This window comes from Cydia pomonella, chromosome 11 (assembly GCF_033807575.1).
Source record: "Cydia pomonella isolate Wapato2018A chromosome 11, ilCydPomo1, whole genome shotgun sequence".
Classification (NCBI taxonomy): Eukaryota; Metazoa; Arthropoda; class Insecta; order Lepidoptera; family Tortricidae; genus Cydia; species Cydia pomonella.
The window spans coordinates 16,979,020-17,123,198 of NC_084713.1; the positions used below are offsets into that span (position 1 = coordinate 16,979,020).

General features: G+C 36.3%; 1 protein-coding gene across 2 annotated transcripts; it reads left to right on the forward strand.

The window, feature by feature from the left end:
* The first annotated feature begins 16,803 nt into the window (after window positions 1–16,803).
* On the forward strand, window positions 16,804–85,465 carry LOC133523031 (octopamine receptor). Of its 2 annotated transcripts, XM_061858538.1 has the most exons (4): window positions 16,804–17,400; window positions 46,521–46,615; window positions 83,043–83,112; window positions 83,206–85,465. In XM_061858538.1, the coding sequence occupies exon 4, from the start codon at window positions 83,378–83,380 to the stop codon at window positions 84,803–84,805; it is 1,428 nt and encodes a 475-aa protein (XP_061714522.1). In that variant the 5' UTR covers window positions 16,804–17,400; window positions 46,521–46,615; window positions 83,043–83,112; window positions 83,206–83,377; the 3' UTR covers window positions 84,806–85,465. The 2 variants fall into 2 exon arrangements, with proteins under 2 accessions (XP_061714522.1, XP_061714521.1); XM_061858537.1 differs by lacking the exon at window positions 46,521–46,615.
* Window positions 85,466–144,179: the final 58,714 nt, after the last annotated feature.

Below are 144,179 nucleotides of genomic sequence, written 5' to 3' on the forward strand. Positions count from 1 at the left end.
TTTAAAATTGTATTGTACAAAAATGTAAAAAAGCTTTTCCGAAACTTGAAAACCTAGCCTTTTTAGTAGTGAACCTAAGTGTTGAAAGAAATATTGACTGGTTACTTCAATCATGTAAATGAAACATGCCAAAAATTAGAAATAAGAGAAATTAAGGAAAAATAATATAAAATTCATATTGACATAAGCTAATTAGGCCATAAAGAAAATTATGAGGTAAGATACCAGACAGCTCAGGGGCGCATTTAAGGAGTTTCAAGTTTGTTGTCAAAATATTAACAATTTTTTTTATTTGCTAAGCGGACCCCAGGCTCCCATGAGCCGTGGCAAAACATATTGAATGTATTTTTCGGCATTATATAGAGTTTATTACACATACATTTTTTTTTCGAAATGTAGATAATGTAGGTAATAATTAGTTAATAAAATCATTACAAAAATAATTAACGCCTCCGAGAAAAAAGTGGCGACCCCAGGTCCGGCGCATATTTGGTCCAGCATATTTCGTTGGCCGTCCGAAGAGGTAACGCCAGCAGCGTGCTAGGCACATTTACTCGGGTACCTGTCGACCCTAGTATATAATATTGTTAATGTTTTAGATTTTGTTTTTAAGTTTGTTAATTACTATACAAAAACACATGTAAATAAATTTTTGGGGCTGTAGCGCATTTACAAAAAGAAACTTAAATAAATCACTACTTAAAATTATTTAACTAACCCGTCCTGTGACATGCCTTGTCCAAAAGTCCCCATCACACTCGCAGCGTTGCCACGCTGTATGGCGATGGAGACCTGTTGGAGAAGCCAAGACCCATAACGGGATATAATTTTCAAATTATACACAGTATATAAAAGAAATAACCAAAACGTTATGGAAAAATAATAAATAAAAAGAACAGCTTGTGGGAGCAAGAACCCAGGTATGAGTTGTTACAACCTATTTTTTGAAAACTGCAACTATTTATTAAAAGCGAAACGTCTGGTTGACGTAACTGGTGACCGAAGAGCTGGTGGCTTCCTCGCACAACGTATCAGTATTGCGATACAACGAGGAAATGCCGCCAGCATCTTTGGTACAATGCCTTAAGGGCCTATTTTAGATATAAGCTAGTTATAATAATAATCTGCATATATCCAATATTGTTATTGTAAATAAAGAATGTGTTTTATATAAAAAAAAAATGGCGAAATTTATTTATTATCCAAAATGTTTACATGATATTACAGTGTTAACCAATGAGTCACGAAACTAAAACTACCTACCAACAACAACAAAATAATTTTTAACAATAGTAACAATTATAACAACAATAAAAATTAGCAAACAAAGTACATTGGAATAGTTGAGCACTATATCGGTCTATTCATCTCAGATGAAAAAACACACAAGCGAACATACAAACGAAAAAACTAATAAATGGCCTCTCGGCCTACATGTACACCTTATGTGGCCTTAGGTATCTCCGTTGCCTCGGGGATAAATAATAACTAGCAATGTTATTTTTACTTCGTTCTATTTTCAAATAAATAGTCTCGCAAGATTGTCTGCAAATGCGTAAATCCCGTCAACTGCACAAAATTCAAGTGAACTGTGAATTCGAGCCCAGCCTTTCGAGCGACTTACTTTTGAGCACCCATCTCCGCCAATGTGAATTGCTACTCAAAGCTTCTCGGTTTTTCTATTTGACACTTCAATGGGCAATTTGCAAGTTAGTCAAGCTGAAACTTTGAAGTTTCTTTCCAAAAAGAATGAGGTTTGCAATAGAAAAAAGTGAACAGTCATGTTGTTACGCTTATTAAAGAAATGAATGTTAGTTACCTTATGGTGGTATTGAACTCCTAACTTTGAATTTTTCAAATATATTTTTTTAAATACAACAATTTGCAAATACATATATATTTTTTGTCTTATGAATTGTATAAATAAATACATACCATACCTACTTCAGAATTTGACCAGAAAATGGTGACTTTATTTGAGTCTACGACATTATATATACATAATAATTTCAGAGTAAATTTGTCATTATCGATTCTCTCGGTAATCATTTCCTGAAGTCAAGAGACATTAAATTTGCATACAGTATCCGGTTTCACCTCTGGTACACGTGAAAGATTCTATTCGTCATGCGCAAATGAATATGGATGTGGAATCGTTTACTGCCCTCCTTCTCACCTTACGTAATATTCACAATGTGTAAGAGAGAGACGTACAATCGCTCAGTTGGATGTTTAGCACAGAATAAGGACTTTGGCCGGCCTACATTTGAATAATGGAATAATAACAGCCCTAATGGCATATAATTTTATTTCGATGCTTGCCAACGGAAACGTGTGACTGATCGATTGTACTGCTTACAAATTAGGATTCAGAGGCTTAAAACTATCAGAGCAGGCTATATTTATGTTTTGCTGCATATTTTATACAAAATCTGTAATGGTTTATTAAAATTTATTCCTGTTTATATTTATTGCAAAACAGTCCTAGTTAGTAACTAAATTTCACAGATCATTAAAAAGGTCACATCTCCTTGTCTGTGTATAATAAGGATCCGTGCTTGGAAATTTAAATTTATTGTTTTAAATATTAAGGTCACTTTTTCAATGATCAAATTTGTCAGGCCGCATGCGAGGGGTTAACTACAGCTGCATTACTCTTGCGACATTACTAATTTGCCGCCGTATCTGACAGTTTATTTATAAAATGATTGAAGGTCGGGGCTGCATTAATACCGCCATTGTAACTGCGGTGACATTGATAGCATACCAGTAATATTACAACAGTAATGCAGCTGCATTGAACATCCGAATATCATCTTTAGTTAATACTGCTATTGTACACTTTTGAAAAGTTTTCGAAATTAAATTATTCATAAATGTAGGTTTTTATATATTTTAATCCTAATCCTATGTGGAGATGAAACTCCGAGCCTAGGGTGGCGCAACAAAGAACTGATTTTGAAACGAAACTGAACATTTAATCTTAATAAATTGCTTAGTCGCACTCTCATTTGTATTATTAACGCAAACACGACATTGGTTTGAATATTATTTATTCCTTCCGGAAGAAGCAGTGTTAATTAATACAGAATTGCGTTTCATACGCTCATCACTCGTACTCATGATATTTTCTGAGCATAATTTTATTTGACAGATGACGTCGTATCTCACTCAGGAAACATTTTATTAATGAGACAACATTACAGCCTAGCAACTTCTACGTGAATGAACTCTATTCCAGTATTACAGCAGTAACAGCCATTAGGAAATTTATTCAATTGCTTAGCGTATTATTGAGAATAGGTATTGCCAAGAGCGCCTTTCAAAATATGAAGAAACTGTTGACCAACAGGAAGATTAATTTAAACTTAAGATGGCGAATGGTGAAATGCTATATTCTTCCAATCCTCATGTATGGCTCCGAAAGCTCGTAACAACTATTAAAGAAAGGAAAGCTACATATTTCGGACATATATATAGAAACTCAAAATATGACTTATTAAAACTAATCATTGAAGGGAAGATTGAAGGGAAACGAGGACGTGGGAGAAGGAGAATATCATGGACAAGGAACATAAGAGACTGGTTGGACGTGGGCAGTACAGAGAAACTAATTCGCATGACTTCAGATATAATGGCATATAGACATAAGGTCGCCAACCTCCGGGATGGAGAAGGCACTTAAAGAAGAAGAAGATTATTGAGAAATAAATTCCAAAATCAAATACAGTTTTTAAAAGTAGATAGTTAAAAAAAGCTTCCAATAGTATATTTGATAGGAAATGGAACCCAGGTGTCAGCTTTAATAACTCTCACAGGGTAGCAGACATGTCCTCAATTCAATCGCACAATGGCTATTAGGATTCAATGCAAATGAAGGAAATGAAAACTGTCTACTGCCATTGCTACACAAACGTAGTAACGCAGCTTTGCCGAAGCTACAGGAGAACACTTGTGACACGTCTCCAAGGTAAACTAGTGGCTTTAAGAGTATTTGCTTTGTATTAGAAGAATTTCTAAACAATTCAATCTGCCAATTAAATAGTCATTCTGATAGATCTCCGAGTTTGATTAACAATTTCAAACTTATTGGGAAATTATGAATATACACTTGATGTACTTAATACCTATATGGTTTGTAAAAAACAAACCAAAGCATAATTCGGTCCTGTGGCAGATAGTTTCGTGTTTATTCATTATTATATGGCTACGAGTACCATAAAGGTGACAGTCCATTTCCAACTGCAGCTGCACTACCGTTGCGACATTACTGGTGCGACATTACTGCAGCGGCCGACTGCTGCTGTTTGCGGCGTGCAGTCGCGGCAGCGTTCGTCAGTTGATTGTCAAAGTCAATGAATAATGTCACTGTCAGACGTATAAATAAAATTTCTAATTTACTTATTTATATTTTTTACGAGAAGAAGTAAGTGACGATAATGCTACATGGTACACGAAAACGAAAAACAGTTTGCCTTTCTACAAAAGTCACATTCAGTCGAAGGCAGCTACGCAATATTATTAAAAAACCAGATATTGTTGGTGATCGTTTGTTTGCCGATTAAATGAATAACAATTTAACTTCAAATTGAAGAAATACAACCAAATTACTCGAATGAAATGAATGCAGAGGAGAAATATTTCTTCACTTAAGGTAAGTTAACATTTTGAAATTATCTTCCCCATCCTCTTGACTAAATGCGTGACCACCGCACACAGCAACCCGACGAGAGCGGGACTCATGTTGCTCGTGATGGATACGGTATGCGCACTTGATCCACTTGCATCACGTGATCCAGCCAAATCCAGCCGGTGGTGTCTGCACGTTTTTGGTGGCCTGGATGTAGAAGTCTGCGATAAACGTCCCCTCAAAAAGCTAGGTAGGCTCTTTTATCCCGGGTTTACTTTATTTTTGCAAAGGTATTCGTGGGTTTCGGAGATGGCGATGCGACAAAATAAATTTTCCAATGCAGTCGTTCAGTGTTAGCAAAATATTACAGATTTATCTTTCTGAGTTTTCATATTAAACCAATCTTTCATTAGTTACCTAAAAGTAAAGAATAAACGAATACATTGATTTGTAAGAGCTATAATTACGCAATTTACACGTAATATTGTCCAGTTTCCTATTTCAAACTATAGTATTATAATCGCTCTTGTGTTGCAGGTGTCCATGGGCGACGGCACTCGTGGTCGTGGCAGATACAGTTTATGACTAGACCATATAAAACTTGATGGGCGAGACAAGAAATCCTTTATGAAGAACGCTATTTACGTTAGCCAAGGGGCTGATAGAAAGAATATTTAATAAATTAATTGGAATAATAAATATTTTCCTCGTGATGGTGTGATAAAATAAATTCGTGTTGCGCTCTGTAGCAAAGTGTGTTTAACCCTCTTGCCTTGAAGTCCCCGCAACTGTCAATACAATTTTATTTTAAAACCGCTGTCGCTTCTCTTGTGGTTCAATTTTGTAATTTTTCTTACGTTTTGAGTATCCATATGCTACCATGAGGTGTTAAACAACAACTTTGCCTTTTGTATTTCTAGGTAATACAACTGAATTATTGCTTCTTTTATCTCAGAAACAGCTTTGAAATGACAAAGTGAGAAAGTGTCACGATATTATACACCGTGGGCTGGTAAAACCTGATAGATTTAAAGTTGTATTCTTAATCGCATTTAGAGGATAAAATATCATACAAATTTTCTGTAATCGGTCTTCTTCCAGAGATAAAGGCAATTCTTGCGAAAAGTTTCTGCAATAACTTTGTAAAAAAACGCCTTTTCGCTGCGGCGCTGCCTCTATGTGACTTGGTTTAGTCATACCATCTGACAAACGTTACCTACTCAACTAAAAAGAACACTCGCAATTTTGATCTATAGATGAATTAAGAAAACTTTACTTCTTCGTTGTAATGTTTTTTTTTCGCCAAGATGTAGAAAGAAAAAAAAAAGATGTAGAAAGAAATAACGTGCTGCGTGCAGAAAATAGCTTTTAAATCGGCTAAAAGAAAAAACAGAACATTTTTTTTCCGAATTTTACAAAACATTTTTTGATCCTCATGAATGCGTGGTTAAGATCTGTCGGAATTTTCCAACCCACGGTGTATATAATATGATATTACGACACTTTCACATTTTATCACGTCAAATTCACTGTGCCACGGTACTGTCAGCGAGAATTCAGTAATTAATCCTGTTAAATATAGGGGAAGATTGGCACCATTCGTACACTTTTTAGTTTTTGATTTTTAAAAATTCTAATATCACTGATAAATTGCTTAATCGGTTATTATAACAAATTACATATATTCAGCTTCCTAATAATAATGTATGGAGTTATTATTTCTTAAAATAAATGAATGAAATGCATTTTAGTAAAAGCTGTCAAATGTCCGAATCTACCCCACTATAGGGGTGCATTCGTACATAGATAGGGGAACATTCGGACGGTAGGTTGGTAGGTAGGTACAGGTTAAATAAAATAGCAAAGTAATTATCAAAACTCGTATTAATTGGCATTAAAAATAGCAACGATGTAATAAACTAAATGACAAAACTTTTTATCAACAAAACATATTCGTTTCTTAGAAAAATAAATCAATAAGTAGGAAACACTCAACATGGTGTAGACTATACTAATTTTTAACCCGAATCAGTCAATAAGAGATCAATATTCTAGTTATTTGCCGTATCAGACATATTTAGAAGATAAACTAAGTCTTAATAACTAATTATTGCACATTGTATTGTGTGAAATCAATAGGAAATGTGAATAATTTAGATGTCCTAGCCGTAGTAGCTCCTGGAGATTTCGGGTTAGGAAGAACCAATGTGACATCAGAAATGTCAACGCTATGTGTGTCCGCAATATTAGGAAACACAAAGGAATAAGATTTTCCTGGTTTTTTTCTTAAATACGAGACCTTAAATTCCGTTTGAGAATAATGGCTTATAACTTTAGCTACGTAGTAGACAATCGATTTCTTTTTTGCAAATTTGATCAAGACAAAACTGTTGTCGTTAATTTTTTCGGGCCTCACGGTAGCATCGACATATTCATCTTCACTGTCATCAGCATAATCTACTACTGATGTCGAACTTTCCTGTAAACTAATGTCCGAATTTTCAGATTCCGAATCACTGCTTTCTTTTTTCTTTTTTGATTTTTTTGGCTTAGCTTGTGCGACAAGTTTCAAAGTGCGTTTCAACTCTCTCGCTTTCGCTTTTCTTTCTTGTTCTATTTTCTTTAATTGTTTCGCATTCTGCAAATCTTCCAACCTATTTTTTTCCGGTGTATCGGTGTAAATTCTGGACTTTCCTGGTTGCCTTCCTTTTGTCGTTTTTTTCTTTTTATCAGCTGTAGGATAAGGCCGAATCATTGCTGGTGTAATAGGGCTTGGTTTTTCTTGCGAGTCAGAAGTCTGATACCGAGCTTCAAGTACTCGAGGAGGAGTTATCTGTATCGCCTCAATTCCAGATGCAGAATCGCGATCAGTTGTGTCAACGCTTACGAGTGAATGTGCCTGAGAAGAAGTTGCTGCATCTGTGTGAACATTTCGAAGTAAATCTTCACTACAAGCTAAAGTTCCAGATGTGTCGTTAGCATTATTATGAGATTCTTGCATTGGTTGACTATTAGTTGTATGGGAATTTTCTGGACAGTCAATGTTTGCGTTGCTGGACGTATATACCTCAATTGGTGCAAAATCTTCATCACTGAAAGCTAATTGATTAAATGGCCATATGCCTGGTGAACTGAATGAACTTGTGATGTTCTTAGCAGTGAACGCTTAAAAGTATGCTATCTTAGCTATTTTTGGGATATTGTAAATACTGATAGTTTTCCCTGGATTTGTCACGTGCCAATCATTAAACGCTGTTTTCAATTTTGATTTAAATGGCCCAAACACTCCAACATCTAGGGGTTGAAGCCTGTGGGACGTGTGTGGTGGGAACGACAAATAAATAATGCCATTATCTCGTGCGTAGTTAATTGCTGCCAAACTAATGTGACTCTCATGATTGTCACACAGTAATAAAATTGGATTTTCTTTTGTACTCAGTGTATGTTTCTTTATGTGTTTCAATACGTCTAGAAATATTTCAGAGTTGATCCAGCCAGTTGTATTTGTAGCCCCAATACTACCTTCAGGAGCTCCTTCCATAAAGTGGTCTTTATAATGTACTCGTGGAAATACAAAAAGTGGCGGAATTGTATTTCCGCTTGCTGAGATAATGCCGCCAAATGTGACTAATTGCCCTCTTTCTGCAGATACTATTTGCCCGACCTGTTTTTGAGTCTTTGCAGCTAACACTTTTGGAGTGTCTAAAACTGTCGATATGCCAGACTCATCGAAATTAAATATACGATCTGCAGTAAACTTATATCTTTCATACACAGCTTTCAAATTATCGTAAAACTCATATACGACTGTTTTATTGAAAGCATAAGATCTAGCAGCACTCGTGTTTTCGGGTTTTCTTAAACTTAAGCTACTATTTCTCTTCCGAAATCCATGGATCCAGTCTATACCAGCCAATCCAGTTTCATCCTATTTAGGCGGATATGTACATTTCAGAGCTTTAGCATAATCATATGCCAGCTTTCTGACTTGTAATATTGTGAGCCCGTAATGCATTTTTGAGCTTTTTGCTATATATTCGTTTAATTGGGACTCTTGTTCTTTAGAAAATACTTGATAACTGGTGAATTTAGACTGATACGTGCGGCTCGTGCCAGCATCATCATGTTTATCTTTTATTTTCTTTACCCGACTCTCCAAAGTTGAGGCCTTAATGTTATATTTATCCGCTGCTTTTCTATAAGACATTTTCCCTTCCAAAACATCTTTTATTGCCGAGGACATATTTTCTTCATTTATTAATGTAGACCTAGTCTCTTTTTTCTTATAATTCCGCACCATTTTTGCATATTTTCTGAAATAAAAATAAAACCTGTTAATACATATACGTGTGGGTAGATTCGTACAGTTACGGGGCACATTCGTACGCGTACGAATGTGCCCATCAAGTAGGCGTACGAATCTGCCCCGAAGGTCAAAAATTAAAGATTTTTATCCACACACGAATCATGTATAAAAACCCACAAAAAAGATACATTATCATTATCGTGATCGTAGTTACTTACCAATTAGCAATAATCCAATAGAATTTGTCACTTCACAAAAGCACTAAACATCCGGAAACATCGACAATATATTTACTCTGAGCGTGCAAAAACACATTACGTCCTCTCGCATTGCTCGCAATGGCCGCACTGGCAGCTAACTTCGTTGACAACTGACGGCCGCCCGAGCCTACTCACACACGCAAAGCCGTAATAAATACATTGTTCTAACAGGCGGTTGTAGTGACTGTATGAAGCTTCCCCGTGTATGAATGGTGCCAATCTTCCCCTAAGCATCACTGAAACTCCTAAGCACGCCTCCAACTCCAGAAGTAATACATGCGACCACTCCGTTCGGTATTAGAATCATCATATAAATATTATGTTGTCACATTTTTATGCTATGTGTACATGATTGTACGCTAATGGTTAGCATACCTACATCGATCTTATTCTAACACATAAATGCGTCCTGTAATTTAGTAGTAGTAGTAGTAAAACTTATTATTGTACAAAAATGAACACAAAACAGGAAAAAAATACTCATCATTAATACAAAGGCGAACTAGTTTTCCAGATTTTCACTATTATTAGTTTGTAAATAATTTATATATACATACATACATAGCTACTATCTACTTATTGCCTACCATGAAAATCTTAATTTGAAAATCGTATATTTGCCTCTCTATCGTTCTTGCCCTTTCGAGCTTATAGCTGTTCTCGGAAAACTACGAAAAAAGGAAAGAACTGTTTATTTAATGAATTTATCATGAAACATTTAAAAAAAAACAATAAGAGCAACGCCAAGATACAGAGGAACTACCGCGGGGTTGTTTATCCGCGGGTGTAATAAACTCCTTATATTGTAGTGGTTATTTCCTCTTTGCTTAGAGCTACTAATATCTGTGACCAAAGACATTTCTGTAAAGATTTGACGTGCGGCTCGCAGTTGCGGTCGTATGTACACCAAACACTAAAAATCACCATGCTACGTGCAGTCGGTCTTGTCATCATTTTACTATGGAATTTGACAATAACACTGACGTATTCAGGCCGCTGCAGTAATGTCGGAGCAGTAGTGCAGCTGCGGTCGGAAATACGTTAAAATTACCATATTACGTGCAGTCGGTACCGTCATTGATTTTACTATGGAAATTGACAATAACACCGACGCGTTCAGGCCGCTGCAGTAATGTCGGAGCAGTAGTGCAGCTGCGGTCAGAAATGGACTGTCACCTTAAGGATAATATATTGCTACTCTTGTTACATGTCGCGATGGCATTCAACAGCAGTAGCGCCGCATGTCTCCTTCTGTCAATGCGGAATTTTCGCTTGACAAAGGTCAAGCGAAAATTGCGCACCTGGCAAAAGTACAGGAGCGGAATTCTGATTTTTAACATCTGCCTTTTGATTTATTATTTGATTTGGTGATAATCTGAGTGCATCTAGTTTGCGTTTGTTTATTGGTAAAAGCGTATTATTTAAACCTCAGTTCAGCTCCAGAACAGAAAAAAACAGTTTTGGAAAATTTTTAGATGTGAGACTGATTTTCGCTGGGTGGTTGAAAAATAATCTCACTGGATTCATATTGTACAATGTCAATGGGTTAAGTGTTCTTAGATCAAACTGTTGAATACGGGAATGATTTGAAAATAATTTTATATCCGCAGATGACGCAGGGCAGAGTTGGTGAGGCAGGATTCCAATACTTACATCTCGCTATGTTTCATTAATACTCTTACGACACAAACACGTGGGTACTTATGTAATAACGTAATAACGGGTAACAGCAATGGCCATTATTCGCAAATAACCTATTACATGAGTATCTCTGGCCCAATGGGCTTAGTTTATTAATAAGTCACAACTTTGTCCTGTAATTTAGTTGTCGTCTCTTTACGCATTGTGTGAATGACGATAATGACAGCGCGTTAAATGGCCCACATGCTGAAACAACCGTCTATTCCATTAAGAGGATAGTGGATGGCCGCCTCTCTACATAATCCCCATTTTCCGCTTTGGATATTGACATTATGGAAAATATTACAATTTAGGCTTAGAACGCACTGCGATTAATTTCTTGCGGTTTCAGAACTGCAAAATTGTAACGTATGGCATGCTTCATAAGCGCACGCACTTGCAAGACTGAAACCGCAAGAAATTCATCACAGTGCATGCTAAGTCTTAGTGTTACTATTTTAATTATAACTATGCCCTTCGTTTGTCTTTTTTGAATTTTTAGTTATTATCACATTTAAATGTACCTGTTTAAAACATTTTCATGATAAGCTACTCATGATGTTCCTCGCGTTGTCCCGGCATTTTGCCACGGCTCATGGGAGCTCATGGAAGCGACTGCCATCTGACCATCCAACCCAGAGGGTAAACTAAGCCTTATTGGGATTAGTCTGGTTTTTTCACGATGTTTTTCTTCACCGAAAATCGACTGATAAATATCAAATGATATTTATCAGTAGCTTCAATTAATAGCTCCTAACTCTTGTAATTTTTACGGAACCGAAAAAATCAAACAAAAGGACATAGCCATCGTTAATGTTTATCCAATTGTGTAAAAATATTTCCTTTCATTTTAATATCCATGGAGGAAAATACGGACTACGTTTGTATGGAGAAGCGATCGTCACCTTTCCGCTTACTGGTTGATATCCTGTGATACGAATAAAACTGGTAGGTCATTCAGTTTCAAGTGGTTTGAACATAATAGAAATCTGTTGGCTCGTTAAATAATGCACAAAAATTAAGGGTTTTACTTTGGAATGAGAGATAATGAACTGGAAACTCATATAGACCTTCATTGTAGCGTTCAACTTTTTTTAAATACCTATGTTTAACGCATTAATGTCTTTTTAATGATTATAGAACGTTTATTCACAGATATTATTGGTTGACCTCGCATTACACATCTAAGGTACAAATTACCGCATTAGTGGGGTAAAGAAGCGCCATATGTACTATACTTGTAAATATTTCTTAGAGTATAATAATTAATAACAATAATAATTCAGGCTATATACGTCCCACTGTTGGGTACAGGCCTCCTCCCATGCGCGCAGTAACTCGAACCTACAAAAAATCTAGATGCAATTTAGAATGGTGGTCGGGGGATTGGGGACTTCACATACACCTTGGAATTTCTTCGCAAATGTATGCAGGTTTCCTCATGATGTTGTCCTTCACCGAATAGCTGGTGGTAAATATCAAATGACATTTTGTACATATCGTTCCAAAAAACTCATTGGTACGAGCCAGGATTTGATCCAGCGACCTCCGGATTGAAAGTCGGACGTCATATCCACTCGGCCACCACCGCTTCCGATGGTATATTTTAGAAATATAATTGTCCATACGCTAAGCACTTTTTATTATAAAACAATAACAAGTGTGTGTGTTTTAACCTTTATCCTGGAATCATCAATGAAACGGGACGTACACTAATTGAAAATAAATCCCCTTCGTTTGTTTCGGAATAATTTGTAATCACGAAATCTCAAAGGAATTTATGCCTCAGTAATACTTGCTTTAAACTATCCGAGAGCCCATAGGGAATTGTATTTACACTAAATAAAGGATTTTTGTGGAAAGTTCCTCCTACTACCAATAAAATACTACTGTAATGTTTTGCCATAATGGTAATGCGTAACACTCACGACATAGTTAAATCATTCCAATACTTCAACAATCGCATATTCTGTAGCGTGCCAACATCGTGGCTAATGACAAGTCATTATGCATCGTGCTTATTACATTAACATTAGCACTGACCACTTTCAAAAACTCTTATCTAATATTCCTAAGCTATTGGAATAAAAACCTTATATCTTAATGCCAAGGTCGAAATTTCAACCAATATAAGAAATATCACTGGAGGTTTCGAGAGCTTGGGGCTGAATATGACGAGGGCGGGGTTATAAAATATGCGCCCGTTTATCACTTTGGCTGTGACAGTAGCCGTAATACGCGTACGAACCGAATCATTAGAGTCAGAGACCTGTGGCGGCAGTCTGAAAGGAACAATTACAATTCAATTTCCAGTAAGGGGCACGAGATGTATTTTAGTTTTATAACATTTAAAACATTAGCGTTTTGAAGACATGGCATGGTTTAAAAGCGCTGGTGGCCTAGCGCTAAGAGCATGCGACTTGTAATCCGGAGGTCGCGGGTTCAAACCCCGGCTCGTACCAATGAGTTTTTCGGAACTTATGTACGAAATATCATTTGATATTTACCAGTCGCATTTCGGTGAAGGAAAACATCGTGAGGAAACCGGACTAATCCCAACAAGGCCTAGTTTATCCTCTGGGTTGAAAGGGCAGATGGCAGTCGCTTTCGTAAAAACTAGTGCCTACGCCAAATCTTGGTATTAGTTGTTATACGGGACAACGAGAGGAAGAAGAAGAGCGTTTTGAAGACATTTAAAACCCGGTATATCGCGAATTTACCTACTTTGTTACCTTTATCTTAACTTACTTTTCCTTTTTTAATAGGTTTTTTGTCGGGTTGTCGGGACATTAGTCATCCGCGACAGTCATTAGTCAACCAGTGAAACCTGCGTCGAAACGTCGGAAATAAAGGCAACAAAGTATATTCGCGACAGACCCGGTTTTAAATGTTTTTTTTTTCTAATAATTTTAATAATTACAGCATTAATAACACAGATAATTTAATTATATCTATTTTTAATGATCTTCTGTTGTTTTCGTTGCAAATAAAGTTCATTTCCAGTTGGAAATTCAAAATTCATAGATTTATTCTGCGAGTACGTCTCAGGGGCTCGTTTACAAGTCAATACATTTACTGTAGTATCATATAGTGACTTAAAAAATTAATAGCAATTTCAAGTTCCATACAATATTGAATAATATATCTGTTGACTGAACTTTAACTCGACATTTTGCACACTCCTTACAGATCTCATAGCTGATCAGAATTCTTATGTAACACTTATTATATGTACCTATGAATGCAATAAGTGGAGTTCGATTGATATTACATGAATCACTTCATTTGAGAATACTGAATCCACTATAGGCACGTGCAGATAAACTTGGGAAAATTATTTTTCCCAGAAAGGACACACACGATTTCTGGATTTTGTAAGCCCATGTATAATCGTAAAAAAAGAAATCGTTTTCAGGAAGTTGTGTCGGATATATAGCCTCCAATTATAACCTCTTTCTAGGAAACCCGGCCGCTGCGATATTGTTATGATACATGTTAATTTCACGTCCATAAAATTGTTATCATTCTTTTTTAAAGCTAAATATATAAATAATTGAAAATGTATATCGAGTGTTTCAACGTAAATTATAAAGGTCTTCACAAAGTGAGTAACAGTATATGTTGTCGAACAGACTGGGCGACAAGAGAGATGAGCTGAAAGCCCGACCACCAGCGGTGATCAGCTAAATTATGTTGATGATGTCCTCTCGCGCCCGTTGTGCGCACGGGTCTTTGCCAACAAGATCGGCTACGTCAGCCACACGAGAGCACATGAACGACAATAAAGGAGTTTAAGTAGTCGCCGTGGCCGAAAACGGTCAGGAGCATATTTTTGAAGATTATTTAAAGGGTAAATTAGATATAACACTATGCGTATAACGGGGGTGTTTGTTGTAACAGGAGCAATAAATTAAACTGCAGACTGTACTCCTAAAACTGACTACCATTTGTTCAGCGACTTTAAAAATAACTTGTGTTTTGATTTTTAATAATACTTTAAAGTTTATTCTAAGTGTAAGGCCTGAGTGGACGCTCGAAGCGGAACGTCAGGCGGGGCGCGCAGCGTGGCGTCGGGCTCACAAGCAATTTGAGCAGCGTACACTAAGGCCGCTTCTATACGTTTGCATTTGTTTAACATGCACGCCGCACGCTCCGCCCCGCTGCACGCCCAACTCGAGCGTCCACTTAGGCCTTACACTAAGACGTAATGAATTGCTAATTTTGTTATGTTTAAAGTGTGACAAGCAACGTCCATGGCTTCGATGTTAGCGTACATTGAAGACAATATTTCCTCCGTATGAAAAATAGGAAGACCAAAGGATTCATAATTTTTAAAAGTTGAGAGACAAAAGTTTTATAGTTTGAGGAATTTAATACACACCCCGGACACACCCGGTGTAAGTTGTGTTGTGGTGTGGTGTGTGTTGTGTGATTTTCAAATTTTGTCACCATGATTTTATTATGTATATCACCTGCGGTGGCATCATGGTTCCATTTTTATCACTTGTCTCTATGCCCGTCACTTTCGGGCTTACATACTTGTTAGAACGTGACAGACATAGTGACAGATGATAAAGAGCTGACCATCTTAGCCCTACTGGTTAACATTCGTGAAGCTTAGGCCTAACTAGTATAATCGAGTTAATCTAAAGATAATGAGGTAAGAAGGCTCTTACGTGTAAGTAAATAAATCAACGCAACATAATCGATTTTGGTTCGATTTTGATGCAAAATTATTTATTGTGTATAATTTATTTAATAAATTCAATTGTCAACTAGGTTTATAAATAACGTAACCATACTATGCCAAACGGTTACCATTCGCGTTGGGACAGGTAAGTATAGTAAAACAGACATGACAGTAAAAGATTGTATAAACATTAACAAACTGTAGTAAAATCACACACAATGTTTTACCCACAATGAATAAGTGTTTTATTTCTCAAATAAAATTTTGACATCGGTCGAAAATCCATTTAAGAATAATGCCTCTAGAATAGAAATATTATTATCGTCCGTAAAAGGCTAGAATACTGTCGTAAACAACATAATGATAAATTGTCAAAGTACATTATCATGTAAGAGGATTGCGGGAAAAATATTCTTCGATTTTGAAATACAGGATCAAATTGGAGACTTTAACTATGAATACGATGGGAGATCCATCTTTTAATCTCGCACGTATGTGAAAATATTTCATTAAATTCGTCTATATTTATACTTCGTGAAAAGTTGCTCCCGGCTATTTACGCACAAACATGCACTCTGTGGTCACAAAAAAAAACTATAGTAATCTAAATCGTATTTTTTCTTATTGAATGCATGCTCTTTATAATATGTAATGTTTTGAAAAGATGTTTCCCGCCAAGTTTCTTGCCAGTCCATATTGGGATACCCTCCTCCAATTGTGGGGAGAAATGTTCTCGGGTCAGAGGTGTAGGGTAAAAACGGGTGTAGCTTTATTTGACGTTAATAAGCGCATTGTAATATGAATAATAAACTATCTTTATCTTTTATTAGGTTAACAAAATAAACGGACCGACAGACGGACATGACGAATCTATATGGGTTCAGTTTTTTGCCATTTGGCTACGGAATCCTAAAAAACCGTCGCAGATAACCTAAGGTTACATTGAGTTTGTATTTTTCCACAAATCATATTAAAGTGGTGCTTGAAAATACATATTTATTTATTAGATTTACCATATCATGCATGACCGGATTTCATCGATATTAAATCGAGTTTTATGAAACCGGTTTTTATATTCTTAAAATAAATATAAAGACTGGACTGATCGTCCAGTGGCACCCTCATTAGAGGGATTGTGTTTTCTAATAAACCCATTAATTTCTGTATAATCCAGTATATTAGTGACGTAGTCTCACTGATGCTATTTGTTTTTTTTTTTGCTTCACCACCTAAATCGCAAATGGTGACCACTATTTTCCGTTAAGGTGATGAAGTCAAAAGTAAAACTATATCACATATACGTTGGGGAATCATTAGGACTACAAGATTAATATAGGTAGGTACTGGATTATACAGGAATGGATCGGTTTATTAGAAAACACCCTTCCCCTATTGAGGGCGCCACTAGACGGGCGATGCCCTCTTAAATGAAAACTTGTAATATCGTAGAAAAATTACGACCGCAGAGAATGGGGGTGAAGATAAAAATGGTGAAATATCATTTGCTGTCTTTGAAACAAGTCGAATGGAGCTTCAGATCACCACTTAGATCAAAAATTTTCATTACACAGACTTGTGCGTGGCGTAGTCGGTACGTAGCGCCAGTTCGTAGCAGGCGTCTACGCGAGGCGGTCGTAGAGGGTCTACGAAACTGAGAGAGTAAAAGTTCGAAACTCGAAATTGTTTAAATCTAGTGTAATATTGTACTTAGACTGGTGATGTAACTCGTTTAAGAATGCTATTTAAGTTATGGAAAACTTAAAAGTGTCGTAATGGTGGAAGTTAAAGTTTTGAGTTAGAAACTTTTGAATTTGAAGATTTAAGGGGTTTTGAGGTGAGTTTTAATGTTTTATGTAATATATATTTTGGATTGATTTTTAACAACTTTTATAATTAAATTATTTATTGACCCAAAAACGGATATTTAAAAATCTGAAAAATGTGTATGGGGTGAAAAAAAAAATTAAGTAGTTATAGATGTATTATGATAGTTTTTATAAATTAATTTTGTTCGATTTACACAAGAAAATATGCAGGATATCCTGACGTGCCACGCTAATTTTATCTATATATAAGTGTTTTTAAGTACTTATTTGTGGATTCTTTATTATTTTTATCTATTTCTTAAATACGAGTAGCTTCTGCCCGTAACTTCCTCTGCGTGGAATATAAATAATTAATAAAAACTATATTATGACGTTTCTCAGGCCTCAAAATATCTTCACACAAAATTTTATCTAAATCGGTTGGTCGGTTTACCCGTAACGAGGTAAAAGAGAAACTGACAGATTTATAATATAATTAGTAATAAGTAAAGGCAATATAGTGGAAATAAAGAGTACTAAACTCAACGTAATTTAGCGTAATCATCTAGGCTTTGGCCGACTAGTTTGTGAGATTCTAATAGTGATCCAAATCTATAAATTTCCGTTTTAATAAATAGTTTTCACATTTTTTATGATATAATTATTAATTTTTCAGTACTGCACTACCTTAACGTATGTAAGTACATTATATAATACAGTATAATATGATATTTTTAAAATAAATATATAAATATTAAATATTATACGACATTATTACACAAATTGACTAAGGCCCCCAGTAAGCTCAAGAAGGCTTGTATTGTGGGTACTCAGACAACGATATATAAAGACTTATCTTTATTATTTTTATCTTAATAAGTTAAAATATTTTTATTGCACAAAAAGAACATAAAAAATTATACCTACAGCAGTTGTTTTTAGGAGTTTCCAGGAGTCACCGATTTATATATAATATACAAATACTGAAATACTCACTGTACAATACAGTTCTGTACGGCGACTACAAAAGTTCAAGCCTTTGAAGAGCAGAGGCGAGTAGAACTCGATGCGAAGCGTGACGAGTGAAAGGCCCGACCACCCGCGGTCATCAACTACGATTTAGTCGGAGGGTTGCTGACCTGCGGTGAGTGTGGCCGTACATTTACTGCAAAAATAGGCTACGTCAGCCACATGAGAGCTCATGATCGTCGCCCTCCATAGCTGGTATAGACACCATGACGTAAATACATAGAAAACACCCATGACTCGGGAACAAATATCTGTGCTTATCACGCAACTAAATTTCCTTCATCTTGAGTCATGGGTGTTTTCTTTGTATTTATGTATTTCGGTCGTGTCATACAATTTAAACTAAACAAAACTTAATCGTGTACAATTACGTCTCGAACATGACGTTACGTTCTTGGTCACAAGAAAAGCTGAGGAATTGTATTAACATCTAGCTCCGTGCGTCTTTCAACTTAACTGCATGTAGCCTTTTTATTCACTTTTCAGATTCACAAGGACCTATGGTGTTTTACGCTTCCTTTTGCTAAAATAATGTGAGATTATTGTTAAATTAATTACAACGGAATAGCCTAGAGCAACGTTTAGTCTTTTTAGGGTTCCGTAGTCAACTAGGAACCCTTATAGTTTCGCCATGTCCGTCTGTCTGTCTGTCCGAGGCTTTGCTCCATGGTCATTAGTGCTAGAAAGTTGAAATTTGGCATAGATAAATAAATAAATAACCCGACAAATCGTACAATAAAATCTAAAAATTTTTTTTTTTTTAGGGTACCTCCCCTACACGTAAAGTGGGGGTGCACATTTTTTTTTGCTTCAACCCTACAGTGTGGGATATTGTTGGAAAGGCCTTTCAAAACTAATAGGGGTCTTCAACAAACATTTCTTGATAAAGTGAATATATTCGGAGATAATTGCTCCGAAAGAAAAAAAATGTGTCCCCCCCCTCTAACTTTTGAACCATAGGTCCAAAAAATATGAAAAAAATCTTGAAAGTAGAGCTTAAGAAAAACATTAAATGAAAACTATAGCGGATATGATTAGTTTGGTTGTTTTTCAGTTATCGCAAAAAGTTTCCCCTTCATAGTAAAAAGACGTACACCCACAGTTCATCCCTTCCACAATCTACCATACTTTAAGCTCCAGTTTAGCTTATTGTGACGGAAGAGTAACTAAGGAACCCTACTCTGAGCATGGCCCGACATGGTCTTGGCCGGTTTTTTATGATTATTATATGTCCTTTCCTCAGTATAGGTCTCAAATTATCTCCATACCTTTTAATTTATTACTAAGCTTAATAGCATCGTGCACAGACGTTTCTGCTTCACACAAAATTAATTCAGCACGGGATAGCGCATCGTTACTGGTGAATTTCCAATATGACTTGGAACTCCGGTAGTCGTTTAAGAAGTATAACAGTAGATGTCGCTAGCCTCCCTATAGTTCCTGAAATATTCGCTGTATTGGGTACGGTCTTGGTAGCTCAATTGGCAGAGCTCTGTACTAGTGACTCAGTGGTCGTGGGTTCTAGTCCCAGTAAGGGCATTTATTTGAGTGATGAGCACATATTATTATATTAGTGGGTCTGTATTGTTTCCCATGACGTTATAAGTCATAATGTATTGTTTGTCGTTAGCCATAATTTGGTACAGCTCATGATGAAATTGAGGAGCTAAAATTTATCCAGTTGAACAATTGTGTAGTGCGTCATCTATATATAGACTGCTAAAATTATAACCCTTCCCATAGGCGAGTAAAAAAATAGTCGCCATCGTTCGTCAAAGCATAATTTTATTGCCATCTGTCCTAATTTGTTTTCCGAGCTCTTCACTAAATTAACTGCACGTTCATAGTTAGCTATTCTGATTGAAAACTACGACCAACACAGTTTCGGCGCCAACAATGCAACTTTCATAATTAGTTGCGAGAAGTCTATGTTAAGCGTGCGATGAAAGCAACAAAATTTTAGTAATATACGGTTTGGGCGGAACAGTTGCGGGAACAATTCTACATAATTAACATTGGCGTTGAAACTCTAGGTTTATGTGGTCCCAGCGCGCACAAGATTTGTGCGGAAATCGCGAAACGTCTGGTTGACCCAACTAGTGACCGAAGAGCTGGCTTCCTCGCACAACGTATCAGTATTGCGATACAACGAGGAAATGCCGCCAGCATCCTTGGTACAATACCTCAAAGGCCTATTTTAGATTTAAGCTGGTTATAATAATCCTCTGTATATATCCATTATGTATTTTATTATTGTAAATAAAATGTTGATTAAGATCAATGATATTGTCATTTTTACAGGCACGTGTAAGTATGTCGGTATACGAGTACATATCTCTAAGGCACGACCTTTGGGTTAAAGTTTTATAAATACGAATGACAATAACAACGATATTTTTAGCTTTTACTCAGCTTCCGGAAAAAAGTTAGTAGTTAATCAGAATCACTTTATTGTTCACAACATAGGTTCATTTAAAATTTACAGAATAAGGGACCTCTTCTAGCTAGCCTTTCGAGTAGATGAGAGAAATAATAATACATAAATAACATTATAAAATAAAAGTACATACATACTAGAGTATATAAATAAAATACTCCAAATGACAATTGGTTGGACTGACAAAGCTTCTAAATATTCGTATTGAGTGACGCTACTGACTGGTGGTCCGATTCGAAGAATGAGATACTATAACGATAAGTTCTGATGTAGATAAATTCTCATTTGGATATGGTTTATATCTCGTATAATTGACATAAGCAGCTCGATTCTGGCAACCAATGTCACGTTGACATTAGAAAATCGTAGATAGATCTTATTGGGATCACAGCGGAAGCGAAATAAGAGATACGATAGCGATAAGTTCTGGTTTAGATACGTTCTCATTTAGATATCGTTTGTATGTCGTATAATTCACAGAAGCAGCTCGATTCTGGCAACCAATGTCACTTTGACGTTAGAAATATCATAGATAGTAGATATGGATATGGTAGATCACAGCGGAATCGAAATCAACATCAATTTTGACATGTCGTTTGGTTATCGATCTTTTAAAGATATTTCCAAGATAATCATTTTTCGAATCGGCCCGTGGGACGGTTAGAGCGATAGGGGCAACTGGTTCCACAGCCTCACAGCGCGCACCGTGAACGACTTTGCATGCGTTCAAGTCTTATTCGTAAAATATAAGTTCTAGCTGAAATATATATACGGAAGAAGCTCGCTTAAGGGATTAATTTCAAAATATCCCTTTATCTATTTATTTAAGCCAATCAATCAGTCAAGACTTTTATGTTTATATATAAATATAAAGGGTATCCAGCGGCAGATTTCCTATTTCAAAATTTGATTAAGAAAAAAAACGTAAACCAAAAGTATTTATTTTTTATAAAAGAAAATTTCCTATCAATCTGCATTTTTCCAACCTTTTCTGCATAACTTACGCATTGCGGTACTAAATGTTGGTATGATACGCCTCAATAGCATATTGACGCTGCTCTGCTAACCAGCGATCAATTGTCACTAAACTCTGGGGCCTTATTCGAGATGCACAACTGTCAAATTTCGCGTCCACATCAAATCAACACTTGATTCTATCGCATGTTGATTGTATCAAGTGTTGATTCTATCAACTGTGGATATTATCATTTGGAACAATCAAAACTCATTCATAGAAAAAATAATCAAACAAAAATCAACTTTGTTTATTACTACTATATAGTTTGAAATGGCTCTGAACTCGAAGTGGTTCGGTTTGATTTGATTGTCACCTGACTGTGGATTGCTAATGTCAAATTTTGACAAGTGTTGATTTTATTGCTAGACTTTTTTGTCCATGGGCTTGGGCACCATCTTGGAGTTTTTGACGTACGACAGGGAATACCCTTCCTTTCCTACAATATATGGCATAGAGTAAAGCGTCTTTTTTTTTTAAACATAAGTTTACAGGAATCAGCGACATCTTGTATTCGATAGGATAAGTAATGCGCTATGAACAATGCGGCGGCGAGTAGTGAAACTGTACCTGACAACGTCAATCAATTAAAAAGTGACCACACAGTTGATGGTCGATAAAGGCGATTATTAATTGAATTTTAACGACAATAAAGAACTATTGACATGCGATCTTTTTGTTGAACCCACACCTACACGTCGAATAATGCTCGCTCCACATATTCTCCTATAAACGCTCAAAATTGTAAAAAAAATTGATGCAATTTACTCCGCACCCAGTCTCAAGTTGCTTCTAAACCACGTTCACGAACCAAGTTGTAACCTAACACATCTGTAAATATAAGGCATATGATTTAGAGATAAAGTCCGTTTTTTTTAAATTACGAGATGGTTCATGAATAACCTTTATTACTATAAAAATAATACTATATTTGTAAAAAAAAAAATCTGTATTGCGCTATTACATAATGCATAAAATTGATATAAAGATAGGTACCATAGTAGCTCGCTCACTTGGTCTATCAACAACTATTTTAATGCTCTTTGTACTCGTATACGCGACCCCATTGTATGTACAGTCGCCATCAGATATATCGGAACGCATGTATGAGATTTCAAATTATTAAGATAAGACCTACTGTACTGTCTATATTACTTACCAAGACCTAAGTACCTGTACCTATTATTTATATGTACCTACACAAAGAGAATTCCTATGTTAAAAGGAGATTAAATACATATTTTGTTATTCAGCTACAAATAAAATAAAATTTATCTTTTTCAGTTAACACATTTTTTTACCGATTTCTTTAATAAAATAAAACATTAAAGTATTATGTGACTATATTTCATTGTCTTCGGTGTAGATTATTTACTGATGTTCCAATTTCCTGTATCAGTTTGGTACAAACAGCAACACTCTTAACTGTCCATCGGTGGATCTTATGCCTTTTGTAATAAGGTACACCGATGGACAGTTTAACAGTGTGCGCGATGGTACCAGGAAATATAAAAACTACACCTCTTCAAAAACTTTGCTGGTAGTTCGACATCTGTAAGTTTAAATATCATGATAAAAACACTTAAGTCAAAAACGTATACATAAAATATTAGCCCTATATACTGGTCGCTCGGTAGGGTGCCCAGAAGGCTGGGTGCATTTCCGCGCTGGTTAACAATGCTGATCCTCTGGTCACCAGAAGCCTATATAAGGCGCTCTCATAGAGCCACGCTAGTGCCCTAGAGTTTCAAATTCAACCCCAAGTGCCACAAATATTTAGTTAAGGGTTTAAATTCTGGATCAAGAACATGGAATACTATTCGCTAGTAAGGCCATAGGTATTAGAAAAAAATAATAGTAGGAGACGGCCGTGGTCATGGTAGGTGGTACAGGTGGGCCAGGCAAGCTCTGAAATTATGCACCTATTTTACTATAACTTTGTTCACCTGTGTATATATACTGTTTCCATGATAATCATTTTTAATATGTAGCCCGTGTAATCGGGCTGTAGGTATAATTGGTCTCATATTTTTTAACACAAAATCATAATTTTAATTCAATAATTAATGGTGTTTTACATATTAATCATTAATGTACCTATTTTGCAAAATTTTCTTGCATATAATAATATTGTTTACTTCAATTGACGTGTTTATTATTTTCGTTACTATGTCAACGTTAATACTTAAAAAATTATAACGTGAAGGTTGAGTCCGCAGTACAGTTACAGTTTACGTACATGGACCAAACTCGAAATGTCTGAACAGTCATGAAATTTGGTATGTATATACGCCCCTTAAAGGCCCCTTTTTCATGCCCACACCATTTGACATTTGGGGACCTCGAGGAACCGTAGCCATCTTGGAAAATGTGGACCATCCAGGAGAAATTCGCGTTTTACTCTAAATCTACGTTCTTTATTCAATAATCGTGTAAGGCAACATTCAAGCTTATAAAATTCTACATAAAATAGTTTTAAACATCTTTGCGAAAAAAAATGATCTTGCTGTAAAAAATACTTGCTAAACCCAGATTTAGCCCTTATACCCTTTCATGGGATATTCTCTTAATAGGAAACTTGGAAGAATAAAAATTCCACTTTTAACTATACATTTGTACATAATCTACCCCAATATCAATATTTTACTTGACTGCAACTTAACCAGAAAGTAGGGTTATGGGTATAAGTACTGAGGATTCAGGACAGCCTGTACCTTAGGATACTGGACGGATTTTTTAAATGACGTATTATTTAGCCCTAAACTTTTTTCTTCCGTTAATTTTAGTAACTTTGTATTGCATAGCACTTGTATACTAACTGTGGATCTACTGATGTCTGTTTTACTGTACTCCGCTCAATAGTTTAGGCGCTAGAAGAAAAAATATGATTTAATATTCGGAGTCCTCTCAAGGCGGCTGTATTGATTTTTCTTTAATAGAACAAGTAAAAGTAGGTTGTGAATGGCAAGAGAAATTTAACGATACGTCATTTAAAAAAATCCGTCCAGTATCCTAATACCTAGCTACTGGGTGTACTGAATCATCAGTACTTACACCCATAACCCTTCTTTCTGGTTTAGTCACAGTAGAGTAAAATGTTAATATTGGGGTAGACCACGTACAAATGTATAGTTAAAAATAGAATTCATATTCCTCCGAGATTCCTTTTAAGAGAATGTCCCCTGGAAGTGTATAAGCGTTAAACTTAGATTCAGAAAGTATTCTCTATAACAAGATGTATTGTTCTGCAAAGATATCGAGGACTTTTTTGTGTAGAATTTAATAAGTTTTAATGTTGACTGTTGTGTTGATGGTACACATTTTCCAAGATGGCTCGGATTCCTCGAGGTCCCCAAATGTTAAATGGTTTGGGCATGAAAAAGGGGCCTTTAATTTACATACATAATAAATTTCATGACTGTTACAGAGATTTCGAGGTTGGTCCTAATCCGATTATGCTACATTGTGCGTCCGCAGCAAATTCGGTTCTCCATACAAATGTAGTTACGCTCTCATTTTAAAATGACTTGCTAGATTGCTCTGAAACTTTGTACTTACAATAGGATATGGTATGTCTATGCCTATAATTAATTTAAAACATAAATGTGAAATGAGAGCCAATTAAGTTCAATATTAAGAATATGTGTCGTTGTTGACTCGCCGACAACGGAATTGAGATCTATATGGGTGCCATGTTCTGTGCTGTGTAGAAAATCCTGAAATTATAAAGGATTTGTCTTGGCTAGTTTTTACGTATAGGCTACGTATCACCGAAATGTCACAAACACCACGAAGGTTCGGCTTGTACGGGCCCTCGTTTTTCCTATATTCTTATACGCTGCGGAGACCTGGACTATCCGAAAGACAGAGGAAAAGACGATAGACGCCCTAGAAATATGGTGCTGGAGGAAAATGCTGGGGATATCCTGGACCGAGTTTCGGACTAATGTCTCCATCCTTAAAGAACTCCGTATCAAGCAGCGCCTTTCGACTCTCGTAAAGATATCATACTCAGTTTTTTCGGTCACGTCTCGAGGAGGAACAACGACTCCATAGAGCGTCTAGTGGTGCAGGGTAGAGCAAACGGAAAAAGACCGCGCAAAAGGCCACCTATGCGATGGACTGACCAAATCAAATCTGCCATGAAGGGTCCCCTGAACGCATTTGCCAGAATGGCCCCCAACCGCGAAAAATGGCGAGAAATCCTACGGCAAGCAACATCTGCGCCTGATATCAGCAGTTGACCACGACGCTCTGCAAAGAGTACAACGACAAAGAAGAAGAAGACGTATCATATTTGTCTAAAATTTGGTTTGTTGGTACACACACAAGGGATAGTCTCTAGCTAGGTACGGGGTGCCACACTCGTCAGCGCGACGGCGATATTTTTTACCTTTTACCTAAAAATCTCAAATTTGTGTACGGGCTCAGCTCCTGTTTCGTCTTAAGCCTGAATTTAACAGATTCTGACTCACAGGGGGCTTTAAGCATGCTGTTGCGTTCGTTTTCAAATTTTGAAAAAAAGAACTAGCCTAACAACACAATAAATGCTTCTTTTTCCGCATTCTTCACTATATCTCCCTGTCTCACTACTATCTGACCTTCTAACCCAGAGGGGAAAATATACCTTATTGGGGCTACTCCATCTTCCTCATGATAATATATTTTACTTTACTGAAAAGCAATCGGTACATGTTACAAGATGCACATTGTTAAGAGCCGGGGTTAGGACCCACGACCATTGGTTTTAAAATGAAGCTTTGTATATAATTTGTATTTTTATAATAAATCTGTTTTCTTGTTGACATTTTGTGGTATTGTATTGCTTTATGTTAATTGTCAAGATAGTTCTTTCATCCTGGACAATTGTCACATGCGTCACATGTACGTTTTATGATAGATCTACATCGACGCAACTGTATGTCATTGTCAAAGAGCATATATAATCACTACGTTTTAAGAGACGGGACTTCCATACTAGCGAGTGGAATCAGTTTGTTTCGCAAATCATTACCAAAATGTACGACAAAGAACTGTCAAAGAACCATAGTACCAACATAAGCGATTTAAATAGTGTAGTACGCTACACGCTTACGATTCTTATCGATATCGATAAAATGGGGAGGGTTGAAACATAGGCTCCTGTCTACAAATTTTGTACTCGAAATCAGGTTAGCATCGAGTCCACATTTAAGTTGTATGTTATATAGTGGATAGTTCTTAATTGGACTACTATCTGGTCGGGCTTAATGTGGACCCGAATTATTTTAATACAGTTTTTAAGTCGTTTTTTATTTTATTAAATGCTTGATTTTCATAATTATGTGCACATACATGTTTGAATAAATGTAACTTTTCTATGGGAAGATGTATCAGGTCTTCGTTCCCAACTAATTTGGCCCACTGCCTGCATCTGAAAACATACAGCCTTGGAAAAACATGACTTTATCTACAGTTTATATTCCATGTGTTTGCTAATGAGATGATCAACTGATTATTTCGCGCTAATATGCATCTATAAATCATGTTTTTCGGCATCTAGTTATCAACAACCCTTTATCATAAAAACAGAGATTAATTTTCTTACATTTTAGGTTAATATATTAAATAATCACTAGATAAAAAAAATATGTTAACTAATGACCATTAATGCATAAGTAATAGATAATTTATGCATTATTAATCTTCGACTAATTAATTATGGTCATATTGCATGCTAGTTCTAAGGAAATTTCACATATTTAATTTAATTATTTACACTGATATAAAAATAAAACTACAGTTATCGATAGTTATAGTACATCCCTAGTTCACAACGAAAAATAATGTAAAATATCTAATTTTCGATGTGTTTATAGCCTGCAGACCCAAACAAAATAAGGTCAAAAGTATCTAAAGCAATACTTACCAGTCTTCATCCAAGGGAAATTTCGCCATAATAATCCCTTTTTTCGTTTCTCGATTGGCTCGCTTGCCACATATTTCACACTTAGTAAACCGTTTTCTCGCTGGCATTGTAACAAACTCGCTCTTTACTCTGATCACGGTTGACTATTTTCGATTTTTGCACTAAATAATAAAGAAATTACACGAAATACCCGAACAAAACATTGAAGCCTTCAAAACAAACAAAGCAATTAGGCTGACAGTAGACTTGACGTAAACTTGACAGAATAAATAGCACTGACGTTTTCTTTTTCTTCGTTGGCAATGATTTGCGAAACAAATTCCATACAAAACTTTTTTCTTCCTAGTTGCGTCAGCCTGATCGGAATTTGGCAGCTAACTCCATCTTGCGTCCAGTAGAAGAATCAAAATCGTACAGGTAAAACTACTCTCTGCCTTAGGATCCCCTTTTAAATGTCATAAATCCAAACATGGCAGCCATACCCATCGACAAAAAAGTCTACCGTTGATCTAATTTCATTTGACAGTTAACTAATACGTATTCGACACGCTTATATTTGACAACTAGAATCCTGACTAGAGCTGGGACTGCGTACCAAAAGTACGTCTCTGTTACTCGTACCAAAAGTACGTCTAAAATACCAGTTTTACGAGTATGACCCCCAATAGGCAGTTTACGTATTTGCCGTGCTTAGGCGTCTTACAAATAAGGATTATTTATACAAATATCGACTTATTATTTCGGTAAGGGTCGGAAATATGGTGACGTTTTGAGTGAAGGCTATGAATCTATTGTCATATTTTTGTTATATATTATTACATTATTTTTAGATACAACAGACACCGAGACGACCATCTGTTAACAAAATTTTATTTTACCTAAAGTAACGGTAAGAATGGAGGTACGAGGTGATAAAAGTTTCATATTTGTTTTATTTCAGAAATCAAAGTCCGTACTTTTTAATACTCGACAAGCTAAAAGTAGTCTATTACAAATAACCTGTTCCAAAAACTATTCCGGTACAACGCCCCGCCTCTAGTGTGGATATTGTTCACTGACAGGTGGTGATAATAGCAATTCGACAAGTCACAATATTTCTCACATCAAATGGAAATCAACACGAAACGTCACTTTTAGCATGTCGAATAAGGGCCCTGGTTCTGGAATTCAGACAGCTGTCACAATTAGACGTTTCAAGAATAGTCAACATATTTATTTTTACTGAACATATTATTTTCTATTATTTTTATGTGAAGTTAACATTTCTTGTATGCACTTTTATGCACATGCATTCACAAACACATTCACGCGTTCAAATTGAACTAATTAGGTATGTAGAAAAAGTATTATTACGATTGTAAGTAAAAATAAATATGTCAAAATGTATTTTCAATATTTTATTGTGGCTTGTAATTCTCATCATAAAAGGAGTATTTTTTTGCCTCGCAGTTCGCAGTACCAGGAACTAAAAACCAGGATTTAATTAATCCGCAACACTCAGGAAATTAACCCCATTGCACTTTGCGCTCGAAAAGGCCGCTGGACAAGCTGTATATGTAGATTTTTAATTATTAAAACTTAAAATAAATTTATATAAAAATTCATCCACTAGGATCCATCCTCTCACATATTTTGCTTTAATTAAAAATTAATACCTTCGTTACTACACATTTTCGTTCAAAAAATATACGGTTGTAAAAAGTAATCTAGTTTCACAAGCTAATTAAATAGAAATCTATTCAAGTTTTTCAAGGTCATAAGTTTTAAGATGAATAAAAACTCCAATAATTCAAATACTACAATGTTGTTTGTTTACATAAATAGCTACTTTTATTTAACTACAACAACATTCGTATTTAAAATTAATTGAGTTTATTTAAAATGTCACTTTGGTCGTTAAAACCCTTGGCAATTACGTGTTCCGACACGTTTTCGAAAAAGTTATGTTTCCTGGCGGGAAGTCATCATATCTGTACTAAAATCAGTCGAAGACGAAAAGCAGAGAAAATATTCCAAGGCCTACGAAATGCGACATGCAACTTTCACCCCATCACTTGTAACTTCTGTTGACAGCGTCTATGCACCCCAAATGTGCTCCTTCCTCAAACATTTGGCAGAAACAATATCTCAACGATGGAACCGCTCACTAAGCACCATACTGGGCTGGCTGAGATGTAGGATCAGTATCGCCGTTATAGTGCCACCAGCATGTGCATCCGAGGCACGCGCCAGCGCCTTAAGTCCGCTGCCAGGTGGCTTGGGTTTGACGACGGCGCCGCCCTTCCACAAATGGAATGAAACCCCCCTTTCTACCCTAAAATTTTTCAATTTGTATTTTAACCTTATTGATTATAATGTAAAATTTAAAGTGTAATAGATGTAATAACAAAATATATACCAAAATATTTTCGAAAATACCAAAGAATAGTTTCGAATAGCTACTATGCCGAATAGTAGAAAAAAGATAAAATCGGTGTTAAATTAAAAGTTAGAAATTATTAGACAGCCTATACAACATTTGTATCAGATATCTAGTCAAACGTCTCTATTAACAAATCTCATCCTGATAATGATTGTGAGCAGGTTCCATATGAGAACCATTCTTGCATGGCCTAGCATAATATAGTACATTACGATACAAGTGCGAAAAATAGGAAATTCGAAACGAGTGGCGATAAATTAAAACACGACCGAAGGGAGTGTTTTAAATCGACACGAGTTGCGAATTACCTATTCGCACATGTATCGTACAACGTTTTACAGTACATATGGCCCTTTAAATGTTCGACACAGTAACGTAATATACTTCTCGCACTAGTGCTATAAAGTAGCCCCATATGTACTGTAAAAAATGTTATATATGACGTTGATTATTTATTAAGCCTTCTGCTCCTGGATATCTAAATAATAAGTTCCCTTTGTCCCGGTTGTAAACTGCGTACATCTCGTGTTCTGAAACTCTAAATTCCTGCTCTCCGCATTGGGTTTATGTCTCCTTTGCTGTCCAGGAATTCGCTCCTTCTCAATATAAGACATGCCCCGCGCAAGTTAGCTTTCAAGCGGTTGCTACATAAGTATCTGCTTATACAAGAGTTCGAGTAGCGTCCATATAATTATATGTAAGTATATTGTTTTTTTATTAGTGTATTTTATATGTATTGTATCAAGGTTTTTCAGTTTATTTCGATAGTCCTAATAAATATCATGTTTCTTTTTCCTTGCACTATTTTTAAGTACATATGTCTCTGTTTAGCGCAAATGGTAGAGAATGCCATTAGGCATGAAGTCCGACGTTTGTACATTATTTTTTTGTATTTTGTGCAATAAAGTTTAAATAAATAATGTATATGTCTATAATGTGACTTAATTGTAAGTTTTTATTTTATGGACTTTGAAATATAAGGATTTTTTTATTATGTAATTCATGGTTGTTAATTCTAAGCAAGAATATAATTATGAAGCAATTTATTAATTTTATTTATTGAAAACTCCGTTATTTTTACACGAGGCATCTGTAAGCCAATTGTATAAGAGCACTGCCCGTGTATATATTTCCTAATTCACAATATATCTTGCGATATACAAGGTTTTTAAATAAGACGGGAAAGTGCACGCTGCACCCAAGGGATCAAGTAGCTTCATGAAAAGGAACGGAACTTACTACAAAAGAGTGTTCTGAGTTGGCTTGCCAAGATAAAGTGGGCACTTTATCTCTTGGCAAGGTGGGCTTTTACGGGCGTAAATTGAAAGTGAAAATAAATAAAAAATGTAGAACAGGAACCCGATGACGGCGGTTTATATAATATTTGCATATGAATTGCTATTTAGTCACCAATTTGAAGCAAAGACCCTTTCGGTAATCAGCCATGACAGAGAATAAAGTCTCGCATTAAAAGTAAAGTGCCATCATTTATTCGAAGTTAAATTTTATGAGCATAAATATGTGAGGTAAAGCGAATAATAAAGTGTGCATTACTAAGTTCCATAATATAAAAAAACGATAATCATTTAAAATTAATTTGATTCTTTTATAATTGTACATATTTTCATAGTATGGTACAGTCAGCGTCAGTCAGCGACGCTGACTGTACAGTCATGGAAAAAAAATATACAAAGGGACAAAGGAACAAAAATATGTGAGCGAGAACATTATAATCTGGTGCGTAAAGGCATAAGGATATTACTCCGATTGTGTCCCTTTGACAAAATATATCTATATAAGATAACACCTTTACAGTACCTACAGAGTACCGAATTGAACGATATTTATTTATTTTATAAATCCAGAAATAAACTCAAGCTATTTCCGTGAACTTGCTCACAGAACTAACCACGGATAACACACAAAATGAACATCGAAAATATTCTATGAAATACACTGTCAAGGCAAGGTTATTATCACCAATATTGTGTCCCGAACCGTGACTGGAATCAGTATTTCGCTTTTTATATCGCAACTCGTAAACATTCTCTCGTTCTAGTAATAATAAGAACCCTCGATAAACATCGCGGCAGCACTTTTCGATCCACTTGATTGTTCTTCTCATTACCTAATTGGGTCCCACTTGGTTTCCTAGCGGTTCATTTGTTTTTCTAATTAATGACATAGGTACTAAGAATTAGCACTATTTCAATACAAGCAATGATAATAGAAAAAGGTTAGCCGCAATGCCTTATTCATAAAATGTGTGCCATATAATAGCAGTACACTCTGCGACGAAGATCGTCTTATAGAAATTTTTTTTTTCTGGATGACTTGGGTTTAGATGTAAAGATTTGATTGGAAATAATAGGAAAGATTCTAAATTACAATTATAGTACACATCTGTATTTTTTACGTTTTTATAGGAATTTCCGCAACTTAGTAAAAACAGCCGATTATCATGATATTTTTTTTTAATTCCAATATCATTTAAGTAAAGGTTCCAGTTAATTTTGAAACAATATCAAGTAATGCAGAATAATTATATAAATAGATACAATATTATTGATCTAAAGTTATTGCTTTCCCTTAATTTACATTTTCTTATGTACTGCTATTATATTGCACACAACTGTATATAGACAGTTATTCACCGGGAGTGGCGAACGTTAAAAACCTTCAGAAATCTGTAAGAATATTTGCTTGATTTAGGTATTCTCGTCAAAAATAATATATGAATTCAATATCAAATTTTAAATATTGCACATTGTGAAATAAATAAATATAGTTTTATTTCAATTTCTAGAAGAGTATTCATAATAAGGTAATACTGTAATAGTTATTTACGTTACTAGTGCGAAAAATTAGGAAATTAGCAACTAGTGGTGATAAATGAAAACACGACCGAAGGGAGTGTTATAAATCGATACGAGTTTTTAAAATATAAGTATCCATTTGTGTGTTCAGTACTTATATGAATTATCTGAGGGCACGCTAGTGCCCTCGTCAAATCGAGCAAAAATCAATCGATCATTCAGGGGATTTTCGACCCACCTACTACTTCTATATGGATATTCAGGTTATATAACTACAGCCCATAATACTCGTACTTAAAAAGGATGATACAGACAAAACATTTTCGTTTGATCGTAAATTAAAACGCAACAAGTACAAAAGCCTCACAGCAGATTTCGCGAGAGAATTCTTTCACAATACTTTCAACTCTCCTCTATTATATCACAAAAGCTGTAACGCGCACTTTTTGCACGTGTAAATTATATTTTTATTGTTCCTAAGTCCGGACAATGGTGTAATTTCACCTCGAGTACAATGGCCAAAGAAACTGAAATATGTATCCAAATGGGATATAAGGCTACCCACTGTACCCACTGTACCTGAAGGTATAACCATAACTTTGGCCGTGCTGTAATTATTTTTATTGCAAAGATTTCCGTAATTGTGACAATAAAGGTGATCTACAATATCTCGCAATCCATTCTTATATTTAATGTAATAGAGAGATTACTGAGTATTCGAGGGTTTTATTATTTATATCCGTTTCTCCATTTTCCGTTACGAAAAGCAATCCCGCTCAATATTTTTTATTTAATGCATTGGGATACCATCTTTAAAAAATAAAAGCATCAAAAATATATCATTTTATGTATTGTGATATCTACAGGCAGGAACCGTCTTTAAAAATACAACATTGAGGATATTATTTTAACCGAGGTTTATTTTGCCTGCTCATTTCTTACTGCTTTCTGTTATATTCATATATATGCAATGTAAATACAATATACTAGGTAGCTACTTTGTCATAGGGACAATATTATCTAATCCGTCATTGTTCAATGCAAGTTATTTGTTTAGTGTAAATTGGAACGGTTCTCGAACGCGGCACGCATCACTCACCCCGTGCGCTGGCGTTGACATCAGCTGCAATACGAGTATCGAGTACTACCAATCCAATTACAATAAAATGGCATTGTGCCATTGCTCACTATACGTTCTATCACAACAAATGTATGTATGGTATCGACAAAAAACTTCCGCGAACATCGAAACTCGTAGTTTCGTTATCTGCCTCTCAATTGCTCTTGCTTATTCGAGCGAGAAAGAGGAAATTAGACAAACGAACGAAGTGGTTCGACGCAAGTCCTCAGGTAACTAATACAATATTCCCTTTGTGTTCTCTTTTGACGAACTATTTCGAATACCTTTTGAAATATTATACTGGTAGTCTGTCCCGCTGGTTTACCGCTAATTAATATTCCGTATTACGTCTGGTCTATTGAACATATTTCGAGTACAAGTACGAGTATTTCAATCGAATATTCGATTCAGTAACACTCGAGCCAACAGGCATTCAATAGGATGAATTCCGCGAGCCCGCATTTGATATTTTGAAGTTCATCATGTAGGTACCTATACTTATAGAGTGCATCTATTGTTTTTCAATTGGCAATCTGATCGTATATAATTTTTAGCTTCAAGCTTTGTTTTATGCCCCATGTTGTTGGTTTACCTATCATTGCCCTGCAAATTTTCAGGAGCATATTATGTAGTTGTTTGTTTATCTCATAATTCTTAATAATTTCTTATCATTCTCCTAATTGATTTGAAATAAGTAAGTATTTCTTGATTTTCATAGTCAATCATTTAATTTATGAGCTTTATAATGTATTGAATAAGTCAGCCCTGATCAGAGTACTGCATCTCCGTACATTTTATAAACTTCATTCCGGCTACGACTACGCAATCCATAAATTAAGCCGTACCTATGCATGTTTATTCTTATAAAACAATTAATAATTTATGTCTATAGTAGGAAAATGTTTTCAAAAATAATAATTCTGGTGAATGTTGCATTGCGGTATTTTATGATACCACTACTTTTTAATTAAAATGATCAGGTAGGTATATTAAACTAAAGCGCCAATTACATCCACACTTCCCGATATCGGGCCCAAAATCAGTCCCGATGTCGGATCTTATAATTGTTTCCCGTTTCACGGAATATCAGCACAACATTAACAATATTTGTAATGATAAAACTACTTTGTCTCTAATTGCCTAAAATGTTCAATGTTTGATATTTTTGTTTGTGGATCATATTTTTTGCATGTCAAATATTGTAAGCGATGTGCTGATATTTGGTGAAACGAAAAATACTCTTGCTCGGGTCTGATTTTAGGCCTGATAAAGTGTGGGTGTAATTGGCACTTTAAGAAGAATGAAAACAAGATAAAAACGCAATAATAATACTCTTGCAAGCAATCTTTGACTCCTTATCAAAACGAATGCCAATGTATAATAAGATAAAATCACTCAGCTTTAAAAGATTATGTATAAGTATAATACTGCAATTTTAGCTTAGAAGCGACCAATTTATATTTAAAAACCTCCCTATCTCGGAGCGCTTCCCCATTGTGTGGAAGCATTTATCTGGGAGATAGGAGAGTTCCGGCCATCGGGGGGGAGACTAATGCACAGGAAATTAGCCTTCTTGACCACCGACACAATGAACCCTGAAGGATACAATGTATATTAGATAAAGTCTTTTGGCATTAAGTGTAAGGCAATTTTAAAAGTTAATGAGAAAGGAAAAAGGTTTTTTGTTCCTAATTGATCAGTAATAACGGCATTATTCATAAATGCCTGTTAAATCTAATAAACCGTTGATAATCGGCAGTCCCTATCTGTAACTTTGACATTTATGTTTGTTAGAAAGAAACAAAATTTAACAGATGTATATAAGAGTTTGCTAATTTTTATGAATTAGAGGATAAGTAATTATAAATGAAAATTTTACTAAATTCAGACTATTTTGCCTAGAAGCCTACTAAATTCTTTTACTAAATTTAGACTATTTTGCCTTAGAAGTGGTAGGAAAGAGGGAGTAATAAATTTACTTATATGTTAAAGTAGAGATCTACTTGTATAAAGATATAATTATAATGGATCAGTTAATTAAAAATAAATATCTTAACCAATTATTTTCGCGCGTTACCCGTAAAACGTAGTTAGTATCTACCCACTTTTGTTCTAATATGACAATCAGCAGTAGAAGAGGCTAAACGAGCCAAATTTCCAAAAAGATGTGCACAAGGTCTCATTCGCTTTAAAACAAATTGTGTCAATGTGTAGAGGGTGAGAGCAGGATTAAAGGATATTGCACACAGCACCTTTCAATACTCCATTTCAGTTTCAGATTGTAATTTCCAATCCTATCCGATCGTGACCGCATCTGAATAATAATGTTTGTTATCACACACCAGTTAACCGACGCTCAAACAAGTTCTGATGAACTCATCTCCACAATACAATCCCAAGTTGCGTTCATGACTGTCTTGAGGAAAGACCGTCATTAAGCCGGTCCCTTCACACTTAGAAACGCGTTTATCGCCACTCTCAACTTTTAATTAACTAATGTTACCAGCCTGCTGAACTTTCTGACAATGGCCCCCTTTTTCCTCAAACAACACTACCTTTAAGAATTACGAGGTTAGAATTTCAAACCTGCGTTTTAATTTCGAAATAGCGATCTGATTGTTTGTTGTTTTAAGTCTTCTCTAATTTTCGATGGCTCTTTACCTTTGTTGGAATTTAAGTATTATTTATCTGTAATTTAACCCTTAGTTTTATTGAAATTTAACAGTCGATTTAAATTGTACATCTGAGTCCAAGAATAGGAATTCCCGTTTTCTAAGGAATTTGGCAATAAAATTGGAGATTTATTAAAGCCTGAAATGAAGGTCTCCTCACTTCAGGCTTTTGATTAGAAAATCTTGCGACAATTACTTACCAACAGCTAGTAACAAATAACGATTGATAATAAAAATGAGTGGGAGCTTCGATTAAGCAAATGTATAATAAATAAGTGATTTGCTATTCATTAAGTATTCGATTAAATACGCATAGCTGTCCTCTCTTATCTTACTCGTACTCCTCCACATCTTAGCACATTTTTGGGAGTATCTATTTTTTTATACTGCGTCGGTGGCAAACAAGCATACGGCCCGCCTGATGGTAAGCAGTCCACGTTGCCAACCCTAACACTCCGCACCCTCGTTGAGCTCTGGCAACCTTACTCACCGGCAGGAACACAACACTGTGAGTAGGGTCTAGTGTTATTGGGCTGCAGTTTTCTGTAAGGTGGAGGTACCTCCCCAGTTGGGCTCTGCTCTATAACTGACATCCGCTGTCCTGTGCCCTACCACACAAAGCGAGATGACATTTACAATTTGGACGTAGTTTAAGGACGTACCCGGGTCCAATCTTTAAGGAGTTGATACCACTTAGGTAAGTATACATATTTTTGAGTTTCCGAAAAAGACTAGCATCTAATCTTTCATCTCAGAGGACAAACTATAATATCTTTAGATAACTTCAATCTTCTCGTGACGGTGTACGGCTAGGGGAAATATCAAGTAATACTTGTTACAATGAATGCTTATTACTTCAGTTTTGAAATTAGTACGATTGATCCAATTGGCATGCCAAGAATAATTCATATTAGGTATGTAAATCAGAGCTATAAAATTATGAACAGTGTTCATGAGCCACGGCAATTACCGCTAGCCAGTAATGGGTCAAAGGCTTGTTATGATAGGGGTGGCTTGACAGACACGGCCCGGCTGTGCCCGCGCTAACATAGTTTAACGGTGCGGGAAGAGCGACAATTTTCCACGCTTCGACGACAATAAAATTTGAATGGAACATGTCAGTGTCCCGAGCGCTGGAACAATTCGTGGTGTATTGTGCGATAAATGGATAATACGAAATACGACTTAGGTATGCGAAACAGATCCTAATTAAATGACACAAGTATCAATAAGGTGATGAAAATATTAACATTTGTAACTGTAATTTAATTAATGGTATAAGTTATAATTTTATTGTATTTTAGTTCTCAATTTAATTATTATTATTTATTTATCGTATGGCATATGTACATGTCACTGGAATACATAGAAAAACTTAGAATTTTTTTTAGTACGACTGCTTCTTCTGATATGATCTTAAAATCATCTACATGGCTTGTGTATCTAGTAAGGAAGCACTCGAGAATGATGTGGTTGATGGTCTAGTCTAGGTGCCCGCAGTTACAGACAGGAGAGGAGCTCCAGCCCCTTTGAACCAGTGGTGGCCGCAGTTGCCAACTCCTGTTCTTAGGCAGTTAAGAGCGGATCACACCCGGCGGATTCTCTTGAAGCCTGCTGGGGGTACTCGCAGGGGTATAGCAGAGAAGGGGTTTGCTTGGTCTCTGAGGGCTTCCTATTCTGCGGTCCATGCCTTGTCCGGGGTATGTGTGGTCAGGCAGTTTATTATGCGTAATGCAGGGGGGTTTCGTTTACGTTTTCTACCGAAGCCCTCGAGATCTTGGTGAATTAGTAGATCAGGACTACAGTGCGGTTTCACTAATTCGCGCTGGAGGCATTTTCCTCTTCGCAGGTGCGCAGGGACTATGTTGCTAAGAGAGGGGAATCAGTGGATAGGTGTTGGCTTAAGGCCGTTATTAGACAGAGAGTCTGGTTAAACTGCGTGTCAACGAGGTATGAACACTATTTATTCAGACTGGAGCGCAGTACTCGGCCGTCGAGTAAACTAGAGGCTCCCTAAGTTGTTCCTGTTAATTTTTGCACTAGCCTATTCCTGGTCTGCAGTTTGGCTGGAACTTTTTGTAGGTGGCACTTGTAAGTAAGACTTTTGTCTAGAGGACTTGTACTAGGGTGCGGGTTATGTTGACGGTCAGTGTACTTTCTGCAAGCTTATTATAATAAATTATTTTTCTTTAAGCTGTATCTTTTACTAAGGTGTGCCGATAAAGAGTATTCTATCTATCTATCTATCTTATTATTAAGATGGAAGCAGCACACTTCCGTCTTACTTGGGTTAGGGTAAAGGCGCCAACGGGTGAAAAAGTCATCAAGGGCTTTTTGTAGAATTGGTTCAGTGGAATCCATTTTGTGGTGTTGAGTGATCAGAGCCAGGTCGTCGGCGTGTCGGAACTTACGTGACACAGTATCGGGGAGGTCATGCACGTGCATATTAAACAGGAGAGGGGCTAGGACAGAACCCTACGGGAGCCCATTGTTTAGTGTTCTGACGTCGCTGGTTTCGGCCTATACGTAAGGGTGTTTTCAATAAGCCTGTAGATTTTCATTTATGGGAACAACAGTTTACATAACAATTGGCGCCAGACTCTTACCTAGTCTCAAAAAATACCTGGTTCTCCTGTGGTATATACCATAAGTCATCATCTTCGACTGTCTGTATTCAGTCTGTTATTTCCATTATTTCTGTACCTCTATCTCTTTTACCTTGTCTATAACTCCCTTCGTGAGATCAGCTGATGTAGGCAGAGCTGGTTTCGGACTCATCTATTCCGTCTCCGCCCCTAACCTAGCCTGCTCGTCTGCCTTCTCATTTCTGCCACTGTGACACTTATTTGCTCACCTATCGAGTTTAGCTCCTTTTTGCATTCTCTCACCAGAGAAGAGGTAACCAATATATTTTTTAGTAATTTCAGTGCAGTTTGGCTGTCTGTGTATATTACGACAGCGTGTGTATGTCTGCCTACTCTCTTTAACTATAAATGCATAAGAGGCCTTTTGGTATGTACTCTACATATAAATAAAAAATATACGAGTATAAAACTTCGAATCCCTGAGACTATGTGAAATTATACAAGGTTACTGTTATAGTAAAATATTTATTCTTCATTTGTTTAACTATTGCAAAAGTGTGAGGTATTCATATTCTATTACTATATCCTTATAGCCCAAGAGGTATTATTAGATAACAGTAATGTGGCTACAGTTGACATCCGAATATCACCTTTAACTTATTTGTTAAGACACTAGCCTTAAAAGAACTAATTGGTATTATATGTGTCGTCGAAAACATGTTGGCCTAAAGCTAGATATAGTTACTCGTAACTTCCTGTCCGCAACAGCCTTCCTTCCTGTTTGCTTTTCTTAGCAGACAAAAAGTGTTCGTATGAGGTAAGCGTGCTATTGTTCTATTAAGGGGATTTATCTAAAAAGGGAAACTAGATAGGAACATTTGGAAAACCTAGTGTCACATGGATGGCTTTTTTCAGATTGTGAAGTGAAATGAGAACAAGAGCGCGGTAGCGAAGGTCTCCTTTTCAGTTTGGGCAAAAATGCTTTCATAAGTCCGTATAAAAAAAATGAACTGTTTATTTCTTTTTTTAGAAGTTTATATCAGTACATGTTCCAATACGTAGCTTAATCTATATTTATTTTAGATTATTAGCCAAGACGAGCGGGCTATAATATAAATTGATTAATTGCATGCTTAATATTTCTTTACTATATTATGGAATTGCTATGACTTAAATCTAACAAGGCTTTCTTAAACCTTTATCGTGTACATATTAAAACAAAATATATAGTAAATTACAATACAAGTAAGAAAAATAGGAAATTCAATTTCAAATTACCTATTATAACGTTTTGCAGTAGATATTTAAATTTTCGACATCGTTACGTAATATACTAATATCGTCCTAGTGCGGTAAAGTGATACTGTTTTACATTTCATTTATTAACTTTTGTAAATAAATTCCTTTTCTTGTAACAACCGAGAACCCACATGTATTTGTATCTCAATTGATGGCTTGTTGGCGTTTAGCAAACAGCTCTACGACGTGTATCGACTCGCCATGGACATCACCATTAGTTACACTGTTGCGTTGACTGAAGTTACGAGTAGCCCGAACCGCTATCCAAATACAAAAATATTTTATGGTTTTGCGCTTATCGGTGCACGCAAAATGCAAATGGTGCCCAAGTTGACTTGTACGTATAGTCTACAAGTCAACAGCGCAACACACATACACAATCTGTTAAAAAAACTCAAGATATGCCTTTCAATACACTTGCTCGTAAACGGTGTTATAGTATGGGAGCAAGCTGAGATGTAAATGAGCTATATTATTTATGGACACGGGCGTAATCGTTTTTTTTTTTCATTATGCCCATAGCCATTTTGCATATTTTTTATTAAATTAACCAAATTAAATATTTATAAACAAAAAATTGTTTATAAACGTCAGTACATAGTATGTACGTATAAATGAGTAAGGAAGTTAATTTGGTTAATTTTTACATTCATAATGGCTGAATGCCGGTTAGGTCTGTGCCTTCGGTTCCTAACCTGTCAGAAAATTACAATGCCGCGGAGAATGTTTGCAATGTCACCGTATTTAAGAGTTACTCCGCAAAAAAATAGTTTTTTCTTCGCTTCGCGTGATATGAAGCGCGGTAAGAATATTGCAAGCTCGGGCCTTTAATTTCCTCCAGCCTTTTAATTAACATCCTCGTTTACAATATCTCACTTACTCCCCTCGTTGCACAATGTAGTATTATTTGCCGTTATATCAAGCGATCCCATCTAATGGTAAGGGTTTTTAATCCCGTTGCTATATAATCTTGACAAAAACACCAAAACAAAAGGCAAGGCTGGTTTAAAAACCTCTTACCATAATAACCCTCTTGTCAGCTCAGTGGAGTGTACTTGTAGATTTTATAACCAACACGGCGTTTACAAGTAGGAATCACTCTCTGCGGACTACTCTACAGAACGTATAACAACCCTAACTTACTTTGAAAGTTCATTAAATTGTAAACCTTGTGGTCGCGTAATAAAGTGCATGTTGTAAATGGTTACCAAAGTAATAAAGGATTATTTTACTTAGTAAGCCAAATCTTTGGGTTTATTGTTATGCATGTGTATTTGTCGAATGTTCTCTCAAGTAATTTATGTTATCATAACACAACTATGGCTAAGAAAATGTATACTATATGTAATGTAACGGATCAAAATGTGCCTTATTAGGAGCTTTTATCAATGTTTCAGGAGTTACACTATTTTAGTCAGATATTTTTTTTAATGCAGCAAAAACAGCAACACATGTAGAGGCAAACAAGGGGCAGTCTTATCGGTAACAAGTGATCTCTTCCAGATGTCCATTGAGTAGCGGAAAGTAATGAATTTACACATATCAGTAGATGTCGGAAATACAATGAAAGAAACCTATCACAATATAAATAAACGAAACAAAATCTATGCTCTCTCCTGACCGTTTTCGGCCACGGCGACTGCTTCAACTCCTTTTTTGGCGTTCATATGCTCTCGTGTGGCTGACGTAGCCGATCTTGTTGGCAAAGACCCGTGAGCACAACGGGCACGAGAGGACACCATCAATATAATCATAGCTGATCACCGCTGGTGGTCGGGCTTTCAGCTCATCCCTCTTGTCGCCCAGATCTGTTTGACGACGGGATTCAAAAATATCCGTATGTTTCTTAATCAAAGATCTCCACACAGGGCGGTTGGCGGCCTGCTTTTCCCACTGTAGGGGCTCAATGTCGCAGTTCTTTTATGTGGCGTTTAAGCACGTCCTTGTACCTGAGGAGTTGTCCGCCTTGCTTTCGCTTGCCTTCCTCCAACTCGGAATAAAAGACGCGCTTAGCCACTCGACCCTCCACCATTCTTGAAACGTGGCCGCTCCAACGTAACTGTCGTCGCATGAGGTAGGCTTCGATTCCACCCACGCCGGCTCTCCGTAGGACTTCGGTGTTCCGCACTCGGTCGGAATCGCACGCAAATCCTTTATTCATTTAACACCTTGGGTTAGGTTATTTATAATATGGATATAAAAGTAAAACACAAAATATACATTATTTGAAAGTATGTTTTTTTAATAAGGACCTCTCCAAATAAATTAATGAATCATAAAGCAATAATCATACAACTATAAGACTTTTTGGGACAAAAATTATATTCTTTTTTATATATGATTGTGGGGTATGATGTCTGCAGCAAAATACGCATTTGTTCAGCTTATGTTTATTCATCCTGATCCTTCATATTATCTATTGATAAGTTAAAGCGCATTTGTGATAAGGAAGTCAATACAAAAATACATTGTGAGGCCAACTCCAACTTCATTGTAACAACGAAATGATATCTAGATGATGTTGCACCCAGCGTCTCGCTAGCGCAAGTAAAATGCACGCGCGACTGACCTCATTTAGACATCATTTTAATGTCACAATGTAAGTTTTAATAGGAAGCCACGTACACTTGAAATCAATAAGTAAGTTAGAATCGGCCTCCGGGCTTACAAAGACATCTAATACCGAAAAACTCCGCAATACGGAATTCGAGTGACGTATCAGATTAATGACCTAGCGATACGATTGATGGCCAGTGGAAAAACCGAGATCTAATGGCAAGTATCACTTAACTACTTCTCGTATAAAGTTACATCAAAAATAAAAGGTTTTCGCTTTGTTCATCATCATCGTCTCCTAGCCGTTTTCGGCCACAGCAACTGCTTTCTACCGCTGAGAGTGTCGCCGGTGCGCTCTCAGGTGACTGACGTAGCCAATCTTAGCAGCGAATGTGTGGCCACGCTCGCTGCAGGTCAGCACCCCTTTGACGTAATTATATGTTATGGCCATAGGTGGTCAGGCCTTTAGCTCGTCACGCTTATCGTCAAGTTCTGTGCGTCGCCTGGCTTCGAATTCACGCACCTGCGTCTGCACAATATAGTTGTTAAACTAAAATGAAATACCTAACTACTTAGATGTTTAAGTGGAGTATGATATGAAAATAATTATTTTTTAAATACGATATTGAAATAGGCTTTCAACGTTATCACTGGCCGCGTCCACCCTTTTTGTTTATCCAAGCACACTACACTCACAGTGTCACTACCTACGCGTGTAATGTGTAAATGTAAATATCGGCAGCTCAAAAATAATATTAAAGGTGATCACGGTTCATATCCCGGTCGATTTAAGTCTAGTGAAACTAACCGTGAATCAGTAAAAACTGTTAACGATTTGGTACTCGAGTAGGATGGCATCTTCATTATGCATACTCCACTATGCAAGCTTCGACGTCCTGTCCTTGTCCTACGATTAGCATCACATCTTGTCGGTCCAGAACGGGCTGCTTCAAACCTTCTAGCCATTTGATTTCATAGGATAAATCAGAATGCAAGCTTTTTTTTTTTTTCTCTGTTATAAAGAAAACCGTGTTACTTAGCGGCATGACACAAGCGTGTACATTAAGTACTTTAAACTGGGCCATTTGCGTAATGCCATTTCACCTTAAGGCAATGTGTGTTGTGCCGGTTTTATTTAAAAGCTCACATTATTATTTTGTTCGTCTTAATTTAATGTATGTCGGTAAGTCGGTATGTCAACTTTAACTTTGAAGGCGCCTATTTTAGTAGAATTCTCTCATGTAATTAATATACTTTTTAAGTATTTGCTGTAGTAATGATATAATTTTTTACTTTATAATTATTCTAGTTTCAATATTTTTTGCGTTCATAATAGCAATCCCGCAAGACATCCTAGAATTCTGCCCTTGAGGTATATTCATATAGTAGTTTCTTGTTATCAATTTGTAATGGATTTAAGTGTCAGCTTCGTGTTGATGAAATTTCACTTTTGACAGCTGACAGATCAAATACATCTCAAAGTGATAGCGAGACATTACTGTCTGAATATATCTCCTGGTCAAATTTCAAGTTCAGCTAGATTAAATGAGTTTTCAAGGTTTCTGGCAAAAACTTTTCTTCGATAACAATCCGAAAACACAACGTTTTTTCCCTCAACCTCGATTAACATTTTTCATTCACAGATACACATAGCTATACAGAACGATTTATTACAAAAAATTACAATGGTCCGTGCATATTGTACCACTTTTTACACGAGCAGCCTGTGGGTTAAATACACACAGAAGGCATAGCGCTGCTGCGTTTGCCGAGGTTTTGCAGCGCCTCGGGAATGTTCGCCGAGGCGCGTGTGGATTGTTTTCACACCACCATGCGCAAGAGAGAAACCTCAGCAACGCAACGTGTGCGCGCCAGCGGCAGCGCCCTGCTGGCAGCCGTCGCCGACAGGCTTACCGGTCCATTTATGGGACACTGGTTGTCATTGCATTCACCAGTGTCTCATAACTGGGGTATTTGACGTACCTGAGTAAGATTTTGTAATTCATTACTGTTGACATTTATTAATCCTAAGCTTATTCATTTTTAATTATTATTATGTTTATTGTATTTTAATTCTACTTTTATTTTTATGTATATACTATGCCATTGTGTCGTTATGTGTTTGTCTCATTGTGTTATGGGCTAGAAGCCTGAAATAAATGATATTTTCTTTTATGCTTTTTCTGAAAACCTTTTGTCAAAAATTTTTAGGCAAATTAGATGTATTATATTAAGTGCAAATCCAGCGAAAAAGCAGTGGTGGCCCAATAGTTATGACATTCAACTTTCAATCCGGAGGACGCGGATTCAAATCCTGGCTCGTACCAATGAGTTTTACGGAACTTTTGTACGAAATATAATTTGATGTTTACCACTAGCTTTCGGTAAAGGAAAACATCGTGAGAAAACCTGCATTCTATCTCGTACATCTGCAAAGACATTCAATGGTGTATGTGAAGTCCCTGATGTGTACTGGGCTAACATGGGGACAATAGCCCAAGCCCTCTCGCGCATGAGAGGAGGCCTGTATCCAGCAGTGGGACGTATATAGGCTGAATTATTATTATTAACTAGTTATACAACTTGTACGTATGTTTTAATACTGCAATGTTTGAAATGTTTTACGTCATATATAAGGGCTGTAATCAGTTAATGTCAATAAAGATATAAATACTTGGTTCACAGTAGAGAGATCTGTTCTACCGGTTTCAAACTCCCAAGGCCCGCGGGTAATGAAATCAATTCCTGGTTTTATAGGGGCCCCATGCTCCATCACACGCCGCCGGACAGTCTATTAAGTCGTGCTCTCGGTCCCGTCTCGAGTCTTCCAGCCCGATTGTTTCCCTACACTCTATTATGATAGCAGAGACGAGACGAGAGGGCAATCTCCGCGCTTTATTTTCTTTGAAAACAAATGCATTATTGAGTAGAAAGAAAACCAAAACGATGTGAAAAGTACAATATTTTTAAAATAAATACCAAATTATTCATAAAGCAATATTTGTATACAAGATGGTAAATAAATATTATAGGGATATTCTTACACAAATTGACCAAGTCCCACGGTAAGCTCAAGAAGGCTTGTGTTGTGGGTACTCGGATAACGATGTATATAATATACAAATACCTTAATACGTAGAAAACAACCATGACTCACCAACAAATACCTGTACACAAATACATGCCCTTACCGAGATTCGAACCCAGGACCATCGGCTTCATAGGCCAGGGTCACTAGGCTAGACCACTTGGAGGATTTCTTTTTTTCACAAGCTATTCCTCTTCCTCAGATGGATTGAGTCATATCCAAGAAACCGGAGTCAGGCTGTGGCGCTGAAGAATCACACTTCCTGTTTACTCGCGGTGCTGCCAGGGTCGCCATAAGGTACGCACATTGGTCCTCTCCTTTTCATTTTATACTTAATGTCAACGACATTGCAACCAGCTTCAGAAACTCTGAAGACCTTGTTTACGCAGAATGATACCAAGATTTTTAAAGCTGTATCTTCTGAAGCTGCTTGTCATAGTCTGCAATATAATCTTGACAGTTTTTATTAGTAGTGTTCAAATAATTACCTAAATCTAGATAAATGTTTTGTGATAAAGTTTTTTCCCGTAAACAAAATGTTATCAATTTTAACTATATTAAAGCTGGGAAGCAGATAACTCGTTTTATTAGAGACTTATGTAATATGGAATTGCAGCTTAATATCAATATTCATACTGACCAAAATTTGTAACTGAGCCTATTACAATCTAGGTACGTATGATAGGTACTACGGATGAGTAAACCCGTTAGGCGCCACTGCACCCTTAAAATACTATTATACGTCAGAATAATTCTTGAGTTCGGGTCTATGATCTGGTCTCCTCAATACCATGCCCATATTCTTTTTTTTGTATTCGGGCGATTTTTCCGCAACTCGACGACTTGCGCCTATTTTGCGTGATATGTTGGGGGTGGGCTAGTCCTGCCAGCCCAGCTCCTCGAGGAATCCTATCAAACCTTTGATGTTGAGTAGGACCTCGGGGAGGTCTCTCGGAGATCCGAGATGTTTAGCCCTGTATGGAGTCACTCCGCTGCATTCCAGCACCACGTGAGAGGCTGTTTCTTCTGTCTCCATGCAACCTCGGCATAGGGGACTGTCTGTGACACCTGTTGTGAAAAGATGTTTGTTAAATAGTCCATGACCTGTTATGACACTGGTTACCATACTCAGTCGGACCTTCCCTAGTTGCAGGAGCGCCCTTGTGAGTTTTCCGTTGATGCCAGGCATGGCTTCTTTTGCCTGTCTGCATCCAGTCTGGTTCAGCCAGTGTTCTGTGTGTAGTTTCCCTGTACGTGCCAGCAGCATTGAGCGTACCTTGCTAAATGGTATCGGAAGAATCGGTTCCGGACCAATCGCCCCCGCATTCGATCCTTGCCTGGCAAGCTCGTCCGCAGCATCGTTACCTCGGGATCCACTGTGTCCCTTGATCCATTGTAGGGTGATCTTGTTATTATGACATACCTCCATTAGTCGTTCGTGGCATTCGTGTATAAGTTTGGATGTAACTATATGGCTATTTAGAGCCATTAAGACTGCTCTACTGTCGGAGAGTATGCGGATGGAGGATCCTACTACCTTCCTTGCAGTGATGGCAGCCGCCGCGTTTATGATGCCCATGCACTCAGCTTGGAATACCATGCCCATATTAATTGCCTAGAAATACCGGACCGGTACTCCTCTGAAATCATCAGCAAATCTTTGCCTTTGTAATAGAAGGCTCTTGTTTGATATAATATTTTTTAACAAAATTTTAAAAATTTAATTATTGCTACTAATACTAACTAAACTACTACAAATGTTATGTTTAGTGTACTGCATCGCTCCTTACGTCCTCGTAATTTATTTTATGTGAGTGTCACACGTACGAATCTTCTCAAAGACGCTTTTGTATTTTGTACTTTTTAATATTTACATTCATAAACTGCCATCTGTCTGTTTTTATAAATTTATGTAAGTTATATCTATCTTTTTATGTATACTATATGCTGACTGTGTCCTGAACATTAAAAAAAATATATAAATAAACTATAATTTAACTTCATCATGCACTTACGTGTGATTGATTTGTTTTAAATTAGTTCAAACTGAAATCTGAAATACTTACGTATGTTAGTGTTAAGGTATTATGTCATAAAATTTCCTTTGAAGACGAGTGTAGCAGCAAAAAACGTGTTTAAAACGAAACTGAAAAAGTTGCTACTAAATACCTCAACTCAAAACGTGCCTCAACTTAAAAATAAATAAATAAAATATATAAAACGATCCCAAGCTTGGGCAACTAGTTTTTTCAGATAAGAAAAACAATACACACCTACATACATACATATAATACTTAGAATAAGTCATAATCATAAATACTTAGATAAATAAATAGTCCATAAGATAAGATCGGGTACACAAAAACTGTAAGTGAGTGCAACATTCGCCGATAAACGTTATGTTTGGCGAAATATTATGTAAATGTATATTGTACCAACTTTTTTTTGGATAAATAAATTTCAAAAAAAAAAAGAGGTATCTATGGGCCACTAGTTGCCTGAAATATTTTCAATTTCATTTAATTTTATATTATCTTCGTGTTCTTGCACGCGTTTTTTTTTTCCTTGCTCATCCCGTATTCTGTATTGCTCTAGAAAGGCCAGCAATTGCCCACAGTTTCAAATTCCTGGTGCAAACAAAAGCGCATCGGCCGCCACGATTCATTAATTAACGTCCAAGTTTACTCGTGGCTCGCACCAACGTAGCAGCAGCTCGAAATAAATTATATCCTGGAAATTTACGAACATTGCCTTCCATTTTACGGTGAGCTCTTACGTTATAGGATTAGATCAGTTTGAGGAATTAAGAGCCAGTTTGTTGTGTAATCTCTCTTAGTCATGCTCTAAAATACAACATCTAGTCTGAGCTTGTTTGTGTTATTTTAGTTAATGTAAAGTTGCAAATTAAGGGCTTAGTTCTGGATCGCTATAGAAACATATTGGATTGTCACTAGATTCGTATCGGCCTGCATTTTTTGTTATAGCTATTTTAATTATTTCATACTTTTGTTAAAGCTCAACGAGGGGGGGCGGGTTTAGGGTCGGCAACGCGCATGTAACTTCTCTGGAGTTGCAGGCGTACATAGGCTACGGAGACTGCTTACCATCAGGCAGGCCGTATGCTTGTTTGCCACCGACGTAGTATAAAAAAAAGCTTTGCATTAGTAAGTTTTTTGGAAAATTTTAGTTTAGAAAGAAAAACCGTTTTCGAATGCACCCGTATATTGCACTGTAGGAGTACTTACTCGTTCTGATGTACAGTAAATAATATCTGGTATGAGGATTTATTTAAGCTGAATATTGTAACCCTGCAAGTGCTTTATCTCTAGGCATATCTCATATTTTTCTAATAAAATACGTTAGTACTTGTTATCTCAAGCGTGCTTATGTGCGCAACTTCTTTTTTTATAGCTCGGTTCCTGCAATTTGTCGAAGCTTGTTGCCATACAGTATAAATAAGACTACTTTTAAGAGCTGTAATACGACATATGTTTCAACAGTATACGTCCATTGGACAATCCCCAAATAAATGTGCCCATTCTCTTTTCAAGATGTAGAAGATGAGCATTCCAAATCTTATTAGTAGTATACTAATAAGACATTCCAAATCTTATTAGTAGTATACTAATAAGACATTCCAAATCTTATTAGTAGTATACTAATAAGACATTCCAAATCTTATTAGTAGTATACTAATAAGACATTCCAAATCTTATTAGTAGTATACTAATAAGATTTGGAAGTGTAAAGTCCAACCCAGCGTCAAAATGAAATCTGATCATATTTTATTTACAACAAAAATATGCATAATGTGTGTATACAGAGAATTACTATAACTAGCTTAAATCTAAAATAGGCCCTTGAGGCATTGTACCAAGGGTGCTGACGACATTTCTTCGTTGTACCGCAATACTGATAGATAATTATGTTGTGCGAGGAAGTCACTAGTTACGTGAACCAGACGCATAGCAATTTCTGCAAGAAACTTGTGCGCGCTGCGACCCCATAAAACTAGAATTTCAACACCAAATGGTACGAGTAAAAGTAGCCTGATTATGTAGCACAATCGAGCCCTGCATTATCTGCACCTTCGACTTCTAGAACTAGTAGAAACTGCTGTTGAACTGACTACTCTAAAAGTTTAAGATGTCAGAGACTTTGGGCGCGTTGTTTCACCCGCTAGTATTGATGCTAACTGTACCTACAACTTCAAAGAGGATATCTGTTCAAATAGGTAGGTATTCGGGCTAAACGCCGACACCGTACAGACGTCACAAGCATGCCACGCTAAGCTTCCTAATTAAGTTCAAGCAAATTGGATTGATTGGTATTCTGCGCTGTCAGACTTGCATAATTTAGATATCTATAGATAGATGCCTAGGGTGATTGGGATAATTGTAGGGTATTGGCCCCTACATAGTAATCGGCCCTCTTAGCAAGGCTTATTGCCTTATTTATTCGAGTTCATGCATCTATTGCCTTGATTCTTTCTGCTTTGTCATAGAGAAATAAGTAAGCGTAGAGGACTCACTCCATACATCAGTTTCCTCACCAAAACGACACCTAGCGTTAAGTAGCGTAAAGTAGTGAGCATTCTATGCTTATTAAAATTATTTCTCTATGGTCTTGTTAAGTCACTCTATAAAGAGATATCCTCTATCAAATAAAGCGCTGAACCCTTGGTTGCTTTAGTTTTTTTTAAGATGGATAGATTATGTAACCAAAATAGGAAATGATGTCTCATCGTGCGTGCCAAATACAGTAAATTGTTGAACGTTTTTTTTATATAACATTACAGGTTGAATACCACTAAGTATTGAGTTAATACGCATATTCACTAGTTAAAATACGAAGTTTCAACTGCTGTTTCTTTGTCAAAACTAGCAGGCGTACTTATTCGAATTTTAGTTATTCGATCTGTTTTATATGACAGTGATCTGTCAGTCTCAAAAGTGGCGTTTCTCGTTTAAGAAATCTCACTTTTGACGCTGACTGATCAGTACCCCTAGTGTAAATTTGATCGACATCATAACGTGACGAACGCGTTTGCGTTAAGTCTCATTTTGTATAGGATTTTGAGTTTCCAAAACGTCCCGCTTGGCGCGCTCTTTCGAAATCCAATACAAAATGAGACTAAACGCAAACGCGTACGTCACGTTTCGAAATCGAATTTATTTACACTAGGGGTACTGTATTATATCGGAAACGGATCGAATTTCGAAACTGATGTACGTTTCCTGATCTTACACGTTGTTACTTGCAGAGCTCTGGGTGTGCGTAGCCAACTTGCCAATCGTTAACGCTCCATAGCGGACGGAACTGTCGTACTAATATTGCAGAGAGATATAAAGATAACTACGCTACGCTATGGAGCGTTAACGATTTGCATGTTGCCTAAGCACCCTGAAGTTTAAGCGGAGTGACGTCATTATATTTACTAACTTCCAAATTGCACCTAATCGTTTTAACATAGCCATTTCAATCTCACTGGAGATAATATACACATCTAGTATAACTTAGTGTATTTAACAGTTACGTGACTCAATATCAGATCTTGCGATTTAGCCCTCGACGACAAAAACAAGTAAACAAGCCTTGGAGCACTATAAAGCGAACCTTTTAATTTAAAAACGGCTCAAATGTCCAATGTAATCAAAAGCGGCCAGACCGTGTTTAAAGTACTTTAAAGGAAAACATCGTGAGCGTTATTCTGATCTTACAATTTGTTTATTATTTATTTAAATACATTGGTATTCTCAAATATAGTTATATCTCCACAAAACTCAACAATGAGTTTGAGTGGGGTCGTCAGTCTCCAGTTATGTAACTGAAATAACTTATAGTAGGTAATTAATTTTTACAGTGCATGAAAAAGTCTTATTTGCACGTCTTATGGCTTCAGGCAAACTAGTAAGTATGGAATTCTATTCTAAGGGTTCTATCCCCGTAGTGGTCGTTAAGGTTTATGGTTGATCGGTGCGTGAAAATTCACTGCGAGTAGTAGTATTAGATATATATTATTAGATATTCCATTTACTAGTTTACTCAAATGTACTTAGTCATCGAAAATTCGTCGAAATTAACGGAGTTAAAAAAAAAAGCCGTATATAAGTATTAGTTGAGATGTACTGATCAACCGTATGATTTAATAGAAATCCCCAGACCATATAAGTGCCTGGTACCTGGTACCTTTAAATTTTTTTTTATAGCATGAATTTTGCTTTGACAGCATTTGCCATATTGCCCACCCATAACACTTTTAACCCTTGGAGAGGTAAGCCGTCGACTCTCGACCAATCATATCATTTAAATTTCATATTTGATTAATTGAAATAAAATCAAAATTCCAATAACTTGAAAATGACATATGCCACTTGAAGAGTTAAGCGCTCATGGCATTTCGCTACGGGAACGAAATATTTTATTTAGGTCCTTAGCAACCTTGGCGTCGCAAAGGGTTAATACATAGAACAGACTACTCACATGTTAGATTTGTTAAGCGTCCTGGTAATCTACGCTTAAATAGAACAGGATTGACAACTCAATTGGACCGCGTTACCGAAGATAAATCAGCTCTAATGAGACCTACGCACACAAACGCAAAGCAATTTACGTTTCTATAGTGTTCAAGTTTTATCGTTAGAGGCAAGTTAACAATAAAGAGTACTCCACTCCACAAAGTAGTATTGCTCATTACTATAAGGTACCACTTAAGCCTTTATCTGAGTTGTGTATTACGAGTATCATCATATAGTTATGTGTTTTAGAGCTTACATTGAAACCTGGCTTTAGCGGTGCTGTGTATGCCATTCATTTCACTGTAAGAGAGTTGAAATAGATCTAATATGGCATAGTTTAGTCTTAGACTAAACCCCCGAGGACTCCTTATTATAAAACGTTTACAAAAACTGGAAGAAATGATTTGTCGCCTAGTTGGCCAGCCAAACCAGATGACGCTGAAATCCGCCATGTGTTTTACGGTCACTGGTTGTCAAAGTTTTGACAACTAGGGTTACCCCATAATGTGCGCCTAAATCGTCCCAGTAATCTACTATGTACACCAGCAACTGCACAGGCGGAGGTACTTCGCCAGTTGGGCTCCGCTCTAGATCTGGAATGACATCCGCTGTGCTGTGCCCTACCACATAAAGCGCGATGACATCACAGTGCCCATGCCTCTCTTTTGGACGTAGTTTAAGGACATACCCGGGTCCAAAGCCCAGATTTACCCCTAAGGCTGTATTTGTAATAAACATAAAAACCACGCTAGCTTTCGTGATTCGACTTATACTTTCAGTGGCCTTCGCCTGAAAACATTACAAGTGTACAAGTCGTAAAAATTGTAAAATACTTAACGAAAAATTCCAACCATAGTAATTACAAATACTGAAATATTTATAACTCATTATTGATGTAGGTTGAACAACGCTCGACATGTTTTTTTTCTTGTTGTTTGTTTTCTTTCATAAGTTTTCTAGTTAAAATCACGAATACGGTCGTCATTAAGAGGGAAGGAGAGCAATCCCAACGAAATAACGGTACTTTTTCTATGAAATGCCATTTCGGGAGAAAACGATTTACACTCCTTGACAAATGATGTCGGTCGCTTCAGAATAATATATTCTAGGTTTAAAGGTTTTGCTTTTATGAAAAAAAAAAAATTGTTTTGCAAATTTTGAAAAAGAAGATAACCTGTCAATAACCTAACGACGCCTTCAGGGTACTGTTGCGGCTGCCGCGATGCTGCAGCGCGTCCGGGATGTTTGTGGAAGCGAGCGTGGATGGTTTCCATGCCACGCTCCGCAAGCGTTGCGCCGCGATGCTTGGGAGGGTGCGTGACCGCCGCCACAGCCTCCTGGCTATCATGGCTAATGTTTGTAATTTAATTATTTTATTCATTTTATTTAAAACTGTTGTATATTTGATTTAATTATAATTTTAAAATCTTAAATTTTAATGAATGTAATTTATAAGTTGTACTTTTAGGTATATGGATTCCTTATTGTCCGAAATAAACGAATTTTATTTATTTATTTATAATCTCATGTCAATAACACACAAAAAAAAAAACATGAACAATGGAAAATATTTTAAGTGGAAAACGTTTTTCTTTTCGTATGGACGGTCAAGTGAACTTCCCTCTTAAGAGGGTGCCGTTAAGTTTTTAAACAAACAACTTTTATAATTTCAAGTTGCATAGGTACATGCGTAATGATTTGCATAAAAACAAAATCAATATTTTCACAGAACATAAAGTGATATAATACTCATTACACATAAGAATATTTGCTGTAACGTTTATTTTGATTTATCTTTACTATTGTAACATACATTTAGAAAACGGCTAAAATATATAAAAAGAGATTTGTGGCAACCGGGCGACATCGTTCATAAACTTTATTTGATTGAGTTTGCTGAATGTTTAATAACACTGAATTACTAATTAACAAAGAAACATAAACATTATATTTCCATGGAACATAATCGATTTTTCTAACCGTCAAACTTACATTTGTCGACATATATCATTTTACCGCATCGTCTGTACCACGATCCTGATTCGAATCTAAAGCTGTTTCATTGCCTGTACATGCAGGTGATGAGAAAGGGACGACATTATCTTTAGCTAAGTATGTCGGTTCCAATCGGTCTATTGTAGCCGTAACCGTTTTTCCGTTGACTTCGATATCAAAGGTTTTAGCTCCGTGACGTAATACAATATTATGGCCTTTGGTATGGTGCTTCGAGTGATCGTCGTTCGGGGCCACCAATGTGGTTTCACAATCAAACAACGGCAAATCGTTTATAAACTTTATTTGATTGAGTTTGCTGAAAGTTTACCATTTCCGAGACATATGGTTCTGCCCATATGGTCGCAGTTCTACCTAATACTCCTCCTCGCTTCGCTCATCGTCGTACCTAACGGCGACCAGCTTTAAAGTTGAAAAGGTAGATTGTTGAATAATTTAATAGTTTGATTGACACCAAGTATATCATAGAACATTATGTCGCCTGATCATTCGTTAAAATTGTATACTACATTTTAATTATTATACTAAATGTACCTATGTTATAACAAGTAAAATTATTCCTAAGGATTGTTATGAAGAATGTTTTTATGATTATAGAGCATTCTGTTATTAAATCAATATGACTAACAATTTTATGTGTTTTGTTTTTATACATAATGTTTATTATGATTTTCAATACTAGTTAAATGAAATTATGCTAAAAGTTTCTATTAAAATTGAAGGGCGCCCTAAAAAAAAAGTTGCAGCATTTTATCACAATCCATAACTCTCGCGGGATAAATATAGCCCTTTGTCCTTCAGTACACCAACATGAAATAAGATCTTTTTCCAGCAAGAGTGATGAAAATCAATTAAAGCTCAGCTGGCATGTGTTTAATAAAATTAATGCGATAGCAATTAGATTTTTGTAACTAAGTTACAAATAATGTTAAAAAAATAAATTTCATTGCACTACTTTTTTCAAACACCTTTTTACATAAAAAGATTTTTAATAAAGGTTGCAAGATTAGTTTTATTAAACAACAATGTTATCAAATCATCATTATTTTCAATATGCTTAATAGGACAAACATCTCCCGCGGGGCTAGTTCAGGCAAGCGACAGCTGTCAAAGATACAGCGCAAGAAAAAATCTAGCACTAAACTTATTTATACAAGTAACTTGTTTTAGTGTCACTCTCAGGGTTCTTGTATAATACATTATTTACCTGTAAATAATGCAAACTACGAGGCTATATTTAGAACACGTTAAATGCGGACTCGATAACGAAACTTGGTACTTTTGCCGTGTGTGTGCGTTGACTCATAGGCGGTCTATGGGAGGAAACGCATTTTAAGAATAGTTACGAGTTCTACCAAAGTAAGCCTGTGATGCATACAGCCATATATGGCAGTTATAATATTCAACTTTATTGACAACTATTAAACTTCAAATTTAAACAATTATTTTTCATTGACATGCATTAGACTAGAGGGTTAATTTTAATATAAATGCGTCAAGCTCGCACGTGACGAGCTATGTTCTAAGCCAGCAAGCCTATGTGCCGAAAAAATATGGAATTTTGTATAAGAAGCTTTTGTAAAGGTTTCCTAGGAGTTTTCGGAATTGGAATATAATTTAAGTTCTTATGAAAGTTTCTAAAGAAAAAAATACGCCAACGAAACGGACTATTCAAAATATTTGTACAATAATAAAAATAAATAATTAAAGGAACAGGCAACTTAAATAGTTCCGGTACGGGAACAGTGTATTTTAACTACTAAAGTAACTTAAAATATTATGTTTTTGTTTTTAATTACCTCTAAGAGTAAGTATCTAAAACACAATATGTTTTAACTAACTTGCATTTAAAAGGGTCGCTAGCAAACACTACATTATAAAGTCAGAGCAAGATAAGTTAGCACCAATTTTGATAGCCCAGCCTGTGTAATAACGTCATATTTTCATAGAAGTTTGACGTTCAAAATAACACTTGTACTTACTGTCCGGGCTGTCGAAATTGCTGTCAATTTATCTTGGTCTGACGCTATGCAACTTTAAAATTCAAAGTAAGGTGTTTGACAAAAAAATCTCGCTTGAAAATTATCAAAGCAGTTATTTCACGCACTGGATTAAACAGCGAGCATATAAATTAAGATATATAATTTATAATCGATTATATTTACCTAACCCAACCTAACCCATTTTTTCAAGGTTTTTGATTCTGCGGGGGCCGCAGTTTAAACTTTACCTAAACCACTTACCCCCTTATTCATAAACGTGTACTAAAGTTACGATGCCGCTAATAATCGTTTGTCCCTTTCCAACGTAATGGTATGCTGGAAAGGGACAAACGATTATTAGCGGCATCGTAACTTTAGTACACGTTTATGAATAAGGGGGTTAATTGCTAGGTAGGTGGGTCAAAATTATTTTCACTGTCTTGTTTCTAACCACTCTGTTACGCTTGTATCTATGTCTTCTATCAAATAAATAAAAAAGGATGAGCGCTATTGTATGTCTTTCTAGCTGTAGATTATTTTACACGAGAACAATTAAAAACAAAATTTCATCTCATACAAAAAACTCCACTCCGTCGCATTTTTTTGGGAGACAGAAAACAAGACAACGAAAATATTTTTGTGTGGAGTCGCAGTTTCAACCTAACCTTACCCATTTGTTAGAACAAATAATATGCTTTAGAGTAAGTACGAGTAATAATTATGGCAATGTATATTAGATGAAGTGTAAATATACCTTATGACCATTATGTTATTAATAACAATATGTATACGGTTAATTAGGTATAAAGGTCGTATGCCATTTATTACGTTATTCAAAATAACGATATATCAAAGTATAATATATGAAAAGTACCTAATACTTATAATAAAAAACAACGGGTTGCAATCCAGGAGTGCCGGCAGAAGTGAAAACTTGAATATTAACGTTGTGCATTTTTGATATTTTGGAGAAATTGAGTAGCAGTTTTATAAAAAGAGATAATTCTCAATTATACATACGAAAATAAATTTGAGTGTGGAAGATATTTTGAAATGCGAATTTTATAAAATGTCACACTTTCTGAATGAGATACGCTTTTTCAAAAGTAACCAGGCTTCGATGACATTCAATTTGCACTTCACCATGATGTCACGTGTCCTTCTTACGAATTTTCAATCTAACGGTCACGTGACCTGACGTGAGTTTAAAATTTTTTCCCAAACACAAAAAGTGCACAGCGACGCTAAAGAAATTTTCACTTCAAAAAATGTAGGGCACTCATAAAAAGAAGGTAAGAATATTTACAGCTTACCGCTATTATCCGATTATTAATTATTCAGGTTTTTAGGAATGCTCTTAAGTCAAGGTCAGTAAAAGGCTCCTTAATTTATGGACGACCCACCGCAGCGGTAAATTACCTATTAAAATCGTAATCAGCGACTGATTTTCTTAATCGAGAAATGTACTACCCTACATTAGTAAGTACTTACTTGCCAACCTACATTGGATATTTTTATTTTATGCATGTTTTACAATATTTTTACTACCATCGAAATTATTTATTACTGTTCGATTACCTGCTAATTTTAATCAACACGAGTTCGTTATTCTTGTACTGCCCGTGGCACACACGATGTTTTTCATCAAACATCAGGTCAGGAAAAAACTATATTTTTTAATCGTTATAATTAGGTATTAAATACGGTGTCGTTTCAAACATTCGTCTGCCATATTGTAATTTTTTTCAGGTTAGGCATAGATAATATATAAACGTCAGTATTTTAAAAAAATACGCATTTTTACCTATTTAAAATAAACTATTACGCCCGTGGACATAATATAGCTCATTCCGTCTCAGTATGTTGGGATACAATAACATAACATAATAAATATATTATTTTTCCATAAAACAATATCTAACCTAAGCGTACGTATACCTGATAAACTACCTGTTCATTATCCATTTTTATGCTTCATTATTTTAACTTTAATCTTAAGATTAATTTTATCAAGTATTTCGAGCTTTGATCCTGGCCGCAGATAAATTTAGAACTAAAACAAAAATTTAATTAAATATACCTCATTTTCAACAGAAGGTAGCTGCGTCTTTCACATTCATTTCGCTAAAGTGTTCGTCGTGGTTCAGTACTACGAAATCCTTTTAGGCAACTGTAATAAATACTTAATTTCAACAGTATATATTACGGCTTTGGAAAGGAAAGTAAATTATTCCGAATTTAAATGAAATTCACGTTCCTGGTAACATTTCGGGAGACATCCGTAATCTTAGAGTTCAGGTTAATTCATAATAAACTTTTAGGGATTTCAGTAAACATACGAAATCCTATTTAATAATTTCTTACCGTCAATCATTTATGAATTCCCTATTTCTAAGTTGGATTGAGTGGCGTTCAAACTTTACAAATGGAATTCTAATGCCGCTATAGGTTGAAATTTTGTTAAAGGTACACAATTAGATTACGTTTTCTTATTACAGACGTTAATCCCTTTAACAATCCACGCATTTGTATTTTCTTAGCAAAAAATAAACAAAACTAAATACCTAATAAAAATATCTTTTATATAGACTGTAGTCTGTAAATTATTAGCCGGGCCATATTAATAGGGGAGAGTGGGATAATACGGACATTGGCTAATTTTGGACATTGGAGTATCCAACGTTATACGCCCCTCCGCGCCCCGCTAATCGATTGGGTCGGATGCGTTAGCCATCTTTAGTGAGTGAACAAATGTTATGCTATACTTAGTATAGCTATGTGGGATTTCGCTTTCTTCCTTTCTGTCAACCATCATAAGTGTAGTATTAAACCTCGTCGTGAACGTTTATTCTGATGAGCAATATAAATGATAAATAGGATGTCTGCATTTATCCCAAAGTGCCCTTAATTATCCCATTTGATGTCCGTATTTTACCCCTCCTTATTAGGTAATTACGGACAGAAGGTACCTTGTATTTTTGCATATAATATATTTCATACTTGTTCATTGGTAACAGATAATTATTAATGTCGATTTTTTTGAGGAATGTCCAAAGTACTGAAAACTACTTAGGATTTGGCTTTTATTTGAGTTTTCCCTAACGTGTTCGCAATCAACCCTTTGTCCCCTATACTTGCTCAACATGAGCGTTAGTAGCCTGGTTTAACGGGTGCAAACATTTAAAAAGTCGAGGACCAGTGAAACTTTCTAATAAGTCGATGTCGATAAAACTAGTAGCTCTGGGAGCTGTATTTAGACCTGATGAGAATTACTTAAAACTGTATAATGTATAGCTCCGCCGTTATAAAAAAAAATCCAAAAACTAAATCGACGAAAAGTATATTTAATCATCGAACCTACTCACAAAACTTCACGAGAATAAGTTGAAAATTGCGACCTGCGAAAGGGATACATAAGACAGCATTGTTGCTTGTGTAATTTTTAAATATTATAATCATATTTACAATAAAATTAACTGCATTGTTATGCGATTTCATTTTAAATATTTTCAGAATCACTTGAGTCAATGTCAGATATTTATACTTTTAAGAAGAATAAATAATCAGGTTTGTAAAATGATTGAAAAAAACAAAAATGGTTTCAATAAAATTAATAAGCTGCTTACTTCAAGGATAAATCACAATTTTTATAATAATCTAAAAATTTATATCGATAGCACTTAAGTCGGTATTTAATTAAATACTAACGCAGGTACGTTTTTGCCCCCCAAAATCGGGTTATGAGTTTAAGAAAAATCCCTATAAGCTAAAAAGTTTGATAAATAGCATGGAACTTTCAACGTCCCACAAGTTATCTACCGACTTGTTCTGTATTCAGTAACCAGGTCATCTCTATAACCTAGTTATGCAAACTTTGTTGATTATTTCAAATCAACAGTGGTCGATGGTACAGAAATAACAGTCTATCGTTAGAATGCATTTTTTATGCGCCGACGGACCAATCGATAGCTTATAGTTTAAATTAGAATGGCAGTACTCTTTTTGATCTGTGGTTTTTCTTTATTTTATATTGAGCATACCTACTTTATGTAATCACGTAAACTAGTTACAACTTACAATCCCATATTCACCCCCTTAGAGATAAAAAAAAACAATATTATCGTCGTGGAGCTCTACAATATGCCCAACTTTCAATGATTTAGGCCATGTTTTGTCTATCGATATCTTTACATAAGATTTAGATAAGTGCTTATTTTATGTCGTTACATCAGATTCTGTCTTAAGGGTTTTACATACGTTGCAAAAAAAGGCATGCGATTTAAGACGTTTGCCAATCGATCGATCAAATGCCGCAATTTATTGCAAATCGCATGAGACTATCGGTTATATTTTGTAGAGGTCATCAGGGACTGAGATTAATATTGACCTTTCATTGCTTATTAGTCTCAATCACTGTTTATAAATAGGTAAAAGTTATGAGATATTACACTAATTTAGATCAAAATCATTGAACTATTTTATATATTTCAATAGAACGAGGAACATCACTGATTTATACCGGGTGGGCCCTGTAACACGAGCAATTAATTAAAACATGTATTGTACTCCTCATACGATAAAATTTTGTTTAAGAACTTTTAAAAATTATGAAGTCTTTAGACTTCTTATTTTTCATACAAATTAACGATAATCTTCAATGTACGCTATCATCATTGTAATTGATTACTTGTCACGCTTTGAACATACCAAAATTTGCGATACATGTCGTATTAGAATAAACTTTAAAGTGATGTACTTAAAAATCAAAAACAAGTTATTTTTAAAAGTTGTTGAACAAAAGTTAGTCAGTTTAAGAAGTGCATACTACAGATTAATTTACTACTCCTGTTACAGGGCCCATCTGGTATACCTCCTCGATGTAATGTCAAATCAATGTAAAAAATCCGCAATACTTAATATTTTTATTAAAGTTGACAACCAAGTTGGATTAACTTATAAAAATTTCAGTACATACTTTTTAGATATCGCTTCTAACTGGTATAATCCTAACCGTTTTTAAACTTTAACACTATAATGTTTGTTGCGAATGTCCCCCCTGGAGCCGCGCTCGAAAGTTAAGAGACCTGCATAGTAAGCGAGTCGATAAGTAGCGAGCTGAATAATCTGCATGTCAATGAAGTTGGGAGTTTATGTAATCGCTTCAGTGCAAGTTTGGAGGTTTGGAGCGTTTGGAGGCCTATAGTTGTACCGTTCCCATGAACGGCACAGCTATATTAAGGCCTAGTTGATTTTTTCACCAGGCTTTATTCTGTTAAAAGTTTTTTTTTATTCAAATGATTGCAGCATAAAGTGCCTAAATTTAAATATAAGAAACTTTAAGAATAATAAAGAATGGCTAAGTAGCTGAATTTGGGTAGCTCAAAAATAGTAATGGATATTAATATTAATAGGTTAGAGTCAGACAAAGATAAGTTGGCAGCGATTTTGGCAGACAGTTCAAGAGTTGTTTTAGACGTCAAACTTCTATGAAGTTATGACGTTTACTTAACACCTGCACAGGTTGGGCGACCAAAATCGATGCCAACTTATCGTGGTCTGACTTTAGCATCAAGATTGGAGCCTTATAATATCAATCTGTCAATACGAGTTGTATTTTCATATCCTTATAAAAATAGTATAAGGGAGTAGTACAAGTAGTATTTTAAGGATACTTTTTAAAGAAACATTTTAAAATAAGACTTTAAAATGTCGATCATGTTCACAACATTAGATTCTTCTTTTCATCTTAGCATTTTCTCGGTTGCATCCGAAGGTGCCCGGGGTCCGATTCCGGATTCGAATTCGAAGAAGAGGCTCAGTCACTACGTTTTACGAAAACAGGTACCATCTGACCTTCCAACTCAGACCCCAGTTACTTATCACAATCTCGAAACGTTTTTGTCCGATATTATATCTGCCAAACCTCAATTTGGTTGAACGCGTTTTTTAAACACTATCATTTTGAGAAGGGTTTTAAATCTAACCTAACCTATCCTTATGTCTTCTACAGGATATGTAATTCAAAATTTTGAATTCCTGGCTTTGAAATAAAACACGTTTGGTGAAATGAAAATGGCAAGAGAAGTAGGTGCTTTGGAGTAACTTCGTCAAGTGCTTCTAGTTTAGTATATATAAGCGATTTTCAAAATTTTCTACAAGGATACATACATACCAAATGATGTTTTGTACATGGCTTCCGAGACACTCATTGGCATTATTCGGGGTTCGAATCCAAGATCGCGAAGTTTCGTTACCGCCCTAGCGCCCTACCAACAACGCTTCTGTTTACAATATTAGATGCCAAGTTGTTATTTTAGAGGCCCACATTTCAGGCTCTTTGTTTTTTTGGTAAGCTTTAATTTATTTGCAGTTTTAATGATGACCACTATTTGAAACTTATCTAAATTAATTAGCACTAAATTGTTAATAGATAGTCAAATAATATAATGACGTGCCTAATAAATGCTGCTGCTGTTTATTATTAAGATAAAGATAGTTTATTTTCCAAGCAGGCATATTACAATGCGCTTATAAACGTCTAATAAAGCTACGCCGGCTCTAACCCTACACCTCTAAATAATAAGTTTTTGACTACCGGTCTGGCCAAGTGGGTAGTGACCCTGCCTGTGAAACCGATGGTCCCGGGTTCAAATCCTGGTAAGGGCATTTATATGTGTGATGAGCACGGATATTTGTTCCTGAGTCATGGGTGTTTTCTATGTATTTAAGTATATATACATTGTGGGATTTCGTCAATTTGAGTAATAATTTCCTATAATATTTATTTATTTATTTTATAAATGCTTACAGTCAACTCACGGGTGAAATCAAAAGAGGAGGCTATTAGTAATAATCAATACAACGATTTAACGAATAAATAAGTAAAAAAATTAAACAATAATAATTAGTTAAATAACAATTCCGCGACATCGGCGATATTTTGTATTGATATTGAAGGAGCACGTATAAATCAGCAGATTACAATTGTCAAGTCCGATATTGATTATAATTAATATTAGAAACTTCCCAAATGAATGCGCAAACAAATTACTTTTCGAAACGCGACGTTAGAAATTAAAGCCCACCAATTGTTAAGCCTTTCCTAATACTGACGGGAAACGTCAAACAAAAGCTATCATCAATTTAGGACGGCTTTAATTGATGTTGGGAGTTCCACAACTATCAAACATTATTCGAAAATGAATATACATTTATTAAGATGTCTAAAATACGTCAATAATATTGTATTTCAGCCCTTTGCATCACTTTTTAACTTTTATCTTACCAAGAAGTGTCTACAAAACAATAACAAATGGAACAGTATTTATTTTCACTCCACCAGCTGGTAAAACTCTCTTGATTGTTCAAAACGTTTGACGACCGGTTTGGCCTAGTGGGTAGTGACCCTGCCTACGAAGCTGATGGTCCCGGGTTCAAATCCTGGTAAGGGCATTTATTCGTGTGATGAGCATGGATGGATGAGTCATGGGTGTTTTCTATGTATTTAAGTATTTATAAATATTTATATATTATATATATCGTTGTCTAAGTACCCTCAACACAAGCCTTATTGAGCTTACCGTGGGACTTAGTCAATTTGTGTAATAATGTAGTATAATATTTATTTTATTTTAATTTTAAAAACTGATGAGAAAGTTACATTTTATCCACATGTGTGGCAAAGTAATCCGATGCAAACTTTGAGTTGTTTCCTTATGTTGGTTGGTAGGATTGACTTTTAAACATTCATGGTGTTTTGCTCTCGTATCACGGTGGCGACAAGTATCACTCATTTTCAACGCTCCACAGTAATGTCGTAATAGTAATGCAGCTATAGCGCTGGTGGTCTAGCGGTAAGAGTGTGCGACTTGCAATCCGGAAGTCGCGGGTTCAAATGATTTTCGGAACTTATGTACGAAGTATCATTTGATATTTACCAGTCGCTATTCGGTGAAGGAAAACATCGTGAGGAAACCGGACTAATCCCAATAAAGCCTAGTTTAGTTTAGTTGAAAGGTCAGATGGCAGTCGCTTTCGTAAAAACTAGTGCCTACGCCAAATCTTGGGATTAGATGTCAAGCGGACCCCAGGCTCCCATGAGCCGTGGCAAAAAGGCCGGGACAACGCGAAGAAGAAGAAGAGTAATGCAGCTGTAGGTCACATCCGAATGCCACATTTAGGTAGGGAATTTGAGTACGTTTTGCGTTTTTTTTTTTTGGCATACAAGCAATTTGTGTACCTACCTGCCTAAAGTTTGTTTTGGGCAGACATTTGGGTGGTAACCATATTTTTGTTAAAATAACATAAAGTCACGACGAAACGACAAATGTGTTGGCACCATCCAAATAAAGATACTTAAGTGTTCTTTTCATCTGAACATTTCGTCACGTAAATGCGTTTCTTGCTGGCGTATTGAGACTACAACATACGAAAAATTTTCGCTACGTTACCCTCTTTACGTCCTTCAATACATTGAAAGGAAAAGACTCCCTTTTAGTTCCGTTTCCATAGATACAAATACTCGTAGGTACGGATATATGGATATACTTTACAATAAAGTTATACCTAAAATGTAGCAGCCCCTACAGACACGATTTACCGGCCTATATATTATATTGTCAGATACACATACATAGAAAAGTAGGCGTACTTACTTATAATATTAGACTAACATGCCAATTCGAGTTATAGTTATTCGATCTTTATCCGATATGATATTGACCTGTCAGCGTCAAAAATGTTTTTTCTTTAACCATAAACGGGATTTTACACAGACACATCAGTATCATATCGAAAACAGATTAACTAAAACTCGAATTGGCTTCTGAAAAATAATAATATAGAAGTAACTATGTATAAAGTATGACAAGATACAAATAACGTCAAATGGAACATCATTACCCTAAAGTATTTTTTTTAACAAGCTGACCCCATAGGCGAAGGAATGGAAGGATTTGCGAGGTTCTGGTACGCTTCCGTAGCTCAATTGGTTAAGAGCAAACGCACGGATTGTGGAGGTTGCGGGTTCAAGTCCTGCCGGAAGCGTAACTTTTTCCATTTTTTCCTTTAATATAAAATCATTAACCTAATTAATTGATACATTTATTTCAAACTATAATAAGTACTTTAAAAGTTATGAGGAAGAAGAATAGCTAACATTCAACCGGCCAACACTTATGAAGCATGTAACACTTATGGAGTTGCAGGCGTCCTTAGACCACGGAGACTGCATACCATCAGGCGGGCCGTACGCTTGTCTACCATCGACGTAGTATAAAATGAAATCAACACCTCCCTTTTGCTTTGCCGTAGTCGGTAAAAGGGGTATCCCTTTCCCTAATTTCATGCTACCTGAGAATGAAATTTTAAATAGTAAGTCTAATTATATTACGCTTGCGAATCCCTCCAGGTTGCAAATGTAATATTTTGCGTTCTAGAAGAATAATTCAGATTTCTCCTGGTATAGTAGCCACTTGCTTTTTAGTTCAAAATGAAACTTTTCCTAGAAATCCTCTGGATAATAAAGTAGAAGCTAAGTTTTTGTAATAGATAGCTTTAGTTAAAGAGATTCTTAGGTACAGTCAGGATCAAAAGTAAGGGATCAAACTCAGCGCCCAAATCATTCTATAACGGCTTCACAACATTAAGTCTCTATATGTTGAACAATCGCTTAAGGGGCAGTTAAAGAAGCTGTGGCTATCTGACCAGATTTAACTTATTTGTAACTATAAATATATAATTATTGTATATAATATAGGTATTCTATGTATTTGTTATACTATTACTTCTAATATTTTATTTATTTTCGCCCTCTTTTATAATTTTATTGACTTTCCTCTAGTCTATTGTACTCAGTGCTATATTTGTCTACCATTCCTCATTAACTCTCACCTACTCAAAGGTTAACTAGAAGAAATCCCTTAAAGGGATACGTTCACCTTTGTACTGCTTATCCTGTGCCATATTTATATTTTGTATTTTGTACAATAAAGAGATAAAGAGTTTATACATACATACCTACATACAATTAATCGGTAAAGGATACTTTTGAACGCGGCTGGATACATTGCGATCCCCGGGCTGGATCTTATCTGGCCCAACCTTACCCTTGGAACCATCCTTAGCCATTCAGCGTGGCAACGAAGCCGGCATATTTGGAACGTTTGGGCCAGAAAGGGAACAGTTCGGGGCTTAATTAATCTTTGACGGGGCTAGTTTGTGGGGTGGGTTTTTTTTTTTTTTCTGCATGAATATATAATAATCTAGTATAAAATATGTTATATTTCGTTTTATAATTAAACATTATTTTAGCTTTTGAACGCGAAATCTAGATATTTATCTTTATTTGGAAAATCCGGTGTGACAGATACTTTGGGCGCGTTATTTCATCCGCTACTATTATTGCCCACTGTACTATGAGTTACTTTTAAGAACTCATTTACAAATTATCAATATGAGTATACCCTCGAAGCACAATTTTATCACCATAAAAAGTACCTATGTAACGAGTAAAAATGTTTAAAAAATATTTTAAGCATTACCAATATTTTATTTTTCGCTTTGCGATATCTAATTCATACCAAAATATTACCTTAAATGTCAATAAAATAAACACAAATAAATATAGGCATTTAATAACTCCTTTGATCTTCGTATTATTAAGCTGAAGTGGCTGAGCACTTGAAAAGGCTCGCCTGCAATAGTCAGCTAACGATTTCTACTTGGGTAGAAATATTCTTTAGTTGAAAATTCTCGTTAATATTTAAATCTTTTTTGATAAAAAAACACGCTAGATACCGATCTTCTTGTACACTTTGATGATATGAGTGATAGGTATATTAAAAAAAATTCCCAATGTCAATTTAACAGCACTGAAGACGAGTCACAAATAGAGCCGTTTTTGAAGTTATTTATAGAGTGTTAAAATAAACTTCATAATGCATTGAATAGTCTTCATTTTCTTCAGTCGAAAGAAGCCAATAACGGGCACTAATGGGTGTACCTAATGAAAATCTTCCGAAGAAGATCTCTTGATATTAACAGCCACCTTTGCGCTGTTCGCACCTTGTCTAAAAGGACACAGATTAAAAATCTCCAGGATGCGAATGAAATCCAGGGTAGGCCACAAAAATATCATAACGAATGACTGTTTTTTTATCATTTGCGTGTCTTGCAGCGTGCCGACAGCAAAAGCGCGACTTTTTTGCTTCGCTAGTAATTCGACACCACATTCTTTCATTACAAATTTTGATACCTGCCTTTCTTACTTGAACGTATTATTCTAACTCAATAGTTGGATAGGACCTATATACATATAACTATGACATTCCATCACAGTATCTCCAGATAGTATATAATGTATAAAAATAAAGCAGCCAACAAAGCTAATTTCAAGTCCGCGTTAAGTAGGCAGACAATCGAGTTAGCTCCGCACAATGAGTTACCGACCGCGACCTATTAAATGCATTCTGTTTTCTTTGGAGATATTTTTCATTATAAACCTGGACAAAAATTAAAAGTTGAGGCAATTCTGACGAGTTATCAACTTTTATTTGATATTCTGTCAAACGTTTACGTGTATGTAAAAAGCATAGTATGTATGTACTTCAAGAAAAGAGCGTAGATACACCTATCTTAAAGACCGGCAACGCATTTACCATCCTTCAGTTGTTGCGGGTGTCCATGAGCGACAGTAATCGCTTACCATCAGGCGATTCGTCAGCTCGCGTGCCTCCTATATCATAAAAAACTAATTTAACGATTTGCAAGACCGAAGTCATCCGAGGATCGATCTGACCTAATAGGTAGGGACCCTGCCTATGAAGGCGATGGTTCTGGGTTCGAATCAGTACCCCTAGTGTAAATAAATTCGATTTCCAAACGTGACGTACGCGTTTGCGTTTAGTCTCATTTTGTATTGGATTTCGAAAGAGCGCGCCAAGCGGGACGTTTTGGAACCTCAAAATCCTATACAAAATGAGACTTAACGCAAACGCGTTCGTCACGTTATGATGTCGATCAAAGTTACACTAGGGGTACAGATCATTGAGCACAGATATTTGTTCCCGAGTCATGGATGTTTTCTATGTATTTAAATATTTGTATTATTATATACAGCGTGTATTTTTGATATTAACACATAATCAAAGAGCAGTTAGTTTAGGCTGTAATGAACACACTTTCATAGGTTTTATAAAAAAATGGACGACTTTTATTTTTTCATACAAAATAATTCAGCAAGCAATGTATCACTACTTTGTTTTAACTCAAAACGTCTCATTAATGACGCGGCGGCGTCACAACTGTCCAAAGTGATCATGATGTATGACATACATTGCCGCTCGAAAAAATTTCAAAAATTAATTGTGGTCTGGGAGTGAAGACTAAACTAAAAAAACTTTCAGAATTGTTTTATAGCACTAAAACCTACGTCTAGTTTAAGTTTGAGATTATATCAAAAATACACACTGTATATCGTTTTCTGAGTACCCACAACACAAGCCTTCTTGAGCTTACCCTGGGACCTAGTCAATCCGTGTAAGAATATCCGTATAATATTTACATTACTATTTATATTTATCCAATAAATGTTCCGTGAACAAAGTTTTCTACGGAACACTATAAACACTTATCGGGTAACAACATAACCATAGTTTGGACGTAACTTCTATTTTTCTAGAACGAAGTGATATTTATTTTGATGACGTCATTTGGAAGACTGTCCCATATGAAACTTCCGGCAGCTTGGGTTCAAAATACTGCGACTAGGTAACTCATGAACTGAGAGTTTCACTGGTTGCTGAATCTAAACTTTATCCATATATCTCCCCGCATAACGTATTCCTATATTGTAGAATTATTTTTCCACCAACTATAATAGAGCAAAGTGAACGAATTAACAGTTTGGAATGATTTACGGTTAGTTTCACTAGACTTAAAACAACCGAAAGGTAATCACGGTCCATATCCCGGTCGATGTAAGTCTAGTGAACAAAATTAGTTTTCCGGAAAACTTTATTCAATTTCATTAAAATTATCACGTTTAGGTATTAAAACTATCAAACTCCCTTATGTTTTATGAAGTTGTGATTGAGTTTCATTGACTGAGTTTCAATTCATAACTAATTAATAGTGTGCTGGGCGAAAGGATCAATTGATTGCCGTGGCTAACTCATTGTGTTATAATTTATTTAAATTGGTTTTCATTCTAATAAAGTAGTTGTCAACTGGAAATATGAATAGGTAAAATTAGTAAAACTCGAGTAGTAGTCTGAAAAAGAAGTAATATGTAACATGCATAACTTGGATATAAATAAACATTTCTCAAGTAATATTTTCAGGGAAACAAAAGTCCGTTTTGTTACGTAACTAGAATTTTAACTAGATATTCTAACCCAGAAAGAAAACTAGACCCCCTACTCGTCCGGTTTATCCACGATATATATTCCCGACACTAAGTCCTTTTAATAAAACCGGCCAAGGGCATGTCGGGCCATGCTCAGAGTAGGGTTCCGTAGTTACTCTTCCGTCACAATAAGCTAAACTGGAGCTTAAAGTATGGTAGATTGTTAACCAAGGGATGAACTGTGGGTGTACGTCTTTTTACTATGAAGGGGAAACTTTTTGCGATAACTCAAAAACAGCTAAACTGATCATATCCGCTATAGTTTTCATTTAATGTCTTTCTTAAGTTCTACTTCCAAGATTTTTTCATATTTTTTGGACCTATGGTTTTTTCTTTCGGAGCAATTATAATTATTTTTGAAAGACTTTTCCAACGATATCCCACACTGTAGGGTTGAAGCAAAAAAAAATGTTCACTCCCACTTTACGTATAGGGGAGGTACCCTAAAAAAAATTAAATTTTTAGATTGTATTGTACGACTTTGTCGGCTTTATTGATTTATATATCCATGCCAAATTTCAGCTTTCTAGCACTAACGACCACGGAGCAAAGCCTCGGACAGACAGACAGACGGACATGGCGAAACTATAAGGGTTCCTAGTTGACTACGGAACCCTAAAAAGAGATGTTTTTGGAAAAAAAATCGAGATAATTTACGTATTGGTTTTTTTAAATATTTTTTAACGCTTGGGTCAAAAGTTAGAGGCGTACACACTATTTTCGACTTTCAACGCGAATAATTTAAAAAATATATATTCACATAATATCTGAATGCCTTATTTTTGCCTCGGAGGTTATAAATAGACCGAAATTTATCACAAACATGTCTAGACCTAAAGTGAATTCATAATAATAACTCAAACTCAGACTTATTTATAAATAAAGCATTTCGACAAGCCGTCTACATAGATAAGTCGCCGCCGACAATGATTGATATAGGTATAGGTGGATTCAATTTGGAAGACGCCTTCTGAATACCGATGTCCCACATTCAATTAAAACGAGTTATGAGCAACATACCAATCATGCCTCGGTTTGTTGGAACCGAAAGGGGTTTCACTAAGAAAGTTGAGTTTGGGAGTTGTGATTAGTTTGAACGTAACTTGAACAGTATTCAAATTTTAAAATCTCAAGTTTATCCTTTATTTATATGATACGACTCGCAGTGCGAGAGTAACGAAGCACGAGAGAAAAAAAATCCTTTTATTGATGCAATTTTTATACATAAAAATAAACATATAAATAAAAAATGAAAGCATCGCAATTCGACGGCAACAGTACATTCCAACAGCTGATAAAACTTCCTAAAATCAATTCTCAGGCACAGCGAAACTTACAAAACTTTGAGGTAAGTAAATAAAAATGCTTACAAATGTGTTTTGTTAAATTTAAATGGCGAACATTATGAAATAATTAGTTCAACATTCAATAGGGACGCCACGTTCTTAATTGTAAAGGTAGTCCTTCAAACTTTCTGATGCAAATTAACTTTCTTGTTAATAAGTCAGAAGAAAATTTTATCAACGTGATGAGTTGAAATTATCTTTCCAAACCGTCAACAAGTCTAATTTCCGAAATTAATTTGCTGCTTTGAATTTACTTGAGGAGTTTGTTTTTTCTTTCCTCTAGGGAAAATGTTAAATTATTGAAGCGACACACGGAGGCCAATTCGAAGTTACATAATGATGACAATTATGTAATTTTGTTACCATCCGCCCGTTTTCTCGCTCACGCTTATACATACATGTACACACGCGCGAATGATAACAAAATGGCATCACTTTTATATCAAATGTAAGTTAAAATTGGCCTCATGAAGACTGCGACACTCACGAAAGGAGTTATGAAAAAAATTAATATTTTAATACCTAAAATTGAAAACCCTAACATTTTTTTTTTTTTAGGTTTAAGATTCTTTATTTCTCACTAAGAATTTGACAATTCACTTACATGAGAACTTAAAGCTATACAAATACATTTATAAAATTATAAGTAGTAGTATTAATAATTATAAGTAGTAGAGATAAACTCTTAAACTTTGCGCAAATCCACAGAGCGCTTTGCCCAACATCTAAAGTAATTTTATAGACGCAACACATACACACACGGCAAAAGAGAGTCGTTCTTTAAAAGTCTGGAAGTTTGACGTTTAGATTAGAATGTTGATTTTTTGCCATATTTTCAGTACACCTGATACGATTGAGAACAAACTAAGGTTTTTAGAATAACTACAATAAAAAGCGACTTTTAATTTAGATAGTTGTCTTTTATTTTCTATAGGAGTGTTAGGCAGCTTTTTCCTAGCACATTCAGTGGCAGCTTTTTACGGACCCGTATTTGAGCCCAATAATAGTTGAAAGAACGGCACTGCAGGATGTTTGGAGATTCTATGTCAACTACCAAATGCTAATTTTGTACGAAGGAAATTGTATGATTTTCGACTTAGCCTAGAATTACACACATTTTCTGTAACTTTAGCTATTCTAACCTTCGTTCGAAAAACTACATCATTTTAGCCGCATATCTACCCGAGTTTTTACGATAATGATGACAGGTATGCTTCGTTTTCGCAATTTCTATTAGCAATATTTGTAATGGGAAACTTCGAGGTAATTTTAAGTGTTTCGAAATCAGGCATGTAGATATACACACACACATGCAGATGTACACATTTTCTTGCTATTTAGAAATGACCAATTTTCAGTGATTTCTTCTCTTTTCCGGTGTAAAGTCGATCAGCGTAAAACCAGAATTATTTATATTGCAATACATAATATAATAATAAGACTTTTTATCGAGGTAAAAAAGCCGTAGTCATCTTGCTTAGACACAAAATTACAGCGGCTTGAAATTTACAGTTTTTATTCGGTACAGGCCTTATATTTTGTTTCGCATTTTGCCACGGTTCATAGGAGCCTGAGGTCCGCTTGACAACTAATCTCTAAAATTGGCGTAGACACTAGTTTTTACGAAAGCGTCTGCCATCTGACCTTCCAACCCAGAGGGTAAACTAGGCCTTATTGGGATTAATCCGGTTTCCTCACGATGTTTTCCTTCACCAAAAGTGACTAGTAAATATCAAATGATATTTCGTACAAGCGGTGGTGGCCGAGTGGATATGACGTCCGACTTTCAATCCGGTCGTGGTCGGTTTCAGTCGTGGGTTCAAATCCTGGCTCGTACCAATGAGTTTTTCGGACTAAATGGGCCCCTGAAACTGCCGTCGTAAAGACGACCAGGAGCAACACCGGTGTGAGCGGCTCAGGGGTGTCGAGAGGTGTGCGCCGCTTTCTACCCAGTGGCTGATAACAGCCACTGTGCCAACTCGCGTCTTATGCATCTTTCACTTCCACCCCCGGAGCATATAGCTCTAACGATTCCCCTCTGGACGGCCAATGAAAGCAAGCCAGAGCTGAGAGTCCTGCGGGTCCCCTTGGGGTCCACTCCGACCGACAAAGACACGCCGGAGACGGAGACCCTGACCGACTCTCGGGAACACTCGGGTCCGTGGGGTCGTTACTCCCCAACAGCTCGCCACAAGCTGCCCTGCGGGCTTATTATTATTATTATTATTATTTCGTACATAAGTTCCGAAAAACTAATTGGTACAAGCCAGGGTTTGAATATGAACCCGCGACCTTTGGATTGAAAGTCGCACACTCTTACCGCTAGGCCACCAGCGCTTGACTGATTTGCCATCTTATCCAAAAAAATATAAGAAACCGCAATTTATTTATGTTTTATCTCATACATCAAGTGTTTGTCATTTTTTTGTGGCTTCCAGTAAGGCAGGTAGGTAGTCCATGGTTTAAATCCCAACTACGTTACAGCTGTCATTTCAGTACAGTTTGTGAATTCCCTATAATCCATGGTAATATAAGCCATGGTGCCAACCGCCGTAAAATCTTTAAGGACTGAATTCATTATGTTACTCCATAATGTACAACAAAACATGTAATATACGTAGGTAACGAAATCCAGAATGATTGTAGTTACCCTTTTTACAGGCATAGTACGATTTATAAACCACAAAAGAACAAACAGAATTTCAAATTTGGTCGAAATGCCAAGCTTTTAGCTTAGGGTAGGTTTTAAGGTTGTATTTTAGGTATTCAATATTTATATATATTTGTATTTTAGGACATATGAGTTTTGTAATTTTGACAGTTGTTAAAATTTTAGGTCTAAATTAGGGGGCTCCAGCAAGCTCGGTTCTCCATACAAACGTAGTTACGCACTCATTTTAAAACGACCAGCCAGATTGCTCTGAAACTTTATACTGATAATAGGATAAGGTAGATCTTTTGTAATTAGTATATGTCGCTTCAGGTACCATAGTTTAAAAAAAGCAAATTTAAATTTTTCATACAAAATTTGTTTTTGCTCTATTTTGTATATTTTATAAAGTAAAGCTATATAAACTGATCACAGGACTAGATACATCTTATGACATTGTATGTGCAATTACAATCCAACATGTAGTTTTAAAATGAGAACGAAACTCCGTTTGTATGGGAGGGTGAAATTCGGCCGAGCTTGCCGGGGACTCTTAAATTGAACTTTTGGAAAATGTGCCTTGTCTTTAAACGATTCATCAAAACTGAATCAATTGGAATATATTCGGATTTTTTGGGAAAACCTTGTAGATTGGTGCTGCCTGGAAAAGGGTTAATATATTAATTTTAACACGATACGGGCAATTAAATAATTATAATCTCTTACCTTCTCCCTATTTGCAGTCAAACGTAGGTACCTAACTGAATATTATACTCCAGCCTTCTCAGCTTATTGCTTTTGTGACTAAAATTGAGCACTGTCAAAAGTTACAAAATTGAATAGTCCACAATCAACCTCTCGAACCTCAGAGAGTGAAATCCGAGATTATTCCACATAATTATGCTGTGGAATCTTGGAATAAGTGCCTACTTGAGTTTCCCATTTTGGTCACATCGTTCTCTAAAACCACAACCATTTCTGCTAACTCTTGATCTTTGCTCGTACTTACTTTAAGAAGCTACATATTTTTTAATGTCAGCGGTAAAATCTGTAGTTACTAAAAATATTTCGTAATCGAGAAAACATCTAATAATCTTAGTAATAATGACAAAGATTAATAAAGCAACGTAAGTGGCAGAACATTTTAAATCACAGAGATAATCCGAAATTTTTCACACTTTGATATTTCACATTTAGATAAAATTCTCATCTTATTTGATAATACCTTGAGTATTGTCATAACGCATCTCACGTGCATTAATAAGTGCAAACGAGACGCCTAAGGAATTCTCATTAGGCATCTCATTTGCACTTAACTCCTGATTGCATTTCGCAAGGTCGTATCAAAACACACATTCACATATGAAAACTTATCAATTTTTAAAAACAGAATAGGTCTCCCGTATCCGAAATTGAATCACGCATATGACGTCACAACCGCCCGATAAGAGCGCTTCTCGGTCATTGCATCCGTAAACTGAGGATCAGGATCTGAAGTTGCTTACTTCCGCCACTTAACCTCCTAACGTCTATACTGTCAATAACTACGTAACCCGGCGAGAGTGTGGTGGGAAGTTGTTACATGTAGTACCTGTACAGACTGTAAATGTTATGCCTTATAATTGTACAGCAGCACTGTATTTTAAATTATACTTGCGTTATTTACCTTTATCGATAAGATTGCCTGTTGTTTACCTCTAATTACTGTATTAATTCATTGTAGGTATTATTTTCTGTATTGAGGCGTGAAATAAAGAGTATATTATATACCGCAGTTAGACTTCTAATTTAAAAGAAGAAATTTCTAATTTAAAGAAACCTGATGTTGCCAGGTTAAAAAGCCTCCTACTTCCTTGAATTTCCTCCTTACATGTGTCATACATTCGCCGTCTAAATAATCACACCTTTTTCACAAATCGAATTTAAGTAACACTAGCTTTTAGCGCAAATTGCACTATCTGATTGATATTGTTGTCCATAAACGTACGTACTTTAAGTACGTTTATTTTTATGTTTACACGTGATAAATTTGCGATATTCGTATCCTCGTATTTCTGTTGGTTATATAACAGTAATAAGTACGATATTTTCTTAAACAATCCACATCTTTAAAAAATGTGGATCTGCGATAAATGGAATCCAGTCTGAAAAGTTTATTTTACATAGGTACACTCCCTAATCAAAAAACAACAATCTATCACAGAAGGATCATTATACTACTTTTCAAAGAAACACAAAACTAACGAGAATTTGACGTCTTGCTAGTTTACGAAGCCTTACAACATCAGTCAGCATCAAAAGAAGCGTTCTCTGATAGCTTAACGAAAAGAGATATATGGAACAATTAAACTGTGCACATACATTTGATCGCAAACTGTCGGGATATATCTCGATTTGTAAAAGTAAACAAGTGTGGGTGATACTTTTGGCCTGTTATTTCATACGATACTTGATGCTGATTGTACAATAGTGAGTAATGTAAAAAACGCATGGAAAGTTTAAAAAAAAAATTGTTTTAATATGTATATCATTTCAACTATTTTCCGTTCCGTCAGATAAACTTCAAATAAGTGTTCATATTTTAAAAAGTTTTTTTGCAATGACTTACACACACACTCACACTCGTTTATTGGTAAAATATAAGAATTTTACATATCAGCAATTAAAATACTCAGTATATTAATTTTAAATAATTAAAATACTTATAGGCACTTATTATTGAACTATGTAATTTGTTTAAAAAAAAAATCAACCCATTTATCGACCACTTATTATTAGCCGATTAGACTGAAATTTTGCATAGGTACTAATAAAATATAAATATTATCAATCGGCGAGAATCCAAAATTATGATACTATCAACTGGTACACTGAAAGGTACTAAGGTATCAACAGACTGAAAGGTAGCCATAATTATAAAGAGTTCAAGAAACAATGTTTTATAGAAAAAAAACGAGTTCACAAAACAGTTTGAAATGCCATTTAATTATTTACAACTATACTGCATCTCATCACAATTATAATTAGCTTCAAGACTTTCTTTTGTCGTTGAAAAGTTCCGTCATGAGTTCCGTCAAGATCATCATCCGTTCCGCTTCATTAAATGTCGCTTTTTTAAATGTAAATGCTTGATTTTTGTTATAAGAATCACTATATTAAGATTTGAGGAGTTCCCTCAATTCCTCATGGCTCCCATGATCAGAACTAAGTTTGAACAAATATGGGACCAATCTGTTTGTATACCTATACTTTCAAAAAAAAATCTGAAGCGGTTGAGAAATGACGGAATTATGAAGTAACAAACGTTAAAAAAACATACAATCGATAAGAAGTAGACTGTGACCACGCTTTTCACAAACTATGCATGATGCAATGACATAGTGTAAAAATGTTGCCATAAACATAGTTTGTGTAATAACTGTCTAAAGTAAGAAATAGAATAAAAGCTTATCAGAAAGACTTTATTAGTCTGACTACGCTTCTTCCAAGTCGTACCCTTGAAGTTGTATACCTGAATGTACATATGTTTGCACTTCCTAATGGGTAGATCGAACATCTAGCACTAACGATACAGGATATCTACTGTTGCAAAGGTTTCTGCCGCTTGCAATTACATATGTAGTGCATAATTGTTTCCATCGTATTTTCTCGGAAGCGTTCGCATTTGTCATGCTAGTTCAGTCAATGTCAGTACTTTTTGTACCGAGACTGACTGAAATAGCAAGACACGTTCATAAGTTTCCGTGCTAATACGATCCGATAATTATGCACTACATTTGTAACCAATTATTACTAAAAATTTTCACTTTATGTACAGGGTCTCTAGCGGTGGATTTCCGATTTCAAAATTAGTTAAAAAACTACAATTTATATATTTCAGTTTATTTATAGATTTTTATGAATATAAATGAATGTAGGTATGTTATATAAATTTGAGTAGCAAGTTGCTCAACATTGCATTGAAAAGCAGTGATTCTCTATCAAACAGTTGTAACTAAATAGGTCAAAAACATTTCGAAAACTGGCATTTTTTTCTGTGGCACTTACAAAAGTTAACAATTTGGATATATATTTTTCTAAGGCTTGTAACATACAACTTAAAAAAATAAAAGATATTAACTTGGCTATAAGGATAAAGTAAGAAAATTAGGTATTAAAGTCGGATCCATGTTGGGTTCCATCAAGTTTTAAATCGTATTATTAATTAGCATAATACTATGGCCACACTATGCTTCTCGCTCTGCTCCTCGCGCTACCGCGATGTTGCCCTCTCTAGCCACACTGTTCTACTCTCGTGATTCATCGCGACGCTCCATACTTCATATTACCGGTCCTTTAACTCGCGCCAAAAAACCGACAAAATAGGGAGCGGTGGGTATGACGAGGACCGACGAGTAACCTCCTGGGCACACTACGTCTCTGCCTGCTTCCCCCGCTACTTCCCATGCCACTCGTCGAGTATGTGGACGGGGTATAACGACTTGTGACATAATAACTTCACTTTTCATTTATTTTTCAAGCATATCGGTGTAAATCATAATATTTAAACCCTAATATATATATTTACCGAGAGCTATAGAGTTATAATGATTTTACTCGCTTTTGTATGTCATACAAATAAGTCATAGATTTTAGTTCGCAGTTCTAAATAACCGAACCTAACCAATATTTTTGGCAGCAGTTCCTTTCTGATAGGGATCGTAGTTCTAACACAACCCAACCTGTGTGTTTTCTGACAGCAGTGCGTTTTTCTGGAGTATAGCAGTTCCAACCTAACTTAACCTTATGTCAATACTGGAAATAGTGTGTTTCTGTGGGGGTCAGCATTCAAAACTATCTTAACTATTAAGGACGATTTACTGTAATACAAAGTAATAGAGGATCAACAAACTGGAACTTTTATTAAGAGTGAAAATTCAATTCTTTATTTCCCGTCTTCCCGCTTCCTTTTTTCTGATTGGACGCTGTTCCCACTCCGAACTTGATTGATTGACTTTTTCACAAAGAACCTAAAACAAATTCGATTTATTTCAACGCTAGAAAAATAAACTGTGGCTGTTATGAAAAAATGCCTTCGGTTTCTCATTATTAAATAATTGACCGTCCATTTTTATTTGATTAAATTATTCAAAAGAAAATTCAATACCTATATATCTTTTCGGTTACTGATGAAAAAGAAATGAATATTCAACAATTTTTTATTTGCCTTTCTCTTGATAGATCTGTGTCAGCCAATCTTCGTTATTTTTAAAGAACCAGATTTTAATTTATTAGCTAGTTCGCAAAAATTATATTGGGATGCCTTAAAATGTGTAAAGCGAGATGCATAGGCAAATAATGATAATCAAATTGATATCAATTTATAAACCCATCGCAGTCGAACGCGAAAACACAGTCAGTGTGACGAACACCTTTACGTCGGGAGCCGCCCGGGACTGGTTTCAGTAGGTTAATAAAATATAAAAATTGAAGTTGAGGAGTATTTGTCTTAAGATTTATTTAAGTTAAGATACTTCTTGGTTCAACACATGTCAATTTTTTTTCTTGATTCACGCAGAATAGGTAAAAATAGTATTTTATACAATCGTGATATAATAGAGCTTGCTGAGTTGCCTAAGTAAGGTACGAGATTGAAAAGCTTGATTATATCACCATTGTATACAATACTTTTTCTCTAAACGAATACGTCTTTGACTATAAAACCTAAATAATTAATGAAAATTGCTATGTATTTCAGTACACAAAAATTTAGTACAAATAACTGAATTTCGTACCCAGCTCAAGTGGCTCCCTATTCCTCGCCGTAGCTCTCATATTCTTGTACTTCTTTATAATATTATTTTCAACCCCACTACCCCTATATCTTGAAGAGCGTATTAACTATCTTTCCTCGGTCCGCTGTGCAGAGAAACATCTCCTTGTTCCACCACCTTCATCATCTAAATTTTATAGCACCTCTTTTACTTTTCGTGCTGTTCGGCTGTGGAATACTTTGCCATTAGACATTAGATGTGCTAAATCCCGACCCGTTTTCAAAAATCTTTGGAAACTCATTACCTTTCTGCTGTTTTAACTTGTCTTTATTTATGATTGTATGATATATGTATGTATGTATGTAAAAATGTATTTATTTTATTTGTATGTATGTATGTTGCAGGCGTCTATAGGCTACGGTGACTGCTTACCATCAGGCGGGCCGTAGGCTTGTTTGCCACCGACGTGGTATAAAAAAAAATGTATTATATTGTTTGTGTCTTCATTTTGTTGAATTATATGTATATCGGCACTACCCGTTCAATCTTGTAAGTTCATAGTTTCCTGCTACCCAAAGTTTGTCTGGAAGAGATCGCTTCATAGCGATAAGACCGCCTGTTGTTACCTAACTTTTAAGTGTTTTTTTTTTGTTCATTTCCTGTCTATTTTTAACGGTATGGTGCACAATAAAGAATATTTACTTACAAATATATTAACGCGCAACTCCGCGAGATCCCGCGTTCCGTGTCCCACACCCCGTGTCCCGCACCCCGCGCCTGTTAGTCTTTTCTATAGGAGCGCGGCGGTACGGGATTGGTAATTATTTTATTTTATAGTAGACTACAGCGTATCGAAATAAATCTTATAATTAAGTTGGGAGCCCATACATGAAAAGTACGCAATTATAGTTTGGTATACAAAATCTTAATTCAACAATTACAGTCGGCGAGTAGAAAAAAATCCATTTATAAATGTCCTTACAGATATAAGTCGGTATATGTAGGTACACAATAATAATGAAATGCAGGCAGTCTCAAACTGACTAGTTAGCATTTTAAAAACATTACACTTCGTTCTACCAAAGTTAGAATTACTTCGTTCGATTGCAATTGCCATTTCGTTCCATAAATAACCTTTTAATCAATTTCCTTCACCCAATATAAAAGTTTCTGCGTGAACGACTACGCACGTTCGGACTTAACTATCAAAGTAGAAGTTGTGACGTGAGATGGAGGCATTCGATACTAAACCAGAAGGTAATCTAGCGAGGTCCAGTGGCAAACAAACGCAATTTCTGCAAACGTATATACATTCTGTCCAATGACAAAAAGGCATAGGTCAGCGCTTATGAAGAAATAACTTATTGAATAGTGTCTAATTGATTCGAATTTTGAAAGGAGATCATAGTTTTTGGGCCCACTTGGTATTATCGCGTTTAAAAGTTCGCAGCGCTTTGTACATATTTTTATTAGTATCAAAGACTTTTTACATTAACTCAAAAATGGCTAGACAGATCATATTCGCTATAGTTTTCATTGACAGTATTTATTAAGCTATTGTATTACAATTTTTTTCATATTTTTTGGATCCATGTTTCAAAAATTAAAAGGGGTGACGCACATTGTTCTTTTTTCTTTCGGGGTAATTATTTCCGAAAATATTCATTTCGTTAAAATGGTTGTTGGAGACCCTGATTCGTTTTGAAACGTCATGCTCCTCGGCAGAACCACCTCTTCTTTAATAAACATAGCAAAAAATATGTACATTATATGCATTATATTACCATTAAAAATGGTACCGTGCGCGTTGGTACCGTAAAGGGACCGTGCGCGTTAGGGTCTGCCATCTTGTGGCCTGAATCGGAACCATAAACATGTACATTTACACGTCACGTGTTTTCTTGTGCATAGTAGGTTCTGCCATTTTGTGGGCTACATCGGAACAATAAACATCACATTTACGCCTCGCGCCAAAAATCTGACGGCTCCTGTGCTGCCTCCGCAAAGATTTAATTTAAAAAACTTTAAGTATTTGTGAACAAATGCTTAAGGCAAAATATACGCATCTTTTGACCTAACTGGATCACAAATACTCACTTATGGAGAATAACCGGACAACACCCTTACAGACGGAGATCCGAACGCGCAAATGGCATTGGATTGGGCATGTCCTCAGGAAGCCTGATACCATCCTATCCAAAGTGGCCTTGATCTGGAATATGTCCAGAAAACCGAAACATGGACGCTCTAAACATACTTGGCGCCGTTCCGTGGAGCAAGAGTTGGGTGTATTGGGGATGGGGTGGGAGGTGGTTACCCAAGCAGCCTAGGATCGGAGTCAGTGGAAGAAAATGGTTCGTACCCCAGCAGCAGCGGGGGTAACAGGATGCAAAGAAGAAAAAAGAATACCTAGTTGAAAGAATCCCTACACCATTGGGTTAAAGCGAAATAAATTTTACAAAAATAATATTTAGTATTAAGTACCCTAAAAATAAAATCTTGTAGTTTTTATTTTACTGTTTCCTTCCATGATTTATGTATCCATGCCAAATTTTAGCTTTCTAGCACTAACGATCACGGAGCAAAGCCGCGGACGGACATGGCGAAACTATAAGGGTTCCTAAAAACGGTGACAAAAACATTTAAACTCTCATTACTTGAGTTTTCCAAACAATGCCTTCCGAAGTAAATTTACCTAAATCATAACCTTAGTAAAATGATTTGCTAGCATTAAGTCGTTGCGTTTTCATACGGAGCTTACCTTTGAACACTTTCATTAGCAGTGAAATCACGAATTGTGCCGAAACATGTACCTTTATTAAGTATCTGTGAACGGGTAGCTATGCCTTACATTCGCTATTATTCGAGGAGAAGTATACTACCCATGCCCAGGGGACGCTCACATTATTACTCAGGTATATTGTGCCGTAATGGAATGTGTGCTAGGGGAATAGTTTTGATCAACGTACGAAAACGAACATAAAAAACGCCAACCACGCCAATATAACTGATTTTATTCCGATCTATACAGTAACACGCCTTTGTCTTTTGTTTCAGATTTGAGTACACTCGAAAAAATGAACAAGCCTCGCAAATGGGACTTCTTAGAAAATATCTCGAGCAGAGGGTAATTTAGTCTTTATTTTACCAACGCGATGCCTTTTGAGGACGACATTGCAAATATTTCTTCATTATAAGAAGGCTTTTGTTTTTATTGCAGGAAAATGGCGTACAAAAGGATAAACCGTGGGAAACTCGTGGTTGTATCGCAAACGAAAAAATATCTGCGTTACTTGCTAATTACGTTTAGTGACATGAAAACTGTTTCACAGTTCCATGTGCTCGTAAATAAAACTGCATAAATTGATACCGGTGATGTAGCAAGAGACGCAATGGGGCAGTTGGCGACAAACGGACACAGCAACTTCAGTTCCATCAGCAGTGAGTCGCTGCCGTACGGCACGGAGACCGACCTCTGCGCCGTCGCGGATGAACCTAAGTACCCAAGCAGTCTCGGCATCACCCTCGCAGTCCCCGAATGGGAAGCCATCTGCACGGCCATAGTCTTAACCCTCATAATAATCTCCACAATAGTAGGAAACATTTTGGTAATCCTCAGCGTATTCACCTACAAACCCCTTCGAATTGTTCAAAATTTCTTCATCGTCTCCTTAGCGGTGGCGGACTTGACAGTGGCGATACTGGTCCTACCTCTAAACGTAGCATATTCCATATTAGGACAATGGGTCTTCGGTATATACGTGTGCAAGATGTGGTTGACCTGCGATATTATGTGTTGCACTTCATCCATTTTAAATTTGTGCGCGATTGCTCTAGACCGGTACTGGGCTATCACAGATCCTATAAATTACGCACAAAAGAGAACCCTCGAAAGGGTACTTTTCATGATTGGCATAGTGTGGGCATTGTCACTGATTATTAGCTCGCCACCACTGCTGGGTTGGAATGACTGGCCCGAAGTATTCGAACCCGACACCCCTTGCCGCTTGACCTCTCAACCGGGTTTCGTCATATTCTCCTCATCAGGCTCCTTTTATATCCCGTTAGTTATTATGACTGTAGTATATTTCGAAATATACTTGGCGACAAAAAAAAGACTGAGAGATCGAGCTAAAGCCACTAAGATCAGTACAATATCTAGTGGCCGAAACAAATGCGCCCCTCGAGAGAGTGACCATAACGACCAAGACTCGGTCAGCTCGGAAGCGAACCATAATGAGCACCCAGGCGTCACGCGCCTCATGTCAGATAGCGAAAAGAAAAAACCTTCCAAAAAATCTAACTCGAAAAAGAAACCAAAACGGCGATACTGGAGCAAGGATGAAAAAACTCAAAATAAGCTGATGATTCCTATCCTGTCAAATGAAAACTCGGCAACTGATATAGCTGATAACGAGAATAGGAACACGTCCTCAGAAAGTAATTCAAAAGAGACTCATGACGATGAAGTGGAAGTCGCAGAGCCGGTTAATAAAAAACCGCCACAGAAGCCTCGACTAATCCAACAGAACACCGTGTATCAATTCATAGAAGAAAAACAGCGGATCTCTTTAACTAGGGAACGCCGCGCAGCGCGCACTCTAGGTATCATAATGGGTGTATTCGTCGTATGCTGGCTCCCTTTCTTCCTTATCTACGTGGTTATACCATTTTGTGCTAGCTGTTGTTTGTCCAACAAATTCATAAACTTTATTACCTGGCTCGGTTACATTAATTCGGCGTTAAACCCTTTAATATACACCATATTTAATATGGACTTTAGAAGGGCCTTTAAAAAACTACTTTTTATAAAGGCATAGCTATCATATTTGGTGCCAAAGACTGTAAAAAATTGTGTTTAGGGTGTATAAGGCGCTTAATAATTTTGGAAGCCGCTGGTTTGCTCAAATTAAATAGTTTCATGAATCATTGATATTGATATTACATAAGTGTATAAATATGATTGGACTTCATAAAGATACTCATTACCCATTGTAAATACGATAAATGTTGAATAGAATTTAAAATTTCTTGTACAGAAGTGGTAAGATTCGCATAAAAATAATATTAAAATATCTAACTTAATGTTACTCTAAATTGTATTCTAGAGTGTACATCAATACTCACTTACAGGTTTTAAATTGTGCATAGCACAGTAGCTGCTGTAAGAAATGCTTCAATGTAAATATTTGTGGTTAGTTAAATATCGAATTTAAAATTAACGAATCTTTACATAATGTCAACGAATGCGTTCTTATATGTAACATTGTAAATACATATCTTTAAAATGATTTGATCAGTATAATAATGTTTCAGAATTAATATTATTTTCGCATTGTTGATTACGCCATTATGTTGAATCTGTAGGTACATGTTTGTTGTTTTTAAACTTATATCCCTTTAAAATAGTTTGAGCCCGTATTTTGAAAGGGATATTAACAGCAGTTTTTATTGTTTGGATTTTAATAAAGTATTAATTAAAGTTGGTGTTTTTTATAACATTATTATTTCACTTTGTTGACATGATCCATATCACAACATTAGTACGAGTAGGTAACAGTGACGTTTTCCAAATAGTGGCCAAAGGATCATCAGTCGCAGACCATTGAACAGATGGATTAATGTCGCGTCTGACACAGTATCATATTTTGGTCAATAAACGTAACTTTATACGCCATATCCTTTTATAGCATTTTATGCAACAGTTGTATAAGAAGGGTCAAAAAAGGCGAGTGGCGTGAGTTACAATGTGAGCCGGAGCCGAAGGCGTAGGCGAACATTGTAAAGGAATACACCACGACCATTTTGTGACCTACTTATACAACGTTGCATACAATACTTTTCCTACGAGTCAACAAAAATAAATCTTAATTTAGTATATAGCCAAGACGCGCGAGCATACCTTGTTACGCGCGCGGCCCGCCCCGGGCCGCGGCCGGCCGGTCAGCGACACCTTCTCGTAACTCATGAGGCCCTGGTACTTGCTACTTACTAAATTCAATTTTTGGACAGTTTTTTCTCGATTTTGGCCACCGTAGCCTACGGAGACTAACAACGAAACGCTAAGCGATCTTCGTAGTTTATGGGTGTTGCTATATTACGGATGTCACATGCGTGTTTCTGACATATGAAGTGATTGTTTTTACTATGCAACCAAATGAATATTTTGTAAGTTGGCAGCAATGCACTTAGTTTAAAACTGTATTCGTTTTGATTTTGTTAGGTTGGTAGTCATTAATCGCAGTAACGTTATAGCGATTAAAAGCACAAGAGCTGTTATGAGGAATAGACAATATAGACTTTTCTTGAAACCTTTTATGTATGTTCTTATATTCGTGTTAATGAATGCATAAATTACAGATAACAGTAGAGGAGTAGGAAATAGTATTTTATGCATCAGTTGTATAAGAAGGGTCAAAAAAGGCGAGTGGCGTGAGTTACAATGTGAGCCGGAGCCGAAGGCGTAGGCGAACATTGTAAAGGAATACGCCACGAGAATTTTTTGACCTACTTATACAACGTTGCATACAATATTTTTCCTACGAGTCAACAAAAATAAATCTTAATTTAGGTAAACAAATTACAGCAAAAGTATATAGCCAAGACGCGCGAGCATACCTTGTTACGCGCCCGGCCCGCCCCGGGCCGCGGCCGGCCGGTCGGCGACACCTCCTCGTAACTTATGAGGCCCTGGTACTTGCTACTTGTTAAATTAATTTTTTGGACAGTTTTTTCTCAGTTTTGGCCACCGTAGCCTACGGAGACTAACAAGCAACGCTAAGCGGTCTTCGTAGTCTATGGGTGTTGCTATATTACGGGTGTCACATGCGTGTTTCTGACTTATGAAGTAATTATTTTTACTATGCAACCAAATGAATATTTTGTAAGTTGGCATCAATGGACTTAGTTTAAAACCGTATTCGTTTTGGTTTTGTTAGGTTGGTAGCCATTAATCGCAGTAACGTTATAGCGTATAAAAGCACAAGAGCTTTTATGAGGAATAGACAATATAGACTTTTCTTGAAATCTTTTATGTATGTTCTTATATTCGTGTTAATGAATGCATAAATGACAGATAACAGTAGAGGAGTAGGAAAAAGTCATAATCTGTTAGCAGCCACATAAAATAGGAGGTCGATTCTAATTCACAAATTTGCTATGGGTATGGGTTTGTTTTGATATGACCTTGATTGTCTCGGTGATTGGCGCATATCTCACGCATGACTTGCACTTATTTCGTCTGCACCATTCAAGGTCGTATGAAAATTTGTTAATTCAGAATCAGGCTCCAGTTTTATAACGCGTTGATAACAATACGTCATCGTTACAGCTATATAGTTCGTGTCTTTCACCATGACGCGCAGCTTTGTCAAATATTACCTTTATTGACATGACAATACGAGTCAATGCATGCGGCTTTGTGAATAACACGATCTATACGTACAAAAACTATTTTATATGCCTTTCTAGGTCATATTTTCCTCGGAATCCAGGCTACCACGAAAGGGACGTCAAGCTGTCGGAAACACATTTTTATTGTTTACTGAAATGAATAAGCCTTTTCAGAACATTGCTCACTGGACAAATCTCAACTCAACTGTAACTTATAACTGTCACAATAAATATCACAAAAAAGGTTTAACACATTAATTTAATTAAAAACAAGGTGTTTATAGTCAGACCAAGTTAAGATGGCAGCGATTTTGATAGCCCGGACGGTGCAATCATCATCATATCAGCCCTTTATCGCCCACTGCTGAGCATACGCCTCTCTTAGAACGCCACTTTTCCCGGTCCTGAGCTAATCGCATCCAAAAGTGACCTGTGAGCAACCTTCCGAATGTCGTCCACCCAACGAGCCAACGGACGCCAGAGGCTTCTTTCATCCGAAAGCGGCCACCACTCCGTTAACATTTTAGTCCACCTGCCATCACTCTACCTAGCAACATGCCCAACCCAATTTTAGGTTGGTAATGACGCAACCCACGTCTAGCACCTTGCAAGTGTTAAGTAAACTTCATAATTTTATAGACCAACTGGGGAAATACCTCCACCTTACAGATAAACCCAGCCAAATAACATTAGACCCTACTCATAGTGTTATGTTCCTGCCGGTGAGTAAGGTTACCAGAGTTCAACGAGGGTGCAGTGTCAGGGTCGGTAACGCACATGTAACTCTTCTGGATTTGCAGGGTACGTAGGCTACGGAGATTGCATACCATCAGACGGGCCGTATGCTTGTTTGCCACCGATGTAGCATAAAAAAATTGAAGTTTGACCTTTAAAGTAACACTTGACTGTAGTCATTATAGTTTTTTTAATATTAAAATTATCTACGTACTTCTCGAAAAGCACAACGAGACTAAAAACTACCTCTTACTTGAAGTAGTAAAAACTACTCTTATTCAACTTATTTGATGAATGAGATACGATAACGATAAGTTCTGGCTTAGATAAGTTCTCATTTAGATATCGTTTGTATGTCGTATAACTGACAGAAGCAGATCGATTCGGGCAACCAATGTCACTTTGACGTTAGAAATATCGTAGATAAGATCTTCTTGGGATCACAGCGGAATCTAAATAAACGTCAATTTTGACATATCGTTTAGTTATCGATCTTTTAAAGATGTTTCCAATATTTTAAACGTGTCTTAACCATTCTTCGAATCGGGCCGCTACTTTACTAAAATCTCAAATTGAAAATAAGATTTTTTTTAAAACTACATGCATATTAACGTATGTACAGGGGCCCATTTCTCAAACGGTTTTATGTAATCGTATGGCATAACATAATACAGAAGCATATAATATCAAAAAATTATTAAATGTCAACACAAAGACCAGTCAGCCATTTGATGGCTTCATCGCACAGGGAGAACAGGACTTCTGGAGGACGGAAGGATAGCGTAATATGGGGCAGCCTTCCATTATGTGCTGTCTTGGTTTCAGCACCGCAAGCGCAAGCAGGAGAGTCCACCCATCCGCAGCGGTGTAAATATTGAGCGCAACGTCCGTGGCCGTTACGAAGCCTGTTGAGTTTGCACCAGTGTCGCCTCATAAGGTCAAAGATAGTTTATTATTCAAGTAGGCATATTACAATGCGCTTATGAACGTCAAATAAAGCTACACCGGCTCTAACCCTATATCTCTTATTTTGGAGCCAGGTGTAATTCCGGAGCCTAGTTTTTCCTCCATTACGGAATTCCACGTCCTGGACCATTCACGTTGCAAGTCGAATTGGCCGTCCACTAGTTCCTTGGCGATGTTGTACGGGGGCTTCCTTGATTTTAGGCGGTGGTAAGCGGGTGCTATAAACTCTGCATAAAGGAGATGAGGGGTCGTTTCGAATCTTGGCAGCTTCCCTAAGGAGGGCATTATGTTTGCTCCTTAAGTCCAGGGGCGCAATTCGGGAGAGCACTGGCAGCCAGTGGCAAGGAGTTGATTGGAGTGTTCCGGAGATAACTCGCATGGCTTTGTTCAGCTCGACATCTACTTTGGTCGCATGGCCACTGCCAAGCCAGGCCGCTGCACAATATTCTCCCGTGGAAAACACCAGAGATAGCGCCCAGGTTCGTAATACTTCAGCATTTGCTCCCCAGGAGGTGCCACTAAGTCTCAAACGGTATTAGACTAATATTATTATTCTACGAACTGTCAAGTCACATGGGTTACCAACATACCATGGCATCACACTAATAATATTAGACGGTAGTGAAATATTGAAGTGTTTTGAAAACCTTATCTGAAAGAGGAACCCTATTTACATAAGACCTCTAAACTTATTTCAAATATATCCGTGTACTTTAGATAGAAAACAATCTTGGGTTTAGCGAGATATCATCATACAAAGCCGCATATCCGTTTATAAAAGACATTGCGTCGATATTTTCAATACATTTTTGGCGATGGTATAATACTTATCAGGATAACTTATCCAATCTCATAGTACAAGAAAGGAATATACCTACCCATATAAAGTTGTTTACGTTAGAGTAAGCTGATAAAAGTTGATCAATATTATTTGGTTTAGTATTTTTTCGTCAAAAGATAAACTAGAAGGGCAGAAGAAGGGCACCTACTATAATTTGTAAAAAGTATATATATCCCATCCATAACTATCGTAAATATATGCCCGAAAACAACGTGGATAAATCAGCTTTTATGTTTTTGAGAGATATACATGTACAGTGTATCAACTATGATACACTGAATGGTAAATGATAGAATGAATGAATGGTAAATATTTGATAACTTTTGTATTGTATTGGGAAACGTTATATATAACGTTATGATATTCCTATTCATTTATTTCGTATTTGCATGATACAGTATATATGTATGTACTGCAATATATATTATATAGCCAGGAGTGAGGAGTGGAGGATACGTGTTCAATAAAATACATTAAATTGACGAAAAGAGCAAAAAAAAAAAACTTTTTATAATGTAATTTCAGGTTCTTTCACACCTAGTATTATACAAAAATAAAAACAATAAATATTATTGGACTTTATTACACAAATTAAGCCCCACAGTAAGCTCAAAAAGGCTTGTATGGTGGGTACCCAGACAACAATATATATATAATAATTCAGCCTATATACGTCCCACTGCTGGGCACAGGCCTCCTCTCATGCGCGAGAGGGCTCGGGCTATAGTCCCCACGCTAGCCCAATGCGGATTGGGGACTTCACATACACCTATGAATTTCTTCGCAGATGCATGCAGGTTTCCTCACGATGTTTTTCTTCACCGAAAAGCTAGTGATAAATATCAAATGATATTTCGTACATAAGTTCCGAAAAACTCATTGGTACGAGCCCGGATTTGAACTCGTGACCTCCGGATTGAAAGTCGGACGTCATATCCACTCGGCCACCACCGCTTACTCAACAATATATAGTATATAAATAATTAAATACATGATAAACGCCCTCATGGGCCCATGACTCAGAAACAAATATTTGTGCTCATCACACAAATAAATGCTTTCACCGGGATTCAAACCCAGGATCATTGGCTTCACAGGCAGGGTCACTACCCACTTAGCCAAGCCGGTCGTCAAAATTATATAAATATTTATGAATACTTAAATACATAGAAAACACCCATGACTTAAGAACAAATATCCGTGCTTATCACACGAATAACTGCCCTTACCAGGATTTGAACCTGGGACCATCGGCTTCATAGGCAGGGTCACTAGATACTAGGCCAGACCGGTCATCTAAGCTTTTCCTACTAACATTGTCTTTTTCCATAATAAAATGTATATGTATTTTACATAATATTTTGTATTTTAAATGCAATGATTTAGGAAAGGCCCAAAATCTGAGAACTAATTTGAAAAAGTAGATTAAAACAAATTCCAAGTCTGAACGGGAGAAAATCAATTTCACAAAACATATTGCCAGATTGCCATAAATGTTTATGATAATAAGAAATGTATTTCGTTAGTAGTGTAGGTATACCTACCTACAGACGGCAATATTGAAACTGCCGAGAAATAAAGTAATCTCATTTTTTTGCCGTTATATTTTTATCGTTCTTCTAAAGTAAAAAATGTAATTATTACCTAGGGTAAGATTCCCATCGCTTATTGAGCGCAAGCGAGTTCAAGATTCAAAGGACCATGTACTCCGATAAGATATAGTTGTTACAAATCTCTATATCTCGTTACGCTGGTAAGGACAAAAACTAGAACAACCAATGGAAATACACGCTCCGCTAAGGTAAGGAATACTCTTCAATATCCAACGGGTAAGAAGAAATTTCTGCACGGAGGAGCAATCCATACGCACGAGCGAATGGTACGATGAGGAACACTTATAATGAAAGCCAGTGTATTGAGGGGTTTTGGCAGTCGAGTATTCGACTAGAAAACCTTGTGACTAAATGGTTTAGGTATATAAATTTGGAGGGGCGAAAAATAAAGGATGCTATAAACACGCTTCTTTAAAATCACTTGTAGCCAGCCCAATCTATTGTTTTAGCCCCTAACAATCTTTCTAAGGAAAATGCAGTGATTAGAACAATCTTCAATGATTCTATGGCATTTAAGTTTTACTTCGTGAAAAGGTATTATAATAAAAAGTATTTTAGCGTTTTTGGATATTCATCCCGTAAGGGGGTTAAAAAGGGGATGAAAGTTTGTATGGGAATCAAGTTTTATTTTAAGTTAGAGATTTGAAACTTCGTGAAAAGATGCTATATTAAAATAAAATAAAAGGAATTTCAGCGTTTATGAAAACTCATCCCTTAAGGAGTTTAAAACGGGGGTAAACGTTTGTATTGGAAACAAGTTTCATTTTAAGCTAGGAAATTGAAACTTGGTGAAAAGGTATTATATTAAAATGGAAGAATAACATTTTCTGCGTTTATAAAAAATCATTCCCCATCCCATGAGGGTTAAAAATGGATGGATAAGTAGTTTATAACGGGAACGATTTTAGGAAGGGAGTAGATAGAGTAAATATTAGAAAGTACGAAAAATTATTTTAGTGTTTTTAAAAATACATCCTAGGGGCTAAAATTAGGGTTAAAATGGGGTTTTACGTGTCTTTCAGGAAATAAATCCACATGCGACTTTTTCATTTCATATAGCAAAATTAAAGAGTATGACGCGTGGGAACATTTCCAGGAATGACAACAAATTGCCAATTATGGCTCTACCATGAAGAATACACATTAATTAAGCGAATTCGCTCGACGCGAATGTTGGAATAATGTATCGCTATACTTTTATTTTCACAAATGTAGCGGAAGGCCCAATTCGAACTTTAAGATACGTTAAATATTAGGTCTAGATACGATATGGAAGAAACGTCAGTTTCGACACTAACATATGCGATCCATATTGTATCTAGACATTGCCGTGTCTTGAAGTTCGAATCGGGCTGGAAGTATTATTTTATCCCATGAAATGTGCCTATCCATAGATGGCTGTCGACCCTGCCAGCGCCAACGACAAACGAATTTCATTCTATGAAGCTTTCTTCCGTTACACGTAGATAACGAATTATAGCCCACCATATTACGTACTTTAACACGTTTACTGCCAAGGACGCACTAAGCAAGTGGAGTTTTTTAGAAATTGCGGAACTAGGCACTGAAAGTGTTAAAACTGGCGCGTGAAGGTCACCCCTCTCGTGACACAAGGACGCCATATCCTGTCAAACGATATGATACCGCCATAGATTTCATCGAATTGCCAATAACTCAAGCTTATTAAATTTTATAACCTACATAAATTACTAAAAGACTGCCTAGAAAAATCGACACGCTTTATATAAATCGTGCAACGATTGACAAGGTCAAAGGTTGGTATTTCAAGGCCAAAACTTTAGTTACATAATAGTACATTGTGTATTAAGAGCGATAAACAAGAATTGACGAAGCCGAATGCTAGGGCTTAATTAACACGAATTCGTAATTCTTGTACCGCCCGTGGCACACGCAATGTTTTTAATCACACTTGTGAGTAAAAAACTAAATTTCGAACGAAATAATTCGTAAACATGCTGTCATTTTAAAAAGTCGTCCGTCGTATTGTCATTTTTGACAGGTTCGGCATAGGCATCAAAGGCACAGATCCATCCGGCATTTAGTCACGATTGAAAATGTAAAACATATTTTATACGGGTATTAAATTAATAAAATTACATATTTTAATCATAAACAAACATATTAAATTATGAAAGTCAATATTTGAAACGTGAAACTCTCTTATATCCAAAGCCTGACCAGTAATATAGAATCACGCGTCACATTAAGTAAATTTTTCATACTAAACTGAACCACACTGAACTGTCATCCTATAGGTAGATACATATTATGAGGATATAAGCGCCCATTAAAATGCCCATGGTCATAAATTAAATTAAAAAATATATATTACCGCCCGTAAGTGCGGTACAATGACACCGTTTACGAGCAAGTGTGGGGAAATAATTATTTACTTGATTAAGTTTTTTTTTTTTCATATTAATAGTTTATGAGATTATGAGACTGCCACATAACAATAGGCATTAAAATAGGACCACTCGAGTGATTTAATGCCTAATTACGAGTATATAAAATTACATACAATGATTTATCTAGTTACCTATTTTCAGGAACCGTATGTTACGACCGGAATTGCGGCATCTTTGCTCTGTCGCGGATATCAGGTAGCGTCTCCGTAATAAATCTTGATCGCTCATTTAACAGGAAAGTGGTACTATAGTTAGTTTATTAACAACAAAACAAACTTATGTCATACATACTTATTTAAATATAAATTGAACGTCAAATGGCGGTAAAAATAAAAACTTTAGACACGCATGTCTTGCAACCATAGTTTTTTTTATTTATTTGAGATAAAACTAGAGTCGGCCCCAACTGTCATATCGTTCAATACATAGACATAAGATCCAAAAGACGAAGTCAAAGCCAGCTGCCACAGCCACATTTTTATGACATGTACGAGTACGATTAACAATGTGTAACTAAATGACAGCATCTGGTTACACATTAATCGTATGGCCACAGGGCCATAGCTCAAAAAAACCCTCGTGTGATAGGACCTACTTATTATGAACGACTTCCGGCCGATATAAGAAGTGAACTGTGTAATCAGACATTCAAACGCCGATTGAGAGATTTTTCGTTGGATACACCGTTATAAGGCTACTTTGAAAGGTTAATGAATGAAGAAAATGATTGGAGCAGGGTACTGCAACACAAATTGATAAATATGGGTGTAGCGAGAGAAATATCCATGGATGAAGTAAGAGCGGCTGTGAGAGGTATGAAAAATGGAAAATCAGCAGGACCAGATGATATACCAGGAGAAGTATGGAAGTTATTGTGTGAGGATGGATGTAAGTGGCTGACTTTGTTCTTCAATAAGTTGTTGCATGAAGAAACCATTTCCGACGAATGGTGCGACAGTCTGCTGGTGCCCATATTTAAAAACAAAGGGGATGTGCAGGAATGCAACAACTATAGAGGAATAAAGCTCATGTCACATAGCATGAAAGTATGGGAAAAAGTGATAGAGAGACGCCTGAGAGACGAGAGTGATATAACACAAAACCAATTCGGCTTTATGCCAGGAAGAGGTACAACAGACGCCATTTTTGCACTTCGCCAACTGTGCGAAAGATATAGACGTGGAAAAAAGAACTTGCATATGGTGTTTGTGGACCTCGAAAAGGCATACGATCGAGTACCCCGAGAGGTTTTGTGGTGGGCTCTGAAAGAGAAATGCGTGCCTGGGAAGTATGTGGAGCTAATTCGGTCAATGTACAACCGTTGTTGTACACGCGTCCGGTCAACTGCTGGCACCACCGACAGATTCAGTGTCACGGTAGGCTTGCACCAGGGATCGGCTCTGAGTCCCTACCTCTTTCTACTTATTATGGACGCTCTGTCGTCGGATATACAGGAGGAGGCACCCTGGTGTATGCTTTTCGCTGATGACATTGTGCTTGTGGGTGAAGACGGACTCGAGGTACAGAGCAGACTTGAGGAGTGGCGGCGGAAACTGGAGAATGTTGGCCTGAAGATCAGCAGATCTAAAACTGAACATATGTTCTGCGATTTCGGCGGTCTCTCCGGTTTCGCTGCCATAGACCTCGATGGCGTTACATTGCCGGTCTGCTCCGATTTCAAGTACCTCGGTTCGCTCGTGCAGTGCGATGGCGATATTGACCGTGACGTGAAAAACCGGATTAGCACAGGATGGATGAAATGGCGACAGATCACGGGAAAAAATTGTGACGCCCGGATGCCCCTCCGACTGAAGGGTAAAATTTATAAAACCATTATAAGACCTGCCGTCATGTATGGATCAGAGTGTTGGGCCCTAAAAGTGACGGATGAAAAGAGATTGCATGTAGCGGAAATGAGAATGTTAAGATGGATGTGTGGTGTTACAAGAATGGATAGGATAAGGAATGAGTATATAAGAGGAAGTCTGAAAGTTGCACCCATAATAGAAAAAGTAAGAGCGTATCGCCTAGCGTGGTATGGGCATGTGATGCGGAGGGATGAAAGTCATGTGACGAGAAAGGTATTACGAATGAATGTGGAGGGATGGAACGGCAGAGGAAAACCTAGGAAACGGTGGATGGATTGTCTGAGAGATGACATGAAACGAACGCGAGTGAACGATGAGATGACGGGTGACAGAAAGATATGGAAGGAAAAGACATGCTACGCCGACCCCAAATGAATGGGATAAGGGCAAGCGAATGATGATGACACCGTTATAATCTATTAGTGAATTTGTGAACGATGTAAGATTTTGACGATCCTATACAGGACACTATCTTGACATTATTTTGAAATCCTAGTATCTTATAATTATTTAATTTTTGAATTGATATTTTATTGATTAGGTTTTTGTACATCTGTTTTGACGATCATAATATGAATTCTTGTAGATTGACATGCCTGCAATTTATAATGTAATCTGTGTTATGAAATAAATAAATCTAAATCATATGATATGATAAATTCATATCGATTAACTATCGACATTTTTTACAATTATAAATGTACTTGAAAGGTTTACGATGCCTAAAATGAATAAAAAGTATAAAAACCCTTTTGTTATTTATGGAAGTTATCAGAGATCACGATTTTAGCGTCACGACACAAGTTGTAACGAAGGGAAATATCCAGTAGCATTTCTATGGTATTTATTTTTAGTGAAGTTATCAAAAGCTTCAATAAACGATACCAAAGTACACAGCTTAGCGATTTTGGTTTTTCTTATATTTGGCTAACCCTGCTGCAAAAGTGCAAACCCATTTCATGAATGAAATACATCCATCAAGTGGGTATTCACTTATACAGCTAGTGTACATCGGGAGAGGTGATTTGATTTATGACAAGACGGCACGGCAATGTTCAGGAGGAGATTATAATTAATGAGCGCTTTGGTCTATAAATAATGGAAAAATATACACGATGTAACATGTGGAAACCGAAAGATTTCTATAGTGTATTCTTGATCACATTTAGGGACTAAAATGTCACATAAACATTTCTGGTTTCCGCCTAGTTTCAGAGTAAATACCAATTAAAAAAAAATATATCTTCTACTTATGACTTAGTGCAAAATGCCATTTTGATGGCGATGATGCCATTATGCGGCGTAGTCTAAATAGCCTTATTGATGGATGTCAAAAAGTGACAAGTAACCGTTGAAAAAACAAGGATTTACAAAAAAATCGTCAAAATTCATTTTCAGTGTCAGTTTTACCATTTTATTATCTTTTTATGTATTTGTATATACAAAAATGAAAAAAAAAAGATTTTTTTGGGCAATATTTACTAAAAAAATTTTTTCTTTTTTTGGCCTCAAAAGTGTGTGGTTAGAATCTTTCGGGTTCCACGTGTTACTGATTTATTTTCTTGGTTCCAACTTCATGTCAATTCCGTGAAAGCAGGTAGACATGCAGAGACTCCTTGCTGTTCTATTTTCTACTAGACGGTGTAACACTTACTGCTTTCACCACCGAAGTTGGAACCAAGAAAATAAATACCTATTGATACTTCAAAACTAAGACTTCTGCTGTAACTGTATAAAATGACATAAACAAGTTATCTTAAAAGTGTTCAAAGATAACTACTACTACGCATAATAATAAATAAATAAACTAATGTTTATAAATATTATTTATTTATTTTATTTTATTCGGAAAACCAACAGCTTAAGTAAACTAAAACTAGATTAACATAAATATGTATCAGAGAAGCCAACTACAGGTTTCCACAGACAGGAAATAATTAATATAAGCGTCTATAGAACATTCGTTGAAGCGACTCGAATATCGTGCTGTAAGGTTATTTCACAACAACAGGTACAGCAGCCAAAGTTTGTTACTCATTTAGCGCCACCCAGGGGATACGTGCAGGGTGTTAGTGGCAATTCCTGCGGACGTGAGTAACTTTATCCTTTAAGGATAAAACTTTTATTTAAATTATTAAATAGTAAATATTTTGGCCTTAAATCAAAAATAACTTAATGTTTAGTTGATATTTTCTACCTACCAGCAGTTCTCTTTGCTAAATTCACTTTTAATAAGGTTGACACTGTTTACTGTCCTAAATCACCTTCACTGCACTTTAAACTGACAATGGAGTCCATCAAGCAGTCCGTGGCTGAGATGTCTGCAATCTTCAGCGCAAGGATGGCAGAGTTCCAGGGACAAATAGATAAGGCTACTCCGGGGAGTCCCACCATCTCTTCTGTTGCTGCGCAGTTTGAGGCTTTCCGATCATTTATAATGAAATCCTTGGAGACACTTCAGCAACAAGTGGAGTTCCTCAGCCATCAAGTCGACAGCCTGGAGATGCGGTCGAGGCGTAAGATTCTCCTCTTTCATGGTGTTGCTGAGGAAGATGGTGAGGATACTTCGGCGAGAGTTGTGGGATTGCTGAGGACCCATTTGAAGAGCGAGCTCACAACTGATGACATATCCCGGAGTCACCAAATGGGGCGTCCTCGTAAGAACCTGACCAGATGTGTGTTAGTGAAGTTCCGCGACATTTCTCATCGCAACGACGTATGGTTTAGCAAAACCGCCTTGAAAGGAACGGGCGTGATAGTGTCAGAATTTTTGACCAAACCACGGCACGACGTCTTCATGGCTGCCCGTGAACGTCTCGGCGTTCGTAACTGTTTTACACGGGACGGCAGTGTTTACGTTCAAGTTAAGGAAGGGGAACGCCGCTGCGTGTCATCACTCGCTGATCTCGACTCCATCAAGCCTGCGCCGGCGTCTCAACCCGCTGTAAGTACAGCTGTTGAATCAGGCCCGACTGCTAGCAAGCCAGACAGAAGGGTGAAGCGTCAGGGAGCTATCAAACCCCGTGTTTAAAACTAGTTTTATTATTGTGTTGTTAGTTGTAGTGTAAGTTGCTTGTCTCTCAATTTGACTCCTGTTTTTGACCGTGTAATATCTTGTGCGAATTTCTTTTTTACCCTCTTCTTACTTTAATATTTTTTGCAACTTCACATCTGTCGGTTAATAATGTTAATATTTTATTGTGTCAATTTCTTGTATACTTGTTCGCTTGGCACTGACAGGTAGTGAAAAATTGTCACAAGTGACACTTGACATGTATTAGTGTTGCCACTTTGTAAATTGCGTTTCATTGCTTACTTTAATTTTTTTATTGTATATTCAGTTACTGCTGGCGGGTAGTTGGAAATTGTTTTAGTGCATTTCTTAGTCTTAGTTGTTTTTATATTTATTGTAGTTTGATAATACTTATTCATTTATATATATATATATATTTATCCGTAAATGGCAAACTTTAATGATTCTGACGAAAATAGTGATTTTGTTTCTGCTTCCTCTGATTGTGATGATAGCTTTCATAGTCTCCCTCCCTCTCTTCATGACTTACTTGACCTACAACTTTCTGACGTTCCCAAAAATTTTAATGTCGCGCATATAAATGCCCAAAGTATCCCCGCCCACTTTAATGATTTTTTATTAACTTTTGAACTAAGTCGTATTGACGCCATTTTGATCTCCGAGACTTGGCTCAAGCCTTGCCTCCCTTCTACCTCTTATTCGTTGCCCGGTTTTTGTTTAATACGTAATGATCGCTCTGGCAGGGGAGGTGGGGGTGTTGCTATTTATCTCCGTTCTCATATCCCGTATTCCATTTTAAGTATGTCTACTCAATCCCCTTCTTCTGACACCGCAGAGTATTTATTTCTAGAGTTGAGTCTATCTCACTCTAAAGTCCTTTTAGGGGTATTTTATTCTCCCTCCCTTCAAGTTAATTACTTTGGGTCTTTTGAAAAGCTTCTCGAGGATTTAATGCCATCATATACACATCATATAATTATGGGGGATTTTAATACATGTCTTCTAAAAAATGACTCTCGCTCCAAGTCTCTTAAATCTCTTTCTGAAGCCTGCAATATGTTCATCCTGCCATCCGGTCCCACACACTTTTTTCCTAACTGTTCTCCGTCGCTTCTCGACCTCACTTTTGTCTCATCTCTAGATCATGTTGCAAGGTATGTCCAATACTCTGCGGACGCCTTTTCATATCATCATCTGCTTTTTTTGTCTTATAAAATCCGTCCACCTAAGGCCAAACCTAAAATACTCTTTCAGCGCAATTTTAGTCGGATGAATGTTGAAAAGCTTCGTGAGGATGCCTCGAAGTTCGACTGGAGTGGTGTGTTTGAGGCTGTTTCTGTAGATGAGAAGGTATCGCTCTTTAACTCTGCTCTAACTCATCTCTACGATGTTCACGCTCCTGTACGCCCGGTAAAAATTAAGCACCTTCCTGCTCCCTGGCTTACTGCGGACATTAAGTTATTAATAGCAAAAAAGAATTTGGCTAAATCTAAATTTAAGTCATACCCTTCAGATAAAAACAAGGCTAGGTACCATGCTTTGCGGAATCGTTGCAGTACAATATGCCGAGATGCTCAGAGGCGACACATTCACAATTCCGTGGAAAATGGTAACCCCGCCAAAGTTTGGAAGTTTCTAAAGTCACTTGGAGTTGGGAAGCAACCTCAAAACTCAGTCGATCATAGCGTTGACCTTGACCAGCTTAACCTGCACTTCTCTTCTTTTGCCTCCTTTTCTGGGTCAGTTAAGTTGGACACCCTTAACTTTCTTTCAAATATCCCAACTCCTGACTATCCCCCTTTCTCTCTTGCTCAATTTACTGACAGTGACGTTAAGAAGAACGTAATAGCCATCTCGTCTAATGCCGTTGGAGTCGATAACCTGAGCCGAAACATGATCCTTCCTCTCATTGACGTCATAGCTCCTATTATCACCTGTATCCTCAATAGCTCCATTTCTTCTAATGTTTTCCCATCGCTTTGGAAAGATGCCGACGTTATTCCTTTGCCTAAAACGTCCAGTCCCTCCTCCTTCTCAGACTACCGTCCTATTTCCATTCTTCCTTTCCTCTCAAAAGTTCTAGAGCGTCTAGTACATCAGCAGTTTACTTCTTTTTTTAACAGACATGCGCTCATGAACCCATACCAATCTGGTTTCCGTTCAGGCCACAGCACAACTACCGCTCTTGTAAAAATTACTGATGATATCCGGGCTGGTATGGATAATCGTAAGATCACGGTATTATCGCTTTTGGATTTCAGTAATGCTTTCAACACGGTTGACTTCGATATCTTGCTAGGCATATTGCGTTCACTTAATGTATCTCCTGCGGTAGTTGACTGGTTTCGCAGTTATTTAGTAGGGCGTCGGCAGCGTATAAAGGTGGATTCCTCTCGATCTTCGTGGTGCAACACGCTTGCTGGTGTCCCACAGGGCGGCGTGCTGTCTCCTCTTCTTTTCTCTATCTTTATAAACTCTATCACTTCCAATATTTTGTCCTCCTACCACCTTTACGCTGATGACCTTCAAATATACTCTCAGGGCTCTGTTGCCGATCTACCACAGACTATCTGCGCCATGAACACTGACTTGGAGAGCATCTTAGATTGGAGTAAGCGTTACGGTCTCAAGGTAAACCCTACTAAAACTCAGGTTATGGTAGTAGGTAGCTCAAAGCTTACTGCCCGGATTGATTTTGGCTCTCTACCTGCCATTGTGTTTGACGGTATTCAGATTCCCTTCTCTCTCCAGGTAAGGAATCTCGGTGTCATGATGGACCAGAGTCTCTCTTGGGCACCTCAGGTGAGTGAGGTTAGTAGGAGGATGTTTGCTGCAATTGCATCGCTCCGCAGACTTCGAAATTTCTTGCCTTACGCCACTAAAATTGCGCTAGCTGAATCTCTCTTACTGCCCATATTAGATTATGCTGACATTTGCTATCTTGACCTTACGCAGGATCAGCTGAATAAGCTTGAGCGCCTCCAGAATCTCTGTATAAGGTTTATATTTGGCTTGCGCAAATATGACCATGTGTCTCAGTTTCGTTCTCAGCTCAAGTGGCTTCCTATTCGTCTTCGCCGTGACTCTCATGTTCTTGCCCTCCTTTATGGCATTCTCTTTAACCCCGCTACACCACCTTATCTCCAAGAGCGTTTCAAGTATCTCTCTTCTATCAGATGTTCTCAGACTCATATTCTTGCTCCTCCCTTATCTACTTCAAAATTTTATAATAGCTCTTTTACATTCCGGGCTGTTCGGTTATGGAATGCTCTGCCAGTAGAATTAAGATTAGCTAAATCTCTCCCCATTTTCAAAAATCAGCTGAAACTATACTTTCTATCTCTACCTTAAGTTGCCATTTATATATTGTATATGTGTAAGTATATATATATATATATATTGTATTATATTATATTGTATATTTATTAGTATATTAGGTATTGTTTTAATACTTATATAAGTAGTATGTGTGTTTGTATTTAATAGTCTCCATATTTAGCTCCTTGCACTACCTGTTGACTTTTGTATGAGTTCGAAATTTCCTGCTACCTAAAGGTTGTCTGGAAGAGATCGCTTTTTAGCGATAAGACCGCCTGTTGTTACCTGGTTCTATTTTCCTTTAAAAATCATTTGTAGTTTTACATGTATGTAAAATGTATAATTGTTGGTGCAATAAAGAATATTTACTTACTTACTTACTTACTTACTTACTTTATCCCCCAATCCACAGCCAAAATGTCTCGGCGTAACCTTAGACCGCTCTCTTACATACTGCTCCCATCTCTGTAAGTTGAGCAAAAAACTAGGAACCCGTAATAATATTCTGCACAAGCTGACTGGGACTACTTGGGGAACCAGCGCTGACGTGCTTCGTACGACGGGACTCAGCCTAGTTTATTCCGCTGGTGAATATTGGGCACTCGTATGGCTCAATAGTGCACATGTGGAGAAGGTCGATGTCCAGCTGCGAAAAACCATGCAGTGCATAACCGGTACCATACAGTCCACTCCAACACAATGGCTGCCAGCTCTGAGCCACATTGCTCCGCCTCATCTTAGGAGACAACAAGCCCTGCTAAAGGAAGCAAACGAAATTGCCTCAAATCCAAAGCCATCATCATTTTCATATTGGTAAAAAAAATGGTTACAAAAGTCTATGCGGAAAGAGAAGAGTCGTGGAATGTCAGGGAACCCATCTATACTACGACTCTTTTTTCAGCACAGACTTACTTTAATTAAAAGGCATCTGTCATGATTAGTAACAGTTTGTATTTTCTACTTGTTTATAATGACAGATGCTTTTAGTTAAGGTATTTAATCTCCTTGCCGTAGTGATAGATCAAGTAATGTATAAAAGACGTAAGTGGTTACTTAATATAATATTTGCTTAAAGTAGGTATACATGTGTCGCTTAACATCAAACTTCAAACAATTACGGGGAGGATTTTAATCGTCTCGGGTCAGAGGTGTGGGGTTAGAATCGGTGTAGCTTTATTTGACGTTCATAAGCGCATTGTAATACTCGTATGCCTACTTGAATAATAAAATATCTTTAGCTTGACCACTATACATTGCAAGGGTTTCACAAACTTTCATACCTAGTGAAACACAAAATTACGCGAGGAAAATATTTACTGCAAAAAATTGCAAATGGTCACTTAAAGGTCAATTTGAACAACACCAAATTACTTTACTACTCTTGTAAATAAAATGCGACTTTCTCATCAGGTTATTTAAGAATAAAGAGAGCTTTTACGAGCTGGTGTGATAAAAAAAATATTCCTACCAATCAACACTTGTAGTATTAGCTGTGTTGCTTTAGAGTAGGTACCTGTAGCTGTAGGTACCAAAAGTATTTTATGTTGTGTGTCTATGAAAACATAAAAGATAAGCATTTAAAATATGGGACATCGACAAATTCTCAATTTTTTTATTATGACACAGATTTAGTCACCTTAATTTTATAATTCAGAGAAAACTCGCGCATTCAATTTACTGCCTAATTAAGTGATGTACTTACGGACCCACCTTCATAACTGCTTTTTGCTGTTTGCTGTTAATTACGATTTATTTACCATAAATTAATTTTACGAAAACACTCTATATTTATCCAGGAGAAGGAATAACCATCACAACACAAACGGCCCGATTCGAAGAATGATTAGACGCGTTTAAGATCTTGGAAAGATCGATATCTAAGCGACATGTCATAATTGATGTTTAATTCGATTCCGCTGTGATCTATCTACGATATCTCTAACGCCAAAGTGACATATTTGGTATACGACATATAAACGGTATCTAAACTTAGGTATCTAAACCAGACTTTATCGTTATTTTTTCTTCTTATCTTAATAACTTATCGTTTCTTCGAATCGGGCCGAAAATTGCTTTTCAATCTCCTCATTTACTCATTTCGCCAACATGATGTATGATGAGCACGCTTATCTAAAGCCAGGGATTCACTAGAGAGACAAATATCTTATATCAAATCTCGGCGACAAGTCCCTCGACTTCACTAACTTTGCTTAACATATCTGGCTTCATCGCGCAACTTATCGGTATCGAAGTCAGGCGAAGTTTATACACCTCTGCGATAATATTCCCGATGTAAACCGAATTGTATACTTACTTTGTTGTTTTGTGTGGTACGACATTTCCAGGCGTATCGAACGATGTCCTGGATTTGTACCACAATAATAATGTAATGCTGCTAGTATTTTTAACATTACTAGACATTTAACGCCTCGTGTTACGGAAATATGTCTCCTAGTGAATCCCTGGGTTAAATTCGTAATGTTTTGCTACTTTGTACATTGTTGAAACACTTGGAACATAAACTTTGTTATCTGAGCATATGCGTTGAAGGCTTAATACTCACGTAACAGGCTTAAATTGTGTACCTACACGAAGTTCTGTTCCGTTTTAAACTTGTATGTAATATACATCGCAGGCAAATTGTAAGATTTCGCCTTTTACAAACGGGGTCGTCATTTTACAAACGTGAAACGTTATGAAAATTGTCAAAGGCAAATTGTAAAAAGTCCGCATTTTGTAGAATTACTTATGACATACAACAGCACCGTTTGTAATATGCCGCGACATTTTGGTCGAATTAGTTCTTTTATTTACCACACGTGGCGCAGCACAGAAAAACAATGAACAGGTTTCGAATCGATGAAGTTACTAGAGAAAGGCCTTAAGATTGCTATACATATTTTTGGCAGCCATATTATAAGCCAAAAATACGCTAAGATTTTTCAAAAACTCTGTTAGTTAAACCTAACCGCACTGCAAACTTTATTGCATGGGAAGTTTCATATTTGACTGCTGAGTGACGTTGATCGGTACGCTAAATTTGGTTGGTGCAACTGGCCCGTAATCTGGCTCACCAAATGCACGAACGCTAGGATTCACTATTTTATCATGAAATCCGAATATTCATAAACAAATACGGCCAGCCTGCTCGGCACCCAACCAAGCAATTAGGCTTTTTTTTTTATTTCTTACTTTTCAATTTAAAGATATTTTTTATTTTCTTCCCTACGTACATGTATTACGTTTTATCAATAAATATTATTTTGAGTGAAATCTCGCTATGTGAGCACAATTTAAAGAAGTCCAAATAAATTGAAAATAAAATCGATTCGATTTACCTTTAACAATTCATAATCGGTAGATTGGGCACAACACAAGGTAGATTAACCTTTCAACTCGCAAATTAAAAGATTTAATAAAACGTACCACCATTGCAGTATTTTTAACATATTCATAACCAACACATATTTTTTAACATATTTATAAGGAGGGCGCTGGCGGTTCGCTGCAACATGTTGGCCCGCAGGTTTGCACGATCTAGCATTGAAGTAAAGATTACTCTCTTTAAAGCCTTCTGCCAAACTTTATACACGTGCAACCTGTGGGTTAATTACACGCAGCGAGCCTTTAACGCCCTCCGTGTACAATATAACAATGCGTTCAGGGTGTTGTTGGGGCTCCCGCGCTACTGCAGCGCCTCAGCAATGTTTGCGTACGCGCACACGGAGGGGTTTGGCGCGGTGATTCGTAAACGTATCGCATCACTCATGCGCAGGGTGCGCGGGAGCCACAACACCATCCTGAGGGTCATAAGCGAGAAAACGGACTGCCCCATTCTGGGACACTGGGTTCGAACGCATGCGCAAGTGACGGGTGTTCCAGGGGGGGGCAGATACTTAAACTAAATTATTATTATTGTTATTTATTACTTTTATTTGGCATGTACAATACTAACATAGCTTAAGTGTTATGTAATTATTATTAATACTCACTATGGATTGTGTCTGAAATAAACGAATTTTATTTATTTTTTTATATTTCTTCCTTTCTTGTCCCTTTGCAAGTATTATTGCATTCATTTCTGAAATAAATACACAAAAAGCGTTTAGTTGTCGAGGAAATGCAGTTAGTGCTGTGCTTTGGGATCTTTGGGTGCTTTGCTTTGAGAGTAAGATGGGAACTTCCGCTCCCAGAAATAGTCAAGTAAATATGGGAAAAAAATATATATATTGTACTTAACGAGACGGCAGAAGCAGAGGCAGACCAAAAAGGAGAGTGTGCAACGAGTAACAACCCGGAGCTCGAGTCTGATTTTAGTTTCTTGTTCTGAACTTGGGAGGGTGTGAAAGTCAGACATTCGTAAAAACTGGCGCCTACGCCGATTCTTAGGATCTATTACCAAGTGAGCCCTATGCTTCCGTGAGCCGTGATAAATAGCCGGGACAACGCGAGGAATGAGTTCAGTTCAGTTATTTACTTTAAATGGCTTTCACCTTTACATGATGATTTCGCCAATATCAAAAGTCTGTTCATAGAGTATGACGTTGCTCGGTAGTTGCTTTTAGTAAAGTGATAGCTGGATTTTTTTCAAATAGCTACGATGAATTGTCGGGTGTGGACTAAAGAATTGTTAAACGCGTTTAAGGATTAGTTCTTCATTAGCTGCATAAGCTAATTGTTAAAAGTGATTTAGACAACATTAAATGAGCAAAAAATAAAACCAAAATATTGGAGACGCCTTCGCCATTTTAAAATTCAATCGGAAATCAAGGAAGGCGGACGATCATGATGTTCTAAAACTGTTATGGATTTGCCATATATGAGACCAAGTCAAACCTACATCAAAGTGTGAAAGTTACATGAAAATATGTGATTTGCTTCTCATTCGGCCGTGCGTCTCTTTCGCGCTAATATATGTACCGAGCGAAAAGAACGCGCGAATGATAACTAAACGACTTCATTCAGATATCGTTTTGAGGTCATGTGTATGTACTTACCTTAGAAAAATCATAGAATAGTTTTCACGTCGAACTTTATGATGTCATTGATGCCAAAAACCGGAAGAGCGAGGTACCTTAGAAGGCAGAAGATAGATAGGTTCCATGTCAGCAAACCACGACCCTCATTTAATGAGGGTAATGACATCTAAAGAAAGACATTTAGATAACTTTTATGTCTGATGAAGTTTTGCTTTATTATGGAAACTTTTATAAGTCAAGTGTAACTTGGGATTTAAAAAGTACTTTAGGTAAGATAGATAGTATGAGCGAATGTAAGTTGTTGGAAAAACATAAACTAGAATTATACTAGTTGAGAATATAGGAGGCTTAAAATCTTTAAGCGAAAAAGTACAGTATTATGAGCAAAGCAAACGCAGAAGATACAAGAAAACAAAAGTGCCAATATTAGGAACAAATAAGAATTTGTCCCTAATATTGGTAAGAACCTATATTAATTTTTCGATTTGAGTATGTTTAATACGCCCGACATATTTCAGACAGCAATTAGTTCTCTATTCTCAATTACTGAGACCCAACGCGAGTAATAGTTTTAAATCGAATGTTATCTAGAATCAATTCATAATAAAACCTCATTAGAAATTTTAAATTCTTACATATTTATAGATAGGTATATACATATGTGCATACATATATACACACATAAATAAATTGAATACTTTAAGGACTATCTTACACAAATCGACCTAGACCCATAATAAATAAGGCTACTGTTGTGGGAATGTTCTTTGGCACGATACCAATTCCTATGAATGAGCCCATCATTATGTGAAACAGGTACAGGGGAAGAAAACAAGGAAGTATTGCCAACTACAACTAATGAGGACGGAAATTGGAAGGCACCTGGCGGGGCAGCTCATTTGCTAATGAGACATGTGTTACAACAGCGCAAAAAGTACATGGTGCTTAATGCAAATAGGGAAGGGGGAATAATCATGCATTGTATGAGATACTTTTTGTTTTGAGACACCTATTTTCCATGATATAAGAAAAACTGGTTTTTAATATCAGCCGCATTCATATCAAATTGTAAAAAAAAGTTTTTTTTCCATAACTGGATTGTCAACACTGAGATCCAATCCAATCTGAACATCCAACGTTTTAACAAATCTGTGTGGGGGGAAGGGTGGCGTATAAGATATTTTTCTGAAAATAAATACTTTTTCTGGAATCTGTTACCTACTTATTTAGTTTTTAATCTCCAAAATTCTGCCCCGCCACACATAGCAGCCAAACAGCGAGTATTCAATTATTTACCTTATCCTTTCACAACCAATTTTAAATGTAAACTCGTTTTCTAATGGATGAGTATGAGACAGTGGAGATAGCTGGCTTTCGTCTTGGTAGTAGCGAATCTTATCCGATGATAATACTAGTGGTTCTGTGGCCCCTAATGGCTCCGCTATTTTGACAATAATCCAAGAACTGCATCGACAAAAACAATTTATATAATTATCGAACCTGCTCAACAAATTTTTAGAGAATCAGTTGAAAGATGCAACCTGTAGACGAGAACATTAAGATATACGTAAGAATTTTTACCCAAGCAGAAACGGAGACTTTCGCTTTCGCTCAGTCAATAATCTTTATTTCTATGAAAATTTACAGTTCTAATTTTTCCTGCTTGCCTAAGAGCCTACTTAATAACTTTAGTGAATAATACAATAAACAAGCGTACTTATATATCAACTTAGTCGAAACTTATAAAAGCCTCTTACGAACTTTATAAGAAGAGTATTCAATAAAGAGAAGTTGACACAATGTGATTATTAGGAGGCACGAGGAAATAAGTAGCTATTTATAGAGTTCAACAATTGTTCTTGAAGGTACCTAGTTAATATGTATTGTGTACATATTGACTGATAGGTACGCGAACAATGTTCTATGAATGTTTGCAAATCTAGTAGTGTCGTGTGCGCAAATTAAATTTTTAGATAGTGTTAAAATTTCGGGGGATAGTTACAAGCTAAAGGCATCAACAAAATGCTGAGAAGTTCAAGGTTGTTCAGTTTACAAGACGGCACCAGGCACAAATTTTCGTCTAGGCCAGTTTTGACAATGTCAAATGGCTTTATAATAAACTGATGTATTGTACTTATAAGAATTTGATAACTACTGTGGTAAAGATTCTGCCAAGCCAATTTCCTCTGTTGTGGCCGCTATTCTAAGCATACTGGACTTTGCCTCCAATTCCAAATGGAGGTAAAGGAACAGCAGGTCCAAAAGGCGCCATTGGAAAGGATGTACTCGTAATAACTCCAGTAACGATGACACAGGCACCTTTGCTTTGCAGACTACCACACCTAGTTATTGTAGTTAGTGCAAGGTTTCATTCAAATGTTAATTCAATTTCTGGTCCGGAGTCCCAGATATTTGACCTCCCCCGATGAGAATGGTACGATTCTACCATTCATTTCAGGCGTAAATTCCGCTTATTCGTGAATGAAACTAATAAAAACGTTTTGTCTTGATTGACGGAAAACTTGTTGTCCCTGCACCACGAATTTATGATGTTGAGGACCCTTTCATAAGGTACGATAAGGTTCTTAGATAGATGCCTCGCACCGTCACAACAAGAGTATCTGCGTACCCTTGGGTGTCGCTGCAGAGATGCGCCATCTTGTGCAGAAGTCCATTCATAGCAAGAGTCCAGAGTAGAGGAGATAATACACCTATAATGATAATGTGGGCAGCTTTTCACCTCACACGTATTACTTAGCAGTTCCAAATGGACCACTCTTTGACAGCATGTTTTGCACTCAGCAGACCGTGGTAAATCCATTTCTCTGGCACTCAACCCCTCCACCGATGTCCTAATGGAAGTGTTGTCGAAAGCTCTCTCAATATCTCTCTCCAAGGCCCTTTCCCTTCATTCAACCATTTTCAAGGGCAGACTCAGTAGATCTTGATTGCGTCTCATAGGGGTTCTTTATTTTAAACGGAAAGTTTGTAAATGTCATACACAAGGAAAGTACACGCATTGCACACGTTACTTCGGAGAAATAATAGAAAGAATTTGCTTATGACCTTGCGCCTCCCTTTATTACCTACTCTCTACACGCCAGGAATACTTGCCTAGCACACAACGACTGGTTTGCGATAACCGCCGTACTCCGGCCGTGATATAAACACCACATAAAACTTTATTGCTTTTAAGACACAGACAATCTAGCTTTAGATGAAGCGATTAAAATTACACATGATTCACCAATCATTGGCGTTCACATGTGAATAAAGTACGAAAGCGTCACCGCTCAGTTTGTTGAATCCACGTTTTGATAAACCCACTTTTTTATACTTTCAGTGTGGCTATTACAGTGACCTGTTATTTATTTATCATATGACATATTCTATCACTGGATCAATAAATGGTCAAAATTAATAAAAACTATAAATACAGATCAGTTAGTGTTTTAAATTTTTGCCCGCTTCAGGTAGGCAGCTTTCTTTTCACATTCACACCTCAGAAACCTCCTGCTGGATTCAAAGAACCATGCCGACTCTGGACTGCTCTAAACCGAATTAGAACGGGAGTGGGAAACGTGCCTACCAATGGTACAAATGGGGCTGGAGCACATCTCCTGCTTGCGATAGCGGTCACACAAAGCAGACGATTGACCACGTGGTACTGGAGTGCCCCCTCAATAAATACCCAGGACACGCAGAAGACTTCAAGACCATCTCCTATGCAGTGACCTGTTATTCCAATGAGACGATTAAGTCCCCAGAGATTGCGAAAACTGATATGAACTAAAATTGAGTTTTCTGGATATTTAAACATGAGCTTGGGGTGCCTTAACTTTATCTATTAAGTGTAAGAACCTAATGGAATGTTTGGTGACCTGGCGTCCAATATACTATTAATGCATAATCTATAAAGTAATCCATGGCTAACGCTAAACCCATGACGGCGATACGTGACAGAATATATATGATTTTTTTTAGGCTGAATTACAACTGTTTTAGGTTCGTTCTCTGCCTTTTGAATTACATAACCTTACTAAGTTTTATATCGAGTGAATCTTCTTTAAAAACACGATATTTTTTTTTTTTCAATTATTATCATCGGTACTAACTTTTTTTTTTTATATCATTTTATTTATAATAACAATATACATAATGGATATATACAGAGTATAACTATAACTAGCTTAAAACTAAAATAGGCCCTTGAGGCATTGAACTGACTGATTAAATATTAAAACCTGCTTATACAAATGTAATTCCAACAATATTTGTCATAAATTAGGTCATAAAATCACGTGCCCGGACGTGAAACCTGTTTAATTTACGTTCCGAATTTAACGAGTATCTGTTAGTTTAGCACGTCCATTCCGGGATTTGATTTGACAATTCCAACAATCCTGGAAATTCGACGGAACTATTTGGAGACACTGAGGGTTTACGACTGGCAATTACTTGCCCAGAACGTCATTTGAGATTTGAATGAATTATTATTACTGTTTTACTTTTTCTATCTATGTAATTGTTGAATTGGTACTCTAAAACGATAGATACTCATACTCATTTATTTTTGGAGCAATTTTAACTACATGTTAAAATGGAAAAATATACAGTCAAATAATTAAAAAACATAATTACATTAACACTGATTCTATGTACATTACGATTCGAATAACATTTATTTCTAATGTGACTGTAAATGACAATATTCTATAATTATATACATAAATGTAAAAGGATATAATAAAATATGTAATTCTAAGATACAGTGATATTAAATGTTATGAATTTCTCGCATTAAAACATGTCTCTATCTCTAGCTTTTCAGTTGTACTACTAAAGACAAAAAAGACATACTCGAGTCTAGGAAAATCATAAAGAAATTCAATTTTTGACCACTGATACTGATATGAATAGAAAATTCTTTAAAGTTCTTTTAAAACATGAATTTCGATTCGACCAGATATTGAATTTTGCGGCATTGCGAGTATTACGACAGATGCTGCCGATGCCGCGGAATACATTTTCATATATTCCATTCTAGCTCCTCATAGCTATACAACTTAAGGATTTTTATCCATTTGACACGGTATTCATCATTTACTACGAATACCTTTAAACCATCTAAATATAGACCAGTACTACAACCAAGTTTAATCCGTAATTAAGTATAATTAATGTTCTGTATGGTTTTGGTCTGGTTAATTTCTTCACCTGAACAAAGTTAATTAAGTTTGGACCATAGTTTGAGTGGTTTTAGATGGAAAACGCTGGAAAATTGTGTATAAATGGAATATTATTATCTATTTACCATTTTTTATTACGTCATGCTCACATAGGAAACCGTACTAATTAATCCCAATAAAGCTTAGTTTCCCCTGTGAGGTCAGACGGCGGTGAGGTCGTGTTCGTAAAACCTAGTGTATAAATTAGGTAAAAAAAGGGAAACCTGAAACTCTTTAAGAGGAAACGAGACGGCCGCTTCTCGATAAAAACGTTGTCCCCATTTTCCTACCTGGATATTGACATTATAGAAAATATCTACACACAAACAGTTTGACGTATATTACCCATGGGTTTGATTTGAAACGAAGGGGTTTGATTTTTTCCATTTTAAATAAATATTATAAGACATTTTATTACACAAATTGACTAAATCCTACAGTAAGGTCAATAAGGCTTGTGTTGTGGGTAGGTACTTAGACAATTATATACATAATATATAAATATTTATAAATACTTAAATAGACCAGACAGGATGTAATTATTCGATCGACTCGCTTTGAATTATTATAAGAGTTAGGAGCATTTAAAAGTTTGTACGGAATTGGTTTTTCACTCCTAATTCTTACAATAATCACAAAAGTCAGACGACATCGCTATGCCGCATAGCTATTGTTATACATCATATTGTCATATTGTGTAATACGTTTTTGGCAAACATTTCAGTTTTGGTACAAGCTTTTATCGCTGACTGTACTTTTTTTCCACAGGCAACTAGACAATTCTAAAAATCCCAAACTCAATTAGGTTGCGTTATTTTATCACAGAGTTCCTATGGCTACCTCCTGTCTCCATCATCAGATCAGCTTGATGGTACAGTCAAGTGCAAAAATATGTATCGAAAGAATCATCTCAGATATATCGTACTACGCTCTCATTACACTGGAATAAGATGCTATTGGACATATTTTTGAGTAAGATGTGTACATCCATATTTTTACACTTGACTATACCATAATATTGCATTGTCACCCGACTTACATATGTATGCAAATTTTCAGCTTCATCGGAAACCGGGAAGTGGGTCAAATTTAACTTGCAAGATTTATCCCATACATACTAACAGGGCAAGTTAAATAAAATAAAAAAAAATGTAAAAATATGTTCCTTATAAGTAGTCAATATCCAGGGAAGAAAATGTGGACTACATTTGTATGGACTGTGTTGTATTTGGTCGTCCACTGTAGATCGTGTTATTCATGACGACGCGTACCTTGAATCGTATTGTCATCTTATTAAAGGTTAGATTTAACAAATGTACGCGTCATCGTGAATGACACGAACTATATTTAGAATATTAGTGGTAACACGTTGTAACAAAAATGTAGTGCTAACCACCAATTATTTGTTAACCTGTTGGTACCGGTGCGAACCTATAATTGGCTTTTTGTTATTTATTATATATAACTATTGTGCAATTGATAGCTGTTGGTTCTCCGAATAATAAATAAAAAATAAATATATCGTCTTAAGTTGCAACAGGAAACATAATTATCTTGTCGGTTTTGTCTGTTGGGACTTGAGAATAACACGACAATATCTCTCCAGTAATTACTACACTAATTTCCGCGGCTAAGACTGCCTTGTAAGCTGTCAGGCGGTATAAGCTATCCACCTGTAATATCGCGTGTTTAATAATTAATTAACTACAACTGGATATACGAAATTCTATCTGATGTCTGTTCATGTTTGCAATTAATTTGGTAGACATATAGAGAACCCGTAAATCCTTACCGTATTGTGCCTGAGGGATTTCAGAAAAAAGTGTTCCATTTACTTCTTTTTCGAAAAAGTAACTATTTTTGGGTTATTTCGACTCAAAATTGCAAAGACAATTGAAACAATGACAACAATTGATCGATTGAAACAAGGAAAAAGTGTCCGCAGTTTTTCATAAAATTTTTTGGTGTCAGTTATGTGATGATCTATACAAAATGTATGTGAAAATACGTCATAAAACTGACTTTTTCGGACACTTTTTTTCGTAATTAAATCAATATTCCTCTTGATTATGAGTATTAATAACTCAAATGTTGAAGGTTTTTCGAGAAAAAGTAAATGGTAGGTACATTTTTAACTACTTAAAAATGTTCTTGCTGTGATTCTTCTCACTTTATGGTCTCATCGGAAGATCAGCGCTGGAAGCCACCACCAACATGCTGAGATGAGGCTATTTCGTTGCATTTTATACTTTCTATGTTTTTGTTATATTATGTTATTTGCATTGTTTGTGTTTACAAAAAGCCCACCTACTCGAGTTAAATCTTTATTCTAAGGAATGGAACTTCTAACTGGGTTTCTCTCAAAAGGATTCCCGTATTGTACGATTTCTACATCGAATTCTACTGGTGATCATCATCATCGTCTGCACACCACGGCAGTCATAGTCTATGAATGTAGATTTGTCAATTCTACAATATTTATTTTATTTTGATATGCACAATAACACAATGCAGGCAACAACATTTTAAAATATTCCATACATAAGTATCTTATACACTACCCACACCACGATTACAATTGTACACAACACAACCACGGAACAATTATTAAGCTAAGTACAAATTTTCACTATAAAATCTTGTTGTTAAAGGCAACAAAGAATTTGTCGTGTATATAATAACTTAGATATTGATTTAGATATTTTGAACGTTTCTTTACCTAAGTTCAAAAGTGTTTTGCTGTCCCAAAATTGTATGTAAATATCTCATCGTACTAACAGTTTGTTATATTTTACTATATTATAGTAAAATATAACAAACTGTTAGTACGATGAGATATTTACTTACAATCTAAGTTATTATATACACGACACATTCTAAGGACAGGCGCATTATTGGATACATTGTTATTACAAACCATAGGCAAGGCAAACAATTCTAGATTCCATGTTTCTTATTGTATTGTATATTGTCTTAACAACTAGTTGTTACCTAAGCACTGTGCATAATATTCTATGTTCATAAGCTTCTTGAACGGAGTGCCTAATTTAACATTCTCTTTGAAACGGACTATCTGCATTTTTCATTAAATTAACTGTAATTAATATCTTCATCAGGTCCTACTAATTATCGTAAATAATGATTGATCGAAACTATTTAGCTTCGAAACTGTTTAGTTTCGATCATCTCGGCAAATTTAATTTTAAAATTAAAAAGTGAAGAATTGAAACCTTTTCCAGAAAAATCTCTATACGAGTATCCAATTTATTCCAATTTCCTAGACAGAACCATTCGCTTGATATTTTTCATTGATTTTATGCCTAGGTATTAAAATCACTTTTATTTAGTACTGTGAGTTAAAGTAATATGTCTTATAGGCTGGAGACGTAGAGACGCGACAGCCTTTATAGCATAATGATATTCAGGATTTGTTTGTGTGTATTTTTAGGGTTCGGTACCTTAAAGAGAAAAACGGAATCTTTATACGATGTCCGTTTTTCTGTCTGTCTGTCAAGACCCTTTATCTTGGCAATGCGTGGAAGTATCAAATTGTAATAAAAACCGTATAATCTGGTCTACAGTCCCTTGAAGCTGTGAAAAATAAAACTACTAAATTGTCGTAAAAAAGCGGCCTTTTATGCCGCAAAAAATGTATATTTCAACACTCAAAGGAATCAAAATGTATATACTTTCCGTTTACCTAGAACTATGAAATTTGGCAAGTAATATTGTCTTAAAGTAAAAAAAAATACTACCTCTTCATTTTAAGTTGGCCGTTACCTCTGGACTCACTTCCTCGCACAACCCCGTATGATGCCTTATCCACTCGGCTTACAACTGCTTTTATTACTTAAATTTAATACAATCGAAAAAGTATGAAATAAAGTAAGCATCAAAAACCGGCATTGAGGATGTGGGCATGAAAGCCGCCAAGCTAAAGTGGGACTGGGCAGGGCACGTCTGCCGAATACACCCCGAGCGCTGGACCAAACTATCCACAGACTGGGTCCCAAAGGATGGATCTCGGGGCAGTGGAAGACCAGAACGGAGATGGCGGGACGACTTTGATGCATTTTGTAAATAGTGGCGGGAGTGTGCATTGGATAGGACCAAATGGCGAGAAAGAGGGGAGGCATTTGCCCAGCAGTGGGACACACTCTGCTGAAAACAAAGCATCAAAAAAAGTACATAAACTTATTAGTACGACAGTGCTAATCATTTTATCTGTGACGTTACACCGACGCCTACTTGAAGTGAACGGGTAGTAAATAAGTTAAATTTGTACGGAACGCGAGTCCGACTCGCACTTTTCCGGTTTTTTATTACGTGTGTCTATAATTGCAAAAGTGGCCTTGACGCTATTAGAGTCATGAGGGAACTCTACTTTTAATATTGATAAAAATATCTAGCAGTACTTTCTAAAAAGGTACACGCTATTCACGCTATTGTTACAAGACATTTTGAAAACCCAACTCACTATAAAACTACATGCTCAGTGTAGGATTCCGTGGTTACTCGCTTGTCATAATATGCTGCATTGAACGGGGGCTGAGAGCTAAGGTATCCTGTGTATACACAGCAAGCACACAAGCAAAAGTACTTTCTTTTGCATCACAGTGCAATACAAATATTCTTTATTGCTCACCAATAAGAAAAGGAACATGACTCACAAATTAAGCACATAACTTAAACTATGGTACATAAAAGCGGCTAAACGCTAAAGAGCGATCTCTTCCATGCAACCGATCATGTTCGCTATAGTTTTCATTGAAAGTATTTACTAAGCTTTACATGTATGATTTTTTTCATTCGAAAAGTTAGAAGGGGGGAACATATTTTCTTTCTTTCGGAGCGAATATTTCGGAAAATATTCTCTATATCAAAACAATCTATCCAACAACACCCCACATTATAGGATTAAAGTGAAATAAAATTTCAATAAAAAAAATCGGGGAAGTACTTACCCCTAAAATATTTTTATTGTTTTTTTTTTCCATTTTGTTGCCTTATATCCATGCCAAATTACAGCTTTCTAGCACTAACGATCACGGAGCAAAGCCGCGGACGGATACACACATGGCGAAACTATAAGTAGACGAAGCCCAAAAAACTAAGCTGTGTTTTTTAATCCCAGATACTAAAATTGACAATTAAATAGTAAATGTCTTACGCAATCCAATTGATTTTGTACAAAAATTACTCTATTATTGGGCAAATTGAGCAGCGGAGTGGCTAATCGAACTGCTATTTTAGTATCTCGAATCAAAACGCAATTCAGAAAGCCATAATATGTCACTTCCAGAAGGGAGACGAATGCATGTGAGTAGGGTTGGAATCTGATATCAAAGAACCCGTGACATCTAATGGCCTACCGATTCAACCAAACCAAAGCTGCAGAGGCTAAATGCCTTTTACAAAAAAAAACATATATTATGAAGAAGGAAGAATTTTTGAATCCAAAGTAACGGTAATTTTTCTATGAAATTCGGGAGAAAACTGTTTTCACTAACTAATTTTGATGTCAATCGCTTCAGGTTTCGCTTTTTTGAAAAAAAAACCTATAAACCTAGTTTTTCTTTGTGTCAATAACATACTAAAAATCATGAAGAATGGAAAATATTTAGAAGTTGAAAAAACATTTTCTCTTTTTGTATTGACGATAACGTGGTATACTTTCCTCTTAAGTTACCCGAACTCTCCCGAACCTCTTAAGTTACATTACCCGAATTTAAGAGTTTTATCCTGAAGGTGAGAATTTAATAAATCCTGAGAAAAATAAAACCTTAAATCAAATTTAGCAAGAGTAATGAAGATGGAATAGCAGCAGCAGCAGCGATATTCGAAACTAAGGATTTTCAATTCATTTTGATTACCCGGAAAGGTAGGCGTAGGGGAAGAAGGGGCAAGCGGCTTAAATCACGAAGGAATTAACTAATCAGGTACGTACTAACCTAACGTCGCCCCGCTATGTTGTCTATAATTAATCGGCGAAGTGCATTAACAACTACACCACGTGGTATTTTTTTTTCGGACATAACCTTTTTTTTTGCTTATATCTAGTGATTTCTTCATATAATTTAGAGCGTGTACGTATAGTTAAGTAGCAGGAATTCAGACAAAACTTAAGGTTATCCACGTGTGACCATATCTTCGCTAACAGGTAAGGTTTCTGTGTATTACAATTATACAATGTTTTTATCCGCTATTTTTTTAATTCAAAATGACCTGTTGAGGAGTTAGAATTGCTAACTTTATTTGCAACAGTTCTTTTTTGTTGGGTTGCAGTTCTAATCTAATTTAACCGACTTATCTGGAAAGTTTGTATTCGTAAAAGTATCCGTTTTTGTTTAAAGGTGTGTTTTATTGAAATGAATACTTCATTTAATATTATGGGAACTGTAGCGTCGTACAAATAATTCTCGACAAATAAAATAATAAGTCTACGGTCAGTCTTATACATTTAAAAATCAACAAAAAAATATTATGAAATTCATTGAGTTTCATAGTATGTTTCTTTGAAATTAGAAGTCGAAAAAGCAATATACACTGTAACAAAAATAATTTTCTGCACTTAAAACAAAATTCAGCAAAAAGTTTGTAGGTAAAGCAAGGGAACACCCGAATCCGGCTCCAGTCTAAATAAGCCATACGGCCCGATTCGAAGAATGAGATACCATAACGATAAGTTCTGGTTTAGATAAGTTCTCATTTAGATATCGTTTGTATGTCGTGTTATTGACAGAAGCAGCTCGATTCGGGCAACCAATGTCACTTTGACGTTAGAAATATCGTAGATAGATTTGATTGGGATCACAGTGGAATCGAAATAAGCATCAATGTCGTTTAGTTATCGATTTTTTAAAGATCTTAAACGTGACTTTATCATTCTTTAAATCGGGCTAATAATTATATCGCGTCGCGCTCTCACGAGATTCTGTACCTATATTTTCTTGTAGATACGTGACATCTGCTTACCGCCTCTATCCACATGTGTTGAAAACAATACTTATAGCATTGGAGTTTTGAATTCACAAGATGCACTGCACTGCAAGTGATGAGTATTTCTTGTATCTTTGAATTATATGACTAATATTAAATATAAAGCTAGTTATAGTAATCATCTGTATATATCCATTATTTATATTGTTATTGTCAATAAAATAATTTATAAATAATATAAATGGTTTATGCCTACTTTGTTACGCTACTTTTTCATTTATGTCTCCTCAGCTGTAGGATAATGATAACAGTATTGGACATTTTGTTTTTAATAAATATGGTTATACTCGTAAATAACCCTAAACTACTTAAGTTAATTTTAAGTTATTACTATAAAAATATAATTGTTAGTGTAAGGAAAACTAAAACTAACACTGTATGGACCAAGGTCTGAAATAAATGTTTTATTTTTTGTTTTATTTTTTTATTCCTAAATACATTCATATATGAGTCTTTAAAATATTAATTAATGTTTGAAATAGAGAAGAATGGCGCAAAATGATACGGAGAGCCGACCCCAAACCCTAGGATATGGAATAGAGGCTAAGATGATGATGATGATGAACAAATCGGATGCTTGTCAATCACAAGGTGAGTTAAATAAAATAAATAAATAAATATTAAAGGATATCCTTACACAAATTGACTAAGCCCTACAGTAAGCTCAAGAAGGCTTGAGTTTTGGGTACTATAACGATATACACAATATACAAATACTTAAATAAATGTAAAGCAACCATGACTGAGATATCTGTGCTCATCACACAAATAAATGCCCTTACCGGGATTCACTACCCGCTAGGCCAGACCGGTCGTCAATAGGTAGTAGGTTACATACTTAGATCATACTGAAAGTTCCTATAACCTTAAAAACTGTAGTAGATTTATCTAGGTAACATTTTATTTTATAAACCCTTTTCTAAACTCTTTCTGACAATGCGTACAAATTTTCTTTAGGATGGATTTTCTTTATCCTGAGAAGTACACGGTCCATTTTACCTCAAGTACTTTATGTTTGAAAATTTGGTTCCTCGGTGATTTTGTATGGCGTTTGCGGCATATCTTTTTAGATTCATGTTTTCTGACGTATCAGTGCCATTCAGTGTACATAAAGGTTTTTTTATTTGACTCATTTGGATACCTATGGTTGTCTGAATCTGCTGATATGTGACTTTTTGTAGCTTCTATCATTGAGCACGCAGTTGCGATTTTAGTTTGGAATCACAAACAGTCGCAAGAGAACTAGGCTTCATTATAAGATAATATTCGAAGCCGGTATACACTTATTGTCGACGAGAACACATTGAAAATCGTATAAAATTTTTGCACGAAAAACATCTCGAGTTAAAATTATAAAAACGCTAGACATACAATTTTCTAACTGCTAGCATTTCTAAAATACACATCATACACAAATAAATTGTACGTCATTTTTTTATAGTTAGTTTTTAAACCTTTTCTTTCACTGCGTTATCTCTGTGGCTCATTATAGGAGCTTTCAGTATTGCCCACGTACAAGTAAAACAAAAATCTTACAAAGAATACTTTATTCAAATTATACATATGAGAATTACTTAATTATAACTTATAGCTATTTTAATTACTTCTTACGGCATGTTTAGCACCTTATACTTATTAAAAATCATTGGTATTTACAGTCAAATTATATAAAAATATTACCTACAAACCCTATAAATACATGCACAAACAAGGGACAAGCCTAAATCAAAAGCCTGTTTCCACACAATGTTTGTTATACAAGTTCCTTTGAGAAACGGGCGTGCGAGTACATACGAATGACAGGCCGATTCGTACACTGACATCAGAATGATCACTGGACTTTATTACAAAAGGCAAATAATAAATAAGATCCACCGATGGACAGTTAACAGTGTTGCTGTTTGTACGTAAGTATGTTCGAATTGGCCTTTAAGTAAATATAAAAAGATTAAATAATCTGTAATGTTATGCAAATGTTTCATGACCTCATCTTACGCATACTCAGACACACTTTTTGCAAACAAGTTATTGAGACCTCATATTTACATACATATTTAGGTGCCTTTGTTTACCTTTTAGGGACTCATATATTCAACATACCTAATAAAAACTTCGTCAAAGTTCTTTTAGATAACAAAATACCATCTGTGCAAAGCTCTTAAATATTACTAAGCGCGTTTGAAAATAAAATAGATGTTCACCTTCTTTATTTTTGAGGTTATAATTAAGTATTAAAAATTAAGATCCGGCTCAATTGTACAAAAAAAAGATTATATTATGTTTGTATATGATCGGATATACTTATAGGTATGTTTTAATACAACGTCTAACTAGGTACGAGTATAAAAAAGCAGACAAATATACGTTAAGACGCTGTCCTGACTAAAGGTTTACAGTCTGATTTAGACTGCACCATTGCTGTGCATCATTGTTGGTACAGAAAATATCATAATCAATGCAGGCAATCCTAAAAAATCCTGCAGCAATGCAGTCGGCAGTGCCTAATGCTAACAGCAACAAGATAATAACAGATCGTTCGTGGTGCGGCATTTTAATGGCCACCTATTTAACGATAAATTACGTGGAAAAGTTAGGGAACAATGCTGTTATAGTGTGATATAATAGTACATTACGATACAAGTGCGAAAAATAGGAAATTCGAAACGAGTGGCGATAAATTAAAACACGACCGAAGGGAGTGTTTTAAATCGACACGAGTTGCGAATTACCTATTCGCACATGTATCGTACAACGTTTTACAGTACATATGGCCCTTTAAATGTTCGACACAGTAACATAATATGCTACTTCTCGCACTAGTGCTATAAAGTAGCCCCATATGTACTGTAAATAATTATTTTATAAAACCGACGATATTGAATAAGCGTTGATTTTATTTATTTATTTTTTATATTGAAGGTTAATTCATAGGCACGTCATTTTATTATTATAACAGTCATATCAGGATATTGTTTTTTAATATTTAAAATAGGTATTAATATTTTTTTGTATTCACAACTGGTTAAAACGTGTAAGAAAGGCAAACAATTATTAGTTACTGCGATCTCTCTTTGTGTTAATAATAAAAAAAAGCTAATAATAAAAGTAAACACATTTACTTATCTTCGGTTAGATGAATTCATAGTCTGTGAGTTAGGCTTATATTTTAATAGTGATAAACATTAAATTTACTTCATCCATTCACTCGTATCAGCAATTGATATATTTTAATAAAATACAAAAACTTGCCTTTCGAAACTACAAAACCCATAATACTAACATCACTCTCAGTATTAACCACAATGGCGATAACTGAATATAAATGTTCTTAGTATTTTATTGATACCAATATGGTTCCAATCATATTTCAATACGTCAGTTGGAGCATTTTCAAACCCCAACTAGTTACAAACGTCTAAGGTAATAAAACTTACAGCGCACTTCCTCACTCACCTATTACTCTTAGATTTCTGAAATATATTGCCAGCATTGCTAAAGTTTATTGGGCTAATCATCAGGAAAACACGTATCACCAACCAGCACAAATCCTTTAGGGCACTTGATTTCAACGCCAATGTTACTCTCACTGTGGTCGACACTGTTGTATTCACTGACCTCACTATTCAACTCGGCGTTAATATTGTTTTCACTGCTATTATTGATAATGTTACAACTAGTGTATTCATTATTACGATTTTCATCAGCTTTGTATTCATTTTCACCATTATTTTTGTTTCCAATTTCACCAAATCTGATCTCGATTAGCGAACCGGCCTCAGAATTAGTCGGTTCCTCAAAAACGATGGCATCAGCATCCGAACCAAATATGGGAAAGTAGTCAATGGGTACGCTGAGAATGATGTCAATGACCCCTAATGTTGTTATTAAAAAAATAATTTTCAACATGGTGCGCACGCGTCCGTTCCAATAGCGGTTCACAAATGAATAACATCGCTCGGACTTCGGCTTTGCTAATATGTAGGTACAAAATCTGATAACCAAGCAAGGTTATTCTGTAATATTATGAAAATAAATATTCACAGAGCTAATTAGTAGCAACCAACATTTTTCCTACTAATATTTTAAATGAATACAACAAACTTTAGGCTCGTATCAAATAAATAAAAATAGGTAATAGTAAATAATCATCGGACCCAAAAATATATTGTAGTTTCAAAAACGTATTTTTGATGTAAGATAATCAAGCCCGTGGACGCCACCACCTAGTTGAAGAGGGTACATTAATTAATATGCAATGTGCATGTAGACATACATGCTTGTATAGTGGACCCGTTAACCACGTATGTACGATAAATTTTATCGACAAATCACCCCTATACCTGTTTTTTCTCAACCATTTTAAAAATGCACCCGTTCAAAGTTTTCTGGCGCCAAACACGACTGCAATTGGTCTTAGAAGGTCTTATTTGGAGTCGTGTAACTTGTGAAATGTTTTAACTAGAGCTAATAATTTTGATATCAACTTTTAGCTGATATTCTGTACTATCATTTAACAAAAAAAAAAACAGGTCAACGACCACGTTTTCGAAAAAAAGATAAAATGTAAAAAAAAAGTAATTTTTCGAAGACAAATTTTCTTTCTGTTATTATTTCTCGAGTAATTGTGGAAAATTCTGTGTAACATTTATGGCCTAATTCATAAGCTATCGAATGATTTTTTTTTTATGTGTGACAGGTAAATGGACAGATAATGGTACATTATCCAAGTGCAGTCGTGTTTGGCGCCATAAAACTTTGAAAGGATACATTTTTAAAACGGTTGAGAAAAAACATAGGTATGGGGGCTGATATGTCGATAAAATTCATCGTGCTATACATGGTTAACGGGTCCACTATACGTGTACAAACACATTGTATACAGGTTTGCATGTTTATTGTATATTATATCTTCGTAGAATATTTTTGAATGTTTAATAAAAAATATAAATATTTTGAGTCACATACATGCCACATATTTTACCCCCCTTTATATAAACCTTCATAGGGACATCACCTCCAAACTCAGGACAGCACCGCAGTCCACAAGGAACTGCCATGGCTTTATATGTGTATAATGCTAGTGTTGCTGCAATATTTGTAGATTTGCCCACTTGGCACGCGCCGGACGGTACTCCCCGATAACCGGTTTGATTCATCGTTTTTCCTCGCCGTAAATGTTAACCTTAAATACCGACAACAATGAGTCAATGAATATCAAATGGTAAAACTAAGGACGAAATATAGTAACAATTATGAGACACTATCTTAATGTTTGTGCAATAAGGTCGTGCATACATATTTTTAACACTTTGTCCATGTCGATATCTAATATCCTGACTGTACCAATAAAAATAGCATGTTTTATTTCATAATATATTTTACTATAACTTTTTTATGGTGTAACATTAATGCAATGGTACATGATTCATAACATTTTATTGTAGAAAAAACAGTTTTATCGGTAATCCTAATAAGATCTGTTTTATGTACGAGTATCTTTTGTTTGCATAATAATAATGACATTTTCAACACACTTGCTCAAAACGACGTTTTTATTCCACCGATTTTTAGCTCATAATCGAGAGATTAAACACGCGTGCTTTTTCAGTATAATATATCACTCGTGCTTTTTCGTTATATTATCCGACCGAGTTAAGAACGTAACTGGTTGCTAATAATATGCATGGAAACGGAGCCTTCTTAATTTGGTAGAGTAATACATTTTTTTAACCAACTGTTTCAAATGTTAGTTCAAAGAGATTTTATCACACCAAACATAAATAAATAATAAATAAATAAATATTATACGACATTATTACACAAATTGACTAAGTCCCACAGTAAGCTCAATAAGGCTTGTGTTGAGGGTACTTAGACAACGATATATATAATATATAAATATTTATAAATACTTAAATACATAGATACACCCCTGACTCAGGAACAAATATCCATGCTCATCACACGAATAAATGCCCTTACCAGGATTTGAACCCGGGACCATCAGCTTCGTAGGCAGGGTCACTACCAACTAGGCCAAACCGGCCGTCAAACTTATAGATAACATAACTTTTTAATTGGCGTTTTGTCGATTTCGTTCGCGCCTTTGATTTGCGCGCGCATTGGAATCATGCGTAAAAAAAATAACGCGCCCGCCATGTTCCGTATTTGTCATAAAATTGGAATAGTTTTGCATGTTTTTAGTTTATATATTGAAGAAAATGTCATTTTCAAGCATTGAAAATGAAGAACACATAAAATTGACGCTGCCAGTAATACTAATAGAGGCAAGAGCCGAGAACGATAGCCTTTTACGATCAAACTCGGTTGAAAAATAATTAAACTTTTATTCAATAGAAAATCAGCAAAAACGCCCAGTCTTTATTGGAAAACGTGTTGGTAGCTTACTTCAATGAACTGTCGAATAAGAGCCTACAAGCCCAGCCGTGCTTTGGTGCAATTATTCGATGTTAAAACTGTAAGCCACTATTTTGAAATTTGTACTTTTACTGTTTTGACAAAAATAATCTAATTTATAAGTTTTGTTTTTTCCTCGCAAGTGTGTTGAAAAACGTCGTATGACGTCGGCTTTCTTATTGCGCGCTCGCTTACAGCTCGCGCTCACAATATCGCCTCGTGTGTACTGCCCAACTTAGCACACTTGTATCATAATGTACTATTAAAACCCGCCAGCCAGTTTTTCATATCAGTATAGAAAGTGAATTACGCACACGCTATCGAATATCTCAGTGGCATACAGTACCCCTAGTGTAAATTTGATCGACATCATAACGTGACGAACGCGTTTGCGTTAAGTCTCATTTTGTATAGGATTTTGAGTTTCCAAAACGTCCCGCTTGGCGCGCTCTTTCTAAATCCAATACAAAATGAGACTAAACGCAAACGCGTACGTCACGTTTCGAAATCGAATTTATGTACACTAGGGGAACTGTTGGTAGCCGTAAAATTTATCTTTCATTAATAACAAGTGTTCCTATTATGGGACAAAACCGACACAAACAAATCTAAAAGATAATTTTACTTGTAAAAGCCCCGTACCTTTTGATTTGCAGACAAATTAGTGAGAATCCCGCCGAACACGTATTTAACTTCCGATCCCTTTTCAATTATTATTCGAATTTGTCTTTTTGATTCAATGGCCGACGTAATTGATGTTTTGTGTAACTGACTCTGCTTATTGAAGTTACTATTTGGCGTTGAAATTTATGAATAATGGCAGTTATCCATTCATTTTCAATTTCAAAAATGATTTCATTTATAATAAACTGAAATAGGTTTGATGCCAAATATTAATGTAATGCAGTAGCTATTAGTCATCTATAATCCTTCTGTTATAGGAAGAAGATGTATTTACATTTTCCATTGAATCAGAATAGGATGGTTGTAAAATTATTTTTGCAAATTCGAGACCATTTTTAAAACCAGATCTCATGTCTGAAAGCCTTGAGGCAGACGGACCGCCACACATCTCACTTTTCGCATATACTCGTCAGTTTGGCAAGAGTCACTTGTCCCTGGAGCATAGGCAGAGAGAACCATATTATCTTACTCATTCCATTTTCTTTTCACCCCCCAAAAAGAATGAGTACCTATAGTTTCTTAACTATTCACACAATTGGTTTTCCCACTGGTTTTAATTTGTTAGTCAATACTAACGGTATGAAATGTCCAATGTAAAGTAAACCATAAAGGCTCAACAATTAAAGTCCATGATTCTACCTATTTTATGAAAATCTGATCTAGCCTTGAAGAAGTACCATACTACCATAGTGACGTCAAGGTATATTTTCCCAAAATAATACTCAAATCGCTTCGGCACTTTTGAAAGAAAAGTTGAATAATACAAATTAGTATTATTATAATAATGAATGTACTCTATATGAAGCCGTTTAAATTTAGAACAGAACACTGAATCTAACTTAGTATTGAAACAAGGTGTATGAGTCTTTCTTCCAAACATGTAACTGTGGAAAGAACAAATCAAACTTTTGCTCGCAAAGAGTAAAACTCAAAGAGCTTTGTTCTTCTGGCAAACGTGCCAAAGTTTTAAATATACTAATTAGAGATTGCGTAACACTTACAAAATCCTTCTTATTAAAATGTAAATCTGACAGCGAATAGACTTCTACTTGTATGTTATACTATCATAATATACTCTTTTTTATTAATTTTTGGAGCATTCTCGATGATTTTACAAATCAGTACTGTAGACCTGAAATATAACTCTAATGTGAACAAATCTTTATAATTTCAATTTTCGATTTTTACAAATATGTACCTTTATGTTAATTTTAGTTTGCTGCAAAAAGTAGTTTTCTTGAATAAACTAATAGTAAGTGTATGCATTGACAGTAGATTCGGCTAAAAGTATTTTCAAGTGTATAGTAAGGCAAGCCGGTATGGGCATTTGTTTATGTGATGAGCACAGATATTTGTTTCTGGGTCTTGGGTATTTTTTATGTATTTATATATTAAGTATTTGTGCGTATATAAACTTTTTAATGTTAAATAATTGTAATAGTTCTGAAGTGTTAATTTTTTTGTGTAATATAAATTGTCATGTGTGTGTACGATAGCGCAATAAATGAATATTGTATTTTACCACACAAATGATAGTACTTTTATACTGATGATTAAAGCAATTAGTGCAAAATTATTTCCTAATTATTCCAAATTATCAAAAATGCACAACGTTAATATACAACTTTTCATTTCTGCTGGCACTCCCGGAGTGCAACCCGTTATTTTTTTCATAGTTTTAAGGGACGGTAAATCTAAGGACTACGTATTAATTTCAACTCACAAAGGTATTGCACTGTAAAGGCATGAGTGAAGAAGTGTCTCGAGAAAGTGGGTCTTACCCACCCTAACCATAAAAAATGCTAATTGAGATCGTATTAGGTAATTCATAAAAGTTGCTGGCTTGGAAATTCTTTTCCAAGATACAGAATATAACCCTAAATTATCACGGTCGGTATTGAGGACGCAAATTATGCCTTCAATCGTTCTATTCCGTTAGATGTTAAATAAAATGGAAGTATTCGGCGCCGTGAATTCAGTTTTCCTCTGTTAAAACTGGATCGTTGAGAGTTTAAGAGCCCTTAATCCTTGGAGCGTTCTCCGATTTCACGAAATAACGCTCGATAGATGGCGTTGGCGCTCGGTACGCGAGCGCCGGCAACGCGATGCGCGTATCAATGCAGACTAGAATAATCTTGATAGTTTTCAATATAATTTCAAGCAACATTAATTTTAGTGTCATATGATATCATATGGGCACTCTTTATTTTATTGTATATGCACAGTAGTTTTTTTTTTATGTACACTACTACTAAGTGTACAGACTACAGAGTGTACTATAACCCTTGCTCTTTATTCTGTCTCTTTCACACCAATGGAAAATGAAGAAGTTACTAAATGACTGCAGGTATAAATAAAGTATATTAGTGCGATAGAGAGACAGATAGTGTTTCGTTGTCGTATCGTAAACGATTGGCATGTTGGCCACACACTTGCTTAGTGCCTAGCCAAAATACCAATCGTTTGCGTATATTAGTGCGATAGAGAGAGAGTAGTGTTTCGTTGTCGTATCGTAAACGATTGGCATGTTAGCTACGCACCCATGATACCTAGCCAAGAAGCCAATCGTTTGCGCATATTAGTGCGATAGAGAGACAGATAGTGTTTCCTTGTCGTATCGTAAACGTTTGGCATGTTGGCTACGCACCCATGCTGCCCAGCCAAGATGCCAATCGTTTGTGCATATTAGTACGAGAGAGAGACAGATAGTGTTTCGTTGTCGTATCGATTGGCATGGTGGCTACGCACCCATGCTGCGTAGTCAAGATGCCAATCGTTTGCGCACATTAGTGCTATAGAGTTTCAGTGTTATTTGAAATCACGTTAGGGTTTGTATTATTATTTTTGACCCGAATGAAGTCCATCCAGGTTCTTATGATGGAGTCAGGAGTTGGTCACCAGAACTCCTAATCTACTCATTATAATTCCATCGTGCTTGGGCTCAAAAGATATGCCCTGACGAACACCATCGATCTAGATGAGGTCCAGGGTCTCATGACGGAGTCAGGAGTTGGTCACCAGAACTCCCCAGAACTCCTAATCTACTCATCATAACTCCATCGAGTTTGGGCTCAATAGATTTACCCTGATGAGCACCATCAATCTAGATGAAGTCCAGGGTCTCATGATAGAGTCAGGAGTAGGTCACTAGAATTCCTAATCTACTCATTATAATTCCATCGTATTCGAGCTCAATAGATTTGCCCTGACGAGTACCATCGATCTAAATGAAGTCCAGGGTCTCATAATGGAGTCAGGAGTTGGTCACCAGAACTCCTAATCTACTCATTATAATTCCATCGTATTTGGGCTCAAAAGATTTGCCCTGACGAGTACCATCGATCTAGATGAAGTCCAGGGTCTCATGATGGAGTCAGGAGTTGGTCACCATAATTCCTAATCTACTCATCATAACTCCATCGTGTTTGGGCTCAATAGATTTGCCCTCACGAGCACCATCGATCTAGATGAAGTCCAGGGTCTCATGATGGAGTCAGGAGTTGGTCACCATAATTCCTAATCTACTCATCATAACTCCATCGTGTTTGGGCTCAATAGATTTGCCCTCACGAGCACCATCAATCTAGATGATGTTCAGGGTCTCATGATGGAGTCAGGAGTTGGTCACTAGAACTCCTAATCTACTCATTATAATTCCATCGTGTTTGGGCTCAAAAGATTTGCCCTGACGAGTACCATCGATCTAGATGAAGTCCAGGGTCTCATGATGGAGTCAGGAGTTGGTCACCAGAACTCGTAATCTATTTATCATAACTCCATCGTGTTTGGGCTCAATAGATTTACTCCGACAAGCACCATCAAATTACCATTATGATGAATAGATTAGGAGTTCTGGTGACCAACTACTGAGTCCATCATGAGACCCTCGACTTAATCTAGATCGATGGTACTCGTCAGGGCAAATCTTTTGAGCCCAAACACGATGGAGTTATGATGAATAGACTAGGAGTTCTGGTGATCAACTCCTGAGTCCATCATGAGACCCTGGACCTGATCTAGATTGATGGTGCTCGTCAGGGCAACTCTATTGAGCCCATACACGATGGAGTTATGATGAGTAGATTAGGAGTTCTGGTGACCAACTCCTGACTCCATCATGAGACCCTGGACCTCATCTAGATCGATGGTGCTCGTCAGGGCAAATCTTTTGAGCCCAAACACGTTGGAATTATAATGAGTAGATTAGGAGTTCTAGTGACCAACTCCTGACTCCATCATGAGACCCTGGACTTTATCTAGATTGATGATGCTCGTCAGGGCAAATCTATTGAGCCCAAACACGATGAGGTTATGATGAGTAGTTTAGGAGTTCTGGTGACCAACTCCTGACTCCATCATGAGACCCTGGACCTCATCTAGATCGATGGTGTTCATCAGGGCAAATCTATTGAGCCCAAACACGATGGAGTTATGATGAGTAGATTAGGAGTTCTGGTGACCAGCTCCTGACTCCATCATGAGACCCTGGACCTCATCTAGATTGATGGTGCTCGTCAGGGCAACTCTATTGAACCCAAACACGATGGAGTTATGATGAGTAGATTAGGAGTTCTGGTGACCAGCTCCTGACTCCATCATGAGACCCTGGACCTCATCTAGATTGAAGGTGCTCATCAGGGCAACTCTGTTGAGCCCAAACACGATGGAATTATAATGAGTAGATTACGAGTTCTAGTGACCAACTCCTGACTCCATCATGAGACCCTGGGCCTCATCTAGATCGATGGTGTTCATCAGGGCAAATCTATTGAGCCCAAACACGATGGAGTTATGATGAGTAGATTAGGAGTTCTGGTAACCAGCTCCTGACTCCATCATGAGACCCTGGACCTCATCTAGATTGATGGTGCTCGTCAGGGCAACTCTATTGAACTCAAACACGATGGAGTTATGATGAGTAGATTAGGAGTTCTGGTGACCAGCTCCTGACTCCATCATGAGACCCTGGACCTCATCTAGATTGAAGGTGCTCGTCAGGGCAACTCTATTGAGCCCAAACACGATGGAGTTATGATGAGTAGAGTAGGAGTTCTGGTGACCAACTCCTGACTCCATCATGAGACCCTGGACCTCATCTAGATCGATGGTGCTCATCAGGGCAAATCTTTTGAGCCCAAACACGTTGGAATTATAATGAGTAGATTAGGAGTTCTAGTGACCAACTCCTGACTCCATCATGAGACCCTGGACTTTATCTAGATTGATGATGCTCGTCAGGGCAAATCTATTGAGCCCGAACACGATGAGGTTATGATGAGTAGTTTAGGAGTTCTGGTGACCAACTCCTGACTCCATCATGAGACCCTGGGCCTCATCTAGATCGATGGTGTTCATCAGGGCAAATCTATTGAGCCCAAACACGATGGAGTTATGATGAGTAGATTAGGAGTTCTGGTGACCAGCTCCTGACTCCATCATGAGACCCTGGACCTCATCTAGATTGATGGTGCTCGTCAGGGCAACTCTATTGAACCCAAACACGATGGAGTTATGATGAGTAGATTAGGAGTTCTGGTGACCAGCTCCTGACTCCATCATGAGACCCTGGACCTCATCTAGATTGAAGGTGCTCATCAGGGCAACTCTGTTGAGCCCAAACACGATGGAATTATAATGAGTAGATTAGGAGTTCTAGTGACCAACTCCTGACTCCATCATGAGACCCTGGACCTCATCTAGATCGATGGTGTTCGTCAGGGCAAATCTTTTGAGCCCAAACACGATGGGATTATAATTAGTAGATTAGGAGTTCTGGTGACCAACTCCTGACTCCATCATGAGAACTTGGACTTCATCCGGGTCAAAAATAATAATGCAAACCCTAACGTTATTTCAAGTGAAAATGCGTTTTTCAGAAAATCGCAGCCAAATAACACTAGACCTTACTCATAGTGTTGTGTTCCTGCCGGTGAGTAAGGTTGCCAGAGCTCAACGAGGGGCGGGAGGGGGTTAGGGTCGGCAACGCGCATGTAACTCCTCTGGAGTTGCAGGCGTACATATGCGGGCCGTATGCTTGTTTGCCACCGACTTAGTATTAAAAAAAAAGTAACACTGAAAATCCATCAATAAGCGAGTCTGTTAGGCATACTGTAAAAAATGAACTTTTATTAAGATTTTCTAATCGCAGTATAAAGCACTTCTCGGAACTCCGTAGCTGATTACGATCGCAACGAATGCCTGACAATCGAGCACAGGTCCGTCCTCTAAGCGCGCTCCGCGCGGACTGCGAGCGGGGCGTCGCTGCTGCGTGATTTATACGTGTTTTAAAAAAATATAAATTTACGGCAATGTAGGTCCCATAGTTACGATTTTTTTTTTATAGGTTAACATAAAGTTACAGTTTGCTATAATATTATTTTTAAAGCAAAATATGCGTACAATTTGCGGAAATAAAATATAATAAAACCCTGTTTTCGCCAAAAAAATGAAGAAAACTCGGAAGGTATTTTATCAGTTTTTTCAAATGAATCTTCGATTGTTAATCATTCCAGCCCCTCGTACGAGATATGTTGAATCAAATTGTAGTCATTCATGTACCAAATGATTCTTGTTTATAGCAAAATTGAGAACCGAAACGCCACATCTCACTGCAAAATTTGGAAAAGACTCCCAAAAAACCTCATTAAAAAAGAGGTTTAAAAGAGACAATGAAAATTTGAACTGTTGGAGCCCCTAGTTTAGGAAACGATTATTTAAGTACGTTATCAGTTTTTGAATAAATACTAATAGTTACGTCGTAATCTTGAATGAAAAAGGAAGCATTTTACAAAATATGCTCGTCTGTAGGAATAAGGACTCTTAACAACGTAACCGTTTATAATCGTTAAGCAACTGTTTCATCTTATCGTTGCAACTAATTTGAACAAAACGGTTTAAGTACATTTTCGCCTTGCAAATGTTGTTGTAATTTTTAAAAAAAGCAATAGATAATGTCAGATACACTATTTTCTTGAAGAGCAAAATATTTCAAGAATTACTTCTTACCTACTGTTCATATTTTTCTCAATTCTGAAAATGAATAGCAATAATTTTATTCCTACTAAAGTTTATATGAAAGAGATATCCCATTTAAAAAAAAAAACATGCAAAATATTGCCAAGACGAAACCATAAGGCTCGCACCATCAAAAAGTTATCAGATCTCTTGTAGAGCCAAGCTTCTAACTATTATTCATACTCATACTTTATTCGTTCATATCAACATACATAACTAGTACAAATAACATAAAAAAAGGATTATTATTATATTAAGGATTATTATACGATACTTCTTGTAGTAACCTTGTAGTACTAATACTATCGCAAATACTAAATTTCAGCTTCTTAGGACTCCAGGAAGTAATACCCTAAGGGTTTTGAAGTATGTTTGAAGTATCTAAAAATGATATGAATAAAATCGAAAGTATGAGAGCTATGCAATTCAAATTTTATGCTTAATAAGTCCACTATTGACATTGTATTCCAAAAATTTTGTTTATCTGGTAAAATCCAAACACAAGTCAGAAAAAACCTAAGGGTTTAAAAAAACGACGAAGCGCTTCGAGAAAAGGTCGGTGGTGCCCTTGCGCTCCGCTTTGCTCGTCGTGGCGAGGGCACGATCGTGCCCCCAGATATGCAATAACAAGTAAGTATTGTAAGTATAGTATCGTTTTAAATGTTGTATTGTTCACTACAGAAAGAAACAGTTTTTTCATTTCTTTAAAAGAGCAGTAACAAAACGCCACGCTAAACTCTAGAACTAAAGCCGGGTTTATAAGGGAAATGTTTTGTATACTCCACTCGTTAACAGCCCAAACAACCCTTGTTAAGCCAAAGGCTCGATACAACCTAAAGGACAATAAACGTTAAAAATATAAATTTTAAAATTACATTCCGCTCAGGTTTTTCAACCATTCGCGACCATAGATTGTCTTTATGTGAATTCCAACAAAGCCTTAATTAATTTAGGCAGAATAAATAGCAAAGTACCTTTTTTATCCCTTAGGAAATAGTACCTTCATTTTTCATAAACACGTAATTATTAAAGATTCTGAACCGTCGTAATTACGCTGATGTCCATGCCGTCAAAGTTGGCGTGAAGGCGGGCTGCTTGGCTCACGATGCTTAATTAATTAAATGCCTGAGTTTCAATTTAAAGTCATCCTTGATTGCGCAATTATGAAATTAAATTCGTCTTGAGTGGTAACCTGTGTGATGAAGGAATCGGCTCGGTTTACTTAAATTGTCTTAATTATCGAATCGCCGAGCGTGGTACCGTACCACGCTTACGATACCACTTGTACGAGAATATTATGCGGAGGGATGATAAGGCATGTGACGAGACAGGTATAGGAATGAATATGGAGGGGCGTAAGAAGAATTTTAGTAGCCATACTTTTCAATGAGTAGGTTAAGTACCATACTTCGGGGTTTTTGATGCAGGAGTATTTTACACTATCCAAAAAATAAATAAAAACTGTAAAAACCGATACTATAGGTATTCCAAGATTTTTAAACACATTTGGAACTTACTACCTATTTTTAATTCATAGTTTAGTAATTATTTTACAGTAAATAAAGTTATAAATACACGAAATCATTCCCGCACCAATAACGCCAAAGTATGTTTTCTTATTGACCTATCAAACTGACTTCCATCTTCCAAACTGTCTGTTTCGTCTCTTAATAAATATCAGTGTTCTGAATACCAGCAGATACAGGTAAATATAACAAGCTCAGTGAAATTTAAACGGCAGATTCAATGCAAAAATCAAGCTAAAGTATACTGGACTTCATTATTACAGGTTTAGATAGCTAACTCCGCTTAATCTCGGGTCGAAGTTCACCGCTTTGAGCCGTTAAACTTCGCAAGTTCAATGAACCACAAGACAAAATGGCGGTAAATTGTCGAGCATCAAAATTAACGTCCGGCCGGTTTTAATCTTACCCCCGCAATATTTATTGGTCAGAAGAAACTTTTTTTGTATTAAAGTTACGGAACTTCGACATGGGTGACCCTGTTCATAAATCACTGAAAGCCGCCGCTTTCATAAAATTGGAACTTCTCGACCCCAATTCCTTTTCAATTTTTTATCATTTTCACCTATAAGTACTTGCCTTGTTTTGATGATTGAAGTCTTTCTCATTATCATCTGTAGGTATAGCTTGTAGGTATAAAATAACAGGTTCCTCATCAAAGTTCGCCGCTGCAAGGTAAAATATAAGTCGTATCATCCACGATGACGCGCAGATTTGTCAAATGTAACCTATAATAACATGGCATTACGAGTCAAGGCACGCGTCTTCGTGAAAGACACGATCTATCATCACATTAATATGACCAATTATCTGGTTTTCATGTTTTTTGTCATTATCTGATTTAAAGATACCTGATTAATTTGCAACAATAGAAGATGCTGCACCTAAAGATTTATGGAATATTTTTTTCCTAATTCATTTCAATACCTTCAATACATTTTCATCTCACACTTATCAAATGCATCCGCTCTCAATAAATGTGATGAAACTTCTAAATAACAGCCACCGGCACAGAAAATACTTTCAAAGTAATGATTTGTGCACTTTGTTAGAGCGCCGTGATAGCCGTGGCAAAGGAATTTATATAAAGAATTTAATGTCGGTTCGTGTTATCTATCCAGAGCGCCTGCAACCATATGATATTGCAGTCTACATTATTATTAGGTTACTGGATACTCTCAGGAAAACTGAAATGCCATAAAAATATAACTTGTAAAAAAAAACAAGTCTCGCAACTCAGTTTTTCTACCGTAAAAAGTTGCGAGATCCATGTAATACCAAGTCGGTTAATTTATTCAGTCCCTACCAGGGATCGGAAACCGGTATTTTTTTTATGGGAACGAAAACGGTATTTTTTCGTTCTTTGTTAATTATTTCATTTCTAATTGGGCAATCTAATAATACGAAGTCGTTATCTAAAAACACAACCGAGTCCTATATTTGGAGTATAAAATAAACCGAAATATATGTTTATTTCAAAGTTTTTCCAAAAAACCGGTTCCGAACCCTGGTCCCTACTTAAGGGGCCTTCTGTCTTAAGTTATTACGTAATTAGCTAACCTAACAACATCTTATAGTGACCATATCAATATTAAAAATCCTTTATGTTTTAAATAAAATGTTGTCACTATAAGATGTTGTTGGGTTCATGGGTTGGCTAATTACGTAATAACTTAAGACAGAAGGTCCCTTAAGTAGGGACTGAATAAATTAACTGACTTGTTATGATATGGATCTCACACCTTTCAACGGTAAAAGAACTGACTTGATTTTTTACAAGTTGTGTTTTTGATGGCATCTCCTTTCTTTTTGTAGATAATCCTACTTTTTTCCTTTTCGGTACCTTCTACTTCTTGAATTCCATTACACATACAGATTCATTCACTGCAAATGTAACTTTGTAATACTATACATTTATATGGGATTACAAAGATTATCTATGCAGTATCGGTATATCTAGAAAACTGGACCGAAATTGCAAAATATTTGAGTTTTTCCTTGATTTATTGTTTTTCTAAGTCTGCTAGAAGAGAGAATTGATGATCGGTCAGTCAGTGAGTCAAGTGAGTGGCATAATTAAGAAACTTTGACTAGTCATAATTCTTAAACTGCTGGTTCAAATTGAATGACATTTGAAATATACTGTGTTTATACAATACCTGTTTGGTTACTGAAAATCAAGTATAAGGCTTCTAGTTTAACCACAACGAAGTTATAAGAGGGTCGAAAATAGCCTAAACTGCTTCGAGAAAAGGATGGTATGGCCGTGCCGCTTTTTTGCTCGACTTGGTGGGGGCACTGCCATGCCCCCAGTTATGAAATGCTATTTTTTGACAACTTGCAGCTTGCTCTAACTGTAAATTCAGTCAGTGTGCAATATATGAATTCAACTATTAACATTTATATATAGTCCGACTTTCAAGCTCATTGACCCCATACTTATATCCCAACCGGAAGAAAGCTGATATATATATTTAAGAAAAAAAATTAAGTGGAGACAAGTATCACCCCCCTCTCCACTTTTGAATCTCATTTTGCATTCTTATTAGAAAAACGCTTGAAGCTACAACAAAATTGCCAATGATCGATATACTATATTATTAATTTAATTCCCCACAATCCTTACAAATAAATTAGGAATTATAGTTTTCAATTCATGCGAGGTGTGAATGTTGACGAACATTTTGGAAGGTTTCATATGTTAAAGACGGGCTCAAGCGAGCTTGACGAGCACCAAACGATGCAATTGTAAAGAGAAGGCTCTTGAAAAAAGTAATCCATTTTTCTTAGCCCCAGGTGGCTCATACTATTCGCCTGTACTGTGTCCTAAGGCAGAAAAACACATCTCGCTAAAATAGAAAACATTGCACGACAAACAACTTTATGCCCTCAACATACTTTAACTATAGAAACAATTATTGTAAACAATTTAACCGAGAATGGAAGTCAGCAGAGTATTCAACTTAGATAAAAGCAAAAAAACAGGTAAAAGTAAAATTTATAGATTTCAAGAAATGTTTGCAGACAAGTCAAGACAGGCACAAGCATTTGACGTAACATACCAGCACATAACGAATTATAATACATTGAAAAGTCAATAAAGTCAGACCAAGATAAGTTGGCAGCAATTTTGAAAGCCCTAACAGTGCAAGTGTTAAGTTAACGTCATAATTTCATAGAAGTCTGACGTTTAAAATAACACTTGCACCGTATGGGCTATCAAAATCCAACTCAGCGTGGTCTAACTCTGGTATACAGCAGTGGCAGCATGATTGCAGTTTTAGCGTTTGTCACTATGCCCGTCACTTTCGCACTTACATACTTGTTAGAACGTGACAGGCATGGTAACAAATGATTAAGAGCCGGCCCTCTTAGCCGTGGTTTCAGTTTTTATTACACCCACATTATTTTCATTTATTCACTTTAATCTATATCAACATTGCTTGAACAAGGAAATCGTTACCAAAAGTACTTACGTTTATTTGACAATAATAATTGTAGGAGCTCTACTTTTTTGGGGAAAAAATACAAAAATCAGTCAGTAGGTACAGTACAATAAGCTAACCGTAATCAAGGAGCTTCCTTCGTTTTTTCCATATCGAAAAACCCAAAAAATAAATTAATATTTAAAAAAAACTCAAATATTTATTGCAGACACTCTGGGTCCATAGTTTGGTTTGTATAATACATAAAAAAATTCAACACCTTAGTCAAAATATGTGACTTGGCCGTTTCGCTACCGTCCATGGGCGTAAAATGTTTTTTTTTTTTTTTTAACTTTTTATTATTTTTTATAAAACAACAGTTCTTGTAGTAACGAAACGCCCTTTTCCACCCCCTTTTCACCCTTGTCGGGTGATTTTGGGTTTGCAAATTATTGTATATTCTTCCTCATAACGAAAACTATCTACATACTTATTTTTTATATTTCTTCTTGAAGACTATTTTTAAAATTAGACATTATTAACATGCCTGCGTTTAAGTAAATATTCACCCCACACTATTCTGTGAGACTTCAAACATAGAAAAGCCACATATCCAGCTGTAATAGTTAGCATACACAAAGTTACTGCAAAACCATATGTAATCAAATCACACTGCATCCACTCTGTTGTTAGCAAAGGGATCAATGAAGTAAGACCTGTAGGTATACTAAATGCAACCATCGTGAAAATAGTATAAGCCCCTCTGCACGTAGCTTTTTGAAACCACCAAGTAGTGAAAGAAGATGAGACTATTACAATGTGCAATGTAACACTACTCCATAATATTACCAATGCCATCCCATAACAAAAATTCACTGTTATTGTCGTCATACCAAATTGATCAAAAGCAGACACTAGTAAGACTTCAATAACAGGAACTGCCCAGGAGAATAAACTAATCACCAAATATTTTCTGCATATTTGGATAGTATACACTTTCACTAACTCTATATAAAAAATAACATTGGCAACAAGCAACCAATGGCTTGTGATGATTCGTGGGAGTAGCAGCAGAATCAGGACGGCAATGTTCGAGATTTTTTGATGGTAGCATATATAAAAGCCTATCATATTGATTGCGCTGGACACAATAATGTTCATGAACACAAAGTGTTGTACCAATCTAAACTTCGGTATTAAAATCCACGACACAACTCCAAAAGTAAGTCCGACAATACACAAAACCAAGTTGATTACAAAAAGTGTTATGCACGTGGAGTAGAACAATCCGTGAACACCTGTCATATTCAACGGCACTGGCGTATTATATTCATCCAATACACTTCCGAATCTTGGTGATGTGATCTCCATGATTCAAGTTTGAACACTCTTGTCTCTCCAATAATCTTTGATACCACACACCTTAGTAAATCCTTGTATAATGTGGGATTGTAGGTAGTGTTTGCATCGCTCTTTTGACGCCACTGGAGTTGCACGCGTCTTTAGGCTGCTATGGCCGCTGCCCATTTGCCACCGTCATGGTAGAAAAAAATCACTTTTAACACTTATTCTGTTCTTTCCATATTTCTTTGGAGGTTTTGTTTGTTTACTGTCACTAATCTATCTGTAGTAAAGGCTCAACAAATAAGCGGCATATATCTTTGGAAAATAATTAGGTACGAAACTTTGTACGTGTACTTCTAATTTATTTATTTAATCGTATGGCATAACATAATACAGAAGCATATAATAACCAAATTTTTTTTAAATGTCAACACAAAGACCAGTCTACTTCTAATTCCAATGCACATATAACTCTACCAACATGTACATATAAATAGAATAATTAAGTAATGTGTCCCCAATACCTATTTTATTATTAAAACCTGTTATTTGTTTAAATGATTTCCTTAAAATGAAGCATGATATCACAGTTATTATTTTCCTGATTCATTATATTTACGGGCTAAATGTTACTATCGAATTGTGACTGCACGTGTGACTGCACGAGCTTCTGCTGGTGCGTTACAGCAGCGGCAAATTGCGTTACTAGACCTAGCAGAACTAATTTTATGAGAGAGAAAGAATCAGGAGAAATAATTCGCGTAATTTTGAATTTTTTTATAGTTATACCTTGGGGTCGTACTGTCGGGGGGGTTGAAGGTACCTTTTATCTGATTTTATGCTCATATCTCGAATATCTTTACGAATAGCATGATATTTACTTCGAAAAAAAGTTTAGCCATAAAATTCCCTACTTTGGTGACGTTTATTTTTACCCTACGATCAATACTTTAGGAGCTACAAAAAGAACCATTATGGTGCGACTCTGTCCGTCCGTACGTCCGTCCGTCTGTCACAACGCTAAATATCTTGAAAACCACTTAAGCTATGGATTTGAAATTTAAAATAGTTATGAACAACGCTAAACCAGGCACATTGAAAGTATTATTTTGTTATTTTATTTTTAATAACTATGGAAAATGCTCAATATGAAGAGGGGGTAAAATTTCAAAGTCTAGTCATTAGGTCAAGTGGGGTATCATTTGAAAGAGCTTAAGGTTAAGTTTGCAATTTAACCAACCTTACGTTTGTTTATTGCAATGATATTACGTTAAATACAACTTTTTCAAATAATAGAACAATTTTTGAAATCGGTTCACATGATAGAGAATTATCCTCGAAAAACCAACATACGTGCATTACATCGCGCAAATTAGTTCGACAATTTGCCGATAGATGGCGCTTTACACAATTATACTTAGTATAGGTACTTCTGATCAAAAGTCTTACTTTCTATCAGTTACACGAGATAATTCAAAGTTTGTTCGGAACCCTTGGTGCGCGAGTAAAACGAACTCGCACTTGACCGGTTTTTTTTATAGCTACACGAATTATTTCCCCTGATATATATATATGGGCAATATTCGGGTTAATGGGCCTGTTTTCCGCTGCTGGACGATGTTGAGCAAAGCTATTGCAGCAATGCTGCTTCAATGCTGCTTCAATTAAACCAACTGTGACTCTGATCGGGGGGCGAGCAAAATTTAAAAGGATGCATTCTCATCTGTCGCCGGCGGGGAGAAATGGGAATGAATCTGTCGTATCTGTGACCGCCACGGTGTCTACCTGTCTTTGTTATTAAACAAATGTTGATTTTGAAACCGTGGCGGTCACAAATGGGAAGGATTCGTTCCCATTTGTCCCCGCCGGCTACAGGTGGGAATGGATCCTTCCCATTTGTGCCCGGCGGGGACAGATGAGAATGGTACTATTCCCATCTGTTTCTGCCAGAGACAGATGGGAATACTTACACCGACCTTAAACGTTTTCATTTAGAAAATTTACGTACGAAACATAAAATGGATAAGGTAGTAAATAAATAAATTATAATTCGAATACATATTGTGAAATTGATTGAGTACCTATAAACTTTAAGTATTACTCACGCTGGAATGATGTTTATGTCTTGCACATATCCGATAAAATTATTAAACAATATTAAACAAAGTTTTATACTACTACAATGAACAAAGCCGAATCTTCATGCCAGAACGATGTTAGACAGATTTTCAATACTTAACTAAGAAAGTAACTTACCTCATCTAGACAGTCACTGGAAATAGATAATATGTATTGTACTCTACTAAATACAATTTCGTAATTGCATTAACTGAAGGCAGCATAACCGAGTCTCTGTATAATAAACTAGCCTAGATACCTAATATCTGTCCTGTAGTTGACTCTGTTCACCCAGCTCAGATCACCCGGGTCAATTAAGTAAACTAAAAATACACTTAGTTCACCTATGATTTTCTTGGGGGTATTAAGTAAACTTTAAGTATATTTGATTCCCCTTTGTTCACCTGAGGTGCACAAAGCTAACAGACAGTAAATTTAATGCACCTGTGACCAATTATGGGTGTATTAAGTTTACTTTAATTTACTTTTTGTTTACTATGTTAACAAATTTAATGCATCAGTGACCCATTATCTGTTCTGTTTCTTAGAGAACATATTAAGGAAAATCTTCAGGAAGAATTGCATAATTGAGAAAATGAACGTATACCAGATTAACCTCCTTGCCAACCGCAGCGGCGCTCAGCTGCCAAATTATCCTATTTATACGCCTGAAGCACACAACAATATGTATACCCAACAAAAAAAAAAAAAGTGGAGATAGAAAGTCGAGTATTTTCCATCAAAAATTTCGCAACTTTGGTTAGTTTTTTTTTAATACTACGTCGGTGGCAAACAAGCATACGGCCCGCCTGATGGTAAGCAGTCTCCGTAGCCTATGTACGCCTGCAATTCCAGAGGAGTTACATGCGCATTGCCGACCCTAAACACGCCCCCCTCCCCCTAGTTGAGCTCTGGCAACCTTATTCACCGACAGGAACACAACACTATGAGTAGGGTCTAGTGTTATTTGGCTGCTGTTTTCTGTAAGGTGGAGGTACTTCCCCAGTTGGGCTCTGCTCTCGATCTGGAATGACATCCACTGGCTGTGCCCTACCACACAAAGCGAGATGACATTCACAATGCCCATACCTCTCTTTTGGACGTAGTTTAAGGACGTACCCGGGGGAGGAGGAGTCCGGGTCCGGGGGGCGGGGGGGGGGGGGGGGGATCCCGGTCCGGGTTGAAAGTAAATTCTGTTATATTTAGAGGCATTTATTGGTAAAGCATTAGTTCATATAGAATTGGCACATAATTAGCAATGTTTAAAAAATAATAATTCCATGGCGGGAAAAAAATTGACAATTACAGTTCAATCACCAACCTTCAAAGTATTAATGGTGAAAATGTTATTTTCCTAACTTTACGCATTTTAAAGTTTTCGACCATGAAAATTGAGAACAGGAGATTGATCGTGCACAAATACTTTGAAAATTCTTATCGATCCCGGACAAAGACAGCTAAGTCGCTTAAGATGCTAAAAGCTAGTATTAGTAGGTTCATAAAACGTTACAAGGAGACTATCAGCCGACAGGAAAACACACAGTAATCGGAGGTCTGGGAGAAATAACAAAATTTTGGGAAAAAGGTCCCAAGGTCACTCAAACAAAATTCAGGACGGTCTAATTACGATTTATCCTAAAAATTCAAAGAAACTTCTAGAAAGATAAAGATGATTCACCTCAGAGGTGGCTATAAGAGCTATTGAGCAATAAAACAGCCAAATCGGACTGTTAAACATATCCGACAAGCTAAAACGCTAGCTTGACTATTGTACGACCCAGTATTGACAAAATTCGAAGGTTGCTTGTTGTTGGACGACAAGACATATGTAAAACTCGATTTTAATCAACTACTCGGTTCGAAGTTTTATATGGCCAATAATAGGGGTAATTTAAAAATATAAGTTTGTGAAACTTGACAAGCTCGCAAAAAACATACGATATGGCAAGGAATTTATAATTGCGGCAGTAAGACGAAAAGTTTTATAACATATTCAACAATTAAGTCGGATCTTTCTATTAAAGAGTGCTTAGAGAAACGAGTATTGGCATTTATTGGAACCCATAACGGTCCTGTGAAATGTTGGCTAGACTTAGCCAGCTGCCACTATTCAAAAAAAGTTTTGGCATGGTATGCTAATAATCAGGCCAATTACATGCCCCGCGAGATGAATCCTTCGAATTGTCCCCAATTTCAATCTATCAAAAACTATTGGGCAATCATGAAAAAAAATTAAATAAGACTAGTCAAATTGTCCAGGGTATCAA

Coding starts and splice junctions, on each gene's coding strand:
- LOC133523031 (XM_061858538.1), top strand. CDS start 83,378: ATGGGGCAGTTGGCGACAAACGGACACAGCAACTTCAGTTCCATCAGC.